This window comes from Heterodontus francisci, chromosome 16 (genome assembly GCF_036365525.1).
Source record: "Heterodontus francisci isolate sHetFra1 chromosome 16, sHetFra1.hap1, whole genome shotgun sequence".
NCBI classification, from domain to species: domain Eukaryota; kingdom Metazoa; phylum Chordata; class Chondrichthyes; order Heterodontiformes; family Heterodontidae; genus Heterodontus; species Heterodontus francisci.
This window is the reverse complement of record NC_090386.1, coordinates 36,420,952-36,565,130: the sequence shown is the minus strand read 5'-3', so window position 1 is coordinate 36,565,130 and position 144,179 is coordinate 36,420,952. Positions and strand designations below refer to the sequence as shown.

At 43.7% G+C, this 144,179-nt stretch overlaps 2 protein-coding genes across 2 annotated transcripts; one reads left to right on the top strand and one right to left on the bottom strand.

Annotated features, from left to right (window-relative positions):
• Positions 1-37,124: 37,124 nt before the first annotated feature.
• snx21 (sorting nexin family member 21) lies at positions 37,125-104,760 on the top strand. Its single transcript, XM_068048112.1, has 4 exons — positions 37,125-37,696; positions 38,732-38,996; positions 90,394-90,545; positions 96,817-104,760. The coding sequence occupies exons 2-4, from the start codon at positions 38,747-38,749 to the stop codon at positions 97,486-97,488; spliced, it is 1,074 nt and encodes a 357-aa protein (XP_067904213.1). The 5' UTR covers positions 37,125-37,696; positions 38,732-38,746; the 3' UTR covers positions 97,489-104,760.
• Positions 104,761-113,839: 9,079 nt separating this feature from the next.
• acot8 (acyl-CoA thioesterase 8) lies at positions 113,840-135,185 on the bottom strand. The gene is made up of 6 exons (XM_068048111.1): positions 134,842-135,185; positions 129,986-130,122; positions 126,712-126,937; positions 123,927-124,084; positions 117,101-117,292; positions 113,840-116,347 (listed from the first exon to the last, which is right to left on the bottom strand). Exons 1-6 carry the CDS (start codon positions 135,132-135,134, stop codon positions 116,229-116,231), a joined length of 1,125 nt encoding a protein of 374 aa, XP_067904212.1. The 5' UTR covers positions 135,135-135,185; the 3' UTR covers positions 113,840-116,228.
• Between the last annotated feature and the right edge of the window lie 8,994 nt (positions 135,186-144,179).

The following is a 144,179-nucleotide window of genomic DNA, read 5'->3' as shown; positions in this document are numbered from 1 at the left end:
TTTGTCACCGGCGGGAAAGCTCTCTGACGTGACGGGACTGCAATTTAAATTGGTGAACAGTTCGTTTTACTACATTTGCATGGAAGCAATCACAATTTTATGGGGGGTTTTATATTCAGTCAGTGGCATGCGGGGATCACGTGCCCGCTGATCCCTGGCCAATTAAAGGTGGCAGCACCGAGGTGAGGCAGCAATGGGGAGCATTGGATAACGGAAGAGTGGGGAGCAGAGGTCATTGTGGGCCTGCAGTGCTGGGCACGGGTGGGCTATACCTCAGGTGCAAGGGGCTGATGGGCAATCTTTTAAGTGCTGGGCTATCAGCAAGGGTGGGCACTGAGGAGCATTATATTCCAAGGGGATTAGCAAAGGAAAAGGTGTCAAGGCAACTTTGTCTCTGCAAGAACAGCGTTCTGGAGGGCTACTGATCAGCCAGCATAGGTATCATGCACTCCTCTTTGTGGACCCCTGAACTGTGCAGCAGCGGCTCAGTGAGAGGGATGGCCAGGATATAGCTGTGCCTGCCTGTGAAGCTCCAGTAGGAGAGCGGCAGCAGCCAGCCACACCAAGAAGGGCCCACCTGCACCAGAAAGTGTACCGGGCTTGACTCAGCTACCTCCAAGTGTCCAAGTAGCAGTGTCAGTGAAGACTGCGGTTCTCCAGGGAGGCCATCATTGACTTATGTACCATGCTGCAGGATGAATGGTCTTTGGTGGACACCCAATATCCATGGCTCTGAAAATCACCGTGGCAATCAATTTCTACACCTCTGGTTCTTTCCAAGGATCCATTGGGTCATGTGAGGTCTCCCAAGCAGCAGCCCACTGCTGCATCAAGGAGGTGATCAATGCTCTGTTCAAGAGCGCTGGCGGCTATGTGTGCTACTGGAGCGACCATGAAAGTCAGGCAGAGAGGGCCATCGGATGCGAGGTCATCGCTGGATTCCCCAGATGCAAGGTGTCATTGACTGCATGCATGTGGCCATCAAGGCTGCCACAGAACAGCTAGCAGCCTTCATCAACAGGAAGGGCTTCCATTCAATCAACATTCAACTGGTCAGTGACCACCAAAAGTATTTCCTGCAGGTGTGTGCCCACTTCCTGGGAAGCAGCCACAACGCCTACATACTTCGCTAGTCCCAGGTACTACAGCTTTTTAGGCCCCCCACTTGCCTTCAGGGATGGATTCTCAGGGACAGGGGCTACCCATTGAGGACATGGCTAATGACCTCTTGTACGTCAGCAGAGGTGAGGTACAATATTTGCCACGGCTCCACCTGAGCGACCATTGAGCAGCCCAATGGGCTGCAGATGATGAGACTCTGGTGCCTGGATTGATCCAGTGGAGTCCTACAGTATGCCCCAGTGAGGGTCTTGTGTATCACGGTGGCCTGCTGTGCTCTGCACAATCTAGCACTGCGGAGGGGGAGGGGGGGGGGTGTGGTGGGGTGCAGAGGCCTTGCATGAAGAGGAGATGGTTGATCGCCAGTCCTCATCTGACAAGAAGGAGGTGGAGGAGGCTAATGAGCAGGCACCACTTGATATTGATTTCCTTGCACCGGAGACCAGGTCTATTGAGAGATGTGTAAGGGAGGAAAAAGACAATCTCATACACGTATGTGATGCTCTTACCAACTTGTGACCCTGAATCTAAGCCCGAGCACATACTCACCGGGGTGAAAGTATCTGCACTGGTAGAAGGTGCAGGAGAATGACGTGACAGTGCTTCCTCTGACTGCACCTCCTCAGAGGTCAACGGCAGGCCCCCTATTGCAGTGGCTTTGCTTGCCTCTGGCGTTCGACAACCTGCATGAGAGATCACAAACGTTTATGGGGTTACGTTATGCAGATCTGGTCATGCCAACCATGCATGATGTGGATCTCCAGAAGTGAGGTGGAGGTCACGTGAACACAATACTCACTCTCTTCAGTGAACACTCCAGTCTCACTGCAATTGAACGGCCGTTCTGGGCCCCCGCCAGCTCCAGAGCCGCCTCCTCAGAGGACGAAGATCAGGGATCCCCCCGCTAGTCCTCCAGGTCTCCCTGGTGCTATGAACCTGGTTTCTTTGCAAGTGGTAAAAGGGACATACTAAGATTTTTCAGGAAGAGCAACAGGACAGTAATGCTGGTGGCAGCCCATTGTCCCCTGATGGGGTTTCCTGCATGGCTCCTCCCATGTCTGCTCTCAGGGGATATAATAGCGCTGAGCTGTGAAAGGCAGCAGCCTGTTGCCAAGAAGCAGCCATTCATTTGCCAGGAAGTGGTGATGCTTAACCTCCTTGTCACCACTTTTGTGGTCTCTCCCTCCCCATGTAGCGCTCCCACCTACGTTAACACATGCAAGCCCCAAAGAGATGGGTATGGAGAACCCAACTTGGTGAATCGAAGGCAATCATTGACACTCTTGCGACACTGGACCCAGTTACTGGGTGGAAGTAGGGTGGGGTGAAGGGGGGGGGGAGGCGCGGGGTGGGTGATTCAATGGCTGCTGACCTCCTCAGTGATCTCCATCCAGGCTTGCTTGGTCAGGCAGGAAGATCTCTTCTTGCCAACCCTTGGAAAGATGACCTCCTGCCTTTCCTTTGTAACCTGGAGGAAAATCTCCAGGGAGGCATCACTAAACCCCAGGGCCATCCGGTATCTTGCCTCGGGCCTGGTCCCAGGTCGCTCAAACTCTGTCCCGACAGTCAGCGGTCTTGGTATGGGGTTCCAGGAGTTGCAGTCCTAACAAGCAGCTACAGTCGTAGTCCAGCAGCACTCCAGATTCACTGCGCCACTGAAAGGCAGCAATCAAAGCAGTGCTGACAGCGCTTAGAAAATGGTGCCAGCAGCTGCATAGGAGTCATCTGATGCTGCACTCAGCGCCTTGTAGCCCACCCCCATCGTGCAATAGGACGGGGGCCCACACTTTTATTGTGTTAAATGGCCAGCCGCTGCATGATTGCTGTCGACCGGCCGCAAATGTGAGATGCGGTGACGGCACCCGCTTCCAGTGCCACTGCCAGGACCCACGACAGACTGACAAAATTCAGCCCCATCTATCAGGCAGGAAGGTTTTCCTAATTATTTTTCTTTTCCAATTATATATTAGTATGGTGCAATCTGCATGAAATGATTCACAACATGAATTTAACTAGGTTTGACGTACAAGATAAATGTAAGGATGTTTAAGAAACATTTTACATGCAACCAGCTCTCCTTAACAGCTATAAAATTCAATGTAGGTTATAGTAACATTTCAAAAAGGGCAGTATTTCTATACTCCTGTCCTTTACCTGCTCTTCCCTTTTTTTAAATCTCATTTCTGTTTGTGGGGGCATGATGTGTGCAAATTGGCTGCTGCATTTCCTGCATTACAACAGTGACTGCACCGCCATCTCCATCCCATGGTATGTCCTGCCCCACCGACAGGACAGACCCAGCAGAGGTGGCGGCACAGTGGTATACAATCGAGAGGGAGTTACCCTGGGAGTACTCAATGTCGACTCCAGATCCCATGAAGTCTCATTGCATCAAGTCAAACATGGGTAAGGAAACCTCCTGCTGATTACCACCAACGCCCCCCTCTATCGCCCTCCCTCAGCCGATGAATCAGTACTTTTCCATGTTGAACACCACTTGGAGGAAGCACTGAGGATGACAAGGGTGCAGAATTTACTCTGGGTGGAGGACTTAAATGTCCATCACCAGAAGTGGCTCGGTAGCACCACTACTGACTGAGTTGTCTGAGTCCTAAAGGACATAGCTGGGTCTGCAGCAGGTGTGAGGGAACCAACAATAAGGAAAAATATACGTGACTCTTCCTCAACAATCTACCTGCTGCAGATGCATATGTCCATGACAGTATTGGCAGGAGTGACCACCGCATAGTCCTTGTGGAGACTAAGTCCCATCTTCACATTGAAGATACCCTCCATCGTGTTGTGTGGCACAACCACTGTGCTAAATGGGATAGATTTCGGACAGATCTAGCAATGCAAAACTGGGCATCCAGGAGGTGCTGTGGACCACCATCAGCAGCAGAATTGTACTCAATTACAATCTGCAACCTCGTATTCCAGCATATCCCCTACTCTACCATCACCACGAAGCTGGGGGACCACCCTGGTTCAATGAAGAATGCAGGAGGCATGCCAGGAGCAGCACCAGGCATACCTCAAAATGAGGTGTCAACCTGGTGGAGCTACAACACAGCATGTGATAGACAGAGCTAAGCAATCCCATAACCAACGGATCAGATCTAAGCTCTGCAGTCCTGCCACATCTAGTCATGAATGGTGGTGGACAATTAAACAAGTAACTGGAGGAAGTGGCTCCACAAATATCCCCATCCTCAATGATGGGGGAGCCCAGCACATCAGTGCGAAAGATAAGGCTGAAGCATTTGCAACAATCTTCAGCCTCAAGTGCTCAGTTGATGATCCATCTCAGCCTCCTCCTGAAGTCCCCAGCATTACAAAAGCCAGTATTCAGCCAATTCAATTCACTCTGCCTGATATCAAGAAACGACTGAAGGCACTGGATACTTTAAAGGCTATGGGCCCTGACAACATTCTGGCAATAGTACTGAAGACTTGTGCTCCAGAACTTGGCATGCCCCTAGCCAAGCTGTTCCAGTACAGTGGTAACACTGGCATCTACCTGGCAATGTGGAAAATTGCCCAGGTATGTCCTGTGCACAAAAAGCAGGTCAAGTCCAAGAAGCCAATTACTGCCCCATCAGTCTACTCTTGATCATCAGTAAAGTGATGGAAGGTGCCATCAACAGTGCTATCAAGCAGCACTTGCGTAGCAATAACCTGCTCAGTGACGCTCAGTTTGGGTTCCGCCAGGGCCACTCAGCTCCTGACCTCATTACAGCCTTGGTTCAAACATGGACAAAAGAGCTGAACTCAAGAGGTGAGGTGAGAGTGACTGCCCTTGACATCAAGGCAGCATTTGACCGAGTATGGCATCAAGGAGCCCTAGCAAAACTGGAGTGAATGGGAATCAGGGGAAAAACCCTCCGCTGGTTGGAGTCATACCTAGTGCAAAGGAAGATGGTTGTGGTTGTTGGAGATCAATCATCTGAGCTCCAGGACATCACTGCAGGAGTTCCTCAGGGTAGTGTCCTAGGCCCAACCAGCTTCAGCTGCTTCATTAATGACCTTCTTTCAATCATACGGTCAGAAGTGGGAATGTTCACTGATGATTGCACAATGTTCAGCATCATTCATGACTTCTCAGATACTGAAGCAGTCCGTGTAGAAATGCAGCAAGACCTGGACAGTAATATAATGAAAGCAAAATACTGCAGATGATGGAAATCTGAAATAAAAACAAGAAATGCTGGAAATACTCAGCAGGTCTGGCAGCATCTGTGGAGGGAGAAGCAGAGTTAACATATCAGGTCAGTGACCCTTCATCAGAATTGGACGATATCCAGGCTTGGGCTGATAAGTGGCAAGTAACATTTGCGCCACACAAGTGCCAGGCAATGACCATCTCCAACAAAAGAGAATCTAACCATCTCCCCTTGACATTCAATGGCATTACGATCGCTGAATCCCCCACTATCAACATCCTGGGTGTTACCAATGACCAGAAACTGACCTGGAGTTGCCATATTAATATCGTGGCTACAAGAGCAGGTCAGAGGCTAGGAATCCTGCAACGAGTAACTCACCTCCTGACTCCCCAAAGCCTGTCCACCATCTACAAGGCACAAGTCAGGAGTGTGATGGAATACTCTCCATTTGCCTGGATGGGTGCAGCTCCAACAACACTCAAGAAGCTCAACATCATCCAGGACAAAGTATCCTGCTTGATTGGCACCCATCCACGAACATTCACTCCCTCCAGCACCAACACACAGTTGCAGTAGTGTGTACCATCTGCAAGATGTACTGCAGCAATGCACCAAGGCTCCTTAAACAGCACCTTCCAAACCCACGACCTCTACCACCTAGAAGGACAAGGGCAGCAGATGCATGGGAACACCACCACCTGCAAGTGCCCCTCCAAGCTACACACCATCCTGACTTGGAACTATATTGCCGTTCCTTTACTGTCACTGGGTCAAAATCCTGGAACTCCCTTCCTAACAACACTGTGGGTGTACCTACCCCATATGAACTGCAGCGGTTCAAGAAGGCAACTCACCACCACCTTCTCAAGGGCAATTAGGGATGGGCCATAAAAGCTGGCCTAGCCAGTGATGCCCACATCCCAGGAACGAGTAAAATAAAACTTCAAAAATACTTCATTGGCTGTAAAGCGCTTTGTGACATCCTGATACAGTGACAGGCTGTATATAAATGAAACTCTTTCTTTCCCTTTTTGTTTTGGTTGACAGAGCGGCTGCCCCCTCTACATCAGGGACGGCCGCTCAGCCCCCTCCCCTTAAATTAGCCCACGTGCAAAATATCGCGGGGGCTCAGTGGCGGCGCATCCGTGCCTGAAGGCCGCCGACTTCAAAGTGCGCCACCGCTATGTGCAGAGTGCTAATAAAATGAATCCCAACTCATCTCCCCACCGCCCTGCAACCAATGCCACTTCTATGAAATCAACACCTCCCAACAGTGCCAAACAATTAGATTTTTGTAGTTAAGGTTCCCAAACATGAGTCCTCCTCCTTCTAGAAAATATTTCCAATTCATTTCACTTATTGTTTTTGGAAAACAGTAGCTAAAGTTGCACTAAAATAAACATCAAAAGCTGAAAAAGTTCACACCATTTTTTGCCATACTGCTGGAGGTAAAACCTTCTCTTTGTCACGTGAAAATGAGATGTTGATAAAAGCCAGGTCAGCCTTCGGGAAAACATCCATCATTGCACACAGCCACTCTCGCTCTATAAATTCCTTCAGCACTGTGACTGAGCAGTACCTCTGCTTTCGGCATATAGACAATCACACGTGACATCACCCAGTAGATTTCAGCCCGCCTCCCACATCGATCCATTTTAAAAATATATTTTGAAAGAGGCCAAAGAAACTTGCGGCAGGCATAGAACATGTTTCTATGCAAGATACAGAAACGCTTAATCTGCAATTTAGTCACTCATAATCGGAGACTTGAGGATAGGCAGATAGTGTTGGAAAGTTGATGGGTGGGGGCTGCTACAGCCAGGTGGTGTAACTCCCTACTCCAGGAGTAACTTCTTCCTCAGCTCCTTTCTGATCTAGTGTGGATTTGGAAGCTGGTCTGCTGAGTGAAATGAATGTACTTTTCTAAACATGGGTAGTAATAAACCCCAATGGATGGCAAAGGATAGTGTCCAGACTAGGCTAGTGACCTTGAAACCCGTTAGAATGCTACGAGTTTATTTTATTTTAAATCAAGATCATCTCCTATGTACAGGGGACTGATGGAAGACTATATGGGGTATAGGAACCTGTGACAGATATCACACATGCCAACTGGAAAAATATTAATTTCATCGTATGAAACTCTGCTTGAGAACTTTTTACTGGACACTACAAATAACTTTTTAAAAAAAGCAAAGCTGAACAGCTAAAAATGGCCATGCACATTTGCCTTTAAAGAAGATAAAGGCTGACTGAGAGACAGATGTAAATTTCCCAGTCTAGCTGGAACAATGGGAGGCTCCCTAATTCAATTAGAGAGATTGGTTTTGTCAATATTGGTGATCATAAGACATCGACACACTTTGAGTTTGAAGGAGCCAACCCACCATCATCCTCCACAACCCACCGAGTATGTCTGATGGACTCTGAAGTTCAAAGATCCTTCCAGAAGTTGCTGTTTCAAACAAAGAGATGGTCACATGACATACCTGCTGGTGTAACACTGAGGTTTTTGAATTGTGCCTCAGAAAGGAAATAGACTGTAACTGAACTCCAAGAGAAAGCTTCTGTCTCTCTCTCCAGCAAAGTCCCAGGGAAACCACAGTGGCAGCTTCTAAGCCTCAAGACCACAGAACTTTACAGGTGACAACCAATAAGACAGATGAAACCTCTCTTTGGCCTTCTAGAACCAGAGAAGCAAGCCCGAAATTGTGCATGTGGCCCCAGCGAGGACTCCAATTAACTTCAATTAAGGACATTATAACCCAGTATTTGTATTCCATTTATTACCAAATTTACTTCAATCTCCTGACTTTTTTCCCCCTCTGTATCTATTTGTGTGTGTGTGTGTGTCTCTCTCTCATATATGCCTGTAGGCTTCTTCTAGTAATTTTAACTAGTTTAGAGTGTTAAGGAGAATAAACTTGCATCCTTCTGGTTTAAACCCAAGAAAACTTATCTGATTGGTTCATTTGTAATTATATTTGAGGAACAGTGAGCAAGAGTAGTTCATTTGCAATTATATTTGAGGAACAGTGAGCAAGGGTAGTTCATTTGCAATTATATTTGAGGAACAGTGAGCAAGGGCTCACTGAAGTGGTAAGCTAAAATCACTGTGTTTAAAAGATAAACTCTGTTACAGCCAAACCAAACAAGGGGCGAGAAGGGAGCCCGAGTCCCCTTCCTCACCTGGTTGTAACAGAAATTTGGGGGCTCTAGTCCAACATTGGACCCACAGACAAATGAGAAATTGGAAGTGGGAAATCAAATTGATTCCAATTGAAGAAGAAAAGACTTCAATGGGCGGCACAGTGGTTAGCACCGCAGCCTCACAGCTCCAGCGACCCGGGTTCCGTTCTGGGTACTGCCTGTGCGGAGTTTGCAAGTTCAATCTGTGACCGCGTGGGTTTCCACTGGGTGCTCCGGTTTCCTCCCACAGCCAAAGACTTGCAGGTTGATAGGTAAATTGGCCATTGTAAATTGCCCCTAGTGTAGGTAGGTGGTAGGAGAATGGTGGGGGAATGTAGTAGGGAATATGGGATTAATGTAGGATTAGTATAAATGGGTGGTTGTTGGTCAGCACAGACTCGGTGGGCTGAAGGGCCTGTTTCAATGCTGTATCTCTCTAAATAAATACAGGTTTTCTTGTGATTGGTGTTGCTAGAATACTAACATGTCCAAAGCCAGTACCTCCCCAAGCCAGGGTGAAGTAACTTGGGATAAGTTAAAGGCACTATCTATGGAGGAGTTGAGGAATATGGCTGAGTAGGTTGGGCTCACTTTCCATGCCAAAGCTAGGAAATCTGAACTCCTAAGTCTAGGGGCCAACCATTTTTCCCTTGAACCTGAGAAGTCAGAGGCAGGGCTAGAATCAGACTCAGACAGGGTAATGTTAGCAAAGATACAATTGGAACAGAGGAAACTTGAATTAGAAGTCAGGGAAAGAGAGAGAGAGAGAGAGAGAGAACTTTCCAGAAGGAGCAGGCAGAAAGGGAACTTCAGCAGTGTGACTTAGCTAGGAGGTGATAGAGTAACCCCAGTGAAAGCATGGCCAATATGAAGGCTACAATTAACTCAGGGCTGTGTGCTGAGCTTTTGAAATTTTCCCAATTGAACCCAAAGTTCAATGAGGGAGACATGGAAGAATTTTTGTGACTTTTGAAAAGCATGCAAGGCAGTTAAAATGGCCAGCTGAGAGCTGGACCATCCTGCTACAAAGCAAGTTAACAGGAAAAGTCCACGAGGTTTATTCCCTGTTGCCAGACGAAAGTTCATCAAATTATGAACTGACTAAAAATGCTATCCTTGGGTCACAGAAACATAGAAGATAGGAGCAGGAGTAGGCCATTCGGTGATTTGAGCCTGCTCCACCATTCATTATGATCATGGCTGATCATCCAACTCAGTAGCCTGTTCCGGTTTTCGCCCCACACCCTTTGATCCCTTTAGACCCAAGAGCTATATCTAACTCCTTTTTGAAAACATACAATGTTTTGGCCTCAACTGCTTTCTGTGGTAGTGAATTCCACAGGTTCATCACTCTCTGGGTGAAGAGATTTCTCCTCATCTCAATCCTGAAAGGTTTACCCCGTATCCTTAGACTATGACCCCTGGTTCTGGACTCTCCCACCATCGGGAACATCCTTCCTGCATCTACCCTGTCAAGTCCTGTTAAAATTTTATAGGTTTCCATGAGATCTCCCCTCATGCTTCTGAACTCCAGCGAATATAATCCTAACCGACTCAATCTCTCCTCATACGTCAGACCGGCCATCCCAGGAATCAGTCTGGTAAACCTTCACTGCACTCCCTCTATAGCAAGAACATCCTTCCTCAGATATGGAGACCAAAACTGCAGACAATAATCCAGGTGTGGCCTCACCAAGACCCTGTATAATTGCAGCAAGACATCCCTGCTTCTGTACTCGAATCCTCTTGCTATGAAGGCCAACATACCATTTGCCTTTTTTACCACCTGTTGCACCTGCATGCTTACATTCAGCGACTGGTGTATGAGAATACCCAGGTCTCGCTGCATATTTCCCCCTCTCAGTTTATAGCCGTTCAGATAATAATCTGCCTTCCTGTTTTTGCTACCAAAGTGGATAACCTCACATTTATCCACATTATACTGCATCTGCCCTGCATTAGCCCACTCACTCAACTTGTCCAAATCACCCTGAAGCCTCTCTGCATCCTCTTCACAACTCGCCCTCCCACTCAGTTTTGTGTCATCTGCAAATTTGCAGATATTACATTTAGTTCCCTCATCTAAATCATGAATGCATATTGTGAATAGCTGGGGTCCTAGCACCGATCCCTGCAGTACCCCACTAGTCACTGCCTGCCATTTCGAAAAAGACTCATTTATCCCTCTTTGTTTCCTGTCCGCCAACTTTCTATCCATCGCAATACACTACCCCCAATCCCAGGCGCTTTAATTTTACACGCTAATTTCTTATGTGGGACTTTGTCGAAAGCCTTCTGAAAGTCCAAATAAACCTCATCCACTGGCTCCCCCTCATCAACTCGACTTGTTACATCCTCGAAGAATTCTAGTAGATTTGTAAAGCATGATTGCCCTTTCGTAAATCCATGCTGACTCTGTTTGATTCTACCACTGTTCTCGAAGTGCTCTGCTATAAAATCTTTGATAGTGGATTGTAGAATTTTCCCCACTACTGACGTCAGGCTGACTGGTCTATAATTCCCTGCTTTCTCTCTACCTCCCTTTTTAAATAGTGGGGTTACATTAGCTACCCTCCAATCTGTAGGAACTGTTCCAGAGTCTATAGAATCTTAGAAGATGACCACCAATGCATCCACTATTTCTAGGGCCACTTTCTTAAGTACTCTGGGATGCAGACCATCAGACCCTGGGGATTTATCGGCCTTCAATCCCACCAATTTCCCCAACACCATTTCTCTACTAATCATATGAGCTATTACCGGAAGCCTACCACTAGAATTTACGAACCCTCCAGAAGCAAGCTGATCAAACTTACTTGGAGTTTGAGAGAAGTAAACAGATGGCTTTTGACCAGTGGTTAAGGGGGTCTTAAAGTACAACCCATGTATGAGAACCTCAGAGGGGTGATTCTTTGAGGAATTTAAAAACTCTCACCCACTCTCCATAAAGACCCACGTGGACAAACAAAAGGTGCACAGAGTGAAGCAAGCCGCAGTTCTGGCTGATGAGTTGGCTCTCATTTACAAGTCAGTTCCCCAGGAAAAACATTTCCTAGTCACCCCCACAACACCGAAAAGGAAAAGAGGTGGGAGGGTGATAGAAGCCCAAACAGTCCTGGGAGAGAAAGAGAAGCGGGACACACAGGGGACCCTCAAGCCAAAAAGAATAATGCTGAAAGTAGGAGCAAGACCCGGAGACCTGTATGCTTCCAGTGTAATAAGGCAGCACACCTCAGAGCTGACTGCTGGAAACTACGGGGATAGCCTTTTCGGTAAATCAGGTCACACCTGCTCAGTGCAGGAGAATGGAGCCTGATGGAAAGCACAGCTGAACAGGCTGTGGCTTTAACTGCAACATCAGTGAGACCCAAAAAAGAAGAAATATTGTAGTGGGTGCAGGAAAATTTAATAAGATCCTTGAAGGTTATCAGGATTTTCTATCTGTAGGGAGAATAACTCCATACCCCTCGAGTGGGGCAAGCAAGCCCATAGTCATACTCTGGGATACAGGTGCCCAGATCCCTTTTGCTGGGAAAAAGCATGACCTTTCCCCCCAGAGAGTACAGTAAATGCCAGAATGGTGGTGAATGGTGCAACCTAGTTTTGGGACCAGTAACCATAGGGATTGTCCCTAGTTTGCCAGTGGACGGGGTTCACCCGATCTGGTGGGGGCGAGGGTGGTAGCTTCCCCAGTAGTGGCAGAGAGACTGAAGACAGTGGCAGGAGACGGTCCCCTGAAAGTGTAGTGGATCAAGCCATGGCCAAACCAGCTCTCCAGAGGAGACTGAATTGGCAATGCAGACAGATGACTGAGGTCTGTCTGTCTGAAACTTTCTTTGGAAAATTAGGAGACCCAGGGAATGGATTAAATGAATCTTCCCTAGTTGAGGTTCAGAGAGCCAACCCAGTATTCAGAAAGTTAGCACAGGTTTCCCAGACTGAAATTGAAGTAGAGGCAGTCCCTGATTGCTATTATGTGAAAAATAAGGTGCTGATGAGGAAGTGGAGCTCTCCTCACAGACCTGAGGACAAAGAGTGGACAGTGGTTCATCTGTAAGTGGTGCCGCAGAGGCACCAGAGAGAAATATTAAGAATGGCCTAGGAGTTGACAGTGGCTCTACATGTCGGTATACGAAAAACCAAAGCCTGCATAAGACAGCAGTTTGACTGGCTAAAACTCCACAAATATGTGGTGCAGTACTGTAGAACTTGCCACATGTACTAGATTGAGGGGAAGCCCCAACCTGCAGTAAAATCTTCATCCCTAATTCCTGCGACATTTGGGGTATCCTCCAGCAGAGGGGTGGTGAATTGTGAGAGACCCCTGCCAAGAACAAAAGGGGGCAGACAGGCACAGGTCTGGCAAAGAGGTAGAGAGAGAAAGGGGATGAAAAGAACAAAGAGGACAGGTTAAAAGAGGTCCAGGTGGATTCCCAAATGAAAACCCCTACTGTCCAGTCAGCCAACTCTAAAATGTTGGAAAAAATACAGACACGAGGCTGTTAACAACATTTGCAGAAACTGAACAAAAAGTCCCCAAGAGGGAAGAGAAACAGTGAAGGTCATGCCTCACCTATGTAAAGTGCTGCAGGGGAATGCAATGGAATCTGGACAAATACCTGTAAGCAGGAATATCCCAGAGGACATACGAATTAGGAGCAGAAGTAGATCAATCAGCCCTCTGAGCCTGCTCCGCCATTCAATGAGTTCAAGGCTGAACTGATTACTCCACATTTCCACCTATCCCCGATAACCTTCCACCCCCTTGCTTATAAAAAATATATCTACCTCTGCCTTAAAAATATTCAAAGACTCTGTTTCCACCACCTTTTGAGGAAGAGAATTCCAAAGACTCACGACCCTCAGAAAAAATTTCTCCTCATCTCTGTCTTAAATGGGAAACCCCTTATTTTTGAACAGTGACCCCCTAGTTCTAGATTCTCCCACAGGGGGAAACATCCTTTCCACATCCACCCTGTCAAGACCCCTCAGGATCTTATATGTTTCAATCAAGTCACCTCTTACTCTGCTAAATTCCAGTGGATGCAAGCCTAGCCTGTCCAGTCTTTCCTCATAAGACAGCCCACCCATTCCAGTTATTAGTCTAGTAAACCTTCTTTGTACTGCCTCCAATGCATTTACATCCTTAAATAAAGGAGACCAGTACTGTACACAGTACTCCAGATGCGGTCTCATCAATGCCCTGTATAGGGGAGAGTAGCAAAGAATCCTACCCCACAGTCAGGGGAAAAGGGAAATTATAATTCCCTGAAGTGAACAGCATTTGGATGACTCACCAGAGCACTGAAAGTGAGGTCACAGAGTGGATCCACCCATAGCAGACTCCCATAAGAGTTAATTAAATCCCACAATCTCCCTGCAGACCCCAACAAGAACAAAGATCCAGAGGAAATCTCAAACACCTCACAGGGGTTTAAAACCAATTTATCACTCACTACTACCATGGGGAGAGAAACTAACCAGGTACTGGAACCCAAAGAGTTAGAACCACATGTTACAGAAACAACAGTGAAGGGGTTAAAGTTTGGGCAGAAAGAAGAACTCACCCTAGATAGTTATGGAAATGTGCAAACATCAAGCCTCCCCAAAAAAGATGTATATAGATGCTCATTCGCAGCTTATTACAAGCTGATACTAAAAGAAACTTCAAACCCACTGGGCAACACCTAACCATCTCAGACCCACCTGAAGGGAAAAGGGCAGTTTAAAACAGCACTACTGCAGAGAAAAGAGAAGTTGAAACAAATCTTAAGATTTCTGAATGGATGAGAATGAACGAGAGAAATGCATATGTGTTTCGTGTAGTTGCTGTTCTTTTCAACTTGTAATGAAATGCTCCCCAGTATCACACTTCATTTAGCATGGTGCAGAGGTATGATGGAAATCACGCGTGCCAAGTGGAAAAATATTAATTTCATCACGTGAAACTCTGCTAGAGAACTTTTTACTGGACACTGCAAATAACTTTAAAAAAAAACTGAACAGCTAAAAATAGCCACACACATTTGCATTTTGAGAAGACAAAGGCTGTCTGAGAGACAGATGGAAATTACACAGTCTAGCTGGAACAATGAGGGTGCTCCCTGATTCAATTAGTGAGATTTGGTTTGTCAATAGTGGTGATCAAAAGACGTCAACACCCTTTGACTTTGAAAGAGCCAACCCGCGTGTGGCTGATGGACTCTGAAGTTCAAAGATTCTTCCAGAAGTTGCTGTTTCAAACAAAGAGATGGTCACATGACATACCTGCTGGTATAACACTGAGGTTTTTGAATTGTGCCTCAGAAAAGAAACTGCAATTTAACTCCAAGTGAAAGCTTCTCTCTCTCTCCAGCAAAGTCCCAAGGAAACCACGGTGGCAGCTTCTAAGCCTCAAGACTACAGAACTTTACAGGTCACCACCAAAAAGACAGATAAAACCTCTCTTCGGCCTTCTGGAACCAGAGAAGCAAGCAGGCACGTGGCCCCAGCGAGGATTCCAAGACTTTAACTTCAATTAAGGACATTATAACCCAGTGAGCATGGATGTGTCCTGTATTTTATTAATTTTAACCAGTTTAGAGTGTTAAGATTAATAAACTTACATCCTTCTTGTTTAAACGCATGAAAACTTGTCTGATTGGTTCAATTGAATTTATATTCCACAAACAGTGAGCAAGCGCTGACTGAGCTGGCAAGTTAAATCACTATGTTTAAAAGATAAATTCTGTTACTACCAAACCAGAGAAGGGGCGAGAGGAGAGCCTGGGACCCCTTCCTCACCTGGTTGTAACGGAACCCTAGGAACCTTCTAAACCCAAAGGCAGACAGAAGTTAGATTTCCCCAATTGCATAGGACAGGAAAATACGTGTGGTAGTCCTAGAGCTGGCCTACCCCATGCAGTTATGGAATCTTCTCCACTTAGGCAGGATTAGCGATAGAGAGTTTCACCATTGGGATCACGTCTGGCAAACTTTCGGGGCCAATTTCTCTTCGAGTAAGTCCAATATAATAATAAGGGTAATATACTAGAAAAACACTTTTTAAATTTGCACCTGCCAAAGTATTACTTACATTACTACAATGACCACACTTTCAAAAATACTTCGTTGATTCTAACGCGCTTTAGGAGGGGGCAGAGGTCAGGAAAGGCAGCATATAAATGCGAATCTTTCTTTCAGCTGAAAATAATTAGTAGTGATGTTTTTTGGTGAACTGCAGAGTAGATGGTTAAATTGCTAAAATCATTATTTTTTTAAATGCCATTTCTACCAAATGACTTTTGGCTGCCACACCCCTATCTGTCTATTCCCATGGAAATCTGGATATTGTAATTTACATGTTCCCAGATGTCAATGTCAAGTGCTTCTTCAATGAGACATTGCATATGGTAAAAAGACAGAATGAAAGTTATACTACACAGTTGTTCCTCTTCGCTGTCCCCATAACTGACGCCAGAGGAAAAGGAGATTAAAATCTACTCCGAAACAGGCAAGAACAACGTTAAACAAGGTAAATGATATCAATAGAATCAACTGGCTTCAATTTGCATTACTATCTCATTAAAGAAATACTTGTCGCCTGTGGAATGTTGGCAGATTAACTCGAACGTCTAAAATTCCTCTGAGTACTAATTTAGTGGAGGTAGTCTGCCCATTTATTTTAAACCAGGTTATGTCTCCACTGAAACAGCGAAGAAAGAAATGTCAGGCCATTGTATTAAGAATTTGTACATTAATTCCTCCAGCCCATGATTTATAAACAGACCGGAAGGTGGAACATACTAATGGAAAAACATTTTACAAATATTCCGGTCAATTACCGGCGTTAGTCAGGCTGTGCTTTAATAACATAACTCGTAACAGCTGTTAAACTGCCAATTGACACTCAAGTATTAGATGTTAAATGCTTATAAATAAAACAACCATGGCTATATGTAATTAACGGGTAATTTTAAACATGTGACACAATATGGCGTTGCTCCTATCAATATCAGTACCTGCAAGCCACATACATATGCGAATCATTCTACGCCCAGTTTTTAGAAATGAACCTGCAGCAAATTTCTGAATGTATCTGGAATTTGAAAACGGTATTCTATCCTGATCCCTGGGATTATGCTTCAGGGAAACATGTCTGGGCAATTTACCAGAAAGAGAATTGGGCTCCACCGTGTGACCAATCATAATCACGAATGCAGCACGGGTCATGAACGTATGGAGTTATGTAAGAAGTCACTGAAAGTTAAAGGCAATCTGAAGCCTGATTGGATACAGTGAATTAGACAAACTCATAATATAAACGCAAAATACTACAGATGTTGGAAATATGAAATAAAAACAAAATGCTGGAAACACAATAGGTCAAGCAGCATCGGAGAAGTGCAAAACCGAGTTAAATGTTTAAGGTCGATGATAACTAATGAACAGCAGAGCTATTATTCTGCTCACCCTTTGAACTCTACTCCACTCCCTTTGGTTTTCTTGCATCAATCTCAATTAGGCAAAATTAACAAAATGTGTGAATCAAGTAACCCCTGAGTAATTTTCACCATTTTTGTTGTTTGCTGCTTAAGAAGCAAAAGTAAATGTCAGTACCAGGTCAATGTGTTTGTGTGTCTTGCACATGTTTACTCCCAGAAGCAATCTTAGGGATGTAGGCAAAAGCTGGCACTGACTCTATTAACAACTCAGAAACTACTGCTGCTTAAAGCATTATTAGTGTATGCACAAGGTCTAGCATTCTGACTAAGTTCAGCCCCATGTTGTCTCACCTGATGGATTCTACTTGGTAGCAAATAATTGCACTTTACTGTGTTTTTAAATTTAATCATACAGAAGTATTTCTGAATATTCCAATTGATCCAGTCTAATTTCAGAATTTCCTAGGGACTGTCACACAATAGGATTAAAAATAATTTGAAAGACTATTTGCTGGTGACCGATAGAATTATTACAATTGTGCCTGGCAATATTTTATTGGATACGGTGATTGTCATTGGTTCTCCTTGGCTGTTCTCCCATTCTTCCCAAGCTCCAAATATGCTAGTGGCACATACTTCTCTTTTCCCAAATTTGTGTTGGCTCGTTGTATCAACTATTGCTCTGATTTTCTGAAGACTTCAAAACTTCTGGAATTCATTGGCTAGCTATTATGCCAGCTATTTGGTCTTGATTTCCTTTTGCCTACTGTGTTAAGTCTTTCAATCTTGGTTGGTGTGCCTTAATATGAACCTTGGCCCCTCGCCCTAGATTCTGAAATTAAATATATAATAGCATAGACGTCCAAATTCCCTTTGCTCTGCAGCTCAAGTGTGCCCACTTTTGCAGTGGGACACAGATGAAAAATGCACCATTACACCAATCTCCTCCCTAATTGTATTACAGGCCTACTTTCTTTCAGAGTTTAGATGGATTGCAATTCATTGTGCCTCAAAGAGGCATTGCTATTTAATTGATATTAAATTGTAAAAGAAGAGAAGTTATATTAAACTTGTGTAAACGCTTGGTTAGATCACTCTTGGAATACTGTGCACAAATGTTCCTTCTAAGCTGCTCGGCCTGCAGCTGAGCAGCAGTCCAGAACTTACCATGGAGGGCAGAAAGGGAAATTAGACAGAACATTTTGGTGCACAGTTCTGGTCTCCATTTTATAAAAAGGATATAGAGGCATTGGGGAAGATATCAAAGAAGATGCTTAATGAATGATACCAGAACTGAGAGGATATACTTTTTAGGAAATACTGAACAGGCTAAAGCTCTTTTCTCTAGAAAAGAGAAGGGTGATTAGGAAAGGAATTGATAGGGTAAATGTTGTTATGAATGCTGGACTTTGTAGTATGATTATATTTTAAAAACTGTGATTTTTAATGCAGTCCAAAATGGAGTCAGAGGAGACATGTGACTTCACACCAAGTCTGCCCAGACACAAACCAAGGGTCTTGGTTATCATGCAAACAAGGAAGGCGGATCAAAGACCCTTTTGAAAGCAGAGTACAAGGTAGTAACACTCACAGACAATGGGTTTCACTCTGCCAGACACTCAGATCATAAACAGGGAGCCAGGGCTCTTAAAATGCAAATTTGAGTTGCAATTGCTAACAACTGGAAACAAAGGAAGGCCCAGGTGGTTTTGATATAGCAAGACTTATGGACTCTGAGAAATTGTACAAGGCAAATGACTATTAACTTTTGTTCTGAATAAATTCAACAGGCTTTCCTAAGTCTGACAGGCTGTAAGGAAGACATGAAGATACCAACAGGAGCTGCACCGCCTCAAAAGAGAAATAGAGAAAACAACTTCTCTCAGAAATCAAAACAGAAAGTGCTGGAAATACTCAACACGTCAGGCAGCATCTGTGGAGAGAGAAGCAGAGTTAATGTTTCCCGTCTATGACCTTTCATCAGAACTGGCAAAAGTTAGAAAAAACCTTTGCCAGTTCTGATGAAAGGTGACAGACTTGAAACATTAACTCTGCTTTGCTCTCCACAGATGCTGCCTGACCTCCTGAGTATTTCCAGCACTTTCTGCTTTTATTTCAGATTCCAGCATCTGCAGTATTTTGCTTTTATTTTAACTGCTCTCAGAACACTGTTACAGCGAAAGGCTGCTAAGATTTAAACCCAGTTTGAAGGCTTAATGTTTGCAGAGAAGAAAAGACAAACAGGGTCACCGGAGACTACCTTTTTAACAGATAACCAGTTGAGTGTGCTCGGAAGAGTGAGTGAAAAGGACATTGGTTTTTGAAAAGGACTGGAAGATCCAACCCATTGCAACTGGGAGGAATTTGGGACCTTTAACTGCAACGGTACTGCTTCATGTAACGTATGAGTGTGGTATGGGGTTTTTGAGTGTGTTAATAAGTTAACAGGAAGTTCCTTTCTCTGCAATTCAGTGTATTAGCTACCTCCAAGTATTGTTTATTTAATGTTGGTTTTTAGTTTATTGTTATAATATGGGTGGAGCTCAGGAATAGGAAGGGTGCAGTCACGATGTTGGGGGTTTACTACAGGCCACCCAACAGCCAGCGGGAGGTAGAGGAGCAGATATGTAGACAGATTTTGGAAAGATGTAAAGGTAACAGGGTTGTAGTGGTGGGTGATTTTAACTTGCCCTATATTGACTGGGACTCACTTAGTGCTAGGGGCTTGGATGGGGCAGAATTTGTAAGGAGCATCCAGGAGGGCTTCTTGAAACAATACGTAGATAGTCCAACTAGGGATGGGGCCGTACTGGACCTGGTATTGGGGAATGAGCCCGGCCAGGTGGTCGAAGTTTCAGTAGGGGAGCATTTCCAGAACAGTGACCATAATTCCATAAGTTTTAAGGTACTTGTGGATAAGGATAAGAGTAGTCCTCGGGTGAAGGTGCTAAATTAGGGGAAGGCTAATTATAACAATATTAGACAGGAACTGAAGAATTTAGATTGGGGGCGGCTGTTTGAGGGTAAATCAACATCTGACATGTGGGAGTCTTTCAAATGTCAGTTGATTAGCATCCAGGACCAGCATGTTCCGGTGAGGAAGAAGGATAAGTTTGGCAAATTTCGTGAACCTTGGATAATGCAGGATATTGTGAGCCTCGTCAAAAAGAAAAAGGAAGCATTCGTAAGGCTGGAAGGCTAGGAACAGACGAATCCCTTGAGGAATATAAAGACAGTAGGAAGGAACTTAAGCAAGGAGTCAGGAGGGCTAAAAGGGGTTATGAGAAGTCATTGGTAAACAGGATTAAGGAAAATCCCAATGGCTTTTTATACATATATAAAGAGCAAGAGGGTAACCAGGGAAAGGGTTGGCCCACTCAAGGACAGAGAAGGGAATCTATGTGTGGAGCCAGAGGAAATGGGCGAGGTACTAAATGAGTACTTTGCATCAGTATTCACCAAGGAGAAGGACTTGGTGGATGATGAGCCTAGGGAAGGGAGTGTAGATAGTCTCAGTCATCTCATTATCAAAAAGGAGGAGGTGTTGGGTGTCTTGCAAAGTATTAAGGTAGATAAGTCCCCAGGGCCTGATGGGATCTACCCCAGAATACTGAGGGAGGCAATGGAAGAAATTGCTGGGGCCTTGACAGAAATCTTTGCATCTTCATTGGCTACAGGTGAGGTCCCAGAGGACTGGAGAATAGCCAATGTTGTTCCTTTGTTTAAGAAGGGTAGCAAGGATAATCCAGGAAATTATAGGCCGGTGAGCCTTACATCAGTGGCAGGGAAATTATTGGAGAGGATTCTTCAGGACAGGATTTACTCCCATTTGGAAACAAATGGACTTATTAGCGAGAGGCAGCATGGTTTTGTGAAGGGGAGGTCGTGCCTCACTAACTTGATTGAGTTTTTTGAGGAAGTGACGAAGATGATTGATGAAGGAAGGGCAGTGGATGTTGTCTATATGGACTTCAGTAAAGCCTTTGACAAGGTCCCTCATGGCAGACTGGTACAAAAGGTGAAATCACACGGGATCAGAGGAGAGCTGGCAAGATGGATACAGAACTGGCTCGGTCATAGAAGACAGAGGGTAGCAGTGGAAGGGTGCTTTTCTGAATGGAGGGATGTGACTAGTGGTGTTCCGCAGGGATCAGTGCTGGGACCTTTGCTGTCTGTAGTATATATAAATAATTTGGAGGAAAATGTAGCTGGTCTGATAAGTAAGTTTGCGGACGACACAAAGGTTGGTGGAGTTGCGGATAATGATGAGGATTGTCAGAGGATACAGCAGGATATAGATCGGTTGGAGACTTGGGCGGAGAAATGGCAGATGGAGTTTAGATTAGAGATACAGCACTGAAACAGGCCCTTCGGCCCACCGAGTCTGTGCCGAACATCAACCACCCATTTATACTAATCCTACACTAATCCCATATTCCTACCAAACATCCCCACCTGTCCCTATATTTCCCTACCACCTACCTATACTAGTGACAATTTATAATGGCCAATTTACCTATCAACCTGCAAGTCTTTTGGCTTGTGGGAGGAAACCGGAGCACCCGGAGAAAACCCACGCAGACACAGGGAGAACTTGCAAACTCCACACAGGCAGTACCCGGAATCGAACCCGGGTCCCTGGAGCTGTGAGGCTGCGGTGCTAACCACTGCGCCACTGTGCCGACAAATGTGAGGTAATGCATTTTGGAAGGTCTAATGCAGGTGAGAAGTATACAGTAAATGGCAGAACCCTTAGGAGTATTGACAGGCAGAGAGATCTGGGCGTATAGGTCCACAGGTCACTGAAAGTGGCAACGCAGGTGGATAAGGTAGTCAAGAAGGCATACGGCATGCTTGCCTTCATCGGTTGGGGCATAGAGTATAAAAATAGGCAAGTCATGCTGCAGCTGTACAGAACTTTAGTTAGGCCACACTTAGAATATTATGTGCAATTCTGGTCGCCACACTACCAGAAGGACGTGGAGGCTTTGGAGAGGGTACAGAGGAGGTTTACCAGGATGTTGCCTGGTCTGGAGGGCATTAGCTATGAGGAGAGGTTGGATAAACTCGGATTGTTTTCACTGGAACGACGGAGGTGGAGGGGCGACATGATAGAGGTTTACAAAGTTATAAGCGGCATGGACAGAGTGGATAGTCAGAAGCTTTTTCCCAGGGTGGAAGAGTCAGTTACTGGGGGACATAGGTTTAAGGTGAGAGGGGCAAAGTTTAGAGGGGATGTGCGAGGCAAGTTCTTAACACAGAGGGTGGTGAGTGCATGGAACCTGTTGCCGGGGGATGTGGAGAAAGCAGGTACCATAGAGACGTTTAAGAGGCATCTTGACAAATACATGAATAGGATGGGAATAGAGGGATACGGACCCCGGAAGTGCAGAAGGTTTTAGTTTAGGCAGGCATCAAGATCTGCGCTGGCTTGGAGGGCCGAATGGCCTGTTCCTGTGCTGTACTGTTCTTTGTTCTGGTAAAAGTCTTAAAATGTGAAATTTTGTCGAGTAATTCTTTAATCGGTCTGGGGAGTTCATATCTCTTGTTTTAAAGTAAACGGTCTCAACTTAGTTCATAACAGATGTAAAGAAAATGTTTCCACTTGTGGGGGAGTCCCAAATTAGAAGTCATAAATATAAAATAGTCACAAAATAAGGGAAAGTAGGAAAAACTTCTTTGCTCAAACAGTGGTGAAATGTGGAACATACTGCCACAAGGAGTAGTTGAGGCAAATAACATAACTGCATTTAAGGAGAAGCTAGATAAACCCAAGGTGGGGAAATAAATAGAAAGGTATGTTGATAGGGTTAGATAAAGAGGGGTGGGAGGAGGCTCTTGTTGGACATAAACACCAGCAAAGACCAGTTGGGATGAATGGTCTGTTTCTGTTCTGTGCACTCAATGTAACTCAATTAATGCCAAATGATGACATATGACCAGCTTTCCTTCAATTCCACTTGTCACAGGTAAGGTGTAAGCTGCTTCCATTTAATCTGGGTGTTGGATTAGGGAATGCTGCAGTTGGAGTAATGAATTCATTGAAGTTGATTTTTCAATGTTGTAAACAAATATAGATTTTGGGCCACTGTGGTTTTGTAATTAGTGCACCTTGTTGTTGCACAAGGGGTTGTTATGGACAAATGGTAGAGTTGTGGGTGGCTCCCACTGTTCACCACCCAACTGACTGCAATCGTGTTTTGTTTAAAATAGTGAGTTAACCCCTGAGGGTTTTACTTGCCAAATAAACAGACAGTGACAGGTTTTCTTGTAGGTTTAAAACAGAAGATTAACTATTTATTGAACAATATTAATTCCCTGAAATGTTTGCAAGACCACCCATGAATGTATTCACTCTCACATGCACTCTCAAGAGAAGATAGAAAGAAGGTAAAGGGTAAGAGTTCAATGTGTAGGAGATGTTCATGGTTTATGGTAAACCTGTTGAATCTTCTAAGTAAAACGTCACTTTGAAAGATGCAGGCCTGGGTTGTTTGCAGTATTAACATGTTGAGGTGTTGTAGATTTCTGGTGGCTAAATTACAGATTGGAGGTGTTGGTTACTTTCAGTTCTTTGCTGCACTAGGTTGAAATGTAAAATAAGCAGCTGGGCTTCTTCTTGTGTGGGCCAAGTCTTTCCACAGCTCTTGGCTGGACTCCTTCTGTAATGCTGCTGTGATCTCTCCCTTTCTCTCCTGAGGGTTGCCTTTTAAGGTAAAAATCCACCAAATTAGAGTCTTTGGTAGTTGACACATGGCTCTCTCCCCTGGTGTGACCACACAATGGACCAGGATGTGGAATTGATTGTCATCTATTGATGTCTGGATGGGTCTAATCCTGTAATGATGTGCTACTTCACACCTTCTTTGTTTCAGAAGAACCCATTCAATTCAGGAATGTCTCTTCATGGTTTCAGGATGGGTGAAATTGACACCTCTTAATTTGGAATGTATCCTTTTGTCCTTTCAAGACAGTTTGAATGTGTAGGTCAAGTCAGCTGACCTTTGGTGGCCATATTGCAGCGCATTAACCACTTTTTAAAGGAAAAGTCAATTTCAATGATATTGCTTGGAATAAAGTTTGTATCTTAAAAGTAGCAATATTATATGTCTTTACAGGGTGTGACAGGGTTCACTGTGTGCCCACATTTTTAGAGGTGAGGGGTGGGCTGAGGGAGAGTATGGAGCCCACACCACCTTCAACGTGGTGGGAGTTTCATCTGGGATACCTTTATTCCTGGTCTATTTGGAGGAAGAGGAGGAGAATGAGCGAGAAGTGAATTTGGAAGCCAGGGAGATGTGTCATTATAGAAAGAGGAGGACGTCATTACCCAAAAAGGTGAATTCATGGGCCCTGCAAGACTTTTCTCTATCTAACTGAGGAGAAGTGGCTTTGAGGATTTCACTTCACCTAACTGGGCTGATTGATCTTGACCACAAGCCTTTCTTTCCTGATCGCAGGAAATGGATTGTCCATTCGTCTGACTTCTTCCCCATTCAGTAATTTACTGGTAAGCTTGCCAATAAAAGTGGTTGCCCCCTCCAAAGAGTGGCTTTTGTGAAGTTTCCCCATCCTGACCTCCAATAAATGTCACCCCCGATCATAATATGTCAGGATGTTCAGAGGTACCCAGAGACAAGATATCATATTAACTATTTCCTCTAGCCATTATGGATTGGCATCTTCAATGCGTGGCTCATTAAAACATATACATATTATTGTAAAGAGACTTCTAAACATGCATGAACTCACTTTAACTTAAAGTACACCACTTAAATGCAACTCATTTTCAATCCTTTCTGTGGAAAACTAGTAGAAAAGAAATTCTGAAACTTGACTGTTCTCTTTTATTTAATCTCCCCCCCCCCCCCCCCCACTTCAAGCTCACTCACTCACATACTCTCTGGTACCTAAGCAGATTCTGCATAACAGTAGCCTATCACGCATGGGTGGTGAAATTCAAAATCACTGACTCAGCAGCCCATATTACATTCTGTCAGTTTTCTTTTCTGTGAGGGTTGCTTTGGTATTAAAACCATCTTGGTGTTACATCAGTTATTTCCCTGCAGCACTGGGGTAGATCTTAACTTTGCAATAGTGCCAAGTTGGTGATACAGAATCGGCAGCCTGCTTTACATCTCTCAAGATTTTCATTTCCAATGAAGTCAATGGTAGAGATGTCAAACAGGCTGCTGATTCACTATCACTCATTTTACACTATCACAAAATCAAGATCAACCTCAGTGAGTTCAATTAACACCTGTTATTATCTCCATGCCATAGGCAACAATGAAGGGGGATGTGCATTTGTGTTAATCGAGGCTTTTTATTATATTGTGGCTGATTTTGTACAAGGCAAGGCAAATATTTAAATTGCCCCTGCAGGGTTATTACATTAATATATATATATATATATATATATATATATATATATATATATATATACAGTTCCACTATTACCATTAATCTACAGGCATGAGTATCTTAATTTATTTATTAGATAATACGATATTCCAAATGTTATCTTCGAAGTGTGGAGCAAAAGTATAGTGTAAAGGGAGGAGAAATGTGCTTGTAAGATGTTTCTATTAAATGAAAGATGGTCATATTACACAGTACTGTGCAAATTAATATGGGCAAAAATGATTAGCAAGTCTATCTGAGCAGCTGACACATTTCTAGATTGCTCTTTTGAAAGAGAGGGCAACGTAGATCGAGTTCCAATCCTTCTCTCACCATTTTAATAGAACTGTACAACACAATGGAATTTTAATATGAATTAATTAGGTCAGATGGAGGAAGGTATCAGAGCCTGGCTTAACTGGGATCAGCTGAATAGAAGATGTTTATAGGGGAAAAGAAGGATTTATCAATGACGTAAAAGTTTGTAAAACCTCCCCTTCCTGTCAGATTAGTGATTTGGAAGCATTACAGTGTCACCTAATCACCAGAAAATCTTCAGATGTAGTAAAGTTTTAAGTATTAGCAGTTATCAGGTGTTCATATAGAAAGACAGAAAGAACAAACTTGCATTTATGGAGTGCCTTTCACATCCCCTGGACATCCCAAAACTACTCACTGTTGTTATCTTGGAAAATGCAGCAGCTAATTTTCACACAACAAAGTCCCACAAACAGCAATGGAATAAATGAACAGGTAACCTGTTTTGATGGGTGTTGGTTGAGGGAGAAATGTTGGAGAAATCCTTCGTTCTTTTTTGTTCTTCTTCAAATGAAGAAATACCATTGGATTCTTTTACATTGACCTAAAAGGCAGTCAGGTTCCTGGCTTAACAGCTTACCTGAAAGTTGGTACCTATGACAATGCAGCATTCCTTCAGTACTGAACTGAAGTGTCAGTGTGGATTAAGTGCTAGCATGGAATTTCAATTCACAGCTTTGTGACTCAGAGTAAGAGTGCTATTACTGAGTTCAACTGATACCTAATCCTCATAATATAACTAAGTGACAAAGGGCTAACGGAAGGTGAACAGTGCTGGGAAAGTTACACATAATTGTACTCTTTTTCCAAAATCTTAGCATCCAGTGAAATCTGCTTAATATGAATTATATAGGCTAATAAAAAAGTATGGTGATTTAAACTTAATGCCCTGTACTCTGAAGAAAGCTGGTTTAACAGCACAGAGCCTGCAGGAGCTGCATAGAGAGGTAAGGCAACATCTGGTGGAGATGCCAGAGACCATACACAGCCTTGAGCGGATGATGGAGAAGTCCATCTATGCTATGACTGCTGCCATGTCCCAGGCATGAGAGTGCATGGCTTCATCCAGCGAGAGGCTGGCGACCCTCATGGAAAGCCAGATCCCACAGATGCACCATGACCTGCAAACCCTCGCCTTGGCCATGACTTCAAATCAGCAGTGGCAGAGTGAGAGAAGGACAAGGAGCCTGGACAGTGTTCCTGCTCCTAGTCCTTCTCTGGAGAGCAGGGATGTGCAATGAGCCTTGAGAGAGAGGAGGAGAGTTTGCGCTCCATATCTGGGGTCTCCCCTCAGGGCTATTCGATTGTGCACACGGGCTCCTCAGGCCCTCTGCCAGTGAGTCCAGCTCCAGCAGCCACTACACCTGAGGACAGTCCTGCACTGGTGCAGGAAGCCTTCAGGCAGCTGGGGCCCTCCAGGCCTCAGACACCCAGAGGTCGAACACAGAAGTCATCACAGGCCAAGGGGCAGCCTGATCAGCAGCCTACCTCTAGTCCAGTTGCTAGCGCAGAGGTAACACCACGAAGGAGCACATGCAATCATATTAAAAAGACACCTTAACACATATGGCTATTCACTTGTGAGACAGATATGTCATGTTTACTTTAATTAAGTGTATTTTCCTGCCATTTATCAGTTATTGTCTGAAAACCACATTCCATCATGGAGTGATTATGTGTCTTTTAATTCCATCATATGCTTTACAGTATTGTCAAAGTGACCACTGACATTATTAACATGCCAATATGCATGATGTTTAATTGCAAGAATGATGTCACATGGGCAATGGCTCAGTTTGTTGCCGCCATTCATACTGGAGAGACGGAGGCAGAGGACTTCAGACTACATGCATGATGGTGAGTTTTCTTAGCAAACATATTTATTGAAATCCATGGATTGTGAAAATTGTTATCTTTTATTATTATTATTCACTGCCTTGCCTCCCTTGTGTGCTGCTCACCATGTTTAGCCTCCATCACTGCTCTCAAATTTTCCATGCATGCTTGTCCTTGTGTGCCCTCTGTGTCCTCATCTTCGGAGGATGTCTCATGCTCCTGTATTTCTTCCTCTTGCAAGGCCTCCCGCCTGTGTAGTGCGATGTTGTGTAGAGCACAGCAGACTACAATGATGCGTGCAACCTATCTGGTGCATCCTGTAATGTTGTAGGACTCCATCAGATCTATCAAGGCAGCGGGACCGCATCTTCAGCATACCAGTGACCCGCTCGATGGTCGCTCAGGTGGAGCTATGGCAGACGTTGTTACGTTCTTCAGCATCATTGGTGGGGTTCCTTACTGGTGTCAGAAGCTATGTCATCAAGGGGTAGCCTTATCCCCAAGAATCCACCCCGAAGCTGAGCTGGGGGAGTGAAAAGCAGTGGCACCTGGGACTGGTGAAGTAAGTATGAGACATGGCAACTGCCCAGGAAGCAGGCGCACATTGTAGGAAGCACTTTCTGTGGTCGCATACCAGTAGGACAATTAATTGAATGTGGGAATCCCACAATGGCCCAAATCCAATGGCACTCTCAGCCTGACACGGAGTCTGTCCTGTAGCACACATAGTTGCCAGCCTTCCTGAACAGACCATTGGTCATCTCCTTGATTCAGCGGTGCACTGCGGATTGAGAGACCCCACACATGTCGCCAGTGGATCCCTGGAATGATCCAGAGACATAAAAGTTTAGAGCCACAGTAATTTTGAGGGCCATAGGCATATGGTGACCACCAAAATCCATTGGTTGCAAATCATCATTCAGCAGTGCACACAGGTGTGTAACGGCCTCTCTGGACATCTGCACTCATCTCTGGCAGTTGCACCCAGACATCTGCAGGCATGTCATCCAAGTCCTATAGACTCGCGGGCATATCTGGGCTCTTCTTTTCCTTGGCGGCTGCTGCTGCTCACGTCTAGGACCTTCCACTTGAGCCACAACTGCCTCTTGGGCCCACCTCCAGTGGAGATGTCTCATCGCAGCAAGGGGATCCAGGAAAATAGGGTGAATCATATCCATCTCTATCCTCCTTTGTAACTTCAGTTTCCTTCTTGAGGTTAAGTACACCCATCTGGGCAAAAATTTGTGTTATTTTTAGTTCTGCAGGATTCCGGCATGAGCTCAATGGTATGGTTTGTTGCTGTCCCAGCAGCCGCCAAGGAAAAGAGGAGCCCAGAAATGCCAGCGAGTCTATAGGACTTGGATGACATACATGCAGATGTCTGGGTGCAACTGCCAGAGATGACTGCAGTTGTCCAGAGAGGCCGTTACACACCTCTGTGCACTTCTGAATGATGATTTGCAACCAATGGGTTTGTGAGCCATCATGACCATACCAATACCATTGGAGTTGCCTGCACTGGACCCCTGAAAAAAAAATTTACACAGTTGCCGAGTTCTGTACCCCCCAACAGTATCCACTTGCAGAGTCCCCACCCCCCCTTCCCCACAATGGTATCCACTTGCAAAGTTTCACCCTTCCCCCCACAACAATATCCACTTGCAGAGTTCCAGCCTCCCCTCATATCTGCAGATTGAGCTTAGTGGCAATGTCCAATGCTAAAAAAAAATTAACACGCTAACAACGGATAACTTACCTAACCTTTGCAGGCACCGAGGACTCTCGCCTCAGTGGCACCAGCATTTCAAAGACGGGAAAGTGAAGGCATGTGAGTGCCACACGTCATGCAGAAGATTGCGAATGCCTGGCAGGATCATGGCGAATTGGATACTAATGCATGCAAAACAGTATTTAACATATTTAAACTATGATCCCGTTACATTGCATCGGAAGTGCCACCACGGAACATCACCGCCTCCGAGAAAATTGGCATGACAGCATTGTGTTCCGTGGTGGACAACTCAGCACCGATTCTTCAGCACCCCGCCAGAAAACCCACCTTCCAACGGTGTATAAAATCCAGTCCTTAGAGAGTGGGAGCACTACTAGCTTACTAATGACAAAACAAGTGCACTAGATTTCGAATGCACTGTACCACACAGTGGTCGTATTTGAGATTTGCTGATGATCTCCCACACTTTGGCCTGGATTTTGCAGTCAGTGGCAAAGTAAGGGCGCTCACCACTGACCTTGAAGAAAGCTGCCCACAACCATCTAGCAGTCTCTGTGGGGTGGTTTTCTCCTCTGGCAGTTTAAATCTGGCCCCAAGTGAAGGGTATATCTTGGCATGCAGCAGCGGTGATGTCAGCAAGCAGATAGGCAACCAATCAAATTGAAGTATTCACACACATCAAATCAGGAAGTAAAAAACACTTAAAATCCTTCACCTTTAACTTAAATTTTCAGATAGTGAAATATATGTATGACAGTATTACGAGAGAAGCTAAAATAAAGATAAGCAGACTTGTAAATTTTTGTTAATGTTTAAAATAATGTGGAATTTGACATTCCACAAATATAAAATTGGCTTTTCAGGGCCTTTGAGAGTGTTTTGCAGTAATTATGAAGTTAGTACACCTTTAAAAGCCCAGTTATACCTCATTCAACAAGGTGTAACTTTTTCAAGGGTTTTTATAGCAAGACTAACAGTATAGAAGTGGAAGTTTTCATCAATTCATGATAGCAATGGAGATTGCAGTCTGTGGGAAACTGAGCACCTTATGGAGGTGCAAGTCCAAACTCTCAAAGTTTCTGCCAGTTTCAATGGAGTAATGACAGTGACTGGACTATTTCACTGTAGGTACCACAGCAAAATCCAGGCCAATGGTTTAACGGACTTCAGCCCATCTATTATATGGAGGCATCAGGTAATTCTTTGCTGACAAGGGCAAGTATGAGAGTGAAACACTGTGAGCCACTCTCATACACTTCCTAGTGGTAGTTTATGAAATGGCTTGGCAAAGACAATAAGAGCAGAGATCAGAAAGAGAGATTTTTAAAAACTCGGCCAGTTTTATCCACACATAACATTTTTCTTTAAATAATGGGATACATTGTGCAGGCAATTTGGATCGATCTCCAGATAAATGGTTCACAATTTGTCCCAATAGAACACAGACCAGCTCATTTTTGCTGAGTGAAACAACATCCTTGACTATAAGGGTGGCTCATACATGGCACCTATATATTCCTATTTCTGCTCAGCTATGTTGTATATATATATAGAACTATATAGAAAATGTCTGCCTGGGGAACTTTTGTCAGCTATGGCTCAGTGGTAGCAGTCTTGTCTCTGAGTCAGAAGGTATGAGTTCAAGTTACCACTTCAGAGACTTGAGCATAAAACCTAGGCTGACACTTCAGTGGAGTACTAAGGGAGTGCTGCATTGTCGGAGGTACTGTCTTTTGGATGAGACGTCAAACTGAGACCCCATCTGCCTCTCAGGTGGATGTAAAAGATTCCATGACACCATTTTGAAGAAAAGAGATTATGTGATCATTGTCACATTGCTGTTTGTGGGATCTTTCTGTGTGCAAATTGGCTACCACCTTTCCTACATTACAACACTGACTATACTTTAAAAGTACCTCATTGGCTGTAAAATGCTTTGGGATCGCCTGATGTCATGTATGGTGTTATGTAATCTAAGTCTTTCTTTCTGCCCAAAGTGTTTTAGTCACATGCAGTAATTTTAGTAGAAAATGCCTGACATAGTATGATACAATTCAGGTTAATGTACTTCACACGTGTGTATTACTTAACGAACATATAGCACCATTCAATAACCAAGGAAGTAAAGCACGCACAATGACCAATAAATCTTTTTTTTTATCTTACCATGTAATAAATGCACACAAAGGTTAAAGTTCACATATGCTGTGTGAGCATAAGCATTGTGATCACATGCCTAATGACGGTGTCTGGTACTCAATTTTTATTTACTGATCAGGAATGCAATTAGCCACATCTGGATTCCCAATTCACCGTACATGACTAGTGACTAATTTATTGGACATCATTGGGTTAATGCCGCAAAATAATTGCCCTGCCACAAATGAAAATCACCACTGGATGGCAGCAAAAACATTCTTCATTTCCAACTATTTTATACTCATTTTTATTTTGTATTGTTATGGACAGGCGGGAAATGGTGTGGCTGGCTTCCACTTTTCACCTCTCAACTGACCGCAGATAGTCGGCTGAATTTTATAAGCTCACCGCCGATCTTGATTCCAAGCGCTGCGGCTCATTTAAATAGCCGAGGCGGGCTGCCCACTCCCCCCAACACCAATCACGCGGAGGGGGTGGGCTGTCCGTTCCCGGAAATGGCATCAGCTGCCTGTGTGCAGGTGCTGACGCCATTTTTAAAGGGCTGTTAGCCCTTCCGGCTAATTTAAATATTTAAAGATAGAATGAATTAAATTAAGTAAAGACATTTCTTTTGCCCCTCTCCCACCCCCCCCCAAAAACAATTACATTCATATTTGCCCTTCCCCCGCCAAAACATTTACCTTTACGAACTGACATTCCCACCCCCCCCCCCACCCAAACTGCATAAATTTTAAACTACAACCCTTCCCACCATCCCCTACACCCATGATGTTAATTTGACCCCGTCCTCCACCAGCCCCGCCCACCCACCACCGCCCCACCTCCGGCACTGATAAACCTACATACTCCCCCTCCCCTGGACAGGGATCTGAAGACGTGAGAATGCAGCCGCCAGCCAAAGATTGCAGCGGGACATCAGGAGGCGATGTATATTTATTTTAATTAATTATTTTAATTGATTTAAATATTCAAACTGTGGTCCTGTCGCCCACTGGCGGGGTGGCCGCCACGGTGCCTTGCTGCCGTTGGGAGAATCAGGCCGGGCCCTGCGGGCATCGAGGTCCGTTGCGGGCCTCATCTGGGGCCATCTTCAGGCCAACCCCACCACCCCTCCACGGATCCAGATGTCAAGGGCTCCTTAAAATCCAGCCCAGTGTTTTAAAAATAGTTTTTTAGCCCCAGAGTGTTTAATGGTCAAATAAACAGACAAACAACAGATTTTCTCATAGGTGTAAAAAGAAAGATAACTATTTATTAACACAATACCTGAAAATGTTCACAACCTCACCCACTCACACATTCACACGCACAAAAAAGATAGGGAGTAGAGGGTAGCATGCAATTAGGAGTTTGGTTGTTGTAAAGAGAGTTCATTTTGAAACTTTCTGGGTTTTTCAGGAGGAATTTTTAACAATGTCGCAGGTCTGAATGTTCTATGTCCTGGAATTGATGAAGTGTTGCAGACTCCTTTTGGTTAAAACTCACTCAAGAGTTGGTGGTGGAAGTCCTGGTTCAATTTCTCAGATGGAGAGTTTTCAAGGTCACATTCTAATCTCTTTGCCTCAGTAGTTTAAAGATGGTGCTGGCAGGGCTTAGCTGGATTGATCGCACAGCTTTTCTGGCTGGAAATGCTTTTTTGCCTTGCTCTCTCTCTCTCTCTCTGAGTAGTTACTGCTTTTAAAGTAAAAACTTAGCAGGTTTTGGTTTTAGTCAGGTGACTCAAGACACTCTCCCCTGGGGTGTTCAAACAATGCCCCAGGATGTGGGGACCATTCTGACATAATGGCATCTGAATGTGATCCGTTTTGATAAATACGTGTTATTTCACACCAATTATTTTGGCCTTGGCTTCGAAGTCAGTCTGTCTATAAAAGTCTTTGCTAGTCCAATATTTGGTGATAGGTGTTGTTAGCATGGAATGGGCTGTTTTATGTATCAATGTGCCTCCTCAAGGCAATTCTAGACTTTAATAATGGCCCTGTCTTCAACAGGCAAACATGTTGATTGGCAGTACAGGAGAGGATCACCTGACCTCTCCTTTCATGTTGCCAGGTAGCAAAGTGTCCATTTTCTTGTAGCTTAGTTCAACAGTTTATTTTTATTTCATAATTTATCCAGTTCCTTTCATATTTCATCACTGTTCGCTCCATGAGTGTGTCATTGAGTGTGACAGTATTAGTGGAAAGTTTTTTGATCAGATGTAATGTGTAATGTGACAATATTTGTGACTAATTACATAATTATGTTACCTCCATCCACATTACACAACCAAGAAAAACTGTGTTAGGACAGTTATCCTTTTATGGATCAACAGCAGTTTTGGTTTCACTTTAACACAAAATATGCAGCATAACTTCAATGTGAAGTTACTAAGCTGATAGTACTTTGCATTTTAGTGAGTGGTGTGGGATCACCTTAAGGAGATAATTGCATATTGATATGCACTGGCTATAAACTGATATCAAGGAAATTTAAAGGCCTGAAGTTTCCACTTTGGGTGCAATTGGTGGTCAGAGCATAAACTGCACTCATAATTGTGCTCGTTTTGAGAAGTATATTTTTTTCTCTCAAGTTTCCACTTATCGCCGAATGTAAAATCTGCCATGTTGATTACCAGTACAGGAGGGGATCAGTTGACCTCTCCCTCCATGTTGCCCAGTAGCAAAGTGTCAACTTTTAGAACAATCAGGCAGCATTTTAGAACAATTTAAAAAGTAAATTGCAAAAATGAGTGGTAACCTAATGCAGTTTAATTAAAATAGTTGGAAATGGATTTAACACAAAAAACATTTTTAATCAGAGTGATTAGTCCACCACTGTGAATAACCAATTTTAAACAAAATGACTTTAAAAACTATACAGAACTATTTACAAGTTACATTGATGTATAGTAGTCAGTTTCTTAGTAAATTAAAAGAAAAAGGTTTTAAAATATGCCTATTCATGTCCTTGTGCCTAAAAAGACAGTTTAATTTTAAAGCCCTTTCTTGAAGGTCTGCAGATGGGTGTAATTGGCAGACACTTACAATGGTGATTATTTCAATCTGAGGGCTTGGCCAGTTTTGCGGGCAGGAACACCTTCTAGAATTAAGTATTTTAAACCAATGCAAAACATCGTGGAAACTTAATTTGTGCTGGAAGTAATGTAGCTTAAAGTTCTATAACCTTTTGCATCGGCCTTGTCAATTTCTGGTGAATTGCACTGAAAAAAAGAGTGGAAACTCCAGACCAAAGTGTTTAAGCATCAAGAATAGGTGCTTGGGTGTAGTAATACAGGGCTGTAGCTTTCAAGGGAATGGTACACTAACAGGAGTCAGTGCTTCAGGACAGCAGAGGAGAAGAGGAAAGAAATAAATTGTTGTTGCCAACCCCACAGAGGAAATGCAACATTCCTTCAGCCAGACCATCAGGGCAAGAAAATGGGAGGAAATTCTATCTGTAACATCAAAATAGCTAACACTACCTATACTCCAAACAGGGTGCTATAAGTCATAAATATGGCTTTGTCTCTGAGTCATAAAGCTTTGGTTCAAACCTCACTCCAGAAATTTGGCATAATCAGTACTGAGGGAATGCTGCACTGTCAGAGGTGCTATCTCTCAGATGAGATAATAAACTGAAGTGATACCTGTCCTCTCAGGTGGTTGTAAAAGATCCCATGGCACTATTTGATGGAGAGCAGGGGTAAATTGATGCTCTGGTCAAAAGTTACCACTTGACCAATGCCTAAAACAGATCCTCTTTTTAAAAAAAATGTTTGCAGGTCTTTGCAACCTGCAAGTTTGGCTGCAACATTTCCTACATTATAACAATGTCTACTCATCAAAAGTACTTATTTGGCTGTAACACACTTTGGGACATCCTGAGGTCATGAAAGGTGATAAATAAATGTTATTGTTTACCTATAGAGATTATTTACACACTTATATAGGTGAACTGTTGGGGGGGTGTTCAGAGGGTTTAAACATCCCCTGAAATTTCTATGACTTTTTTTTAAACGAACATACCAACAATGACAACCGGAAAAAGAACCTCTGGTCCATCCAGCCTGTTCGGTACAATTGTGATGCCTTGTGCATTACTACATATATAATCCCTACTTCACCCAAAACCATGTGATTTCCTCGGAGAAGCGAAAAAAAAGATAAAATACTGAGGCCAAATTTTGGTGCAAATTGGGGAAAATATTTTGAAAATCCCCCTCTGACCACCAAAGGCGACCAAACTAGCCCAGGAGACCTCAGGCCCTGACTGATGTTATTCAGTACCTACCTTTTGTAAGAGATGATCTCCACCCCATCCAGAACAGAGTCCAGTTTCGCTTGAAGGAATTCAGTGAATCAACGTCCACTACACGAAACAGCAACCTGTTCCAGAGATGCCCTATTCTGTTTAATTTAGTTTAGTTTAGAGATACAGCACTGAAACAGGCCCTTCGGCCCACCAAGTCTGTGCTGACCATCAACCACCCATTTATACTAATCCTACACTAATCCCATATTCCTACCACATCCCCACCTGTCCCTATATTCCCCTACCACCTACCTATACTAATGGCAATTTATAATGGCCAATTTACCTACCAACCTGCAAGTCTTTTGGCTTGTGGGAGGAAACCGGAGCACCCGGAGGAAACCCACGCAGACACAGGGAGAACTTGCAAACTCCACACAGGCAGTACCCAGAATTGAACCTGGATCGCTGGAGCTGTGAGGCTGCAGTGCTAACCACTGCGCCACTGTGCTGCCCCTGGCAGCATTCTCTGGGGGAAAGAACTACCTCCTGACATCTAGCTTAGATCTGGCCTTACACAACTAAACATTGTGACCCCTGGCCTTCCCTAGCCTATTGGAACAAATTATCAACTGGAATACACTTTGTTCCTTTCATCATCTTGTAAACCTTAAATCATGTCACACTTAAGTCTACGTTTCTTTAAGGTGTAGAGTCCCAACTCTTTTAGCCTATCGTGATAATGAAGATGCTTTACACTAGAAATTAGTCCGGTGGCCTACTCTACACCCTTTCCTAAATCTCAATATTACCCAAAATGTGAGGAGACCAAAATTGGACACAGTATTCTAATTCTATTCTAAGTCTACTTTTTCTTTTAAAAGAACATGCCTTACATCACTTAGAAGAACATAGGAACAAAGGATGTTCTCGCAGAGCTGCTCAGTTCTGCATTTTGACCAGCGAGGAATGATTAATTTGGTTTACACTTTTAAGTACTCACCAGGATACTGCAGCGCACAATGATAAAGTTACCGATAGATAAGCAACACATATCCAGCGGTTGGAGGCTGTGCTTCAAAGTTTTTTGTCCGTCAAAACTTGTTTCTCTTTTTGTTCGCTTTATTCGAATTGTTATATTAATGGAAGCAATAGATTGTATTTAAACATTACTGTAAATTTTTTATTTGAAAAACAGAACTTTTTTTTTTAGAAGTTTTATTTGGTCTGGAAAACTCATATCCAAACCCTTTGCTCCCTCCCTCCCCCGTCAAAGAAATTTCTTGCATACGTGTCAATGGTAAAGGATGAAGCTAAGAGACACACAACACGTTCATTAAACAGCATCATTGTACAAATGCATTTCACCATTAGTGACCAAGTTGTCACTAGAGTTTACCAGCCCGCACAAATAGTGGGGCTTCTCCTGGTTGATCTGTCTATGACAGCAAACTCCAGACACGCAGAAAAGTGCGGAGCAAAGGGACGGTTTTATTTAAACTATTCCTTATTTATTCATATTGAAGCAAAGGTATATATCCTTCAGGGCCCAAGCTTATTGTTGTTAATGAACTTGTTCCTTTCAAAGCTTGTGTTTTACCTTGATTTCCTTTCCTGTTTGATTCCCTTTATGTAAAGTTCCCCATGTCAAATGCTCTTTGCCGAGCTTTCTCTCATTGCGCCTGGTTTTCCTATCCTTCTCTATCGCAATCTCTGTTTTCACCCACCCTTCTCTTTCTCCCCGATTTCCCCTTTTCTGCCCACTTGCGTTCAGTCTCATTCCTGCCCTGCCACCCTGGGGCCGGTTGGTGTCAGTGCTCGGCAGCGGAGGAGAAGGAAGCCTGGGCGAAACAGCGCATTGAGGAACAGCCTCATCCCGGGAACTTGCTGGAGACTCACAGAGCCGCCGCGCCCTGTAAGCAGTCCGTGGAGCGGCGCGCTAGCTGACGCTGGACTGGAGAACTCCCTGTCGTGTCTACTCGCCGCTGTAAAACCAGTCAAAAGTGATTTCAAACGATTGCAACTTCTCTTCGTTTAAAAAAAATGTTTTCTGGCGAGTGAAAAGGACTATTCCTCACTCTCTCTGAGAGTCCAAGTTGCTACGAGACCCGAGGGAGGTGAGTGTGGCGGAGCGAACTTGGCTGTTTTGTAAGTTTGTGGAATATAAACTGGCTGGAAACCGGAGAGGCGCCATCGACAACCAGCAGCGATTTTTTTGGGGGGATTCGCGCTGCCAGTTCTCGAAGTTTGATTCAGTTCAAAAAACTCAGGCTCCTTAAATAGCTCATTGCTCGAGGGCCTCATTCTTTGCAGGCTCTTGGGCAACATGTCATATACAGATAGCTAATAGGTAAATAGAACCAGCCACTGGCTTAACATCAATTATATATTCAACAGCAAGAGAGTTAAAGATACAGTAGTGTCTTCATTGGAATGTGTTTTGGGCTTGGAGAGAGGAGCTATATCACACAAAGATGCACTTGGGATTTGTACCATTGCTGTATGCCTGAGTTACAAACATCAACAGGTTTTCTGAAAGCTTTTTACACAAAGAGAGTCTTCCTCTCAGCCAAATGTCTTTTTAAATAAGATATTGCAACTCCATAATTGAAGATGTGGCTCTCATGATTCAGTGGGTAAATGCATTCCATATAATAAAAGCAAAATACTGCAGATGCTGGAAATGCATTCCATAGTCTGGTGGTAAATCATTCATAGTAGCTGCTTCCTCCCTGCCCTGGCCTGATCTTAGCCAGGGCATTGACTAGGGCTCTGATATTAGGCGAAGGAATGGATCTCAGCCAGTGTTCTCAGTCTTGATTAGCAAACTGTCTCCATTGCTGGGAACTGTGTGATTTGTTGTGATTTCCCTCCCCCTCAGTAGTACAGCATGTTGCTGTGATTCCCCCATGGTGTTACAATATGTTGCTGTGATTCCCCCAGGATATTACAGTATTGTAACACACTAATTAAATGGAAAATATTATGTTCATACAGATGTTAATAGTCCTTCTCACAGCTCAGTGCCTTTTCCTTTGTACTGTGTATTGATGTTTGAATTAGTCATGCACCTCTCCTTTAATATCTTATTGTGATGCTGTGTAAACACTTGACTGGACAAGGTGCCTTACTTTTTTTTATGTGCTTTGCAGGGTGTAGTACATGGCATGGCCTCAAAAATTCTACACCGATTTCGAAGGAAGGTTGGAAAACCCAGCACAACTGAGGAAATAGTGGAAGATTTTCCTGAAAGATCAGAACTCGACGATGACACAGAGGGGTTATCTGCACGCTTGAGTGGGACGCTGAGTTTTGGAGATGCAGATGTGGCAGATGAGGACTGCACCCAAACAGCTGCTGCGAACAGTGACTCTGACTTTTTACACAGTTTTGAGAGTGATGGGCTTGAATATACAGGTAAATAATCCTTTTAAAAATGAAGGTTGCAAATTCTTAAATTTCCAATTTTGTATGCCACTGTTATCCTCCCAACATATACTGTTTATATTGTGATTTCATTAGTTGGGTTCAAACTTACCACTGTGAACCAAACCAGTAAAGTACTGGATGACATTACTGAACAAGCCATTTAATGAAGTTAGAGGGTTTATATGGAGAATAGTCTGCAGCACCTGTGGAAGAGTCTGTCACTCTAGCCTTTATAGCCACTCCAGGCGCTGCTCCACAAACCACTGACCACCTCCAGGTGGTTACCCATTGTCTCCCGAGACAAGGAGGCCAAAGAAGAAGAAGTCAAATGAATACATTTTCATATGATGCCATTCATCTAAATGACAGGTTGAAACATTGACCCAGATTTTGCAGTAAGAATAATGGTGAGGCCCTCAGCACTTACCGTTATCATGGAATAAATCAGACAGCAACTTCCAACATCTGCACATGCTCAGTACAATACGGAAATCAGGAAATTGCTGTTCAAGTTGCTCCCCTCCACGAGCTTCGCAATACTGGTACCTCATCGCGAGAGTCAGCATGAAAGGCATGAAGTTGTGGTACTTACCCCCTAAATACTGTAGAAAATGTTAAGGTTTGTCCATTCAAGTGTAAGTGAATTTTTAATGACTTGATAAGTATTGCTGAAAATAGAGACTTGTTGTCGAAGCTTTTCGTCTTGCATTCATCAGGACAATCACAAGAATAACCAATGCAAGGGAAAACATTAACTTATACTGCATGAGAAGAGAGTGCTGATTGGCAAATGAACTCTGTTTGTAGAGGCGTTGCCATGGAGAATGCACCAGTTTACGGTGACTGACAGTTAACTGGCAAGCTTTGTTTAAAATTTTAAACCAGGCAGCTTGGCTCTGATTGGTCAAGGCATTGTCCTGAGGAATGAACCAGCGAATGGCTGTCACTTATTTTGTTCAGCTGAAACAGGCGCAATGTTTGTACATATTCTTTCTGTCTGCAAAGAACAGGGCCCTGTGTATTAATATATGTAGCTTCCAGTACGCGCAAATGCGCCACACTGCAAGCCCTATTGACAATCTTAAATTGGTTGTCAGTGTAATTCTTAGCACACTGTGGATCATTTAGTAAATGTTGTCCAATCGCAGAAACACATCTAATGCACTGGTTGGGTACGGCCTGTGCCTTGCCCGTTGCGAACAGCGGAAGTGACATGTTGTTTGATACGTACCGCCAGTTTTTGGGATGTACGGCCTATATATCTAGCATCACACTGGCATTGAAATTCATATATCATATTACTCATTACTCATTTGTGTGATAGGCAGGACGTCTTTTTGGCTTGATGGCAGCACCCTGTTAGTGGCGAACACCACACGTGTTGCTGCTGCATAGTAGCGTGAAACAGCTAGTTTTACCTGTTGCTCAAATTTTTGGGATACATTACCCTTCTAGGGTAATTTGACGTAGACTGGGCACTTTTCAGGGCCGAAAAAGACAGCCTTAGGCCCATTCATAAGTTTGCGCGATAGCAAGAAATGATCTGATCTGGGTAGCCGTTGTCATGCAGGATGTCTTTGATTTGTGCTATTTCAGCATCAAGCTTGCATGGTGAGCAAATGGAGGAAGACCATTTCTACTGCCAGTGTGATTCTAGGTATATAGGCCATACTTCCCAAAGACTGGTGGATCGTATCAAACATGTCTCTTCTGCTGTTCGCAACGGGCAAAGTACAGGCTGTACTCAACCAGCCTGTGCTTGCAAAACTCAAAACACACTATCCAATAATAGATGTGATTTAATGATTGGACAACATATGCTAAATAATCCACAGTGTGTGCTACGAATTACGCTGACAACCAATTTAAGATTGTCAGTAGGGCTCACAGTGTGGCACATTTGCGCGTACTGGAAGCTACATATATTAATACACAGGGCCCTGTTCTTTGCAGACAGAAAGAATATGTACAAACATTGCGCCTGTTTCAGCTGAACAAAATAAGTGACAGCCATTCGCTGGTTCATTCCTCAGGGCAATGCCTTGACTAATCAGAGTCAAGCTGCCTGATTTAAAATTTTAAACAAAGCTTTGCAGTTAACTGTCAGTCACCGTAAACTGGTGCATTCGCCATGTCAACAGCTGTACAAATCAGAGTTCACTTGCCAACCAATCAGCACTCATGCAGTATAAGTTGTTGCTTTCCCTTACAGTGGTTATTCTTGCGATTGTCCTGATGAGTGCAAGATGAAAAGCTTCGACAATATGTCTCTATTTTCAGCAATACTCAAGTTCTGTACTACTATACAACTATTTATAGGCCCGATAAGTCTTAATTACTGTCAAATAATCTCTCTAGTACTGAAAATTAACTTTTACAAGTGTGGAGTGTTATTCCTTTGAATTTTAATGATGGCTGGAAAATTTAAAAAACTTTCTAAACTTTTTCTTCCTCTTTTATCTCTCTTTTAATCCTTTTTTCTATTTCTTTAGTTCACTTGCAGTACATGATTTTACATTGAATTAGATATTCTAATTTATAACTCCTAGTTTAGACTCTGCATGTCTCAGTAAGGATCATTTAATCTGATAGGTTGAAGAGAACCACTGTTGCTTTCCCTGCTCTCACATTTCCCAAATCCTCTGTAGAGGGCATGCGCTAAATTGGTTCTCTAATTATCATAATTTGCTGTGCAAAAGCCCACTAAAAGTTCACCGCTGACTGCGAGATCCGAGCCGATATACCTTTGAGCAAAAGCAATGTTTGGGCGATATATAACCCCTCCGGTCACTGATATGAAAATTGTAGCAGATTATCTTATTGTTACTGTTTGATCTGTGCAATGATTATATTCAGTCCCATTTTCCTGTGGCATTAGTATCTGTTGTTAGAGAAACTTCCAAGCCTGTTTGTGAAGAAGACACTGAGACTAGGATGCTTTGATGGAGACTGTTTATTGCTTGCCACAGAGCTCACTACTCCACTCCTAACAATCTCCAGCCAGTGCTGGCTGGCTCTTTAGTTAATTGTACTCAGATGTATATATATTCAACACCCAACACCTGTTCACCCAATTACTACCTTCAACTACTAGTTAGATTAGATTAGATTAGAGATACAGCACTGAAACAGGCCCTTCGGCCCACCGAGTCTGTGCCGAACATCAACCACCCATTTATACTAATCCTACACTAATCCCATATTCCTACCAAACATCCCCACCTGTCCCTATATTTCCCTACCACCTACCTATACTAGTGACAATTTATAATGGCCAATTTACCTATCAACCTGCAAGTCTTTTGGCTTGTGGGAGGAAACCGGAGCACCCGGAGAAAACCCACGCAGACACAGGGAGAACTTGCAAACTCCACACAGGCAGTACCCGGAATCGAACCCGGGTCCCTGGAGCTGTGAGGCTGCGGTGCTAACCACTGCGCCACTGTGCCGCCCGTAAGTTATGTAACATCCATCAAAAGAACTTATTAGACACTAACATCTGCCATTATGGAACACATCATAGTTTCCGACTGTGAGTTCTGACATTATTTGTCACTGAACACTTGAATATTTAGTGCACTGTTGGTAATAATGTGATGACATTCATGCTCGAGGGTTAACAGTTGTGATATCCTTATAATGATTTACAAAAAAGAATTTTATGAATGTAGAAAACTTATTACACATTAGCAAGTTACACAGACTTGAGCATGAATTATTAGCACCAATATCTTCTGTTTAAAGAAAAGTGAAGGAAGACCATTTCTACTGCTGAAATTCTTTGTAGTTTGTTGTACAATGACAACTTAGTAAACTCATATATACCACTCTGTCTCACTCTAAGAAGGGCCAGCTGAGTTGATTCTTTAAAAGGAAAAGATAAAAATTATGCCGAGGAAATTCTTACTTCTGGAGACACCTTCCCCATGTTTTAAATCAAAATATATATGAGCAATAGACAAGGTTTTACTATTTAGATTTCTGTCAACTTAGGAGTGCCATAGAAGATCATATAATTAAATTTAATGATTCATTATTTCTAAAATATATAGTTGTCATAGCCCAAACTCTCTCTTTGGGGACAGGAAGAAGAACTCTTGGCACACTTATGAATTGCATCCTCAAATAATTTTCACTACCTTCTGTGTGAAAAAATGTTTCCTGATTTCACTCCCATATGTCCCCTTGTTCTAGATTCACCTACAAGAGCAAATAACTTCTCTATCAAATTGTTTTATCATTTTAGTCACCTCAATTCGATCACTACTTAACCTTATGGCTTGTTTGATGCATCAGGTCATGAAACTGTGACTCAAAACCACTTGGGTTTCCCATTATAAGAACATGTTCGTTCTCACATACCCTTCCTATGAATTGGTACAAATAATTGCCCTCTTTATGGATTGGAAACAGGTTAACCTGCTCAAACAAGGAATAAACCAGATGCTTCCAGTTTTGTAAGAAAAAAAAGGCATCTATTTATCAGGAATAAACTTGAGTATTGTCTATACAATAATATCATTGCAAACAGCAGCCAGCATGAATTCAGAAGGGGAGGATGCTGCCTGACCAGTTATGTAATTTCTTTGAGGAAGTGATAACCTAAGTAGTCTGTGGAAAACACTATGATATGCAACATCCAAAGCTTCAAAAGGCATTTGACAAGTTCCATATGAAAAGCAATTAATTAAATTCAAAGTTATCGGAATTCAGGGTAAATCCTTGAAATGGATAAGAAATTGGCTCAAGGGTGAAACTAATTCGAGGTTTTACAATAAGAGTAATTAGTCAGGAGTAATCAGTCAAGTGCCCCAGAGCTTAGTGTTGAGATCAGTACGGTTTCTAATTTACACAGATGATTGCATTGAGTTTCCGAATCAGTGTGGTCCAATTTACAGATGATGCCAACTCATAAATCATGGAATGAGTTGAATAGAATATGCAAGTGAGCAGAGCAGTGGCAGATGCAGTTCAGTACAAACAAATGCAAAGTACTGTACATAGGAAAAAAAGGTAACATATCTATATTGTGTGAATGATGTTGAAATCATCGAATTATACAGCAGGAAGGAGGCCATTTAGTCCATCATGCCTGTGCCAGAAACAACTGTGGATGAAGTGGAAAGAGAATTAGGGATCTTGATGCAAAACATGTCCAACTACTGCAAGGCAGAAATGAACACAGCTAACAGAATGTTCAACTACATAGTTAAAGTGGCAGAATTCAAGTCAGAGACATTGAAGTCTGTGAAACTGTGCAGTGCTCTGATCATTCCTTGAGTATTGACTGCTGTGTTTGATTTCGGACACCCAGACTCAAGAGACACATTCAGGTGCTAGAATCAGTGTAGAGAAAAATCACAAGAGCAACCCCTATTGTCAGAAGTTTAAGTTATGTAGAATGACTGGAGAAACATGGAATGGTAAATAATATAATAACCCAGATTTTGCAGTGGTAATGATGGTAAAACTGTTAGCATTCACTATCATTACTCCACTGAAACTGACAGCAACTTTGGGAGTACTCATATGCGCAGAATAATGCAGAAATCCAGAAGTTGCGGTCAGCGAATCTCCACTTCTCCATCGGGTCATTGTTGAGGTCCCCCCAGACTGCAATCCCTGAGCAATCAGTGAATTGATAAAAACTTCCACATTGTTAGTCTCACTGTAGAAACCCTTGTTGAATGATGTGTAACTGGGTTTTTAATGGTGTACTAACTTCATAATTACAGCGAGACACCCTCACTGGCCCCAAAAAACTAATTTTATATTTATGGAATGTTAATTTCTCCGTTATGATTTTAAAAAGAACACTCCACATTTTAAATTGATTTTTTAAAAGTTTGTTCCAATTTTAAACTATTATTTTGCTATCTGAAAATTTTCAACGAAAGGCTTTTAACTTCCTAGTTTACTGTCTGTGAGAATGCTTCAATGTGATTGTCTGCTTACCCTGCTTGCCGACATCATTGCTGCTGGATGCCTGGAGTTCCCCTTGACTTGGCGCCAGATTTAAATTGATGTCAAGAAGGGGGAAGTCCACACTATAGAGATCACTAGATCTTTATGGTCAGCTTTCTTCGAGGTTGGCAGCCAATGCTTTGCCACTGACCACAAAATCTAGCCCATGATGTTAGCTTTAATTCCTGGAAAAAAACTTGTTTAGCCTTTTTTGGAGTCCATCCGGCATTTCCCCCATGGCACACCAGTGCATACTGAATTGATGGGGCACTATTTGAGGGAAATTTTGAAGGTGCAAAATAATCTTTTCCTAAAATAATTGTCAGAAACATCACTTTCTCTAACTGCTTTTTCCATCACATAGCTGAATTGGGCTGCTATACATTGATTTTCTTTTTGTTATGATCCTGTAGTTTTTTTGGGGGGGAAGAATGTGGTGTGCTTTTAAGGCTGGAAAGGGAGCAGTACTGCTTTAAGGCAGCAGGCTCCAGAGGCTGAGTCAAAGAATGCATTCTCATTGCCCAGGATACAGCCATTCAGAGACTGTGACTCAAAGAATGCATTCTCATTGCCCGGGATACAACCATTCAGGACCAGAGATCAAGAGATACAATGTTACAATTTAATTTTGAACTGGCTTATAGTGGAAACAGACTTCTAATTCAGAGAAAGCAGCTGTGTGTTAGCACCTGAAAGGAGGGCTCTCAGACCATTTAAACTGAAGGAAGAGAATTTAGCCTGTTTATTTATATTTCTCTCTCAAAATTCTAAAAAGTCAGGCCAAAACAGAGATCTCTGATAATTTAAACTGAAGGAAGGGAAGTTAGACTATGACAATCTTTTATCCCTCAGAAATTCTAAAGCCAAACTGATTCATTAAAAAGTGTTTGCAAGTTGTTAATTGTGAAATTCATTGCTGGAGAACGAAAGCAACAGTTTCGACTTCTGAATTAGACTATGGACTGTTCTACTGTTGAAGAACCTTTATCCCCCACTATCGGACGGCTGTAAGGACTTCAAGCAACCTTGGACTGTTCCACATCCGGCAGGAGCGTAAATCTGCAAGGATTCTAATTTTTTCTGTTTTAAATGTTGTTCTGTTATATCTTAATAGTGTTTAAGAATTTAGTTTTTCTAATTAAACAGTCAGTTTGTTGATCTAAAGATACCTGGTTTGGTTAGCCTCATTTGAGGGTTAATAGATGGTACAATTTGGGTGGGTCTTTCTTTAATTTGGAAAGTTTAAAATATGTTAGGCGATCTGTAGAGGGACAGGATTGAATTAACAGTGCATTTCTCCTATCACAATCAGAATCATATATTTTGATTGCGGGCTTTGACTGGAGCAGTCGGTCATAACATATTAATTGGGGGCACGACCGGGATTTGAATCACATATTAATTGGGGGCTCGCTCGCAGTTGCATCTTATTTAATTCGGTGGCTCGTGTGTGGGATCAGAATCAGACTAATTTGGAGGGCTCGAATTTGGAATCATATTAATTACTCATTTCTGGGTAACATATTTAAATTAGGGTCTTGTGTTTGACATCATATTTAATTTCTCTCGAGTCTGGGATTAGATCAGTTGGAAATTTGATTGTTGGGATCTAAATCTGACACCAATTACAAAGGAATGAAAAGAATCCGGTCTCTTGTATAATAAGGTACAGTCTATACCATTGTTATGGCATTAGTGGTTGTAGCAGAACTTTTGGGAAAGCAGAATGTTTCTCTGAGTGACTTGATAACTTTAATTTGGAACAAATTAAAAGAATTGGCAGCGAAATTGGGGTTGGAATTGAAATCAGGTGCCAAAAAAGCAGAGCTAATTGACAGAATAGCCAAACATCTTGAATTAGTAGAAGATGATGATGATGATGAAGCTGAAGGGGAATACGAGGAACAAGAGTGATGCAGTGGTACCGACTGGCTAGGATTCAGTTAGAAATGAAAAAACGTGAGGCAGAAAAAGAATTAAGAAAATTTGAATTGGAGGAAAGAGAGAACATTTCGGAGAGAAAGAGAAGAGAGGGAATTTAAGTTAAAAGCGATGGAACTAAGACAAAAGGGTAGTCTTGAATCCAGGGAAAATTCGGGTCAGGAAGAATCTGAATGTAGATCAGGACCCAGCGAGTAGTTGTTTAAATTTATACAGGCTCTTCCGAAGTTCGAGGAAAATGACATAGAGGCATTTTTCATATCTTTTGAAAAAATAGTCAAACAGATGAAATGGCTGAAAGTAAGCTGGATATTGCTTATTCAGGGCAGGCTGGTATGCAGAGCACATGAAGTTTATGCCGTGCTTCCTGAAGTGGCTTCAGCAGGTTATGAGATGGCAAAAAAGGCTATTCTTACTGCGTATGAGTTAGTCCCTGAAGCTTACCGTCAGAAGTTTAGGAACTTACGGAGATTGGCTGGGCAGATATATTTAGAATTTGAGAGGGTGAAGCAAATTAATTTTGACCATTGTATGCGGGCATTAAAGAACAAAACCACATATGAGAACCTTCAAGAATTGATTCTCTTAGTGTTTAAAAACTCCATTCTTTCAGTAGTGAGAACTCATATAGATAACCTGATGGTTTTGAAAGCTAGGCAAGCAGCAAAGATTGCTGATGATTTTAAGCTTGTGAATAAGCCAATCTATTTTGTCCGTCATCCCTATAAACCCGAGAAGGATAGAAAATGGGAGGGTGAAAGGAAGGCAACTAGCCGGGGACAAGAAGGAACAGCTGGGAATGCCCCAGGATCCCCTCCTCAGGTCAGAAAGAAAGGTGCTGAGGGTAGAAATGAAGTTTGCAAGCCAAAGTATTATCATTGCAAGTATTATCATTTGTTCAGAGTGCTGGAAATTGTGAGGTAAACTCATAGGACTTGTTGGGTTATGCAAAGTTAGTGTAGAGGAAAAGACTCTGACTGAGAGTATAGCAGACCAGGCTGTAGCTTTACCGACAGATGTGAATGTGAAACCAGATATTAAAACTAAAAGGAGTGCAGAGGTTAAGAATATAATACCTGAGAACCTATCATTATACTCAGGGACACAGGAGCAACCCAAATTCTTTTGCTGGAGAAAGATATGAGGTTTCCACCAGAGAGCGCCTTGAACGCGAAAGTTTTAGTTAATGGAATAGGCAGGGAGTGTATAACCGTATCTTTGTATAAAGTGCGCCTAGGGAATGACTTAATATCTGAGATAGTAACTGTAGGTGTTATCCACAGCTTACCAGTGAAGGGAATTGACCTACTCCTAGGAAATGATTTGGCTGGATCAAAAGTATCAGTTTCTCCTATAGTTACAGAGGAACCTAGTGAAATTAAGGAAACAGCAATTACAGGAGCAAGTTCTGGGAATATTTCCTGCGTGTATTGTTACCCAAGCAATGGCTAAACAGGATCCATTGTCGGAGGAAAAGGGGGCACCACAAATAGATAGCCAAGTATCTGAAACTTTATTTGGGGATTTAGATAATCCAAATGAGATGTTTAACAGATCGTCTATCATTGCAGCACAGCAAGATGATCCAGAGATATACCGAATAGCACAGACGGCTCTTTCAGAAGCTGAAGTGAAAGGAGTTCCAGAAGGCTATTATATGGTAAACGGGTTTTGAGGAGGAAATGGAGACTGCCTCATAGACCTGCCGACGAAGACTGGACAGTTGTTGAACACATAGTGGTACCACCTAAATATTGATCAGGATTAGTAAGGTTAGCACATGGCATTCCTTTTGCAGGACATCGGTTCTTACAAAGGATGTGAGACAATTTTGTAGAACATGTCACACCTGTCAAATGGTGGGAAAACCACAACCTACCATAAAACCAAGGGATGAGGTATTAGTGTCGTTACCATCACAGGGAGAACCATTAAAAGCACGGTTCAATGGCCCATATAGAGTGATCAAAAGAGTGGGCAAGGTAGATTAATATAAGAGCAAAATACTGCGGATGCTGGAAATCTGAAACAAAAACAAGAAATGCTGGAATCACTCAGCAGCAAGGTAGATTACTTGATTGACACCCCTGGTCACTGGAAGAAGAACCGGTTGTGTCACGTTAATTTGCTCAAACCATATTACCACAGGGAAGAGGACAAGCCAGTACAGGTATGTCCGGTAATTGGGACTGTTGAGAAGGAAAAGGAGAGTGAGGATCAGGCAGAAGCAGGCCTAAGAAATTCTCAGATTGAACCTCCATCTGTCAGATTAGCGAATACAGAATGGCTAGGAAAATTAAACATTAGACTTAGAGGCAAAACAGAGTGAAGTCCTAACCAGGGTTTTCACAATGTTTCAAAAAGTTTGTAGGGATAAGCCAAGATGTACAACCTTAGCCACACATGATGTGGGTATAGGGGGAACCATTCCTTTAAAACAACATCCTTGTTGCTTAGGTCCAGACAGACAGGCCCAAATGGAAGCAGAGGTACAATGCATGCTGAAGGGCAGCTTAGTTGAACCTAGTCAGGACAGCTGGAATTTGCAGGTGGTCTTGATGTCTAAACCTGGTGGGGTGGCTCAAACTTGCATAGACTATAGAAAAGTCACTCCGGTAATGAAGGCAGACTCCTAGCCAAATTCTCATTTAGAAGACTGTGTGAACAGAGTGGGCAGCACCATGTGTCTTAAAGAGAGAGATGTGTTGGAAGGATACTGTCAAGTTCCTTTGACACCTCAAGATAAGAAAAAATTAGCTTCTGTTACACCGGACAAAGTTTTCCAGTGTCAAGTGATGCCACATAGGTTAAGGGGTACTAGAGAAACTTCTCAGAGAATAGTGAACCCAATAGTGGTCAGTGCTCCTATTGTGCAGTTCACCTGGCTGAGATGATGGACAATAGGGACACAAAACAATTGGAAGACTATGCTTGTAAATTTGAAATGGGTTAATTGGGACAACCTTTTTGAACATTTAAAGCCAAAATGTTCTGGTGGAACTTGTAGTCTTAACATTTTAGAAAGGTGTTTGCCTGTAAATGTGAAAAAAATGTGTTAGCATTTTTTTCAATTTGTATTTTTTTACCCATTGTAATGAGACGCATTTCAGGAATGGCGTTTCATTCCGCCAGGGGCAGAGGTGTTATGATCCTGTAGTTTTTCCCGGGGAGAATGCGCTGTGCCTTTAAGGCTGGAAAGGGAACAGCACTGCTTTAAGGCAACAGGCTCCAGAAGCTGAATCAAAGAATGCATTTGCATTGCCCGGGTTATGGCCATTTGGAGACTGTGAGTCAAAGAGTGCATTCTCGTTGCCCGGGATACAACTATTCAGGACCAGAGATCGAGGGATACATTGTTACAATTTAATTTTGAACTGGCTTATAGTGGAAACAGACTCTTCTAACTTAGAGAAAACAGACAGACAGCTGTGTGTTAGCACCTGAAAGGAGGGCTCTCAGACCATTTAAACTAAAAGAAGAGAATTTAGCCCATTTATTTATTTTGCGCTCTCAAAATTCTAAAAAGTCAGGCCAAAACAGAGATCTCTGATCATTTAAACTGAAGGAAGGGAAGTTAGACTGTGACAATCTTTTATCCCTCAAAAATTCTAAAGCCAAATTGATTCATTAAAAAGTGTTTGCAAGTTGTTAATTGTGAAATTCATCACTGGAGAAGGAAAGCAACAATTTCCACTTATGAATTAGACTACAGACTGCTGTACTGTAGAAGAATCTTTTTTTCCCTATCGGACGGCTGTGAGGACTTCAAGCAACCTTGGACTGTTCCACATCCGGCAGGAGCATAAATCTGCTCTAATTTTTTCTATTTTAAACGTTGTTTATATCTTAGTAGTGTTTAAGAATTTAGTTTTTCTAATTAAACAGTCAGTTTGTTGATTTAAAGACACCTGGTTTGGTTAGCCTCATTCGAGGGTTAATAGATGGTACAATTTGGCTGGGTCTTTCTTTAATTTGGAAAGTTTAACATGATATGTTAGGTGATCTGTGGAGGGACGGGATTGAATTATCAGTGCATTTCTCCCACCACAATCAGAATCATATATTTTGATTGCGAGCTTTGACAGGAGCGGTCGGTCATAACAATTTACATACCTTGGCAGCTATTTACGCAGTTACTTTTTCCAAATTCTATCACTTTTACAGTGATTTGTATTTTAAGTTATAAAATGTGAACTATATTATATTTCTAGAATAGAGTTTACATGGTATAATACAGATGCTTAATTGTAGAAACATAGAATCACAGAATCTTATAACACAGAAGGAGGCCATTTAGCCCATCCTGCCTGTTCTGGCTTTTTGTAAGAGCTATCTATTTAGTCTTGTTCCCTTGCTTTTTCCAAAAACTCTTACAATTTTTTCTTTTCAAGTATATATTCAATTCTCTTTTGAAAGATATTATTGAATCTGCTTTCACCACCCTTTCAAGCAATGCATTCTAGATCATAACTCTCTGCATAAAAATATTTCTCCTCATCTCCCCTCTGGTTCTTTTGCCAATTATCTTACATCTGTGTCCTCTGATTACCAACCCATCTCCCAGTGGAAAAACATTTGTCCTTATTTACTCTATCCAAACCCCTCATAATTGTCAACACCTTTATTAGAACTCTCATTCTTCTCTATGATGAGAACAATCACAGCTTCTGTAGTCTCCCCATTTCCTACATTACAATTCATTTCACAAACATTCAGTTGGCTATAAACTGCTTTGGCATGTCCTGAGGACATGAAAGGTGCTATATAAATGCAAGTCTTTTCTTTCACATAACTTAAACATCTCAACCCTCATTTCATTATGGTAAATATCCTCTGCACCTTTTCTAAGACCAAGATCTTGCAGGTATGGTAGCATAGTGGCTATTTTATTGGACAAATGATCTGGAGACATGAGTTCAAATCCTGTGACAGCAAATAGGGAATTTAAATGTAATTAAATAAAATATGGAATAAAAATGCTAGCATCAGTAATGGCAACCATGAAACTACCAGATTGTTGTAAAAACCCATCTGGTTCACGAATGCCCTTTTGGGGAGGGAAATCTGCTGTCCTTATCTACTCTGGCCTACGTGTGATTCCACACCCATAGAAATGTGGTTGACTCTTAACTGCCCTCTGTTATGGTGCAGCAGATTGCTCAGTTATATTCAAAAAAGTCATTCACCACCACTTTCTCTAGGGCATTTTGGAATGGGCAAGGCATGCTGATCTCATTAGTGACATCCACATGCTTTGAAGCATTAGAAAAACGTCCTCCTGAAAATGTAGTGCCCAGAATTGGACACAGATGATGCCTAACCAATGATTTATATTTATCATAGCTTCCTTGCTTTTATAGTAGTTAGTTAGTGGACCTAAGATATGACATTTAGCAAATGAATTAAATATTCAATTGGTTATTAATGTGGAATGGGTCCCTGTTTGAGCCTCGACCCCATTTCCTCAGGGTATGTTTTATTGTAATGTCGGTTGTTGTTTCACTCCCAAATGCATCTATTTCTTCCTCCTTTGGCCTTAAGAAAATGTGCAAATCAATGCATGTGTGCTTCTCGGGCATGACTCCACTTCTGGGAAGGGACTGTCATCCTTTGCTTGAGATGAGAAGTTCCTGGAAACATTTACCTAACCTTATATTTACACAAAACTTATTTCTATTTTAATTTTACTAGGTATTTTACAGATATTCTATTTTAACTCCTGTAGCTCTTTCTTTTGAAATTTGTTTGAAGAGGTGAATCAAAATTCGCAATTTGCCCAACACAAAAATTGGCTAGTTATAACTCTCCCTTACATTCAGCTGCACAAAGGAATAGAGCATATGTCCTAGGCCCAACCATCTTCAGCTGCTTCATTAATGACCTTCCCTCCATCATAAGGTCTGAAGATGATCGCACAATGTTCAGCACCATTCGTGACTCCTCAGATACTAAAGCAGCCCGTGTCCAGATGAAGCAAGTCCTGGACAACATTCAGGCTTGGGCTGATAAGTGGTAAGTAATATTTGTGCCACACAAGTGCCAGGCAATGACCATCTCAAACAAGAGAGAATCTAACCATCTGCCCTTGATGTTCAGTGGCATTACCATTACTGGATTCCCCACTATCAACATCCTGGGGGTTACCATTGACCAGAAACTGAACTGGACCAGCCACAGAAATACTGTGGCTACAAGAACAGGGTCAGAGGCTGGGAATTCTGTAGCGAGTAATTCATCTCCTGTCTCTTCAATGCCTGTTGGGCATCTACAAGGCACAAGTAAGGAATGTGATTGAATACTCTCCACTTCCCTGGATGAGGGCAGCTCCAACAACACTCAAGCTTGACACCATCCAGGACAAAGCAGCCCGCTTGATTGGCACCGCAGCCACAACTTTTAACATTCACTCCCTTCACCACTGACGCACAGTGGCAGCAGTGTGTACCATTTACAAGATACACTGCAGCAAGTCACCCAGGCTTCTTAGACAGCACCTTCCAAATACCTGACCTCTACCACCTAGAAGGACAAGGGCAGCAAATGCATGGGACCACCACCATCTGCAAGTTCCCCTCCAAGCCACACAGCACTCTGACTTGGAACTATATCGCCATTCCTTCACTGTTGCTTGGTCAAAATCCTGGAACTCCCTTCCTCACAGCACTGTTGGTATACCTACATCCCAAGGACGGTTCATGAAGTCAGCTCACCACCACCTCTCAAGGGCAATTAGGGATGGGCAATAAATACTGGCCCATCCCATAAACAAATAAAACAAAATCATTTAACCTAAAATTTACCCAATTAACTCTATCTAATACTTTACCAGATTGAGTTATAGGTACATCGCAAAAGAAATAGGACAATACAAAAACAGCTATGAGATGCTGGAACTCTGAAACAAAAACAGAAAATGCTGGAAATACTGAGCAGATCAAGCAGCATCTGTGGAGAGAAAAACAGAGTTAATGAGCTGAATTTTATAGAGCCCTCGACCTTGGGAATGGTTGGGGGGTGGGGTGGTGCATGAAGATTGTTCCAGATGAGGCCCGCCACCGACCTCAACACTGGCAGGGCCCATCCCGATCTCGGCAGTGGCACGGCTTCGTGTCGGCCGCCCCGCCGCTTGGCGACGGGACCCGCATTACAATATGCAGATGGGCACTTACCATTCATTAACATGCAGGCCACTGCGATTCAGACAGCAGGCTGAGATCTTCATTCCGGTGACCGGCAATGCCGTACCTTCGAATCCCCATTTGGGGAAATGAAGCGCGACACCTGTGGGGGAGTGGGGGGGAAGTGGGGAGGAGGTGATTTTCTCAGTGCAGGGAGTTGGTGGGGGAGAGGGGTCAAACGCTTTGGATTGGTTGGGGGGGATGATGGGAAGGGGTTGAGGGTTAGAGTTCATGAACTTTGGGGGGGAAGGTCACCTAGTCCAGGTAAGTATTTTAGGGGCGGTGAGTGGGCAAGGCATTAAATGTAAGGCTTGCGGGGTTTTAAAAATTATTTTCAATATTTTTGTAATGGACGTTGCTTTAAAAATTCAATCTGTCATTTAGGGCTCTAAGCACTTTAAAAATGGTACCGAGCCTGTGCAGTGGTGCCAGATGCTGTTGTCGGGGACGGCTTGCCCGTCCCCCTCCATGTCATTGTGGGGGGGGGGGGGGGGGCGCAGTTAATGAGCCGTCGCATATAAGATAGCGGCGGTTCCACAGAGTAAACTCCGCGCTTGGCGGCGTCCACGAAAAATGCAGCCCAATGTTTCAGGTTGGTGACCTTTCATGAAGGGTCATCGAGCAGAAAAGAAGTAGGCTATTCAGCCCCTTGAGCGTGTTCTGTTATTCAATTTGATTGTGACTGATCACCTCAACTCCATTTATCTGTTTTTGAGCGTATGATTTCCAGTCGCATGTTCCCAGCCTCTTCCACAGGATATTGAGAAATTGTGGTGTACTCCAAGAAAATTCTAAGTTGGGCTTTTACAATGAGCTCCTGGTAGTTGAGACTCAACACTGGGAGCAGTGTACAGTCAGAATAAGATATACCTATGTTATAGCATAGTACTACCATATAGTATGTTTGATGTAATTTCTTTATTCATTCATGGGATGTCGGTGTCACTGGCCGGGCCAGCATTTATTGCCCATTCCTAATTGCCCTCGAGTGGTGGTGAGCTGCCTTCTTGAACCGTTGCAGGCCATGTGGGGTAGGTACACCCACAGTGCTGTTAGGAAGGGAGTTCCAGGATTTTGACCCAGCGACAGTGAAGGACCAGCGATATAGTTCCAAGTCAGGATGGTGTGTGACTTGGAGAGGAACTTGCAGGTGGTGGTGGTCCCATGCATTTGCTGCCCTTGTCCTTCTAGTTTGTAGAGGTCGTGGGTTTGGAAGGTGCTGTCTAAGGAGTCTTGGTGCATTACTGCAGTGCATCTTGTAGATGGTGCACACTGAGCTTCTTGAGTGTTGTTGGAACTGCACCCATCCAGGCAAGTGGAGAGTATTCCATCACGTTCCTCACTTGTGACTTGTAGATGCCGAACAGGCTTTGGGGAGTCAGGAGGTGAGTTACACGGCGTGGATTCCGAGCCTCTGATCTGCTCTTGTAGCCACGGTATTTATGTGGCTACTCCAGTTCAGTTTCTGGTCAATGGTAGCCCCTAGGATGTTGATAGTGGGGATTCAGCGATGGTAATGCCATTGAATGTCAAGGGGAGATGGTTAAATTCTCTTTTGTTGGAGATGGTCATTGCCCGCCACTTGTGTGGCGCAAATGGTACTTGCCGCTTATCAGCCCAAGCCTGGAAAATGTCCAGGGCTTGCTGCATTTCTACACAGACTGCTTCTGCGTAAGCAGCATGCGATAGACAGAGCTAAGCAATCCCATGACCAACGGATCAGATCTAAGCTGTGCAGTCCTGCCACATCCAGCCGTGAATGTTGGTGGACAATTAAACTAACTGGAGGAGGAGGTTCCACAAATATCCCCATCCTCAATGATGGGGGATCCCAGCACATCAGTGCAAAAGATAAGGCTGAAGCATTTGCAACATTCTTCAGCCACAAGTGCCAAGTTGATCCATCTCAGCCTCCTCCTGAAGTGTCCAGCATCACAGATGCCAGACTTCAGCCAATTCGATTCACTCCACGTGATATCAAGAAACGACTGAAGGCATTGGATACTGCAAAGGCTATGGGCCCTGATAATATTCCAGCAGTAGTACTGAAGACCTGTGCTCCAGAACTTGCCGCGCCCCTAGCCAAGCTGTTCCAGTACAGCTACAACGCTGGCATCTACCCGGTAATGTGGAAAATTGCCCTGGTATGTCCTGTACACAAAAAGCAGGACAAGTTCAACCCGGCCAATTACCGCCCAATCAGTCGACTCTCAATCATCAGTGCTATCAAGCGGCACTTGCTTAGCAATAACCTGCTCAGTGACGCTCAGTTTGGGTTCTGTCAGGACCACTCGGCTCCTGACCTCATCACAGCCTTGGTTCAAACATGTAAATAGACACTGCATTATGATGAATCCACAAGGTCTAATTTACATTCCACTCACACTTACTATAACTCATTTACAATGCTCACCTGTGGGCTATAAACCCATGTACTAATGGTATTTTAGGATGCATCCTGTATTGGAAAGAAAGGTATTATTGTGAATTTCTGTTCAAAGAAAACTTTGGGCTCAAGGTAATGGTGTGCAATAAAAATAGTTTACCATTTGTCTAGCATGGTTCTTGGGAAGCATTTGTTTTGACTTAATAGTCACTGTACCTTAACTTCAAAGCCAGTAATTAACACATTGTGACTTTTGCTGTAGCCCCCAAACCTCTGCTTTCTATCTTAATTTTGACTTAAATAATGACTTATTTACAATTTTTAAACGAAAATTTCTTGATTTTTATTTTTACTGGCTCTCTCTCTCAGCCTCTTGTGTTTGATGCACAATTGTTTCTTCCTGATGTACAGTGCATAATTAAAAAGTAATTACCTTGTTTTTAAACTCCTTTCTGTAATACTCAAGTGTGTTTTGCATGACTGGGCTCTTTTTATTTATGATAGATTTACAAGGGCGATGAGGGTGTACACAGGGCAACACTGAATTGGAATAGAGGGCCCTTTGTAGGCAAACTGGATAAGGCATTGATTTGCAGTTCTGATGTACACCAATATGGCTTGTATTTGACCTGGCATGTTTTGGTTAATGGTTAACAATGTCCTCAGGGTGCTTGTTTCTTTACTCTATTGATTATATCTTTTATTAAAGACACAGTATCTGGACTACCAGTGCACAAAGTTTTGCCAATGAAATAGTACTTGCGACTGAAATAGTGACTGTGCAACCTGAATATCCAGACTAAAATTTAGCATTGTAGCTCTCAGCAGTACTGCATTGTTTGTATCTTTTAGATCACTCATGGAGCTAGTAATACTGTAACTAACAAGGCATTTTGTCATCATGGGCCAAACTTTGTAGAAATAATAGTGAGGTTAATAGCGCTCAGTTATTGTGTAAATCGGACGGCAGCTTCCAGCGACCGCATACATGCAGTTAAACGCAGAAATCAGGAAGTTGCTGTCTGAGGTGCCCCACTGTTCCAGAAGCTGCATGAGAAATAGTATCTTTCGCTGAGTGACTCGCCACTGAAATACATTCCCTTTAGAATTGTATCCTTTGTTTTATATTGCCTCGCCTCATTCTTCACACTTCTTTGCATTAAATTTAATCTGCTATGCGTCTGCCCATCCTGCCAGCCTGTCTATGTCCTCTTGCGGACTATCACTATCTTCCTCAGAGTAATGCTCTTGAATACTTCCAAGTTTTGTGTCATCTGCAAATTTTGAAATTGTGCTCTGTACACCCAAGTAAAGATCATTAATATAGATCAAGAAAAGCAGTGGTCCTAATACCAACCCAGGAGAACCCCCATTATGAATTTTCCTCCAGCTGAAAAACAACCGTTCGCCTCTAATTTCTGTTTCCTGTCACACAGCCAACTTTGTATCCATGTTGCCACTGTTCCTTTTATTCCAAGGGCTTTGATTTTGTAACAAGCCTGTTATGTGGCACTTTATCAAATGCCTTTTGGAAACCCATGTACACCATGCCAACCACATTACCCTCATCAACCCTCTCTGGTTGCCTCATCAAATATCTCAATCAAGTTAATTAAACATGATTTTCCTGTAACAAATCTCTGCTGGCTTTCCTTAATTAGTCCACATTTGTCCAAGTGACTGTTAATTGTGTCCCTGTTTCTTACAGCTGTCCCACCACTGAGGTTAAACTGACTAGCCTGTGGTTGCTGGGCGTGTCTTTGCCCCCTTTTTTTGAATAAGGGTGTAACATTTGCAGTTCTCTGGTAATCTCGCTGCAGCCAGGTATCTAACAAGGATTGGAAGATAATGGCCAGTGCCTCCACAATATCCACCCTTCCCTCAGTATTCTTGGATGCATCTGTTCTGGTCCTAGTGACTTATCAACTTTTAAGTATAGCCAGCCTTTTTAATTCCTCCTCTTTATCAATTTTTATCCCATCCTATGTCTCAACTACCCCCATTTTCACTGACTTTTGCAGCATCCCTTCCTTGTTACAGGCAGATGCAAAATACTCAGGTAATACCTAAGCCATGCTCTTTGTCTAATTGCGTAAATCCCTTGTTTTTGGTCCCCAATCAGCCCCATTCCTCCTTTTACTACCCTTTTACTATTTATATGCCGATAGAAGACTTTTGAATTCCCTTTTATGTTAGCTGCCAGTCTCCTCTCATACTCTCTCTTTGTTTCTCTTATATCTTTTTTCACCACCCTCTGAAGTTTCTGTATTCAGCCTGGTTCTCACTTGCATTATGAACTTGACATTTGTCATACACACACTTCTTCTGCTTCATCTTACTCTTTAATTCTTTCATCATCCAGAGACCTCTGGATTTGCTTGTCCCACCTTCCTCCCTCATGTACCTGACTATACCCAAACCATCTCCTCTTTAAGGGCACCCCACTGTTCTGTTACAATTTTGTAGATTCCAGTTTTACTCTGGATTGCTGCTTGTCCTTTTCCATAGCTAACCTAAAACTTCTGATTCTATGATCATTGTCACCTAAAAGTTCACCTGCTGCCACTTGATCCACATTCCCCACGATCAGATCCAGCAATGCGTCCTTTCTTCTTGGGCCAGAAACATATTGATCTAGAAAATGCTCCTGAGCACACTCCAGAAATTGTGTCCCCTCTCTGCCCTTTTGCACTATTGCTCGCCCAGTCTTTAGCGTAATTACAGTCCCCCATTATAACTGTTCTATAGTTATTGTACCTCTTTGTAATTCCCTTGCAAATATTTCCTCTATATCTTTCCCGCTACTTGGCCAATAGAATACACCATGTAGTGTAATGGCACCTCTATTGTTTCCGTACTGTAACCAAATAGATTGTGTCCTTGACCTCTTTAGGAGATCCTCTCTCTCCAGCACGGTAATATTCTCCTTAATCAATACTGCCACCCTCCTCCTCTCTTTCCTTCCCTGCCTGTCCTGAAGACCTTGTATCCAGGAATATTTCATACCAGGTCTGCCCTTTTTTGAGCCAGGTCTCCATTATCACCACAACATCATATTCCCACGTGGCTATCTGCTCCTGCAGCTCACCAACCTTATTTACCATGCTCCATGCATTCACATCTTGAGATGTCAACCTCATTGAGACTTTATTGCATTCCCTCTTACTCTGACCCCACCTAATACCACACTGTTTCTTACTCTAGTGCCGGCTATCTCACCCAATTCTTTGTGCACTCTGTTTTTCCTCTCTAGTGGTACATCCTGGTTCCCATTCCCCACTAACTTATTTTAAACCCTCCCTAATAGCATTAGCCAATTGCCTCACAAGGACATGGTCCCGGCTGTGTTGAGGTGCAACCCACCCAGCTTGTATAGGTCTCATCTCCCCCAAAACCTGTCCCAATGTCCCAGGAATCTAAAGCCCTTCCTCCTAGAGTCATGTACAGCACAGAGGAGGCCATTTGGACCATCAAGTCCATGCCATCTCTCCATAGAGCAATCCAGTCAGTCCCATTCCTCTGCTCCATCTTTGTAGCCCTGCAAGTGTATTTCCTTCAAGTGCCCATCCAATTTCCTTTTGAAATTATTGATTGTTTCTGCTTCCACCATCCTTGTGGACAGAGAGTTCCAGGTCATTACCACTTGCTGCGTAAAAAAGTTCTTCCTCCCATTCCCTCGGCATTATTTGCCCAAAACCTTCAATCTGTGTCCACTAGTCCTTTAACCATTAGTTAATGGGAACGGTTTTTCCTTGTCTAACTTATCTAAGCATGTCATAATCATGTACACCTTGATTAAATCTCCCCTCAATCTCCTTTGCTCTAAGGAGAACAACCCCAGCTTTTCCAACCTAACCTTGTAACTATAATCCCCATCCCCGGAACCATTCTGGTAAATCTCCTCTGCACACTCTCCAGGATCCTCACATCCTTCCTAAAGTGTGGTGACCAGAACTGGACGCAGTACTCTAGTTGGGGGCCTAACCAGAGCTTTATAAAGGTTCAGCATAACTTTCCTCTTTTTGGACTCAATGTCTCTATTTATGAAGCTCAAGATCCCATGTGCTTTCCTGTACCATCTCCCCAGCCCTGCATTCATCTACTGTATCCTCCTGTTTTTACACTCGTGTGTGGCACCAGAAGTAATCCAGAGATAACTACCTTTGAGGTCCTGCTTTGCTAGTTTCTTTCCTAGCTTCCTAAAATCTGCCTGCAGGATCTTATCCTTCTTTCTACCAATGTCATTGGTGCCGATAAGTGCATGACCATGATCGATGTCTGTTCACCCTCCACCCTCAGAATGCTCTGCAGCTGCTCAGTGATATCCTTGACTCTGGGACCAGGGAAGCAACACACCATCCTGGATTGATGTCTGCAGTCACAGAAACCCCTGTTTGTTCTCCTAACTATAGAATTCCCTATGACTTTTGCTTTTGCAATCTTCCTTGAGCCCCATCTGTACAACTGAGCCAGCCGAGGTGCCATGGACTTGGCTCTGCCTCCACTCATATCTGTATTCAAAACTGAATATTGGTTGGAGGGCGAAATGCACTTCTGGGACTCCTGCACTACCTGTCTGGCAGTCACCCATTCCCTCTCTGCCTGCATAACCTTAAGCTGACCTCATCCAGAAATGTGTTATCCATGTAGCCCACAGCCTCACGGATGCACCGCAGTGATGCCAGCTGCTACTCCAGCTCCGAAACACGGAGCTCAAGTTCCTCCAGCTGTCGACATTTCCTACACATGTTGTCCAGAACACAAGAAGTGTCCTGTAGTTCCCACATGTTACAGGATGTGCAAGGAATGGACTGAGATGCCCTGCCATGCCTGTAAGCATTTCAGATGCGAATAAGAGATTCTGCACTTACCTCTGACCGTTTCTCACTTTGCATAGTATTTGCAAAGCACTCCTATCACACTCTCCACCTTGTGTCTGCTGTCTCCGGTCTGAGTGAAATAACTGACTAAGGAACATTTTGATAAAAGAACAGTGACTGAGAGAGTGGCACGAAGGCTTAATGATATTCCAAGTGCCTGACCATGGAGGTGGAAACTTTGTGAAAATCATTATACAAACTAATAAAGAAATGTTGATCAAAGCATTCAAGGGAATAAAGTATATTTGATAACACCTTAATACTTCAGGTACCAGTAGCACCTGTTTTAGAGTAGGGTAAGCTGGCAAAACTATGTTATACTGCTGGCTGTGACCTGCTCTGTGTACTTAGACAAAAAACAGAGAATGCTGAAAATACTCAGCTGTTCAGGCAGCATCTATCGAGGGACGTTTCAAATCAGTGACCCTTCATCAGTGTACTTGTTGGGGGAACTTCCGAGATGATCGCCAAATGCAGGTAAAACATCAATGAAAAGCTGCCTGGCCGCTTGGCTCTAACAGTAAGACCTTAAAGATGTTTCCATGAGCCGCCTGAGAACGTTTTGAGCTTGGTTTATGTTATAGAGAGATACAGCACTGAACAGGCCGTTCGGCCCACCGAGTCTGTGCCGACCACCCATTTATACTAATCCTATATTAATCCCATATTCCCTACGACATCCCCACAATTCTCCTACCACCTGCCTACACTAGGGGCAATTTACAATGGCCAATTTACCTATCAACCTGCAAGTCTTTGGCTGTGGGAAGAAACTGGAGCACCCGGCAGAAACCCACGCGGTCATAGGGAGAACTTGCAAACTCCGCACAGGCAGTACCCAGAATTGAACCCAGGTCGCTGGAGCTGTGAGGCTGCGGTGCTAACCACTGCGCCACTGTGCCGCCCGCTGTGTTCTTTTTACTAGTTGCAGTGGTTTCGTATCCAATGTCTAAACTCGATTTGACTTCAGTTATTCAGCACATGTCATATTGCTCTGCCACCAAAACTGCTTTACAGTAACAATGTGCCGTATAACTACCCTTCTTCTAGAGCAGCGACAGGAGTTATTGGGAGAATAAGAAAGACTTACATTTATATAGCAGCTTCCCTGACCTCTGGGTGTCCCAAATGCTTTACAGCCAGTTGAGTACTTTTTTTGAGTACTTGAGGGTTGTCCAACATACGGGTTGTGCCAAGGATGGGAAAGTCCCCTGGAAATCCGCCATTGGCTTCTTCTGGCCGCCAAACTGACAACAGCTGCAGCTCCTTTACTGACATGGTGGAGATGCCTCACTACACATGTCCTCCTTTACCAAGTTGGTTGACACTCTTCTTTATGTTCTGGCTCTTTTACTAAGATGGCGGCACCCGGGCTGAGCTGCATGCCTGCTGGTGCTTCCCGCCCAAATTACATTCCTAGTGCGGCCTTCCTGGCCTTGAGTTCGGGTCCCAGGCCCAGCACTGGCGCTGGCTGCATATGGACTCCCGGCCTCGGGCTCTTCATCTGCTGCTGTAGCTGAGGAGGAGGCGGCAGGGCCCAGCACTGGGGACAGAGTGCAGGGGAAACCAGGCCCTGGGAGCGGTGGGGGTGACACAGAGAGGGAGAGAGAAAGAGACAGACACACACACACAGGCAGAGAAAGAGACATGCACACAGGGAGGGAGCGAGACAGGAAAGAGAGCAATCAAGATAATTCCTGACAGATGGACATCTATCCAGAATACTCTGCATTGCTACATCAAGTGTGCAGGCAGACATTGTCTACTTCTGCAAGCAAAAACAATGCCAGGTATCTGACTAAATCAGTGTTCAACATCGTGATGAGAAAGTATGTTAATAAATAATTGTCTCATTTAAAGTTTGTTCACAAAAATGCATAATTTTTTTTATGGTTTTGATTAATAGTAAAATAAATTTCTAATGCCCTTATCTTTCTGAAATTTGCTCACCAGCCCCCTATGTAGGACAAAAAGATCATGCAGCCCCTCATGCAAAAAGGTTGGACAGCCCTGTTTTACATCCACCTGAAAGGGCAGACAGGGCCTTAGTTTAACATCTCATCCAGAATCCGCACGTCTGTCAGTGCAGCACTTCATCAGTACTGCACTGGAGCATCAGCCAAAATTTTGTGCTCAAGTCTCTGGAGTGGGAAACATTAAACTCTGGGAATCTGTCCTACCATTTACCATCCTATCTACCTGATGTATTTTAGTTGTGTTAGTACAGAGGCAAGTCTGTTTTTTGTGCTAATGGAACTTGAAAATTCTCAGTTCCCACCAGCATATGGTTTAAAAGTTTCTGACCACACAGCTACCTTTCCTTGCCCCCTATGCTTGCTGATATTGGTAAGCGCTCCCTTTTCAAAGACATTTCTTACCTTGCCTTCAAAAGTCCCTCCCAGTAACTTTGTATTTTCGCAATAACCAGCTCATTTCTGGCTTCCCTGGCCTTGCTAAGTTTCTTAAACGTATTGTTTTCGTCCAAGTTTGCACTCGCCGTTCTCACCATTACCTCTTTGAACCCCTCTAAACCAGTCAGAGACACCAAGACCTCCCTGGAGAAAGTTGCCAGCAACATTCTCTAGGATTATGGCCATTACATTTTATCATCCCTTGACCCCTCTGTGGTGCTGGAGGTGAGTCAACTGTTCCAACCTCCTTCAGTGCTTCTCCTTTGTAATGCACCTTTGTGGTTTCACCCTTTCGTGGTACTAAACCTACCAGTCCCAGCATAGCTAGCACATCACTAGTGATTGCTTCTCTTTCCACCCATGTATGGTCAACTTGGGAGTACTGCAAGTTTTCATTCCTGGCTCCCTCCTTTTCATTTATTTATTTCCCTCAGTGGTTTCATATTTATGCATGGAGAGACTATCTAATGATCCAACAAACCTCACCTCCACCCCTCTGATATCATCCTTAACTCAATAACCACCACTGTGCTGTCAGATTGTTTGTCTGGCATCAAGTCATGGATGAGATCGAACTTTCTCCAACGTAACACAGTCATCCTGTTCAATTACATAGTATTTACAACACTGAAAACAGACCAATCTTCCCAACTGGTAGCTGTATTAGCGAGCTGAAAGGTGGATAAATCCCCAGGCCCAGATGAGATGTATCCCAGGCTGTTATGTGAGGCAAGGGAGGAGATAGCAGGAGCTCTGACACAAATTTTCAGATCCTCTCTGGCCACAGGAGAGGTACCAGAGGATTGGAGGACAGCAAATGTGGTGCCATTATTCAAGATGGGTAGCAGGGATAAACCGGGTAATTACAGGCCGGTGAGTCTAACATCAGTGGTCCGGAAATTATTGGAAAAAATTCTGAGAGACAGGATTAATCTGGGATAGTCAGCATGGCTTGGTCAGGGGGAAATCGTGTCCAACAAATTTGATTGAATTTTTCGAGGAGGTGACTAGCTATGTAGATGAGGGTAAAGCAGTTGATGTAGTCTACATGGACTTCGGTAAGGCTTTTGATAAGGTCCCACATGGGAGATTGGTTAAGAAAGTAAAAGTCCACGGGATATAGGGTAATATGGCAAATTGGATCCAAAATTGGCTTAGTGGAAGGAGGCAGAGGGTGATGGTTGAGGATTGTTTTTGCAAGTGGAAGCCTGCGACCAGTGGTGTACCAGAGGGATTGGTGCTGGGACCCTTACTGTTTGTAGTGTACATAAATGATTTAGACCTGAATATAGGAGGTATGATCAGTAAGTTCGCAGACGACACGAAAATTGGTGGTGTCGTAAATAGTGAGGAGGAAAGCCATAGATTACATGACGATATAGATGGGCTGGTAAGATGAGCGGAGCTGTGGCAAATGGAGTTTAATCCTGAGAAGTGTGAGGTGATGCACTTTGGGAGGACTAACAAGGCAAGGAAATATACAATGGATGGTAGGACCCTAGGGAGTACAGAGGGTCAGAGGGATCTTGGGGTACTTGTCCATAGATCACTGACGGCAGCAGCACAGGTAGATAAGGTGGCTAGGCAGGCATATACGGGATACTTGCCTTTATTGGCCGAGGCATAGAGTATAAGAGCCGGGAGGTTATGATGGAGCTGTATAAAACGCTAGTTAGGCCACAGCTGGAGTACTGTGTACAGTTCTGGTCGTCACGCTATAGGGATGTGATTGCAGTGGAGAGGGTGCAGAGGAGATTCACCAGGATGTTGCCTGGGCCGGAGCATTTCAGTTATGAAGACAGACTGGATAGGCTGGGGTTGTTTTCCTTGGAGCAGAGAAGGCTGAGGGGGGACCTGATTGAGGTATACAAAATTATGAGGCGCATTGATAGAATAGATAGGAAGAAACTTTTTCCCTTAGCGGAGGGGTCAATAACTAGGGAGCATAGATTTAAGGTAATGGGCAGGAGGTTTAGAGGGGAGTTGAGGAAGAATTTTTTCACCCAGAGGGTGGTTGGAATCTGGAACACACTGTCTGAAGGCATGGTAGAGACAGGAACACTCTCGACATTCAAGAAGGATTTAGATGAGCACTTGAAACGCATAGCATACAAGCCTACGGGCCAAGTGCGGGGAAATGGGATTAGTTAGGACGGGTGCTTGATGGTCGGCACAGGCGTGTTGGGCCGACGGGCCTGTTTCTGTGCTGTAATACTCTATTGATTCTATGCCAGTGTTTGTTTCTCATGAGCCTCCTCCCACCCTACTTCACCTAACCCTGCCTGCATATCCTTCTCTTCCTTTCTCCTTCATATACTTATCCAGCTTCCTGTTAAAGGCATCTATTCTAGTTACTACCTAAAACTCTGCACTTAGCCTCTCCCATGTCTGTTCAGATTTTTTTTTTTTATTTCCAAAATATACTTTATTCATAAAAATCTGTAAAAATTACATTGCCAAACAGTTTCCAAACAGCACCAAAAAATACAAACATTGCAAGGGAGATCAGTTTCCTTCAATACTGTCATGAGTTTCTTCCCAACCCTTCCGTTTCACAATTGTCATGTCAATTACAGTTTTACATTTACAGCAATTGAGAATATTAACGATACAGTTTGAGGGGTTTCCCATGGATCCAGCCCCTCAGTCCAGCTTGGTGGGGGAACCTTACACTGTGGTCTTTCCCCATTGAGCCTTTGCTGCGGCTGCTCCAAGCTTTAGTGCGTCCCTCAGCACGTAGTCCTGAACCTTGGAATGTGCCAGTCTGCAACATTCGGTGGTGGACAACTCTTTGCGCTGGAAGACCAGCAAGTTTCGGGCAGACCAAAGGGCGTCTTTCACCGAATTGATAGTCCTCCAGCAGCAGTTGATGTTTGTCTCGGTGTGCGTCCCTGGGAACAGCCCGTAGAGCACAGACTCCTGTGTTACAGAGCTGCTTGGGATGAACCTTGACAAAAACCACTGCATCTCTTTCCACACCTGCTTTGCAAAGGCACATTCCAGGAGGAGGTGTGCGACCGTCTCTTCCCCACCACAGCCAACGCGGGGGCACTGTGCGGAGGGGGCGAGACTTCGGGTGTGCATGAAGGATCTGACGGGGAGGGCCCTTCTCCCATGTCTGTTCAGATGCACTAACTCAGTGTCCTGCTCAATCTTAATCTGAACATCAACGTCCCATTTCCTACCTATCACCAGGACTGCTTACTTCCACCTCTTACTGTAACTAACCCCCACTGCAGCTGAAAACTCCAGGAGAATTGCAGCACATTGTCCTGTCACAATTCGGTTCATTTTCCTTTTCATCCTTGGGTTTTGTCATATAGTTGAAAGTTATTTCTGAAAATTAAATTTGTGGACATGCAGCAGCCACTTGCCTACATTTGGTCTCAGAATGAATACGTTATGAAGATAGTCCTAACCCTCTGCCACACCAACTCAGGAATTCTCCTCAGTACTGCCGTAAGCTGCCACATATGAGGCTACACTGAGGAGACCTGGGAATAATTAATGTTTCCAAAGAAAACCTAAAATTACAGAGATAATGAACAAGCATCTCCTTTCCTAACATCACTTCCCACGGTGCAGTAGGGACTGCTCGTGCTGCGCCATGTTAATGATGGACTATAGCTTTGTATTCCTCTTCTTCCCCAGTCCCTCTCTTCTCTCCTCCCTCCTCCATGGCTGACTTTCTGATCTTGGTCACTGTGCTGTGAGAAAGTTTTTTTAGAACATTACAGCGCAGTACAGGCCCTTCGGCCCTCGATGTTGCGCCGACCTGTGAAACCATCTGACCTACACTATTCCATTTTCATCCATGTGTCTATCCAATGTCCACTTAAATGCCCTTAAAGTTGGCGAATCTACTACTGCTGCAGGCAGGGCGTTCCACGCCCTTACTACTCTCTGAGTAAAGAAACTACCTCTCACATCTGTCCGATATCTATCACCCCTCAACTTAAAGCTATGTCCCCTCGTGTTTGCCATCACCATCCGAGGAAAAAGACGCTCACTATCCACCCTATCTAACCCTCTGATTATCTTATATGTCTCTATTAAGTCACCTCTCCTCCTCCTTCTCTCCAACGAAAACAACCTCAAGTCCCTCAGCCTTTCCTCGTAAGACCTTCCCTCCATACCAGGCAACATCCTAGTAAATCTCCTCTGCACCCTTTCCATAGCTTCCACATCCTTCCTATAATGCGGTGACCAGAACTGCACGCAATACTCCAGGTGCGGTCTCACCAGAGTTTTGTACAGCTGCAGCATGACCTCGTGGCTCCGAAACTCGACCCCCCTACTAATAAAAGCTAACACACCATATGCCTTCTTAACAGCCCTATTATCCTGGTTAGCAACCTTCAGGGATTTATGCACCTGGACACCAAGATCTCTCTGTTCATCTACACTACCAAGAATCCTCCCATTAGCCCAGTACTCTTCATTCCTGTTACTCCTTCCAAAGTGAATCACCTCACACTTTTCCGCATTAAACTCCATTTGCCATCTCTCAGCCCAGCTCTGCAGCCTATCTATGTCTCTCTGTACCCGACAACATCCTTCGGCACTATCCACAACTCCACCGACCTTAGTGTCATCTGCAAATTTACTAACCCACCCTTCTACACCCTCTTCCAGGTCATTTATAAAAATGACAAACAGCAGTGGCCCCAAAACAGATCCTTGCGGTACACCACTAGTAACTAAACTCCAGGATGAACATTTGCCATCAACCACCACCCTCTGTCTTCTTTCAGCTAGCCAATTTCTGATCCAAAGCTCTAAATCACCTTCAACCCCATACTTGCGTATTTTCTGCAATAGCCTACCGTGGGGAACCTTATCAAACGCCTTACTGAAATCCATATACACCACATCCACTGCTTTACCCTCATCCACCTGTTTGGTCACCTTCTCGAAAAACTCAATAAGGTTTGTGAGGCACGACCTACCCGTCACAAAACCGTGCTGACTATCTCTAATGTACTTATTCTTTTCAAGATGATTATAAATCCTGTCTCTTATAACCTTTTCCAACATTTTACCCACAACCGAAGTAAGGCTCACAGGTCTATAATTACCAGGGCTGTCTCTACTCCCCTTCTTGAACAAGGGGACAACATTTGCAATCCTCCAGTCTTCCGGCACTATTCCTGTCAACAATGACGACATAAAGATCAAGGACAAAGGCTCTGCAATCTCCTCCCTAGCTTCCCAGAGAATCCTAGGATAAATCCCATCTGGCCCAGGGGACTTATCTATTTTCACACTTTCCAAAATTGCTAACACCTCCTCCTTGTGAACCTCAATCCCATCTAGCCTCGTAGCCTGAATCTCAGTATTCTCAACAACATTTTCTTTCTCTACTGTAAATACTGACGCAAAATATTCATTTAACACTTCCCCTATCTCCTCTGATTCCACACACAACTTCCCACTACTATCCTTGATTGGCCCTAATCTAACTCTAGTCATTCTTTTATTCCTAATATACCTATAGAAAGCCTTAGGGTTTTCCCTGATCCGATCCACCAATGACTTCTCGTGTCCTCTCCTTGCTCTTCTTAGCTCTCCCTTTAGATCCTTCCTGGCTAGCTTGTAGCTCTCAAGCGCCCTAACTGAGCCTTCACGTCTCATCCTAACATAAGCCTTCTTCTTCCTCTTGACAAGCGCTTCAACTTCTTTAGTAAACCACGGCTCCCTCGCTCGACAACTTCCTCCCTGCCTCACAGGTACATACTTATCAAGGACACGCAGTAGCTGCTCCTTGAATAAGCTCCACATTTCGATTGTTCCCATCCCCTGCAGTTTCCTTCCCCATCCTACGCATCCTAAATCTTGCCTAATCGCATCATAATTTCCTTTCCCCCAGTTATAATTCTTGCCCTGCGGTATATACCTGTCCCTGCCCATCGCTAAGGTAAACCTAACCGAATTGTGATCACTATCACCAAAGTGCTCACCTACATCTAAATCTAACACCTGGCCGGGTTCATTTCCCAGTACCAAATCCAATGTGGCATCGCCCCTGGTTGGCCTGTCTACATACTGTGTCAGAAAACCCTCCTGCACACACTGGACAAAAACTGACCCATCTAAAGTACTCGAACTGTAGTATTTCCAGTCGATATTTGGAAAGTTAAAGTCCCCCATAACAACTACCCTGTTACTCTCGCTCCTGTCGAGAATCATCTTCGCTATCCTTTCCTCTACATCTCTGGAACTATTCGTAGGTCTATAAAAGACTCCCAACAGGGTAACCTCACCTCTCCTGTTTCTAACCTCAGCCCATACTACCTCAGTAGCCGAGTCCTCAAACGTCCTTTCTGTCGCTGTAATACTCTCCTTGATTAACAATGCCACACCCCCCCCTCTTTTACCATCTTCTCTGTTCTTACTGAAACATCTAAATCCCGGAATCTGCAACATCCATTCCTGCCCCTGCTCTACCCATGTCTCCGAAATGGCCACTACATCGAGATCCCAGGTACCAACCCATGCTGCAAGCTCACCCACCTTATTCCGGATGCTCCTGGCGTTGAAATAGACACACTTTAAACCAGGTTCTTGCTTGCCAGTGCCCTCTTGCGTCCTTGTAACCATATCCCTGACCTCAGTACTCTCAACATCCTGTACACTGGCACTACAATTTAGGTTCCCATTCCCCTGCTGAATTAGTTTAAACCCCCCCGAAGAGCACTAGCAAACCTCCCCCCCAGGATATTGGTACCCCTCTGGTTCAGGTGAAGACCATCCTGTTTGTAGAGGTCCCACCTACCCCAGAAAGAGCCCCAATTATCCAGGAAACCAAAACCCTCCCTCCTGCACCATCCCTGCAGCCACGTGTTCAACTCCTCTCTCTCCCTATTCCTCGCTTCGCTATCACGTGGCACGGGCAACAACCCAGAGATAACAACTCTGTTTGTTCTCGCTCTAAGCTTCCACCCTAGCTCCCTAAATTTCTGTCTTAAATCCCCATCTCTCTTCCTACCTATGTCGTTGGTGCCTATGTGGACCACGACTTGGGGCTGCTCCCCCTCCCCATTAAGGATCCCAAAAACACGATCCGAGACATCACGAACCCTGGCACCTGGGAGGCAACATACCAACCGTGAGTCTCTCTCGTTCCCACAGAACCTCCTATCTGTTCCCCTAACTATGGAGTCCCCAATGACTAATGTTCTGCTCCTCTTCCCCCTTCCCTTCTGAGCAACAGGGACAGACTCTGTGCCAGATATCTGTACCCCATTGCTTACCCCTGGTAAGTCGTCCCCCGCAACAGTATCCAAAACGGTATACCTGTTGTTGAGGAAAACGGCCACAGGGGATCCCTGCACTGCCTGCTGGTTCCCTCTCCTTCCCCTGACGGTAACCCATCTACCTACTTCTTTTACCTGAGGTGTGACTACCTCCCCATAACTCCTCTCAATAACCTCCTCCGCCTCCCGAATGATCCGAAGTTCATCCAGCTCCAGCTCCAGTTCCCTAACGCGGTTCTCGAGGAGCTGGAGTTGGGTGCACTTCCCACAGATGCAGTCAGCAGGGACACTCTTGGCGACCCTTACCTCCCACATTCTGCAGGAGGAACATGCAACTGCCTTAACCTCCATTCCCACTATTCCAAATTCCCAACAAATCTACTGAAAAACCAAAAAAAACAAAAAGTCAAAACTTGTTAGGTTAGCAATCCAACGGACAGAACTTCCTAAATAAAAAGCTTACCTTATCAACACACCAGAGTCCTTTTTTTATGGTTAGAGGAGGAGGGTGGGTGGGAGACACTACACGTGGAGTGTCTCGGGTACAGCCACCACACAAATATATACCTTTTTCCTTACCCAGCAGTCCCCTGGTCCTCCGAAAACAAAAGGGAATTCACTTTTAAACTTACGCTGAAATTGACTTCACAGCTGTAAGCCCGTTCACGCACCTCCGTTGCTATCCACGCTGCAGTCACCGAAACTAAAAGAAAGAGATTCTAAACCACACAAATATATACCTTTTTCCTTACCCAGCAGTCCCCTGGTCCTCCGAAAACAAAAGGGAATTCACTTTTAAACTTACGCTGAAATTGACTTCACAGCTGTAAGCCCGTTCACGCACCTCCGTTGCTATCCACGCTGCAGTCACCGAAACTAAAAGGTGCTGAAGCAATGCAGCTTCACACAGAGACAGGAGGTCAGACGGAGAGTCATCTTCGGGTTCCTCCTTGCACCGAATTTTGAGTTAAGCTGCTTTTCTACTCTTAGTTTAAAATCCAGGAACCCAGTTCAGGAGCTGGCTGGTTTATCTGCTGGTTCTTGTGGCTCGGAGGCAGACTACAGAACCAAATTTAACATGACAAACCAACTCACCATTGCAAAGTTTGCAAAATCTGAATAAAGGGAAGACCAACTGAGAATGTTGATACTACGAGCAGGGTTCTCCTTTCTACACATAGCTGCAGGGGCCTAAAAGCTTCATGCCTCTTAGCCAAAGACTAAAAGGATTTTGCATGACTTCCTGTTTTTTTGCAGTTTTAAAGTGCGAATGTGTTCGGCGCATCAGTTTTGTATCCTCTTATCACCGAATGCAAACATTGCCAGAGATAGGTTAATGACTTTAGTTCTTGGATACAGTGGGAGGACACCAATAGATTGAGTGTAATGTACATACAGATAACTGATACTAGGCAGAATGTAATCCAGGGTATTTACTGCCACTGTTCACATCTATATGACACTTATTCAATATGGTGCTTCCAGTTGTAACTGGCTGTATGTTGTTGTACAATGTTTACCCTGAGGCTGGTAACGTCATTGTCAGACATCTATGAAAGAAATAATGTGTAGATGATAAACAGCCATCGAGTCACCTGATGAATATCATTATAGAGCAATATCCTAGAGGCTCATGTGAGATTCTAAATAATGAAGGTTAAGCTCTCGGGATTCGCATCATCTGAACTACAAGAAAGAACTTACATTTGTATAGAGCCTCTCCTGACCTCAGGATATAACAGACAGTGAAGTATTTTTGAAGTGTAGCTACTGTTGTAATGTAGGGAAAGTCAGCAACCAACTTGTGCACAATGAGGTCACCCAACCACCAGTGAGGGGTCAATATTGGCCAGGATAATGAGGCCCCTGGGAAAGGTATCCTTCTTTTCTGCCAATCATGTTATGGGATCTCCACGAGTGGAGAGCGGATGATACTATTTAGACAAAGGAAATCAGAGACTGACACTCCAAGTAGCTCCCTCGCTCCACTTAACAGGATCAGAAAACAGCAGTGATGAAGGTCACCCACCCACTGTCTGGCTAGGGATCATACATGGGGCTGGATTTTACCAAGCTCTCGATGCGACGGAGCCTGATCCGACGGCGGCAAGGCTCCATGGTGCCCCCCGCCCCCCCCCCCCCACTGCTGCTGGGCAACGGGACCTCAATTGAAATATTCAAATGAATAAAATTAATAAATTTACACAGACCTACCTGCAATCTTGAGGGCCCGCCACAACTTTTGGAGTGGCGGCCGGCATTCCCGCGTCTTCAATTCCCCGTCTGGGGAAAGGCATGGTGACACTGGGGGGAGGAAGTACGATTTTCAGTGCGGTGAGGAAATGGGGTTAAATGCACATAATGGGTGTAGGGGATGGTGGGAAGGGTTGAACTTCTAACTTTGTGCAGTTTTTGAGGTGGAGGGGGGCGGGGGAAGGTCAGATGTAAAAGGTAGGTGTTTTGTGGGGGGGGGGGTGGAAGGGCAAATAGTTAATGGAATTGATATTGGGGGGGTGGGAAAGGTGGGAATTATTCATTTAATTTTGGGGGTATGTGTTTGAAAATTTAAATTAGGCGGCAGGGCTGGCTGCGCTTTAAAAATGGCGCCTGTGCACAGGCAGCTGTCGCCATTGCTGGGGACGAACAGCCCACCCCCTCCACAAGGGTGGGGGGCAGGCTGCCCGGCTATTTAAATGAACGGCCGCGCCAAAGATTGCGGAGGCTCTTTGGTGCGAAGCCCGCGTCTGCAGGCCGCCATATTTTGAGCTCGCCGCCAATCTTACAATGCAGTCTATGGTGTGGTGAGGCACGGAAGAGAGAAAGAAAATGCCCATAAAAACGTTGTTGTTATGAGTGCTGATGCCATCATTGAGTATGTTGCTTCCAGATTTGTGAACAGATGATGAGTATTGTACCATATGCAGAATATTGCTTGCTTTTATCTTTGCACAGTAAAAGATAGCATGAGTTCATCTACTACAGGGGTACTGGTGATGAATGTTGTGTACAAGTGGAGTTAACAACTTTGGTAAATATTGCCCTGTATCTGCTCTACTGTATCTGAAAATAGATGCATGATATCATTGACCATCTTGTTGGAAAGTTTAGATTTATAAAGAAGCTCCATTTATATAACACCTTATTACATCTGTAGCACATCCCAAAGCTCTTCAAAGTCGATTAATTGTTTTTGAAGTGTAGTCACTTTTGTTAATGTAGACAGATGCCAGATCTAGTTTGTCCACAGCAAGTTTCCCCTGACAGCAAATGAGATGAATAATCAGTCAGTCTATTTTCGGTGGTGTTGATCAAGGAAGGAATGTTCGCCAGGACATTGGGAGAATTTCTGTTCTTCATGGCACCAGAACCACAGGAACAGCCGTTTGGGACCCTAGTGTAACATCTCATCCAAAAGGTGGCATCTCCAACAATGCATCACTCCACAGAACTGCACTGAAATATGTGCTCATTTCCTGGAAGGAGGATGTGAGGACTTGAATGCACAACCTACCTAGGGATGAGTACTTTCAACTGAGCCAGCTCACAATAATAAATATATGCTGTTACAATAAGTACATTCTGTAGAGCTCCTTGGTGGCTCATGAGTTTATATCGAGGGAAGCTGAGTGATGCAGACCAGCTAATTCTCTGGGTTGAACTCTAGCCTGTGCTGTGTTACCTAATCTCAGCCAGGGCATGCAGTGGAGCACTTCATCGGCCTTAAATTGGGGAGTTTCTACTCCAGATTATGTATTAACAACCCTTGTTGTGGTATGTGAATGTGGACATCAATGAGGGCAGCACTGGACTAAGTTGTGATGGTCCCCTCCTGCACCACATCCCACAGTTCAACCACCTGTTGATATTTATTGTCAAAGCTTATGCATGAATGTTGGCAACTTGGGCAGGACATTTGAGTGCAATCTATGTCCCTGGAGCAGTACCCCAGCAAGAAAATAGTGAGGTCAGGAAGAGAGGGAAAAATAATCAGGAGTTTTCTTTAAAAATCTGCATTATTGTATAACTGAAGTTTTATAACCAACAATTTTGTTTGGTTATGCTTGAATCCTTTGTTCTGATTATGCTGAGAGTCATTTTATTTTATTTGTAGAGACCACCAATGGTTGCAGGTCAACTAGAATTTTCGGTATTGTGCTGTTTGCAAACTGGGTTGCAGCAGAAAGGGGAAGCAAGACTATATAAGCAGTGGATAAAAGATGAAGTGGTACAGGGTCTTGTGTTCTGCAGCCCATCATTGCTTTATAAGGTGGTGCTGATATATCCAGTTCCACCCAGTATGTGGCAAAGGGATGCACAGTTTCCTCAAAGGAAGTCTTTTGCAGTAAAGGAGGAAGTGAACTGATCTTCATGAGACTGAATAATGTGGCCTCTTCTTGGTTGTGTGTTGACAAGATTGCGATTCGGACATATGGGGAGAATTTGTAGCACAGTACATTCACATAAATGAAATATGCTCTGTAACAGAGCTCTTTATATGGATGTTTGTATTTACAGAACCAGTTTGTCGAGGAGAGGATGAAGGACTATGTCTCAATGTGAAATACTAATTTTTCTCTTTACCAACTAAGTTATCTGTGATGCTGCTCACAGAGAGCAAAACTATTTTTCTGTTTAATTCATTCGTGGGATGTGAGCGTCGCTGGCTAGGCCAGCATTTTTCCCATCCCTAATTGCCCTTGAGAAGGTGGTAGTGAGCTGCCTTCTTGAACCGCTGCAGTCCTTGGGGCGTAGGTACACCCACAGTGCTGTTAGGAAGGGAGTTCCAGGATTTTGACCCAGTGACAGTGAAGGATAGGCAACATAGTTCCAAGTCAGAATTGTGTGTGGGAACGTGCAGGTGGTGGTGTTCCCATGTATCTGCTGCCCTTGTCCTAGATGGTAGAGGTTGTGGGATTGGAATATGCTGTCTAAGGAGCCTTGGTGAGTTGCTGCAGTGCATCTTGTACGTGGTACACACTGCTGTCACTATGCGTCAGTGGTACAGAGAGTGAACATTGAAGGTGGTGGATGGGGTGCTGATCAAGCTGGCTGCTTTGTCCTGGATGGTGTCAAACTTCTTGAGTGTTGTTGGAGCTGCACCCATCTGGCAAGTGGAGAGTATTCCATCACACTCCTGACTTGTGCCTTGTAGATGGCGGACAAGCATTGGGGGGACAGGAGGTGAGTTACTCGCCACAGAATTCCCAGCCTCTGACCTACTCATGTGGCTACAGCATTTCTGTAGCTGGTCCAGTTCAGTTTCTTGTCAATAGTGACCCCCAGGATGTTGATAGTGGGGGCTTCAGTGATGGCAATACTATTGAACGTCATGGGAGATGGTTAGATTCTCTCTTGTTTGAGGTGGTCATTGCCAGGCACTTGTGTGGCATGAACGTTACTTGCCACTTATCAGCCCAAGCCTGGATGTTTTCCTGGTCTTGCTGCATCTGGACATCACAGAACTGTTACAGTGCAGAAGAAGGCCATTTAGCCCATCATGTCCGCACCGGCTCTCTGAAAAAGCAACTCCCTCAGTTCCATTCCACTGCCTTCTCCTTTTCATAGAATAGTCTTAATTCCCTTTTGAATGCTTCAATTGCAGCTGCCTCCACCACACTCGCAGGCAGTGCATTCCAGACCTTAACCACTCTGCGTGAAAAAGCTTTTCCTCCTGTCACTTTTGCTCCTCTTACCAAATACTTTAAATCTGTGCCCTCTCGTCCTTGATCCTTTCATGAGTTGGAACAGTTTCTCTTTGTCTACTCTGTCCAGACCCCTCATGATTTTGAATACCTCTATCAAATCTCCTATCAGCCTTCTCTTCTCCAAGGAAAACCATCCTAATGTCTCCAGTCTATCTTCAAGACTGAAGATCTTCATCCCTGGAACCATTCTCATGAAACTTTTCTATACTCTCTCCAATGCCCTCCCGTCTCTCCTAAAGTGCGGCACCCAAAACTGGACGCAGAGCTCCAGCTGAGGCTGAACTATTGTCTTGTACAAGTTCAACATAACTTACTTGCTCTTGTACTCTATGCCCCTATTAATAAAGCTCAGGACACTGTATGTTTTATTAACCGCTCTCTCAACCTGTCCTGCCACCTTCAATGACTTATGCACAAATTCCACCCAGGTCCCTCTGCTCCGGCACCCCCTTTAGAATTGTACTCTTTATTTTATATTGTCTCTCCATGTTCTTCCTACCAAAATGAATCACTTCACATTTCTCTGCATTAAATTTCATCTGCCACTTGCCTGCCCATTTCACCAACTTGTCTATGTCCTTTTGTAGTTCTACACTGTCCTGCTCACAGTTCACACTGCTTCCAAGTTTTGTATCAACGGCAAACTTTGAAATTGTGCACTGTACATCAAGGTCTAGGTCATTAATATATATCAGGAAAAGCAAGGGTCCCAACACTGACCCCTGGGAAACTCCACTACAAATCTTTCTCCAGCCCGAAAAACATCCATAAACCACTACTCTTTGTTTCCTACCACTACTCTTTGTTTCCTGTCATTCAGCCAGTTCCATATCCATGTTGCTACCGTCCCTTTTATTCCATGAGCTATAAGTTTGCTCACATGTCTGTTGTGTGGCACTGTATCAAACACCTTTTGAAAGTCCATGTACACCACATCAGCAGCATTGCTCTCATCAACCCTCTCTGTTACCTCCTCAAAAACTCGAGCAAGTTGGTTAAACATGATTTTCCCTTAAGAAATCCATGCTGGCTTTCCTTACTTAATCCACATTTGTCCAAGTGACTATTAATTTTGTCCCAAATTATTTTTTCTAGAAGTGTCCCTGCCACTGAAGTTAAACTGACTGGCCTGTAGTTGCTGGGCTTATCTTTACACCCTTTTTTGAACAAGGGTGTAACGTTTGCAGTTTTGCAGTCCTCTGGCACCACCCCCAACTCCAAGGAAGACTGGAAAGTTATGGCCAGTGCCTCTGCGATTTCCACCCTCACTTCCATCAGTATCCTTGGAAGCATCTCATCTGGTCCTGGTGCTTTAGAGTCATAGAATTATACAGCACAGAAACTGGCCCGTCGGCCCATCATGTCCGTGCTGGCCATCAAGCACCTATCTATTCTAATCCCATTTTCCAGCACTTGGCCCACAGCCTTGTATGCTATGGCATTTCAAGTGCTCATCTAAATACTTCTTAAATGTTGTGAGGGTTCCTGCCTCTACCACCCCTTCAGGCAGTGTGTTCCAGATTCCAACCACCCTCTAGGTGAAAACTGTTTTCCTCAAATCCCCTCTAAACCTCCTGCCCTTAAACCTTAAATCTATGCCCCCTTGTTATTGACCCCTCCGCTAAGGGAAACAGTTTCTTCCTATCAATGCCCCTCATAATTTTGTATACCTCAATCAGGTCCCCCATCAGCCTTCTCTGCTCTAAGGAAAACAACCCCAGCCTATCCAGTCTCTCTTCATAGCTGAAATGCTCCAGCCCAGGCAACATCCTGGCGAATCTCCTCGGCACCTGCTCCAATGCAGTCAGATCCTTCCTATAGTGTGGTGACCAGAACTGTAAACCGTACTCCAGCTGTGGCCTAACTAGCATTTTATACAGCTCCATGCTAACCTCCCTGCTCTTATAATCTTTGCCTTGGCTAATAAAGGCAAGTATCCCATATGCCTTCCTAACCACCTTATCTATCTGTGCTGCTGCCTTCAATGATCTATGGACAAGTACACCAAGGTCCCTCTGACCCTCTGTACTTCCTAGGGTCCTACCGTCCATCATAAAGGCCTGCTTAGGTCGGGAAAAAGAACCCGATTCACAGCCGCCCCGAGCCCAACCCCACTTGACCCGACCCGAGTCTGACCCGACCATTCCTTCACTTACCTTACAACTGGGAAGTTCCACGAAGCTGCAGCGCGTGCGTGATGATGTCATAGTGACGTCACTCACTCACTGCGCATACTCAGTTTCATCCCGGACTCCCAGCTCAGGTAAGTTTTTATTTATTTTTAATACTTAGCGTGTATGTCCGGCCTGACCCGACCCGACCCGAGCCGAGCCCGAAAGCCGGAACCGGAGTAGGGGCCCGACGCAACCCGAACCTGACACATGTTGGGTCCCGTCGGGTTCGGGTCGGGTCGTAGGCCTTTAATCCATTGTATATTCCCTTGCCTTGTCAGTTTTCCCAAAATGCATCACCTCGCACTTCTCAGGATTAAATTCCATTTGCCACTATTCCGCCCATCTTACCAGCCCTGTCCTGTAATCTAAGGCTTTCCTCCTAACTATTTACGACGCCACCAATTTTCCTGTCATCTGCGAACTTACTGATCATACCTCCTATATTCACATCTAAATCATTAAAGTACACTACAAACAGCAAGGGCCCCATCTCTGATCCCTGCGGTACACCACTGGTCACAGGCTTCCACTTGCAAAAACAACCCTCGACCATCACCCTCTGCCTCCAGCCACTAAGCCAATTTTGGATCCAATTTGCCAAATTGCCCCGGATGCCATGGGCTCTTACCTTCTTAACCAATCTCCCATGTGAGACCTTATCAAAAGCCTTACTGAAGTCCATGTAGACTACATCAACTGCTTTACCCTCATCTACACATTTAGTCACCTCCTCGAAAAATTCAGTCAAATTTGTTAGACATGATCTTCCCCTGACAAAGCCATGCTGACTATCCCTGATTAATCCCTGCCTCTCCAAGTGGAGATTAATCCTGTCGCTCAGAATTTTTTCCAATAGTTTCCCTACCTCTGATGTTAGACTCACTGGCCTGTAATTAGCTGGTTTATACCTGCTACCCTTCTTGAATAATGGTACCACATTCGCTGTCCTCCAATCCTCTGATACCTCTCCTGTGGCCAGAGAGGATTTGAAAATTTGTGTCACAGCCCCTGCTATCTCTTCCCTTGCCTCACAAACAACCTGGGATATATCTAATCTGGGCCTGGGGATTTATCCACTTTTAAGCCTTCAAAAACAGCTAATACTTCCTTTCAATGCTAATTTGTTCAAGTATATCACAGTCCCCCTCCTGATCGCTACACGTACATCGTCCTTCTCCGTAGTGAGCATAGATGAAAATTAATTATTTAAAACCTCACCTATGTCCTCCAGCTCCACACACATTGCCACTTTGGTCCCTAATGGGCCCTCCTCTTTCCCTGGTTATCCTCTTGCCCTTAATATACTTATAAAACACCTTGGGATTTTCTTTTATCTTGCCTACCAGTGTTTTTTTATGTCCTCTCTTTTCTCTCTTAGGTATGTTTTTTAAGTACCCCCCTACACTTTCTATACTCTCAGGCCTCCGCTGTTTTCAGCGCTCTGAATCTGCCATTAGCCTCCTTTTTTTTCCTTATCCAATCCTCTATATCCCTTGACATCCAGGGTTCCCTGGACGTGTTGGCCCTGACCTCTCACTATTTCCTTTTTGAATGACTCCCACTTTATCCACTTGAAGTACAGACAGCCTATCTAATACATCCTCTTTATCAATTTTAATTCCTTCTAGTGTCTGTATTACCTCCTCTTTCACCATAGCCTGGATTGCATCTTCTTCCTTAGTAAAGACAGATGCAAAGTATTCATTTAATACCTCAACTATGCCCTCTGCCTCCATGTGTAAATCCCCTTTCTGGTCCCTAATTGACCCCACTCCTTTTACCGCCCTTTTACTATTTCTATCTCTATAGAAAACTTTGGGATTTCCTTTAATGTTAACTGCCAGTCTCTCTTCGTGCTCTCCCTTTGCTTCTCTTATTTCCCTTTTCACTTCCTCTCTGGACCTTCTATATTCAGCCTGGTTCTCAATAGTATTTTCATACTTTTTTTTCTATATCTTAATCTCTACCTGTGTTGTCATCCAGGGAGCTCTGGATTTGTTTGCCCTACCTTTCCCCTTTGAGGGAAGATACCTTGACTGTCCCCAAACTATCTCTTCTTTGAAGGTAGCCCATTGTTCAGCTACCAGTTTTCCTGCCAACCTTTGAGTCCAATTTATTCGCCCAAGCTCCATTCTTACCCCATTGAAGTTGGCTTCCCCCAGTTAATTAATCTTACTCTGGATTGTTCTTTGTCCTTTTCGATAGTCAGCCTAAACCTTATGATACAATGATAACTGTCCTACTGACGCTTAATCCATTTGGCCCACTTCATTCCCAAGAACCAGGTCTAGCAATGCCTCTCTTCTGGTTGGACTAGAAACATACTGCTGTAGAAAATTTTCCTGAACACACTCTAGGAACTCTGGCCCCTCACTGCCCTTTACACGACTACTATCCCAGTCTATGTTTGGATAATTAAAGTCCCCCATTATAACTACCCTAGAATTTTTGCAGCTCTGTAATTTCCTTGCAAATTTGTTCCTCCATGTCCTTCCCACTAGCTGGTGGCCTTGAGACAACACCAAGCAATGTAACTGCACCTTTTTTGTTTTTTAGCTCTACCCAAATTGATTCTGTCCTCGACGCCTCCAGGACATCCTTTTCCTCCAGCACTGCAATGCTCTCCTTAATCAATACCGCCACCCCTCTCCCTTTTTTTCCCTTTCCTATCTTTCCTGAACAGCTTGTATCCAGGGATATTTAACATACGGTCCTGCCCTTCTTTGAGCCAGGTCTCCGTTATAGCCACAACATCATATTTCCATATGGCAATCTGTGCCTGTACCTCACCAGTCTTGTTAACCACACTCCGTGCATTCACATACATGTACCTTAACCTTGATTTAGACTTTATTACTTTCTCCCTTACTCTGACCCCAGCTAATAACTTACTATTCCCTACTCTAGTGCTATCAATCTCCTACAGTATTCTGTGCACCTTGGTATTCCTCTCTGATATTTGCTCCTGGTTCCCACACCCCTGATAAGTTACCAGTTTTACTTCCCTCCGATCTGAGCTCTCTCTCAGGTTCCGATTCCCTTCCCCATCTAGTTTAAACCTTCCCCAGCTGCCCTAGCAAATTGCGCTGCGAGGATATTAGTCACAGTCCTGCTAAGGTGCAACCCATCCATCTTATACAAGTGCCACCTGCCCCAGAACTGTTCCCAATGCCTCAGAAATCTGATGCCCTCCCTCCTACACCAGTTCTCCAGCCATGTGTTCAATCGCTCAATTTTCCTATTCTTATGCCCACTTTCACGTGGGACTAGGTGCCAACGTGGACCACGACTTCTGGCTGTTCACCCTCCCCCAGAAGAATGTCCTGTAGCCATTAAGTGACATCCTTGACCCTGGCACCAGGAAGGTAAAACACCATCCTGGACTCCCATAAACGGCCACAGAAACGCCTGCCTGTTTCCCTAACTAACGAATCCCCGATTACTACTGCTGTTCTGCTCTTCCTCCCCCTCCTCCTGTGCAGCTGAGCCACTTGTGGTGCCACAAACTTGGCTCTGACTGCACTTCTCTGAGGCGGGGTAGTGGTAATGTTACTGGACTAGTAATCCAGAGCCCAGGCTAATGCTATTGGGACATGGGTTTGAATCCCACCACGGCAGATGGTGAAATTTGAATTCAATTAATAAATCTGGAATTAAAAAGCTAGTCTAATGGTGACCATGAAACCATTGTCAATTGTTGTAGAAACCCCATCTCGTTCACTAATGTCCTTTAGAGAAGGAAATCTGCTGTCCATACCTGGTCTGGCCTACATGTGACTCCAGATCCACAGCAATGCGGTTGACTCTTAAAATGCCCTTTGAAATGGCTAGCAAGCGACTCAGTTCAAGGCCAATTAGCGATGGGCAATAAATGCTGGCCTAGCCAACAACGTCCACATCCAACAAATGAATAAAAAAAAATCATCACCATCACCGGTATCCAAAATGGAAAACCGATTAGCAAGAAAAATCATCTTGGGGGGGCTCCTGCCCAATCTTCCTGGTTCTCTTGGACTGTCTGATGGTCACCCATTCCCTATCTGCCTGCATGCTCCGAACCTGTGGTGTGACCACCTACCTAAACATGCTATCCACGTAGTTCTCTGCCTCGTGGATGCACCACAGTGACTCCAGCCGCTCGAGTTTTGAAATCCGGAGCTCAAGCTTCTGCAGCTAGTGACACTTGCTGCAGATGTGTTTGTCTAGGACACATGGCGCGTCCATGACTTCCTACATGCCACAGGCTGTACTTTCCACTCGGCCGTGCTGCCATGCCATAGCTTAACTTTACAGACTATTTATTATAATTAGAATGGCTTACCAGTTATGCACGAACCAGATCCTTCCACTGCGCCGAAGCAAGAACTACTTACTGGAGCGCGAGAAAAGTAGCAAAAAGTAGCCCCTCCTCCCCCCTTCACTGAAGCCACTCACCAAACCCATATCTCCACACTCAGCTTGCAGTCTGCTCTCTGTTTAAATATGCACCCAGACCTCTGCATTTATACTTTTTGAAGCTGCAGCTGCAGAAACCAGATTGAACTGGTCAGCTACTTAACCAGTCAGCTACTCTGCAGTAAAACCTGTTAATCCCTGCCAAAGACTGGCAAAAATTTAGTTTGCTTTCTTAACCCTACTCTACTTTCATAACCCTACTTTATCTGGAGGGTAAATTCCAATTATATGGTAACTGCAGACCAGATTTTTACAAAGATAATGACACTTAAAATCCCCACTCACCGAACTCATATCTCCACACTCTGCTTGCAATCTGCACTCTGTTTGCAGGCTGCACCCAGACCTCTGTATTAATACTTTTTGAAGCTGCAACTGCAGCAGCCAAATTGGATTGGTCAGTTACTTAACTAATCAGCTACTCTGCAGTAGAGCCTGTTAATCCTGGCCAAATACTGCTTTGGTATCTGAGGAGTCACAAATGGTGCTGAACATTGTGCACTCATCAGTGAACGTCCCCACCCCTGACCTTATGATGGAGGCAAGGTCATTGATGAAGCAGCTAAAGATGGTTGGGCCTAGGACACTACTCTCAGGAACTCCAGCAGTGATGCCCTGGAGCGGAGATTATTGACCTCCAACAACCAAAACCATCTTTCTTTGTGCTAGGTATAACTCTAACCAGCGGAGAGTTTTCCCACTGATTCCCATTGACTCCACTTTATCTAGGGCTCCTTGATGCCATACTCGGTCAAATGCTACCTTAATGTCAAGGGCAGCCAATCCCACCTCACCGCTGGAGTTCAGCTCTTTTGTTCATGTTTAGACCAAGGCTGTCATAAGGTCAGGAACTGAGTGTCCTTGGCAGAACCCGAAATGAGCAGGTTATTACTGAGCAAGTGCCGCTTGATAGCACCGTCAGCGACCCCTTCCACCACTTTGCTGATGATCGGGAGGAGACTGATAGGGCGGTAATTGTCTGTGTCAGATTTGTCCTGCTCTTTGTTCATAGGAAGCACCTGGGCAATTTTCCACATTGCTGGGCAGATGCCTGTATTGTAGCTGTATTGGAACAGCTTGGCCAGGGGCGCGGCAAGTTGTGGAGCACAAGTCTTCAGTACTATTGCCGGAATGTTGTCAGGGCCCGTAGCCTTTGCAGTATCCAATGCCTTCAGCCATTTCTTGATATCAGGGAGAATGAATCGAATTGGCTGAAGACTGGTATCTTTGATGCTGGGGACCACAGGAAAAGGTTGAGATGGATCATCATCTCAGCACTTCTGGCTGAAGATGGATGCAAATGCTTCAGCCTTATCTTTTGTACTGATGTGCTGGGCTCTCCCATCATTGAGGATTGGGATATTTGTGGAGTCTCCTCCTCCTTTTAGTTGTTTAATTGACCCCCGCCATTCCCCACTGGATGTGGCGGGACTGTAGAGCTTAGATTTGATCCGTTGGTTGTGGGATCGCTTAGCTCTGGCTATTGCATGCTGCTTCTGCTGTTTGGCATGCAAGTAGTCCTGGGTTGTAGCTTCACCAGGCTGATACCTCATTTTGAGGTATGCCTGGTGCTGCTCCTGGCATGCCGTCCTGCACTCTTCATTGAACTAGGATTGGTCCCCTGGCTTGAAGGTAATAGTAGAGTGGGGGTTTATGCTGGGCCATGAGGTTACAGATTGTGGTTGATTACAAATCTGTTGCTGCTGATGGCCCACAGTGCCCCATAGATGCCCAGTTTTGAGTTGCTAGATCTGTTTGAAATCTATCCCACTTAGCACGGTGGTAGTACCACACAATACGATGGTGGGTACCCTCAATGTGATGACGGTACTTTGTCTCCACAAGGATTGTGCGGTGGTCACTCCTACAAATACTGTCATGGACAGATGCATCGACGACAGGTAGATTGGTGAGGACGAGGTCAAGTAGGTTCTTTCCTCTTATTGGTTCCCTCACCACCTGCTGCAGACCCAGTCTAGCAGCTATATCCTTTAGGATTCGGCCAGCTTGGTCAGTAGTGGTGCTACCGAGCCACTCTTGGTGTTGGACATTGAAGTCTCGCACCCAGAGTTCAATTTTTGCCCTTGCTACCTCAGTGCTTCTTCCAATTGGTGTTGAACAGCCGAGGTGGGGGGGACGGTAGGTGGTAATCAGCAGGTTTTCTTGCTCACGTTTGACCAGATGACATGAGACTTCATGGGGTCTGGAGTCAATGTTAAGGACTCCCAGAGCAACTCCCTCCCAAATGTATACCACTGTGCCACCACCTGTGGTGGGTCTGTCCTGCCGGAAGGACAGGACATACCCAGGTATGGTGATGGTGGCGCATGGGACATTGTCTGCAAAGTATGATTCCATGAGTATGATGATGTCAGGCTGTTGCTTGCATAGTCTGTGGGACAGCTCTCCCAATTTTGGCACAAGCCCCCGATGTTTGTAAGATGGACTTTGCAGGGTCGACGGGGCTGGGTTTGCCGTTGTCATTTCCGGTGCCTAGGTCGACGCCTGGTGGTCCGTCTGGTTTCATTCCTTTTCTTACACTTTGTAGCGGTTTGATACAACTGAGTGGCTTGCTAGGCCATTTCAGAGGGAAACACAATTTACAGGGGGGTTCTCATCTATTTGTGATTGCTGTGTACAAATTGGTTTCTGCATTTATCTATGTAACAGTGACTCCTTGACGGAGCTTTTGGTCATCTGGCCTAATATCTCCTTGAAAAGCACCTTGAGACATTTTATCACATTAACAGCACTATATAAATGCAAGTTGTTATTGACTAGACTTAAAAAGTAAGCAATTGATTTTAAAGTGCCTTTAGACATGACAAAGCACGATATAAATAAGTGACTACTTAAATAAAATCATACACGCAATCTGCATCTGAATCAAATTCAGTAAGCTCATATGAAGTTTGTCTTTTGCATGAAAGGAATTTAAAAAAAAAAAGCAGAGACCTGGATTTTAGCTTGGAAATGAGTTGTATGTGGGGTGGTGATGGGTTGGTGGCAAGTGGCTGTTGTGAGGTCGGGAAACGTGGAAGAGCAGATTTCCTGAGAGTCCTGCAGAATTTAACTGCAGGGCTTCTTGAAGTGGAGTTCACGCCGACGGGCGGAAACATTGACAGACTGGAGGCCTTTGAGGCAGCGCAGGACAGAAGCTTATGAAAGTGGATAGGTGGGGGAATGAGAGGGATCATGGAGGGGTGGGGTAGAGTCAGATGGTGGTTTGGGATAGTCTTGATCACTGAGGGGTCCGGATCATGGCGGGGGGGGGGTGCGGTGGTGGGGGGGTGGTTTGGCTGCTGGTCTGGGGGGAGGGGGGTCTCAATTGTGTGGTGGTTGGAGTGGGGGGGCATGGTTTGTGCATTTGGGGTTTGCTGGGTTGCTTGTTCAGCCTGGAGGAAACACTCCTGCTCCTTCTGGCTCACAAATAGTGCTGTAAGGCAATTACCTCATGGATTCAGCTCCTCTTATCTCCGTTAAGCTGCTGGGTTTCCCGGGGCCTGGGAAACTTGGCTGCATGAGATTAAAAATAGACTGACTGTTAAAATGAAAGCACATAGCCTCATTATAATATTTGAATTGCCAACCCGCTTCCTGCGAGTGGAATGGTCACCCATCCCTCGACCTGTCTCCTTATAAACCAGAAGTGGGTTAGTTTGGTTCCTGTTCCAGATTTTTTGCATTTTAATCTCTGACACAACCCTAATTCACCAGTGTCTGGGAGTTAAGAGTCTGTGAGAGATTGATCTGCAGAGTTGTGTGTTTGTGTCTGTGTCTCTGGTGTAGATTTGACTTAGTTTTTAAGCTGCTCGACTGTGTGAACACCTCTCTTAAAGGGAACTACAAGAAAGATGACTAAAATATTAACAGGAACCAAGACAACTGTAGAAAAATTCTCCTGATGGTTCCCTAGGTGAACTTAGAGGCAGTGTTACCTGTGGCTGAGAGCAGGAGTGCAGGGTGATTGGTTGATAGGCAAGTCCTGAGTATAGGTGTGTGTGGCTGAGTAATGTTGGATTTGAGAGGGGGCGGGGTGGGGGGAGGCACTGATCTGTGATGCTTTTTGGTGCAATCTGACAATAAGTGAGTAACTGGGGAAGGAGGAAGAAGGAATCAGGGAGGTGGCAAGGAGTTGGGGTCATGGAGAGGTAGTGTTGTGGCTGAAAAAGGCATAGGAAAGAATTAATGCTTCTGGAGAAGAATTTGGGCCTGTGGGCAAGGATTGGAAAGTGAGATAAATGGAAAATCAGGATGCTAAGCCTTGCAGAGAAGACAATTTTCAAGCATTTAGGAGACTGTAGAAATAAGGCTATGAGTAAGAATAAGCAATTTATTTATAACCTTTCCAAAGAAACAGGAAGCAGGATTTTATTCTGACCTCTAATGGCCTGGAGCATGAAATTTAACTTAATTGACCTCAGGAATTTATAAGCAACTATAATTTTCTAGATTCCCACAAGGGATATTCGGCCACTAACCTTGAAAGGGACAGCATTTCTTGTTTTTGTTTCAGATTTCCAGCATCCGCAGTATTTTGTTTTTACTTGAAAGGGACAGACCATTTTAGCAGCAAACATCGCATCTGTTCCCCAGATTGCAGACTACTCATCAGCAATGCCATGGGAGGTCCACCAGTAGTTTATTAAAAGGGAAAACATTTGTTCTACAGATCAGCAGAAATTTATTGATTGACTGGAAACCTGCCAGTGGCTGGTCATGTTAGTCTCAGAGCCTGAGGAAAATGCTGTCAGTTGGCATTTGTACTTTGTGAGTGCAGATCAACATCCTTCCCAGTCCTGCACATAGACCAAAGTACAATGTATTATAGGACTCAAAAGGCATGATACGTTTGATGCGAAGGTTATTGCCAGTAAATTCTGTGCTTATCTCCTCACTCTAGCTGTAACCATTTTGTGTCTCGATTTTTAATAATCTAAACTGAGAGCATTTTATTCTGTTGTGTGAAAGAATATTCCCTTTTCATTTTTAAACAATGTAGTTGCTTTTGTAGTGTAAATATTTCTTTTTATTCTCAATCAATTCTTGTTTTTTTTCACATTTGATTCCCATCTCCATACAGGACGAAAATTTTAAAACAAATAAAGTCCCAGCATGATGGTTTCAGATTGTTAACAAAACAGGAATTGACTCAGAGCTCTGAATAATATTAAAACCATGATTAGTCAAAGATGTAACTGAGGTATCGTGGTTCCCACAAAAGCTCTAACTCCAGCTGTATTATATATCCCAATAAATGCACTTTTCCCCTCTCCTCTTAGCCTCAAGACTTTAAATCGATCAAACTTATACACATATCTGTTAAAGTATGTTATATTTAGAATCTGGTATATTTAGCTAAGTGACTGGAAACTATTGGTCAATCATTGCTAGTCCACATTTTGCCATTGTACATACTGGGGTGAAAATTAAGTATTCGTTAAAAGATTTGCATTTTGATCTATTTTCACAACCTTAGGGCATCCCAGAAGTGCTTCACAGCCAATGAAGTACTTTTGAAGCAAAAGCATAATACTGCAGATGCTGGAAACCTGAACAGAGTTAATGTTTCAGGATATTAACCTTTCATCTGATCTGGAAAATGCTACAGATTTTACAACTTTTAAGCAAGTACAAAGCCAGGGAAAAGGAGGTAATGGATGGGGGTGGGGCGGTGAAGGCGTGAAGAAGGATGAAGGTCGATGATAGAGTGGAGGGCAGGAGTGATTTAAATGGCAAAAGGGATGCTGGTGCTTCATACTTAGTTCATTACCAGCTAACAGTCTTACCATGGTTCCCTCTCTCCCAAGAAGGCTCACTGAACAACACTTGAGTGATATTAGGTGCCAAATGCTTAGTGTATTTGTATGACTTTCCTTTGTCCATTGTTTTAAAGATAGTGTTTTAAATGAGGTAACAAATCCAATAAAGTGGTGAACACATAAATGTTACACAAACATGTTAACTGTTCACCTGCCAACATTACCAATAGTAATTCTTATACTTAACTGCACTGTGTGTTGCTGTGCAAAAAGTCCAAGAGAGCACCAGATTGAATCGCTGTTCTGTTTTGAGTTACCTGACCTCAGTCATGATGGTTGGAGGGGATTGACAATTGACTTCAGCAATCCTGGGCTAGGGCTAGGGATAGGTACATTGCCTGGGGTTCAGCCCCTGATCACTAGCAAACAGCCTCTGCTGGCAGTACTTGGGCACAGACATCCAGTGAGGATATTCAGACACTCTGTTAGGTTCACATCTGAAAAGTGGTCATTTGGTGAAGGTCATCCTTTTAAGAAGCGGGGGAGGGTGCTGGAAATTCAAAAGATCTGGCGTTTCCTGTTTTGCGAAGGAACATGGGTAGGTCCTGCCTCCCTTACGCAGGATAAACCAAGGCGCTCTCATCTTGTGAGAGAGGCCAAAGTGGGACAGGGGCCTGGTAATAGGAAATGGTTGGGACACATTTAACAGCTGGGAATATTCTGAATGCTTAAAAGAATTACAAATCATTGTTTTCATACTTCATTATTAAACATTTTATAGCATAAAACAGGAACATTCTCATTATGATGTGGGAGCACTGAGTGTCAATCTTTGAATATTCCATCATTTAATTAAACAAAACTTTAGTTGGCTTAAAATAAGCAATAAAGCTCTCTTAAATGTTTGTGTTCAGGTTATATTTGTTCTCGAGTACAGAATTCTTGAACTTTGGCTCCTCACTTCCTGAATCATCATCTGATCGCTCTCCAGGGTTTGTACCTCAGAGGTTCAAGAAGGCAGAACTGGCAACCTGCATTCAGGTTAATATAGTTCTTTAATTAACTACTAGGAGGCACTCAAGTGTGCAGTTTCCCCCCCATCCATGTGTTTCTGAGGAAATAAATTCTTCTATTGAGGCCATAATACAGATAGGTACAGACCACAGCCATGTTGCATACCTATGCCCAGAGCTATAACCAGCTATAACTACATCTTCATTGTAATGACTTTGTGGAAACTGCGATAACACCATTTACCTTATGTGTTTTACAGAGAGCCTCCTGGGTGAGCTGAAACACTGCAACATGCTCACTAAACAGCTCCAGGAAAGTTGGAAGAAATCCAGAGGAAACCTCATCATAGAAAAGCTGATTTTTGAGGTCACGAGTGCCAATGTGGTCCAGGACTCGTCCTCCAAATATGTGGTGAGTGTTTATAGTTGTGGAGGTTTGTCTTTGTTGAACAAACCTGCCTTATTGTTTTTAGCAGGTCAGGCAGCATCTGTGGAGAGAAACAGAGTTAATGTTTCAGGTCAATGACTGCATATCAAATGAAAGGTCACACACCTGAAATATTAATGCTTGATCTGCTGAGTATTTTCAGCATTTTCTGTTTTTGTTTCAGATTTCCAGCATCCACAGTATTTTGCATTTGTGTCTTATTGTTTTCTTGGTGTGAGGCATTTGTGTGTCGAAACATCACACCCATTTGTTTTATTCTTGTAGTTGAGGTGCATACTATTGATGCCTTTAAGAGAAAACCAGAAAACATGAGGGAGAAAGGAATAGAAGGATTTGTTAATGGGGTGAGATGAAGTAAGTTGCAGTAGTCTTGTGTAAAGTGTTAACACTGGCATAGACTTGTGCTGAATGGCCTGCTCCTGCTGTGTAAAAAAAAACTTTGTAGTTTTATTTCCAAAAAAACAGAATCCTACACTTACTTGTGATCTGTCGTTCTCTAAGAAGTTTCCTGTGCCAAAGTTTATGTCATGTTCTTTAGAAACCTGGGCAACAGCATTAATTGTTGGTTGGGTCACAAATGACACATTACGTAATGCGGCATCAATTCACCCTCCCCTTTCAAAATACGAACGTGCTTCCTGCAATTTCTGACAGTGTTAGATTTGTTCATTAAGGCAGAAAAGAAAAATCACAGGAAGTGGCTGTACAACGTTACTTTAATTGATGTACTGTCACTCTACAGTACTGAGTCAGGAGTGCCTTAGTTTAGGAAGGCTGTCAGTAGTACCAGTCATTAGACTTAGATTCTAGATTTAGTAAATCCAACTTTAGCAGGATGTGACAGAGGTTGTTTGCAGTAAACTGGACAAATTTATTAATGGATAAAAATGACAGACACTCTTTGAACACTTCTCACGGATCATCTAACGTGATACAGAAACAGTTTATACCCCGAAGGGGCAAGAGCTGCACTTGTCAAAAAACCCATGGATGACTAAAGAGGAAAGAGACAACACAAACTAAAAGAAAAAGAATACAAAACTGCACAAAACAGCACAAGCCCTAGTGAAAGGAGGTGTACAAAGAACACAAAGGGTGACAAAACAAACAGTAGGAGCTACAAAAAGAGAGCATGGAAAGAAACTTTTTTTTTGCAATTCTATTAGAAAAAGCGGATGATCAAGAGCAATAAGCTGTCATTAAAAACCGACGCTGGTGATATTGTAAATTAAAGGAAGGAAAGGGCAGACAGATTTGTTCATTTAAAAGCAAAATACTGAGGATGCTGGAAATCTGAAATAAAAACAAAGTGCTGGAAATATTCCTCAGTTCTGGTAGCATCTGTGGAGAGAAAAACAGTTAACATTTCAAGTCTGTAACCTTTCATCAGAACTAGCAAAGGTTAGAAATGTAATAGATTTTAAGCAAGTGTAATGGGGGGCGGGGGGGAAGAGAACAAAAGTGAAGGTGTGTGATAGGGCAGAGGGCAGGAGAGATTAAATGACAAAGATGTCATGGGACAAAGGCAAAGGGAGTGCTAATGGTATGGTGAAAGACAAAGCATTAGTCTAGAGAGAATGTTAATGACAGAATGATGAACGGCTCTGTCCAAAAGCACAAACGTGAAAAACCAAGTTTAAGGCACTATGTGGTTAAAAAAATAATAAAATAATAATAAAAATGTTTGTTGATTACATTACATCAGTATTTATAATAGCGGAAGAAATAGTATGCCAGATATCCCAATAAAACTATCGAGGAAAGGGACTCAACATAATTCACTAAGCAAAATAACAGTAATGAAGAAAATAATAGCATCAAAGAGTGACAAATCCCCAGGACCGATAGTTTCCATTCCAAGGTTTTAAAGGAAGTAGGTGAAAACGTTACAGATGCCCTAACTATAATCTTTCAAAGTTATCTTAGTTCAGGAACTGTACCTTTAGATTGGAAAATTGCACATGCAACTCTGCTATTTAAGAGAAGTGAAAGAGGGAAACCAAGGAATTATAGCCCAGTTAGCCGAACATCTGTTGTCCGGATATTACTCGAGTCTATAATTAAGGATGGAGTGACTCAATACTTTGAAAATTTTCAGCTGCTCAGAGATTTGTAAAGGGGATGTTATGCCTGATGAAGCTGATTGAATTTTTTAAAGAGGTGTTTTTGAAGAGGTGACAAAAGTAGTGGGCAGGGAAATGTCTATGAATGTTATTTATATGGATTTCCAGAGGTCCCTCATAAGAGACTGTTAGCTAAAGTTGAAGCCATTAGAATTTAGGCAAATTATTGACCTGGTTAGGAAATTGGCTGAGCGGCAAGAGACAGAGAGTAGGGATAATGGGCAGGTACTCTAATTGGCAGGATGTAACTCGTGTTTTTTTGTTCTTTCATGGGATGTGCACGTCTCTAGCAAGACCAGCATTTGTTGACCATCCCTAATTGCCCCTGACAACCGTGTGGCTTGCTAGGCCATTTCAGAGGGCAGTTAAGAGTTTTGAGTCAGGAGTCTGGAGTCACATGTAGGCCAGACCAGGTAAGGATGCCAGATTATCTTCCCTCAAGGACATTAGTGAACCAGATGGGATTTTATGACAATCGATTAGTTTTCATGGCACCATTATTGAGACTAGCTTTCAATTCCAGATTTTTGTTAAAAAATTGAATTTATTAATTAATTGAATTTTAAATTCCACCAGCTGCCATGATGGCATTTGAACCTGAGTCCCTAGGGCATTAACCTGGGCCTCTACATTACTAGTTCAGTGACATTACCAGTACATCAGCATCTCCCACAGGCATCTGTGATGGGACCTCAACTATTCACTGTATTTTTAATGACTTAGATGATGTAATAGGGAGCCATATATCCAAGTTTGACGATGATAGGCGACATTGTAAGCAGTAAAGATCAAAGCATAAAATTACAGAAATATTAATAGATTAAGTGAATGAGCAAAATTTGTGGCAATGGATTTCAGTGTAGGTAAGTGTGAGGTCATCCAGTTGTGACCAAAAAAGGATAGATCAGAGTACTTTCTTAATGGTGGAAAGCTGGAATCAAAGACTTAGGAATCGATGTACATAGGTCATTAAAATGTCATGGACAGGTACAAAAAACATTCAAAAAGACTAATGGAATGCTGGCTTTCATATCTAGAAGACTAGAATACAAAAGGATAGAATTCCTGCTACAGTTTTATCCTTTTCAGTACTTTTAGAGAGAAAGACTAAAAATAAGGTTTTGGTGCACAGTAACAAATGGATAAAAGGAGTGGGTGGTGCAATGGCATTGTCCAACGCTCTACTGGAAATGGTAGAACATGCAGTTTGGCCTTTTGCTTCCTCCATTGTCAATTCCTGATCATAGCTGTGGTCTTGGAGGAAATGCTGAGTGGAAATCAAACTGTACTTTATTTAAAGAGAAACAATGGGAAGGAGATTCATTCTTGCACGTTCACTAGGGAGCAGGTCAGCTTCATGTATTCTTGATTGCAATCTGTCTTTGAGACCTTGAGATCTGAACAAAGGGAAAATACAAGGTCACATGTCACCAATATCTGGTACAGCATGATCCATTGTTAAGTAGGTGTTGGTGTAGTGGTAATGCCAGTAGACTAGTAACCCGAAGCCCCAGGCTAATACACTGGGGACATGGGTTCGAATCCCACCATGGCAGATGGTAGAATTTGAATTCAGTTAATAAATCTGGAATTAAAAAGCTAGTCTAGTGGTGATCATGAAACCATTACCTATTGTTGTAAAAACCCATCTGATCTACTAATGACCTTTAGGGAAGGAAATCTGCCATCCTTACCTGGTCTGGCCTACATGTGACTCCAGACCACAGCAATGTGGTTGACTCTTAAATGCCCTCTGAAATGACCGAGAAAGCCACTCAGTTGTATCAAACCGCTACAAGGACTGCAGCAGTTCAAGAAAGCAGCTCACCACCACCTCAAGGGCAATTATGGATGGGCAATAAATGCTGGCCTAGCTTAGTTCAATTGAAGCATTCAAAAGGGAATTAGACAGTTAAATGAAAAGGAAGAATGTGCAGGGTTACGGGGAGAAAGCGGGTAAATGGAACTGAGGGAATTGCTCTTTCAGAGAGCCAGTGCAGACACAATGGGCTGAATGGCCTCCTTCTGCACTGTAATGATTCTGTGATTCAGCGACACCCACATCACCCGAACAAATAAGAAAAATGTAGGCTGTTATTTGACAGGAGAACAAGCTGTGCTGGTGACGGCAGAGTCTGGTTATTTTTCTTGGATAGCTGCAGCAGCTACATAAATAGAATGCACCCCTGTACAAAGTGTACATCTCTCATACAGTTGGAATACCACTCCAAAAAGACATTCCTACCATTGATACTTTCTATACAGTGCATACTTTACCAGCACCATTTAGACACTGAACATTCAGAACTCTGTCATGCTTCAGGATTTCTCTCAATTGCGCCACAAAAGGATCTTAATATGATTGTAACTAACATGTTACTGTTAAATTAAAATTTAGCTCACAATGGGGTTCAATTCACAGAGAGAAACAGGCTGGGACAAAGAGTGGAGGTAGGTATGTTAATGAGCTGTCCCATGACTCTTCTCTGCACTGTCTTCAGCACTTAAATGCATCCCCTCTTTCTCAGTGACCAGAACTAGACACAGTACTCGGGTGTGGTTCAACCAATGCATTGTACATTTTGATTAAGACTTCCTATGACTTCTTTCTACATTTTTGACTACGTAATTCAACATTCTGTTGGCTTTGTTGATTGCTGCTCTGTGTTGGTTAAGTGTTGAGTCTACTAAGACATCGAGGTCTCTTTCAATCTCATCCTCAACCATGTCAACCCATTCCCCATTTCTCATCCACTTTTCCTTCTTATGTTCTGCCCATGTTTTGACCAACTATCTGCCATTTTATTTTCCCTCTTAGTTTGGTATCATCTGCAAATTGGAGCAATCTTCATTGATTTTTTGAATTGAAGTCATTGATGTAAATTGAAAGCAGTAGCAGTTCCAACACTAATCTTTGGGGCATCCCATTTGGTATTGTCCTCACTGACACCCCCAATCCGACATTAGTCTTCGAACCAGTACCCATTGTTTTTCATTTTTCAAGTTTAGCTGAACTAGTAACCTTTCTGTAGAAAGTTGATGAAATGTCTTTTGGAAGTCTAAGTCCACAATGTTATAGAATTTACGACAGTTGACTTGGTTTGTCAATTACTCAATGAAATCAGAGGTTGGCCAGGCAGAATCCTTCCTTTCAGAAGCTATGCTTACTACTGTTCACTAGGTTGTTATTTATTCCTGATGATCAATTCCATTATTTTACCTGGGATGGAAGTAAAACTTAATGGATCTGTGGTTGCCTATATCTGTTTTGTCCCTCTTTTTGAATATAGGTATCACAGCATAGCCTGTTTCCAGTCTACTGGTACTTCTCCAGTATCTAAAAGCTCCTATGTAACAATCGTACTTTATTCCATTTTGTCTGAAAGTGGAAAATTTGGAGTAGTTTGCCCTGATGGCTGGAGAACAGCATAAACTGTTCTTCTCTGGGGCGAAACAGTAAGAGAACTCTTAAACCAATGGCAGTCCACACACTGAATCACATTTAAAATGTATCAGGCTACGCCCTATGTGCTGTAAGTGCCAAGTGACACTTGATGGTATCAAATACTTGAGGGAACTAATTGGAGTCCAGCCGCGTTAATAAAAAGAAAGAACGGCTTGTGTTTATAAAGCACATTTCACAACTTCATGACGTTCCAAGGTTCTTTACAGCAAAAAGTGTTATGTTTAGCATGAAATGTGGCAGCCAATTTGAACACAGCAAGGCCCTACAAATAGTAGTACAATATTGACTGGATAATCTGTTTGAGCTGTTGATTGAGGGATAAATGTTGGCCAGGACCATCAGGGAGAACTCCGCTTCAAAATAGTACCTTGGGATCTGGATCCACCTGAAAGAGTCGAAGCGGTCTTGTTTTAATGCCTCATCTGAAAAACTGCACTGCAGTGTCAGTATAGATTTTGTGCTCCAGGGACTTGAACCCACAGCCTTTTGACTCAAAGGCAAAAGTGCCATAAGTAGCAATGAGGAATGATTATAGTGCCTGTGCACTGAGGACAAGGGTCATCGCTAACATATCTTATGCAGCGTTAAACGTTGCAGTGAGTGTCTTTTAGGAATACAGTTAACAGGTTTCCTTCCTTTCCCACAGGCCTATACCATACATGTAATAAAGTCGGGTTGCTTCGATGATGACAAGGCACTAATTATTCGGCGCTACACAGATTTTGCAAAATTGAACGAGAAACTTCTCAAACATTTCAGAGACGACATGGCCAATGTGGTGTTTCCAAAGAAAATAATACGGAAGAATTTCACACATGAAACCATAGCCAAACGCAGCCGGGCTTTTGAACAGTATCTCCAGCACATCCACTCAATTGCGGACATTCGCAGGTCCAAAGTATTCCTGGAGTTCTTTTATCTCCGTGATTTAAAAGTGGGTCAGGGATTATTGCGGGGCGGTATGTGTGAGGATGCTATGGAGACACTGGTCAATGCTCTTCACTTGCAGCAAAAACTGTGCTCCTGGGATACTGAGCACTTACTTTTCACTCTAGCTTCTATTGCTCTGTGTTACCAAGAAATGGATCACTTGGAAGAGGCCCAGGCCTACTGTGAGCGGGCCTTACAGACAATAGACAACCAGGAAAATCATCCACTACTAGTGCCTTTACTTCATTCCAATATCAGACTCTCCTGGAAAATAGCTAAAGACAAACGTCAATCGGAAGCCAAACTCCAGCAAGTCCAAGAAGCAGGCATAGATGTTTTAAATCAACCTAGTCTTAAAGAACATCTTATTAAAGATTTTTTAGAGTGAATTAAACACAGCTTGATGCTGCATGAGGGCTGGAGGGAGCTTCTCTGGGCAAATTTCAGTAGTTTCATTAAAATGTTTGTTTTATATCTAAGAACCTTAAAATAGACCAACGTTTAGTCAAACAAGCTTCACTTTCCTGTTTATTGCGTGCAGCACCTCTGAAGAGTATCACTGAAAATATTTTCAGAAGAGATAGTATCAGATGTTTAGTTTCGTATCAGAAGAGCAAAGATTCAGGGGTGCCATGAGATGTGTGTAATACAAAACACGGCGCAGTGCATGCAAGGAAGATTTACTGGTCTAGCCTTATGGTTTTGTGATTCTAATCCTTAATCTCTTCTGATTCAAAGGACATATTTTGCACTGCACCCCAGGCTGATGTATATGTAGGCATGATGTCTATGTTCTTTAGCAACCAAACTGTCAGGTTTTAGTTGCTGTACTGGGTGAATTCCTGATATAATAGCTTCAGAACTATTGCAAGATTGGTCATAGCAGCTGTTCAGTAACGTGCATTCATCTCTTTTACAGTGATTTTGGAGGTCACAGTCCATCTGTTCATATGCCTAAACTTTGTCTCCAATTCTCAGAGTAGTTGCTGTTCTTCCCCTCTCAACGCAAAACTACTCCAGCGTAACTTTAGTACATAGTCTATTTTAGCTGGTTAGGCAGTTGGGAGAGAAGAATGCAATGTGCTCAGATACTGCCATATTTGCAGCAAGATTGTTTCCAGAGGAAGGAAGTAAAGACAACTACTGGTAGTGAGCTAAACTGACCAGGATGGCACCAGATAGAAGTAACTGATCTCAGCTGGGGCCATAATTGGCTTCAGTGTCAGCGGTAGTCAGGATTGGACTCTGGTAATACCCATGTTGCTGAATAGCCTGTCAACACTCAATGTCTAGGCTCACATGAAACATTGCTCCTTGAGAGAACTAATCAAGAGCTGCTAGCCTGTGGAACTATACCCCAGCATGAGATGTTGGTCTTCAGGGGAAATTGAGAGGGGAAGAGCAGTAACTGATTTTGGAGCTTGTTTCAGTTGACCCTGACAAATATTGGTTACAGCATGCTAAGTGAAGTAAAGAGACAGCCTTGTGCATGTTTAAATGTGTGCAGCTGTACAGGCAGAAAGAAAAGGGACAAAATCTTCACCATGGAAGGGCCAACAGTGACCATAGAAAGGAGCAGCTCCACTCGGATATCGTGTATTAGACTGCTGAACCTGAACTTTCTCTCAACAGAGTGTCAGAGACAGGATATTTTCTTTCAGGGCAGGCAACACGTGGTGTTTTCATATTGGAGGCCATGGTACAGTATATCAAAGTGTTTAAAGGGAGAGGCCAGTCAGTTGAATGATGGAAAAGTATTTGTATATATTTACATGTTGAGTTACTATCTATATATTAGCTGCTTCCTTTTATTTCTAATTCATCATAAAACTGTTGTGGTCCCCACATTTGTTGCAATTTTTAATGAACAGGTAGGGCTAAAGAAGGTAAGCGATAAAAAAAATATTTATTCCTGATGCCATCTGTTAGGTGGTTTTAGCAACACAGGCTGGATTTAGCAACACAGACTGGTATAGCTGGACTTCCTCAACACTTCCTGATTGCCAGGAACCAAGAGGGTGGTAGACAAACTACTCTCAGCCCTTTGCCAGTATTGCTTGTAGGCCTTCCCAGTAGGAAGTGTATGAAAGAGAACTCCAGGCCTATACTCTGCAACTCGTTTTTCTGCCCCCTGAATGTTCTCTCCTGTCTGAATGATATTGATTTGTACTGGGATATGACTGTTTATGCTGGCCACTTTTTCATTCAAATGGTTATACTCCAGTGACTGTCAGAAGGCTGTTTCACAGTGGCTGGCATCAGAACCAGTTTGGATTCCATCCTCCACATATGATGCTTTTCAGCAGGAGATACTGGGAAGCTGGCTTTTTAAAAAAACTTCTCCCCAACCTTTCAGATTGTGGCCAATTTGTAGTATCCCACTGATGTACTCTGAAATCAGCTAAGTCAATGCAGACCAGCAGTTGGTCTATATGTTTCAGTACTGTATCAGGCCATCCATTTGCATGGAGCAATTTGAGAAGCTAATTTTATTTCCTTTCCTAGTGCAGAAGTACTTGGCCCCTGATTTGTATCTTTCCATGAGGATGTCTGCAATCTGGAGGTCGCTGTGAGGAAGCTTGGATATAGACTTCAATTGTGTTGAAGATTGGTAATCCATTGACTAGATTGTGCAGTTCTGAAATTGACTTCCTTTTGAAACTGAACCACAGATTAATAAATTGCTGCCAAACTCCCAGTCAAATAGTATCAACCAACTCTATAAATACTACTTACTTCCAGGATATTCAAAATATATGGCCAGTTTAGAAGTTTAAAAACCATTCTGTTGTTGTGTCAGATCTTCATTAGAAAAGTTCTTGAAATCATAAGACGCTGAGCTAAATTTGTCAAACTAATGTTTGGTATTAAAACAGTAACAAAAAGGCAACAGGACATTATATTTCAAACAAAATGTTATTGATTCAAATCCTGTGTTTTTGTGAAAAATTTTCCCTTTTCCCACCCAAAAGACTTAACTGCACTTGTTTTATTATGGAGGCTGGAATAGTGTATGATGAAGACAATGTCATAAAGCTCTAGTTCTTTATCTTTAAAGTGTTTTATTTTGTACTCATCAAGGTCCAGGACATAAGCATCCAAAGTCAGTAACAAGCAGGTTAGACAACATAGCTTATATGTAGAGTTAAGCCCATTATTTGGTATGTATGTGGGCTCCAGCCCTTGCTCGGTTTTGACCAACTCACTGCATCCACAGTGCTCTGCTGATTTTGTCCTTCTGCTCAGCCAGGACCCACCACCCACTTAAATTCTGAGACACTGTCCATCATTGTGGCCAACTCGACACTCAAGTGTTCCACGGATCTTAGGGTGAACTATGGTATTAAATTCCTCAGTATTGCAAGCTCATACCAGTGAATTATTTCAGTTGTTTGAGGTATGATTGCCCTATCATCCTGCTTATCATATTTACAGGGAATGTTTTTCTTGCTTCCTCCAGTTTTCATCCTTTCCCCTACCTTCGCTGAAAACAGTGATTGATGTTGAGATGGCTTAGGTGCTGCAGGCCCTCTGAGTACCCTTATTTGTGAAGTTCTACAGAGAGTTAATTACAGTTGAGCAGGTCATGGTCCTGGCTGTTACCCCTGGACAGGCACTTACAGCAGCAGTGACACTAGGAGCAGGAACCTGGGCTGCTTTCCCTTGTCCCAGTTTATAGGGTTCGCACCCTTGCCATTGGTGAGATTAGCCTCCCACATTACAGACCAGTGAATGAAGTCCAGATTTATTTTGGTCTGAAATCCATTGATGGGAGAAGGGAGGGAAATCCTTTTTGACTTTCTCAATTTTCAGTTTTGCTCCTGGAAAAATTGGTGAGGTGCCTGAAAAATAAGTATGAGGGGTTGGGCTGATGACTTTTTAGAAGCAAAATGTTGGCCACCAGAAAATGTGATTGACTATAAATAACAGTAACCACTATCTCCACCTCACAATCGTACATCAGTGAGAGTGGTTTAGGAGTATAAGCAGTGAAGTATTGAGATCACGCATTCACAATTGATTGTGACATCATTATACATGCTCAATTACTTCTGCAAATTGAGTTCTAATGGTTATAGTCTGAATGAGCTGTTTGTACGTTTAGTTAAATCCTTTTACTTCTATCTTAGAAAAGGGACAGTGGAGAGCAAGACAACAGGACAGAATCAAATTCTGAGGTCAAACTGCACAGCAACAATCAGTGGTTGGGATCTTAAGCTACTAAATGATTGGATGGGCCTTTTGATAACATAGTGCTATGCTGGTCTATGCCTTTTTATACTGATGGTAATAGGCTTCTCTACTGCATTGTCCATTGAGATCAGTCACTATTTTATGAATTGCTGTGCTCACCAGACTGACATAATTAACAGTTCAGTCCATGGTGTAAAGAATAAACCCTTCACTTTAAAATTCACTGCCTAAACACCACTGTCCTGACCTCTGTCTGAAACAGCTGTGTTACTGTTTGACCAGATTACTATATTCAGTTTGTTACTAGCCTTGCTTTAGTAAAAAGTCTTTTATAGTGAAATGTTTTAAAAGATCTGACCCAGTTCTATTCTTATCAGGATCTGATGTCATAAAAATCCTGAAAATGTGACCTGAAAAATTATTTGAGGCAATTATATTGTACTAAAAAGCCAAATTGGACTTGAGTAAGAGGATGACCCCTGTATTAAACCCCAAACTCTTTGAATGAAATATGGTCACATTTAAGGCCTTTCCAAGGACACATCATTTTATGTTCTTAACTGTAAAGTTAGGATTGTCATCCTAACTTAAGCTTTTACGTGCAATTCAAAAAACCACTTGGCTCCTTTTCATTTAAAGAAACAGACATATATCACTGTGATACATCCTGGGATAAGGAAGAAGGAAGTTGTTTCTGGAATTTAGGCAATTGAAATTTTTTGTTATGGATTTGCCAATTTTTTTAAAGTTATGCTTTGTGAAGTTTCTGATACTGACGACAAAGCCCGAGATAAGCATGGAGTTTGCAGTAAGAGCCAGTTAAATGTAACACAAAAAAAGGCAGTGCAATAAGTCTTTAAAAGTTAGTGGTTTTCTACTGCACCACATTATCAGACTGGCTTGCAGAAGTGGTCTGATTGCAGCCCAGAGCCAATGTGAAGTTGAGTTGGCAGAGGCCTAGCTGTTACTATACTGAACTGAAAGATCTACAGTAAGCCAGAGTTTATTACTTTCTAGTGAAACACAGTACATTTTCTAATTAAGTCCTTTCATTTGTCATTCTAATCTTGTGGCTCTACACAAGTTTAAGTAAAACACAAGAAAATCCTCCCTTAATGACAGTCTCAGAATGTACTGTCTGCAATGGTAAAAACTTAACAATAAAGTTTTATAGTAGCATTTTGAAGTTTATACCATCGTGAAATCCTTGATTGTCTCACCACCTTGTAACACAGTACCTGCCATCTATTCCAATCAAAAGTTTCTAATGAGCTATAAATTTAAAAAGTGATTTTGGATTTTCACTTTCTAGTCACCATTATTCCAATAGCCTGGTTGATCAGTTAGTGAAAATCATTCAAGGGGGTCAGTTGGATGAGTTTCAAATGTATCAAGACTGGGAATTAACCACTTTATGAAGGGGTCCATTGATCTGCCAATTGGGTTTACTTCAGAATTGCACCCAATTTGTTTTCCTAGTCCTTTTAAAATGTCCCCTTTCTTGTATTTGAACTATATTAGGTTCAGGAAATATACTAGGGGCAGGTACCTCACTTTTAAGCCAAAGTCCTTAAAGTGACACATGCTGAAATGTCAATTGTTAAATCATCTATGGCCAGTAGTCATTTACTTCAAAATATGTTGAAACAAAGTTATACTACATCTACTGTTTCTGACATTATTTGTGGAGTGTGATACTCAGGCAACAGGCAAGAGTTATACTGTTAACTGGGCATTTCAGGTCACATCAAGGTCAGTGACAATGCACCTCTTGTACATGTTTAGATGAAAATGCAATATGCCACACGTCAAGTGGCTAAATTTTCATACCAGAAGTGCACAATGTTCTAAATGATTATAAACATGCTTTTCAAACTTCCACAAGGATAAATGAACCACTTGGGCACTGTTTAAATGTGGCTTCACACGGGGTTGCAAATATGCTATGGTTGATGTGAATTCAAAGTGTTATGAATTAGCCTCCCAGCTTTCATAAATCAGCCAGGAACTGGCTGCCACTTTTGCTATATACACTTTTGCTATGATGTGCACTCACACCACTTTTCACTGATGCAAAACTAGCAGTATAACTGCACTCGGAATTATACAGACCAGTCAAATGTCCACCATGCTAATTTAAAATAGGCCATCAAATTTTCATACCTTGTTGCATTTTCTGTGACGTGTTACTGCTGTTATTTTAATGGCCATTAATATTTTTAAAAAGTGCTGGTCACAGGAGCGTAGAACTGTGTTCTACTTTTCTTTCCATTGTTTATATCATTTGATTCATTTTTATTTTATAACTTTGTCTTCCCACCTTTACTATTCATTTAAAGAATTGTTGGCGCGCACTTTTTCTCTCCCCTAAAGACTTTATTCTTTTTTTCTCCCATATTCACCTTTGTGTTCCAACCAGGTTTTCTGTGCTGCCAGTTTTGTGTCCTCTGGATGCATTTTCCTGTTTAAGACTCTACTCAGTATATAATGCCCACATTTAGTGTCAGCAAAGAATCTGACTAAATAACAGCAGCTACGATCTTTGCATTTCTGAAAACTCACTGCTGTTTCAAACAAAAATGCTATTATCAACAAAATAAAAAAATGCCGTTACGCTATTTGAAGAACAGCAGGGGAGTTCTCCTGGCTAACATTTATCCCTCAATCAACACCAAAAATAGATGATTGCCATTTATTTCATTGCTGTTTGTGGGATCTTGCTGTGTGCAAACTTGCTGCTGCATTTCCCTACAATTTGAAAGTGCTTGGGATATCCTGAGTAAGAGATGCAATTTCTTTCTTTCTATACTTAGACATATTTTGAGTTTCCCGGGTGATTGACTTTTAAACACCTGCATATTCTATTCTTGCCTGCCTTTAGGTTTTCCCAAGCAATTTGAAGCAAAATCACACCGTCTTATCACACCAATTTCTGTATGTTAAGAAAAGATAATATTGGAACTATTTTTGAAGGACACTTTGATGAAAGTTTATTTATTGAGTGTCTCACAGTATGTTTGAATGATTTATACAAAGGATCTCAATGAAATATTTTGCTATATTACATTGATACTGAATAACTTTTTATCAGTCATTAACGTGATAACAATTCTGTTCATGAAAGAAAAGGAATTGCATGTCTTGGAGCTTATCAAAACAATTTGGAAAAGTTAAGTGGAAGCAGAACTGAACTAAGGTACAAATTGGAAATGCCTCATAGCAGTGCATGTTGATCTATATAGTGCTAAATTATTTGTTTGGTCTTTTCTGTGACTAAATACCCTGTATCCAGTATTTTCTGTGTGTCTATTTAGCAGTTATTAGTCTACTTGCAGTTTTACTTTTCTACAACCCATTAGTGTCTCTGATGTATCTTCATTTTGTATAAATAGTTTTATATACTATTAAATATTCTGTATGGTGCTTTGATGTATAAAGGTGGCAAAAATAAAGTGGAAGAAGGAAAGTTCTGGGTAGTTATTTGATACATGAATGAACATTTATTTTAAATTTGGTTGATTGGCTCTATAGTGCAGAAAATTCAAAATGAAAAGAAAATTTTGCTCCAGCTGTTAATGCTGAATTTGGTTGCCACAACATTGCAGTTATTAAAAACTTGCCCCATTAGTCACAATTTTAAAAAACCTCTATTCAATCACCCTGTAATCTTTTCTCTAATGAGATTGTTTTTTTTTTACAAGCCTTTTTTGCATTTATACTTCCGCATACCAAAGATAGCTAAAGGAGAGAAAAATGTAAATGTTGACATTTTGGGTTGGGGCAATAGAGGCATAGCAAATAACACTGCAGTGCATAAATTCTACTTTCCAACACCAAAGGAAAACAAAACAGATTTGTTAACAGCAACTTGTTAATCAGCCAAAGGTTGTGTCAGAGTTGGAATATAACCAAAGAAGATAGGTGTTCACCACTAATCTACCCTGAACAAAGTTTCATAGAACTAAGAGAGTGATTGAAGCAGATTAGATTAGAACATTACAGCGCAGTACAGGCCCTTCGGCCCTCGATGTTGCGCCGACCTGTGAAACCATCTGACCTACACTATTCCATTTTCATCCATATGTCTATCCAATGACCACTTAAATGCCCTTAAAGTTGGCGAGTCTACTACTGTTGCAGGCAGGGCGCTCCACGCCCCTACTACTCTCTGAGTAAAGAAACTACCTCTAACATCTGTCCTATATCTATCACCCCTCAACTTAAAGCTATGTCCCCTCGTGTTTGCCATCACCATTCGAGGAAAAAGACTCTCACTATCCACCCTATCTAACCCTCTGATTATCTTATATGTCTCTATTAAGTCACCTCTCCTCCTCCTTCTCTCCAACGAAAACAACCTCAAGTCCCTCAGCCTTTCCTCGTAAGACCTTCCCTCCATACCAGGCAACATCCTAGTAAATCTCCTCTGCACCCTTTCCAAAGCTTCCACATCCTTCCTATAATGCGGTGACCAGAACTGCACGCAATACTCCAGGTGCGGCCTCACCAGAGTTTTGTACAGCTGCAGCATGACCTCGTGGCTCCGAAACTCGATCCCCCTACTAATAAAAGCTAACACACCATATGCCTTCTTAACAGCCCTATTAACCTGGGTAGCAACTTTCAGGGATTTATGTACCTGGACACCAAGATCTCTCTGCTCATCTACACTACCAAGAATCTTCCCATTAGCCCAGTACTCTGCCATTCCTGTTACTCCTTCCAAAGTGAATCACCTCACACTTTTCCGCATTAAACTCCATTTGCCATCTCTCAGCCCAGCTCTGCAGCCTATCTATGTCTCTCTGTACCCTACAACATCCTTCGGCACTATCCACAACTCCACCGACCTTCGTGTCATCCGCAAATTTACTAACCCACCCTTCTACACCCTCATCCAGGTCATTTATAAAAATGACAAACAGCAGTGGCCCCAAAACAGATCCTTGCGGTACTCCACTAGTAACTAAACTCCAGGATGAACATTTGCCATCAACCACCACCCTCTGTCTTCTTTCAGCTAGCCAATTTCTGATCCAAAGCTCTAAATCACCTTCAACCCCATACTTCCGTATTTTCTGCAATAGCCTACCGTGGGGAACCTTATCAAACGCCTTACTGAAATCCATATACACCACATCCACTGCTTTACCCTCATCCACCTGTTTGGTCACCTTCTCAAAAAACTCAATAAGGTTTGTGAGGCACGACCTACCCTTCACAAAACCGTGCTGACTATCGCTAATGAACTTATTCTTTTCAAGATGATTATAAATCCTATCTCTTATAACCTTTTCCAACATTTTACCCACAACCGAAGTAAGGCTCACAGGTCTATAATTACCAGGGCTGTCTCTACTCCCCTTCTTGAACAAGGGGACAACATTTGCTATCCTCCAGTCTTCCAGCACTATTCCTGTCGACAATGACGACATAAAGATCAAGGACAAAGGCTCTGCAATCTCCTCCCTGGCTTCCCAGAGAATCCTAGGATAAATCCCATCTGGCCCAGGGGACTTATCTATTTTCACACTTTCCAAAATTGCTAACACCTCCTCCTTGTGAACCTCAATCCCATCTAGCCTAGTAGGCTGAATCTCAGTATTCTCCTCGACAACATTTTCTTTCTCTACTGTAAATACTGACGAAAAATATTCATTTAACGCTTCCCCTATCTCCTCTGATTCCACACACAACTTCCCACTACTATCCTTGATTGGCCCTAATCTAACTCTAGTCATTCTTTTATTCCTGATATACCTATAGAAAGCCTTAGGGTTTTCCCTGATCCTATCTGCCAATGACTTCTCGTGTCCTCTCCTTGCTCTTCTTAGCTCTCCCTTTAGATCCTTCCTGGCTAGCTTGTAACTCTCGAGCGCCCTAACTGAGCCTTCACGTCTCATCCTAACATAAGCCGCCGCCTTCCTCTTGACAAGCGCTTCAACTTCTTTAGTAAACCACGGCTCCCTCGCTCGACAACTTCCTCCCTGCCTGACAGGTACATACTTATCAAGGACACGCAGTAGCTGCTCCTTGAATAAGCTCCACATTTCGATTGTGCCCATCCCCTGCAGTTTCCTTCCCCATCCTACGCATCCTAAATCTTGCCTAATCGCATCATAATTTCCTTTCCCCCAGCTATAATTTTTGCCCTGCAGTATATACCTGTCCCTGCCCAGCGCTAAGGTAAACCTAACCGAATTGTGATCACTATCACCAAAGTGCTCACCTACATCTAAATCTAACACCTGGCCGGGTTCATTACCCAGTATCAAATCCAATGTGGCATCGCCCCTGGTTGGCCTGTCTACATACTGTGTCAGAAAACCCTCCTGCACACACTGGACAAAAACTGACCCATCTAAGAGCAATGTTCCCTTGCTGGATCTCACCCATTAGTTAGTAACTTTCAAAAGGGAATTGACCATATAATTGGAAAGGATAAATCTGTAGTGCTATGAGGAAAGAGCAGGGGAGTGTAACTAATTACATAGATCTTTTAAAGAACTGGCAAAGGCATCATGGGACAAATGGCCTCTTTCTCCGCTGTATGATTATCCTCAGTTCCATTATCGTACAATATTCGGACTGCTATCCCACCCGGCTCCAGTAACAGACTGTACACTGTGTTACAAACAGGTGAGGAGGGGGTCTCAGGCTCCCCTTTCGCCTCTTTTCTGGTTTGACTGCAACAGGGTTTATCTTTTTTCGCACAGTGATGTAACTTACAATCTCAGTGAGCACTTGCTCCTGTTCCTCTAATATAATTGCAAATGAACCAATCAGACAGGTTTTTCTTGAGTTTAAACAAGAAAGATGTAAGTTTATTAACCTTATCACTCTAAACCGGTTAAAATTACTAAAATATGCTATGCATCCGTGCCTCACATTCACACGAGAGCCACACACACACACAAATAGAGTACAGAGGGAAAAACAGAGTTGGGTGGTTGGAGTAGCGTCCTTCATAAATGGAATTTAAATACGGAATCTCAGTCTCAGTGTCTTTAGTTGTAATTGTAGTCCTGAAGTCGTTGCTGGGCCACATGCATGGTTCGGGCTTGCTTCTCAGGTTCCATAAAGCAGAAGAGGGGCTTTATCTGTATTCCTTAGTTGCTGAGTGTAAGGAGCTGTAGACTTGAGGCTTAGTAGCTGCAGCCGAGGCTTCTCTGGACTTTACTGGAGAGAGGAAAGAGCAATGTTCCCTTGCTGGATCTCAGTTACCATCTGCCTTCTGAATCACCACTCACAAATCTCCAGAATGGCCAAAACAGTCATGTGATATGACCACCTCTTTGTGTTAAAATCAGAATCTTCCAGAATGATCTTTGAAATTCAAGATTCTCCCCTCAAGCTGTTCTGACATACGTGGTGGTGGCAGCGGCGGCGGTTCTTTCAATGTTAATGGGTGTCGATGGCTTTTGACAACCACATTGATAAGACTATCCCACTAAGTGAATCAAAGAGAACCCCATTGTTCTGGCTATGCTGAGTTAATCACGTTTGTCTCCAGCCTGATCCTTTGGTTTTTTCATTTACAAATTGTGTGTGGCCATCTTGGCCTTTAGCCAATCTGTTTGAAAAGTTATTTGTAACAATTGCCAGTAGGTCTCATGCAAAGCTCCACATTATGGAATTAATATTTCCATTTGGCATGTGGGTTTTTTGTCACAACTAGATATGATCTGACACCTCAATTATGGGCTGAATTTAGTGAGCCAGCTGCAGGTCCCTCTGGTGGGCCCGGAAATGGGTGCCGTTCCCATTTGTCATGTGGACAGCTGCCCCACCGCGATCATGTGGTGGGTGGTCATTTTGCATAATAGAGGAGCAGGGCCCCTCCAATCACATGGTGGGGTGGAGGGAGGGGGCAGGAGGCGAGATGCCGATTACAACATCAGATGACTCCAGGGCAGTTGCTGGTGCCATATTTAAAGACCTGCCAGCCTTGCTGCCTTAGAGCTTCCAGTTTTACTGAAGCTGGTGTTGGACTGACTCCCGGACTCTCCTCTGTGGAGGACACCACAGAATAGCTGAGCCAAGACACTGGGTGGCCCCATGCTTTAGTGATGCCTCCCTGCAGATTCTCCTCCAGTTGCAAGGGAAAAGGCAGGCGGTTCGGTTCCCTTCCCACCCACCCCACTCCACCCCCACCCCCTGATGGCAAGAAATCATCATCCCGCCTGGCCAAGCAAGCCTGGAACAAGGCAGCTGAGGAGGTTAGCAGCCATGGGGTCACACCCTGGAAGTGGGTACAGTGCCACAAGAGGGTTGACAACCTCTGCATTCTGCCAAGGTGAGTGCTCCATAACACTCTATTACTGATTGCAAGTGGCTGTGCAGGAGGAAGTGGGGCAGGGGGAGGGTGGCACTACCACAGCGATGGCAGAGACGGTAAGGCATCACCCCATCCTGACAGATGCATGGCTGCATCTTGGTCATAGGCCGCCTCCTTTCACAGCTCACCCCCATTAACTCCCCTGAGAGCAGGCAGCATGAGCTATATAGGATCCCCCAAAAGGGGACGAGGGGCTGACACCAGCAGAACTGTCATGTTGACTTTTCTATGATGTATGATTCTATCCTTCCTCTTGCAGGACAAGTGGACCCTCAATAGGTGGGAGACATCCTATACAGGCAGAGGTATTCCGAATATTTGGCCTCTCACCAAAGCTGAGGAAGAGGCTTTGGAGTTGGCAGCGACACAGGGTGGCTGCGTCGTATCAAATAGAGACTGGAGTCTCCACGGAAGAGTGTGAGGATTGGCTTCCAACAACATACCCACATCACGTATGGTTGGCATGCCGAGATCTGCACAGCGTAACCCACACATTTGTGTTCTCTCAGTCAGGCCGGCAGCCGCCGGAAAATCCAGCTGAAGGGGGACAGCCATCCACCACTCAGAGGCTGCACCGTCCTGCCACCTTCAAAGGTTTGAACACGCGAACCCACAAACTTCTGCCTCAGAGGTGAGGGTTCTGACACCTAATTTTGATTCAGCATTAATATCCAACTCCAAATGTATGATTTCAACCAAGTGTAAGCCAATGTAAAGGCTCAGCTTGCAGGCTAGAACTCAAACGTGAAGTAGTCAAAGTAAATGTTTTATGACAACTTAGCTGGTAATGACCGGGAACTCACTGCCTGCAAGGGTGGTGGGAGCAAAGACGATCAATGATTTCAAGAGGAAGTTGGATGGCCACCTGAGAGAAATAGACTTGCACGGCGGCGGGGATCAAGCTGGGAGTAGGATTGACTGCAAAGCGCTGTGGAGAGCTGGCACGGACTCGATGGGCGGAATGGCCCCTTTCTTTGCCATTAATAACTATGACTCGCCTGCACCTTCCACCAGCACAGATACTTACACCTTGTTGGGTTTCCACTCGGCTACAGAATTAAGGTCACAAGCTGGAGAGCACGCACAGGCACCTGAGCAGCTGGCTGAAGCTGAGACAGCTGATACCACTGACAATTAGAGGACTCTGGGTGGCCAGGCCTATGGTGTCGACAGCACAGGCTATGCTGGAGTTGCAGAGAGAGAAAAGGCAACATCTGGTAGAGATGCCAGCAGCCATGAGTGGACGATGGAAGAATCCAACCACGCCATGAGTGCTGTTATGCCTCGGGCATCTGTGTGCATGGCTTCTTCCATCAAGAGGTTGGCAACCCTCATTGGAGAGCCAGATCCTACAGATACACGCAGATCTGTACAGCATTGTCTTGGCCATGAGTGTGACACAGCAGTGGCAAGGCAAGAGAAGGACCAGGTGCCTGGAGTTGTCTCCAGCTCCTTGTCCTTCTCTGGTGAGCAGGGTCAAGTGAACCTCGAAAGGGAGAATGGGAGCTCTCCTCAGGCTGCTCCCAATGTGGACAATGGCTCTTCAGCCCCTCTAAGTGAGCCCAGCTCCAGCATCTGAGGAGAGTCCTGCACCAGTACAGGAAACCCTCAGGCAGCCGGTGCCTGCAAGGCCTCGGGCAGCTAGAGGACAGCTGGTAAAGTCATCACAGGCCAAGGGGCAGCCTGATCAGCACCTGCCTCCAGCCCAGCTGCTGTTGCTGGGTTCACACCTCGTAGAAGCACTCACAAACATATAAAGAAAAGCACCTCACCACACTTCAGGGTGCACAGTTGTCTAACCTGACGTGATAAAGTATAAAGTTCTTTTGGTTAAGCCATTAACGATCATTGTATAAAAGTGATTATTCTATTATGCCTTAATTGTGAGCTGTTGGCTTAACCCTTCCCCAGTAGTGGAATGCCAATGTAAGCACAGCCCTCATTTGCAAATGATCTCCCATGGGCACTAGTGCATTTTTCAGCTGGGCACAAGCCAGGGAACACAAATGGAAAGGAGGCAACAGCCTACATGCATTAAGTGGAGTTTTTATTGGTTTCACTGAGTGAACATCAGAGAGGCTGGAAGACAATAAGTATGAGATTGTCTCTTCTTTCCTTAGCCTGTCACTCACTCTGCCTTGGCTTCTGGTGCAAGGTTTTAACATCGAGTGCTGCTTGCTCATCTCCCTCCACTGCATCCTGCTCAGTGGAGGAGTGACACTCGGGCATCTCCTAGTCATGCAAGGCTTCTCCCCTTTGCAGTGCCAGATTATGCAGAGCACAGCAGGCCACCATGATACGCGAGACCCTCGGTGGGGCATACTGCAGGGCTTCACCAGATCGAATGAGGCACTGGAATCTCATCTTCAGCAGCCCAATGACCTGCTAGATAGTCGCTCAGGTGAAGCCATGGCAAGTGTTGTATCTCTCCTTTGCTGCCTTGTGAGGGTTCCTCACAGGCGTGAGCAGCCGTGTCTTCAATGGGTAGCCCTTGCCCCCAAGAATCCCTCCCTGTGGCACCTGAGAATGTTGAAGTATGTAGGCATCGTGGCTGCTTCCTGGAATTTATTTATTTAGAGATACAGCACTGAAACAGGCCCTTCGGCCCACCCAGTCTGTGCCGACCAACCACCCATTTATTCTAATCCTACATTAATCCCATATTCTCTACCACATCCCCACCATTCTCCTACCACCTACCTACACTAGGGGCAATTTTTAATGGCCAATTTACCTATCAACCTGCAAGTGTTTGGAGGTGGGAGGAAACCGGAGCACCCGGCGGAAACCCACGCAGACACAGGGAGAACTTGCAAACTCCGCACAGGCAGTACCCAGAACTGAACCCGGGTCGCTGGAGCTGTGAGGCTGCAGTGCTAACCACTGCGCCACCCAATGTGGGCACACACCTGCAGGGAATGCTTTTGGTGGTTGCACACTAGTTGAACGTTGATTGAATGGGAGCCCTTCCTGTTGAAGATGGCTGGCTAGTCTGTTGGAGTCTTGATGGCCACATGTGTGCAATCTATCACACTGTGCACCTGGGGAAATCCAATGAAGGCCCTGAACCCGCTGGCCCACTTGGCCTTACTTGTGAGGGTCAGTCAAGTAGCGCATAGTCGGTGGCCTTCTTGAACAGGGCACTGGTCACCACACAGGCTGCTGCCTGTGGGACCCCACACACATACCCAGTGGATCCTTGGAAAAATCCAGACGCATAAATGTTTTGCGGCATTGTGAACATCAGGGCCACTGGTATAGAGTGATCCTCCACAAATCCCATAGAATCTCAACTAGCAGGGTGCATAAGTCAGTGGTGGCCTCCCTAGAGAGGCGTAGTCTTTGCTGACAATGCTGCTCGCACATTTGGAGGTAGATGATTCAAATGCTCTGGGGCAGGTGGGCCCTTCTTGGCACGGTTGGCTGCTGTTTCTCTCGTCACGGAGCTTCACAGGCAGCCGCGCTTGCCTCCCAGCCCTGATTCTGTCGGAGGTGTGCAGCACGCGACAGGATCCAAAAAGACAGGGTATATGAGATCTGTGCCAGGTGATCAGTGGGCTTACAGCGTGCTGTCAATGCAAAGACGACCCTGCCTTGGCAACTTCTCCCAGCAGACTCCCCGCTGGCCCTCAGTGCCCACCCTTGCTGATAGCCGATCCTCTCACCCAGCAGTATGGGCAACCAAACATCTCACTCAACAGTTTGGTCACCCGATACAGCCACCCAAACCCAAGACACCGAGCTCCACCCACCCCTTGCAGAGCACAGAGTCTGAAAATGGCCTCCGCACCTCCCTCTCCCCCCGATGCAGTGCTGGTCATAGCTGCCTCCCCAACACTGCACTGAAGTCTTGGTAGCACCAGCTTTTAGGATGTCAACCTGAAGGCACAAGTACCGCCCGCCGTTCACTTAATCCCACGCCCCTGTTGCGTTACGCCAAATGAGATGTTAATGTATTTAAAATTCGTGTTCTACAATGTAAAATACATTCTTGTCACGTCAGGACGTCAATTCCGACTTGGTGCTTTCCCGCCACTGACAAAATCCGGAACCAAGGTCATGACGCTGGATTTCTGGGCAGCCACTTCCACTGTGATACTCAGTCCCCCCCCACATCACCATTACCACTTTAAACTGCCACACTAAATTCTGCCCTATGCTTTTGTAAATTGTCAATGGAATAAAACCACAATCAACACCCCAGGCATGACTTTAATAAATATTTTACTTTTGCAAATCAGCTGCATTTTTACTTGTATTGGGATTCTTTACACTGGAATGTACAAATGTACTACATACTTCCCCATCAATTTAGTCACTATGAATTTTAATTCATACACTAGATTTAACATTTTTTCTAAATTCTTTCTTGAAAAAACCCCTGAACCACAGCATTAATGTGAAATAATTTTCTATAAAATCTAACAAAATGGAGTACCCCAGCAGCCTAGCTAGTGAAGGCCTTTGGTGCATTACCATTACTAAGTCATGCAGAACATGAGGTTCAAGATTCACTTCTTGGCCAGTGTTAAGTTGGCTGATCGCAGTCAAGGCCAGTTTGGCTGTTAATGTTGATGGTCCTGGTAACAGGAGGAGGCATGAACAGCAAGCTGAGACAGGATTCCTACTCCTGCTTGTGACTCCAGCAGGGAAATGTGCATGTGGAGATAGTAAGAATAGGATAGGGTTTGGACATGACATTCTCTGCCATCAAAGAGCTTGCAGACACTCAAAGAATGATCATTTACAGAGATACTGGACGGTAGCTAATGCCCATACAATTGTAATCCAGCACCTCAGAGGATGGAGAAGTGTGAGAAATTTGACAAGGCAGTGTCATGTGAAGTCACAGCCATATCAATCAGTTGACTGCTCAGGGCAATGCACAGAGTGAATCATGACCAAGTATAGCCTGTAGGTGATGTGGGGAGGCACAGATATAATTTGTATCTTATTTATCAGAAAATTTGCATGTCTTTGATCCCTGAGCAATTGCTGGAAGTGGAGAACCTCTTTTAGGCTATGTGGGGTGTGGGGGAAGCTTCCCTGATTTATACAACACTGGCAGTTGCCGATCTCAAGTCTCCCACAAGAGCAAAGCATCGGAGAACTGGCAGTAACCAGGCACTCAATCTGCAGCTACTCTAGCTGCAATGGAATGTTGGAAAGGCTGATCAGCCCCTTGTAACAACAATTTTATATAGTGCCTTTAATGTAAAAAGTTCCAAGATGCTTCACAGGAGCATTATAAAACAAAATTTGACACTGTCATATCAGGAGATATTAGGGCAGATGACCAAAAGCATCAAAGAGATAGGTGTTAAGAGTGTCTTCAAGAAGGAAAGTGAGGCAGAGAGCTTAGGGCCCTGGGAACTGAGGCCATGGTTACCAATGGTGGAGCAATTAAAATCGGGGACGTTCAAGAAGCCAGAATTGGGTGAGCACAGATTATGAGGGTTGTGGAGCTGGAGGTGATTACAGAGGTAGGGAGGGGCAAGGTCAGAGAAGGATTTGAAAGTAAGGATGAGAATTTTAAAATCAAGACATTACTTGACCAGGAACCAATGTAGGTCAGTGAGCACGGGGGGATAGGTGGATGGGATTTGTGCAAGTTAAGGCACAGGCAGCAGAGCTTTGGATGACCTTAAGTTTACAGGAGGGTAGAATGTGGGAGACCAGCCAGCAGTGTGTTAGAATAGTCAAGTCTAGAGGTAACAAAGGCATTGAGAGTTTCAGTAGCAGATGCACTGAGACAGGGGTAAAATCAGGCAACATTAGATGTGGAAGTAGGCAGTCTCAGTGATAGCTCGAATATGCGGTCAGAAGCACATCTCGGGGTCAAATAAGACACCAAGGTTGCAAACAGACTGGTTTACTCTCAGACTAAGAGGAATTGGTAGCTAGATAACAGGGCCTGATTGGATAGGTCAGAAGGCACAAATCTTCGGGAGACTACAGCAAGATTCCAAGTGGACCCTGCATTGGTCAGCTGGGAGGCCAGTTTGCCTTTCAGTTTACTGACTATCCACATAACACAGGTTGAAGCCAAATAAATTCTAGCCACACCCTCCATGGCCACGATCCTTCAGATACAGGGGACAGAGATTCTTCCCAAACAAGCTCAATAGGAACAATACAATGGATGACAAGCCTGGCACATTGAACTGTAGCTTAATTCACGTGCCTTCAGCTGTACTCCCAGCACTTGTGTTGGAATGCACCAGAGCCCCACACATTTTTTGTATCCTCAATCTTAACTTTATATCACAATTAAATAGCAAAACTTAACATGAGAATTTTGGAATCAGTGGAGTTTATCTGCTGTAAAGGCTGAAGAGCTGGGGGGGTCAAAATGGAGGCATTACACTGCCATCCTACATGAAAGGATGTAATTACAATGTAACCATTTTACATAGACACTTTTCATTGTAAATGTGGGCATAGGAATTAATAATGGAAAGGTTTTACAGGAAGTGCAAACATAAGACTTTTAATATACTACAGATGTTATATTACCTCCTGGCAAATTACACAGTGCATTAGATTAACATGCTATGAACACATGAGGTAAGTTAATTGGCAATTAACCTATTTTGTCACAACTTGCTTTCGTTGGGCGTTGGCTTCACATAAAATACTCCTTCTTGAGCACAAGAAACTGCTAAGACTCCATTTTGCTTCCAGAGACGACCCTGTACCAGACCTCTGCAGCCACCTGCAAATGGTACAGTGAGAAGATCAAAGCCAGGCACACATCACCTACTGTTGCTGTTATTAGAACCTCTGAGCATGAAGAGACTAATGCTTCTCTCCCTCCCCCATCCTATTCTCTCCAAGATCCTAGGAGCTCCATGAGAGCTCAGGTAGATAACAAATCATCAAATTTTTGCATTATTGTGTTGACTGACTGTTCTTTTTGTTGCTACATATTATACTGTTCACTGTTTCCCTTTAGGTAGTTGACACTGAATCAGAAGTTAGGACAGAGCTCCCTAGGAGTGTCTCCATATTTGAAAGTGTCCCTTGATTCCCACACAACAAACAAAAGCTGGAAAATCACAGCCACATGCGCACCCGAGTGCGCGTGCACACACACACACACACACACACACACACACACAACCCAGCTAACAAGATGGGCATACATCTGCACCTATGTAATGTCAATACTATTAATGAATTAATTGCTAGCTTTCTATCTTTATCTGGTAAGGGAACTCTTCTGGCCTCTGTCTAGCACTTTTCTGAATGGCATGGCTGAAATCAAGAACTCGCCCTGTAGTGAACTGAGAGTTCAAAGCCAGTCTCACCACGCTAAAACGGAGAGTATCCTTGCACAGATGTGCAGTGCACTCATTGATAAATTTTCTCTCCAAAAGTTATTTTGACATCAACTTTAAATAGTTAATAAATCATGCATGTCCAGCTCTGTGCAATTAGAAATATAAAAGAAAATGTGTAAACTCACCAGACCAGGGACTCTCACATTCGTATAACATCCACTCATCTGACCGGAATGGGGCATGGAACCACATAGAGTGGTCCAGGGATGCCATGAACTTTACCCTGTACTGCAAGTGAGGCAGTAATGCAGTTCTCAGGAAAGAGTAGTCGGAGATGTAGGCAGCAACACAGCAATGCAATTTCATGTTCCCTTCACCTAAAAAAAAGTTGCATCAGAAAGTTTGCATCTTAATGTTAAAATTATGACAAACTATAAATAGCTTGCATTTATATAGCACCTTCCACATCTTCCGGTCAATTTAAAATACCTGACAGCCAATTATTTACTTTTGAAATGCAGACACATGTTTTGTAGGTAAATGTAGTAGTCAATTTACACATAACATGGTCTCTCAAACAGCAACGAGGGGAATGGCCAGTTACTTTGTTTTGCTGGTTTGGGTTGAGGGAGGAATGTTGGCTAGAACACCAAGAGAACTCTCCTGTTGTCCTTTAAATAGATTTTTGGGATCTTTTACATTCACCTGAGCAGTAAGACAAGGTCTCAATTTAACATCTCATCTAAAAGCAGACACCTTCAAAAATGCAGCACTCCCTTCAGTATTCCACTGGTCAGCCTTGATTAAATGCTCAAATCTCTGAATTGGGACTTGAGGGAATACTATATGTCAGAGGTGTCATCTTTGATGAGACATTAAACCAAGGCCCCATCTGCTCTCAGGTGGTGTAAAAGATTCCATGGCACTATTCGAAAATAACCAGAGTGCTTCCAATACTCTGGTTAACATTTATCCCTCAACCAACATCACAAGCAGATTATCTAATGTCTATCTTTGTGGGATCTTGCTGTGCATGTATGGGCTGCTACATTTCTCCATATTGGAATAATAACTACATTTCAAAAATTGCTTTATCACCTGTAAAGTGCCTCAGGATGTCCTGAAGTTGTGAAAGGTGCAGGAAAGATCAAATGCGCATGACACATTTCCAAGCTGGTGTAGGAGGCTCTGTACTTGTTTGTCCAGTCTATTAAGATGATTTGGTTTAAGCTGTTTGCAGAAGCAATCTGTGAGTAACTTTTGGTGGTGAAAAGTTAACTCATATAACTAAATACTCCCCATTAAATGCAGTTTTCTTTCTAGCCCTGCACCTTTCATTTGAAATATTTATCCAAATATTGTACTAAACTTTCTGTTTACTGTGTTATGACCAAGGCGGGAGTAATGCACTGTTAATTCAGTCCCACTACTCCATAGGTCACAGCATTTTAGTAAAGTTTCCCACCTACTGGAAAATAGCCAAATTAAACACGATTGCAGGGCAGGTGATGTGTTGCAGCTGGAGCACGTGGGAGCTGGTGGACACCAATGCTAAGAGGATAATTCCCCCTTGTGGGGGAGTCTTGAACTAGAGGACACAGTTTAAAAATAAGGGGTCTCTCATTTAAGACTGAGACGAGGAGAAATCTTTTCTATGAGGATCGTTACATCTGTGGAATTCTGTTCAGAGAGTAGTGGAGGCTGGGTCATTGAATATATTCAAGGCTGAGTTAGAGGGCGACACAGTGGTTAGCACCGCAGCCTCGCAGCTCCAGCGACCTGGGGTCGGTTCTGGGTACTGCCAGTGCGGAGTTTGCAAGTTCTCCCTGTGACCGTGTGGGTTTCCGCCGGGTGCTCCGGTTTCCTCCCACAGCCAAAGACTTGCAGGTTGATAAGTAAATTGGCCATTATAAATTGCCCCTAGTGTAGGTAGGCGAATGGTGGGGATGTGGTCGGGAGTATGGGATTAATACAGGATTAGTGTGAATGGGTAGTTGTTGGTCGGCACAGATTCGGTGGGCCGAAAGGCCTGCTTCAGTGCTGTATCTCTCTATGACTATTGTCGCCTAGAATAAAGCACACCAAACCAGGTCTCCTTAAACAACAAAATTAACTATTAATTAATAAACCAAGTCTTAAAGAATGAGATAACTCGATATGGGAAAGGATTATTTTCAGACTTCTTATTCTTCCTAACCCTCATGTACACACACACACATACATTAAAAAAAAAAGGTTAACCAGTTTTAAAAGGATGTTTTGGATTACAACTGTTTCTTAGGAATAAGAAAATAATTAGGTTGTCACGTTCTGGTAGGATATCGCTGGGTCAGTGAAGTGTCCCACAGTCGAATAGTCACTTGAAGTCTCTCCACGTGAGATTGATGAACAGTCTGTGATGGGTAGGCGTTCACGGAACTTCGTCTGTAGCAGGCGTCACACAGATCTTTCAGCAAAGGGTGTAGCAACAGGTCTACTTGGGTTTTGAAATAGCAGTCTAGCAATAGAAGCTTTCTTGAGCCTTCAGGATCTCCCAAAACATAAGAGGCAACAGGAATCACTTGCAGCAGGGATTCTTCAGAGACTGGAGGCAATAGGAATCTGCTACCTTTAAAATGCAGGGCTTCCTCTCAGCAAAGCAGCTTTTCTTTACAGAGAGCACCAACTCCACTCTTCCTGGGTCTTTTCCTCTCTCCAGGCAGACCACAATTTCTTTTCACAAGAGAGGCAAGCCTTTTTCAGGGAGAGGTCTTTTTCCTCTGGTCTACAATAAACAGGTCCCAGCCAGTTTGTTCTGCCTCCTGCCTGTCCAGCTTACTGGTCTCCACAGTACAAAATTGAAACTGAAACTCTAACAATCAAGTCATGTGACCTGTCAGTTCTTTTGCTGTTTGGAACAGGTATCTTGCAGTCTGTCTCACTCAGTTCAAACACTTAAGTTTTAGCATTCAATGTTCACAGAAAATCCTTTTTCTCAGTCTTTTAAAAACACACAGAATTCTAAGCTTCCAGATAAAAAAACACTCTTGTGACAACCATTGTTTCAAACCGATAACCACAACAAATTTCATAATGGTCACTATAATTGTGAAAAATCAGAAAAAAAGAGATACAGTTTGAAACTATTCATAGAATGAAGACGATAGGAGGCTATCTGACCCATTGTGTCTGTGCCAGCTCTTTGATAAAGCTATCCAATTAATGCCACTCCCTTGCTCTTTTCCCATAGCCCAGTTAATAATTTGCCTTCAAGTATTTACTTAATTCCCTTTTGAAAGTTATTATTGAATCTGCTTACACCCAACTTTCAGGCAGTGCATTCCAGATCACAACAACTTGCTGTGTAAAAACAAAATTTCCTTGTCATCAGTAGTTCTTTTACCAATCACCTTAAATCTGTGTCCTCTGGTTACCATCCCTTCTGCCACTGCAAATCTCCTTATTTATTCTATCAAAACCACTCAGGATTTTGAACACCTCTATAAAATCTGCTCAAAAGAGAACAAACCCAGCTTCTCCAGTCTCTCCACATAAATTAAATCCCTAATCCTTGGTACCATTTCACTAAATCTTTTCTGTATCCTCTCCAAGGCCTTGACGTCCTTTCTAAAGTGTGCTGCACAGAATTGAACATAATGCTGCAGCTGAGGTTATAAAGTAGGGGTTCTCAATCCCCATCTCACACATTATAAAAATTCCACAAACCCTCCAACACAAATATTTTTCTGTATAATTAAGCATATATTTATTATTTTTGCTTTACTTAATATGATACTAAATGGGACCAACATTTACTGTATTTGAAAATTTAGAACTAACATTCACAACCAGCCCAAAATAAATCTGCTTGGTAAACAACAGCACACTGGAAAACAGACGCCCTCGCGTGCAGAATTGAGTGCATATTACTGATTGTTTTTCTGGCAACGACTGCAACGCCTGAAACATTGCTTTGCCCGTGACAGGATATGAAGGGTTTGTGGGAGCTCCAGTGTAGACAATTTTTAATATATTCCAGACATCTGCGTTACAACAGCACCTGCCAGGTGCTCAATTGCTCTCGGTACACCTCTGCATCACATCACAAAGTGATACACGATTCTAATTGGACAGCGTTACTGTATATCAAAGGGAAGGTCGGCCCTTTAGACCCTCCCTCTTTTCTATTTTAGCCTTGGGGTTTCTTTTCTGCAGCAGGCCTGTTTATATTTAAAACTCCATTAGTGCCATTTCACTTTCAAAATACATTTAATTTCACTCAAAGCCCATTCTGAGTGTTTTATTTTAACCATCTCAGTCACCAGCCATGCAGCAGACATGCTGTTGGTGATGCCCTGGCGGTGTTGCTTTCCTTCCCAATACCTGACAAAAGCTGGGGAGTGCATAGGCAGCCAATAGCGAATGAGAGTGATGCAGAGCAAGCCGGGTCTCCCCCCCCCCCTTCCATGTAGTTCTGTTTCAGCGGCATATTGCAGGGAGAAGCCTTGGCTAAAGTGGAGTCACTGTCACAGGGGAGGAGGCAGTCTGGATCCAGTGCATGGAACCTTTGCAAATAGCACAGGACAGTGATGGTGACAGCTTCTTCTCTCCCTCCTCCATCCCTCTTGCAATCCCTTGAAACCTTTGTGTGGACCCCTAGGGGGCTGTGGACTCTGTGTTGAGAACCCATTAGAAAGGTTAAGCGCAACTTCTTTGCTTTTGTACTCTATTTGTCTATTAATAAAGCCATGAATCCTATATGCTTCTTTAAAAAACATTCTTCTTTACTTGTCCTGCCACGTTCAAACATTTGTGTCCATATACCTCCAGGTCTCTCTGTTCCTGCACCCGCTTTAAAATTGTACCGTTTAGTTCATATTGCCTCTGATACTACCTACCAAAATGTATCACTTCAAACTACTCTGCATAAAGTTTCATCTGCCATGTGCCTGCCCATTTTACCAATCTATGTCCTCCTGAAGTCTTACTATCCTACTCACATTTCACTGCTTTTCTGAGTTTTGTGTCATCTGCAAGTTTTAACATTAGGCCCTGTAGTCCCAAGTCCAGCTTATTAAAATACATCAAAATGAGCAGTGATCTGGTACTGACCCTTGGGAAACATCACTGTATACTTCCCTCCAGTCTGAAAAATAACTGTTGCCATTACTCTCTGCATCTTGTCTTTTAACCAATTTTGTATCGGTGCTGCCACAGTCCCTTTAATCCCATGTGCATTAATTTTGCTTAAAAAAATCTATTATGTGATACTATTAAAACAAAGCTGGATGAATAGGTCCGTGAACTTACGTCAAGTTGTTTCGTCTGGTATAGTAAAACTGCAGTACCGAGTTTCCACAAGGATCATTCTTCAACAAACCAAGAACTGTAGCTCCCCCTCATGGCAAAATCAGTTTTGCAATGATCACATAGTTCTGCACAACGCAGTATAAATTCAGTTTTTCTAATTGTCACAAGTAGATTTCCTTCCACCCTTCATACATGCACACATGGGCGAGGCCAGGTAAATGGTGGGTGCTGAGGTCTAGGAGCGAGGCAGGGTGGAGACCCACTGATCAGCAGGCCTCAGGAACAAGCAGTATAGACAGCCAAAGGTAGCTGTTGGAAGCAATTTGGGTCTGTTATATCTTTGCTGAACTGGCTATGGACATCAAACTGTCACAAATGCTGCACCTCAGTTTAAAAAAAATTCCTTAAGAGAAACAGTGAAAATGCTGACTTGGTAGACAGCTCAGTCATGACTATACATTGAACCAATCAGAAAGCCAAGACTTTGGTCAAGCAAAAAAAAAAAATTCTATGTAGAACTGAAGAGATGATTCTCAAACTTCTTTGCGCCATATCGCATCTAGAAGTTTTACAGTCGCTTGAATCCCAACAGTCTGATGCTCGCAACTGTACTTAGGGGAAGGCAGTTAAGTTGTCAAACTCCAACTAGGGAAGAAGTCAAGGGCAACCTGGCATTAAGTCTAGCCTGTTATGAAGACCGTTTCTGCACAGCAATAACAGGATGGAGCCTTGAAATTCTTGGGGCCAGCACTAATGCAGTGGAGCAAAATCCCCATCTGTACATATCTCCATGCCCAAAGAGGGAGATATTGTCACCTGCATGAGCAGAGCCAATGAATCAGTGGTATCTAACTGAAACCGCTGGTAGGAACACCCAGCAGCACCATGCTGATCTAAGTGTGGAGGTGGCTATGGATCCTCAAAAGATTCTTATTTGCTCCAAAGTAAGCTGGTCTTGAGGAAGGTAATCGATCCCCTCTGGTATCAATTACATTTCCTTAGTAAAAGATTGAGGACTTTGTAAGGTCCTCGAGGGTTCCTGAGGCTTTAAAGAATGAAACAGTTCAAATTTCCCTTTCTTAGCTATGAAAATACTTGCTTGAACTGGGAAAAGGCAATGGAAAGACAAGGTGTTGCCCTAAATCCTCAAGTGGAAATCTTTAATGCCCTCCTTAAAGGCCTGAGTATTTAACTCAAGACTGAACTTACTCATTTTAGGCTTAAAGACTTCAATGCACTTCACAAAGTGCTTGGAGTACCATTTCTCTTTTGTTTGGTTCATTATTTTGTACAAAGCCTTACCGTCTTTGGATTTTTTTTTATATTGTGGTGGAAGTGGATCAGTAACGGGAAGCTGACTTATTTACAAGCAGCATATACATTTGAGGGAATGATGATCAAATCACAGTTTCTGACTGTATCTTGTTTTTCCACAGATAACTTTTATAGGAGTATCGCATATGTCAACCAATTCATACTGTGCCTGATTTTGTTCATTTTTTTAAATTAACCCTCCCTGTACCTCACACAGGTAGACCTCATGATACAGTGAGGCACATCACACAATCTTATTGGCTGGTCTCCATTCAAACTTGATGTCGTCCAGATTATACTTTTCTTTAGGAATGGGCTCAATAAGCAAATTCCCAAAGAAATGGGATATCTTTGCTCTCTCAACTCAAGTAAACAGAAATAATTCAGAAAGCAAGTTCTGAATCCTACCTATATAACCACGTGCTCGGACCCAGAAACGCTGTACAGGCTCCATGGGTACACGCCTGTAGTAATCCGGTGGATTTATGGGTTTGATTTCAATTGGAACCTCCTCAGCTAATATTTTCGTCAGACCCATTTTATAATTCTCGGTTAAATCTGGATCTCTAAAAATAAAGAAAGCAAAACAAAAACATAAAATCATGGAATAATGCAATCACAAGACATTTCTGAAACAGGAAGGAACTTGAAGGGGAAGACAATCAGTTTGCACTGTTCTCAAAAAATAAAGGGCTGGATTTTACCAGCTCTCTGGAGATGGGCTGGGAGGCGAGAGGCCTCGTAAAATGGCGATGGAAGACGTCAGGAGGGGAGTCCCGACATCTTCCCGCCACCACGGGATATTACCAGGAGCAGGAACTTCAGCAGTGCGTCGGCCCACCAACCAGAGCAGGCGGCCAATTATCGGTCAGTTCCTACCCCCACTGGAATTTATCAGCATTGGGATGGGCCACCGCTGCGTGTAAGGCCACTGCATGGAAAGACTGCCAGGTAAACCCTGTCAGCCTTCCATTGGGTACCTGGCTGGTGTGTTGGAGGGAGTGGGGCTCTTTTATGGTTGCTCCATGGCCGACAGAGGGGCCCCCCAGCAGCAATGGCTGCCCCATTCAAGGGTGCCTCAGCATGGAGGTACACAGTTCTTCCTGCAGCCTCAGCAGCAGCCTCCAGTATAAGTAGTGCTGCCAAGGCGCTGGCCCTCTAGGAGTCAGGCCGCCATCCTTAGCTGGACAGCAGTGGCCTCTTAATTGGCTTCTGCCAGTAAAATGCCACTCAGGATCCTGCTGCCTGCCCACGCGGGGTACGGTCCCACTTTCAGTCCTGGCTGTGGGACTACTTACCTTCTTGAAAAATTCTGGCCAAAGAGTCTGAAAAGTGTAACAACGACTAGTAGCAATACTACACAATGACTGGCTTATCGTGCAAATGCTTAATGGTTATTAGCCACTAGTTCAGTGGTAGCACTTTAAGTCAGAAGGTTGCTGGTTCAAGCCCGACTCCAGAGTCTTAAGCACCTAGCCCAGGCTGATAGTTCAGTGTAGTACTAAGGGAATGCTACACTGTTGGAGGTGCCATCTTTCAGATCAGATGTTAAACCAAGGCCCACTCTGTCCTCTCAATGGATGAACAAGATCCCATGGCACTCTTTGAAGAGGAGGGCGTTCTCCTGATGTCTGGGCCAACATGCATTCTTCAAACAGCACCACCCAAAACAGATAATCTGGACATTTATCTCAGTGTTTTTTTTAGAAGCTCTTTATGTAATTGTACCAAATTTCCTTATCTGCTATTTAAATAGAGGCATTAACTTATTTAAATTGGTACAGTATGTGCACATTTATGCAGTAACATTTCTGAAAACAATTTCTAACCTCCACTAAATTATCTTATACAAGATGGAAATGCAGCATCTTTGCTTTTTCCTTCTATTTCATTCACTTTCTCTCCCCTTTAATTGCTGACTATTTCAATGTCATAAATCATGAAATTTCTAAAGTTCCTTTTTTTTTTGAGAGACCTAGAGTACAAGGAAAAGGATACAAGGACAAGGAGCTGTATTTATTCAGCACCTTACTATATCTCTCAAACGTCCCAAAACACTTCATATATAGTGAATTACTTCAAATGCAGGTGATTCACATAAGCAAATATGGTAGCTAGTTTATGTAGAGTAAGATGTCATTAGTAATTATGAGAGGAGCGTTTTTTCAGGGTAGTATTAGCCAAGCGAGGAATGTTGAAGAGGACATCAGGAAGCCTTCCTGCTCATCGTTATGCCATTGAATCAACTGAACCACTGAGGAATACTTGGCTTCAGTTTTTCATTTCATTTGAAGGTCAGCATCTACAACAATGCAGTACTGCACCAGATTATGAGCTAAAGAACTGAGAAAAAAGATGTAAATTTCAATTCACAAGGAAAAGAACCCACTAATGGAAATTGTCTCAGGGACAATTGAGTAAGACAGTGTGTTGTAAAAGCCAGAATTGTAACAAAGGGGGTATTGTTCCATGGTGCCAATACCCCTAAAATATCTCACCAAATGAGCAATCTCCTTTTGAGTACACAGGTAAAAACTATTGGAAACCTATTGGAGTATGCAGGGCCTTGTAGCCAAGGGTGGTTTTGGCCTCACCGGATGTTCATGCAAACATTCTTTCCAGCAGGATTAATTAAAGAGGAAGTCAAAAAAAAAAAAGAACCTTGGTTGCTTTTCCACCCCTCCCCCCCCCCCCGCCACTTTGGCCACAGCATTGAGGCCAATTTAGAGTACATCCAACTGCTGTCCCAGATATCAGTTAATTGAACACTAGTCTGCATTCCTTAGTACTACACCAGCAACCAGCAATGTACACTCACTGAGGATCAGAGCAGCTAACTCATAGCGATTTGTAATTTTTTTTAAACAAATTACAATGCCTTCCTAATAATTGTGCCAACTAAGGGAAGATATTTGCAGTAAACTGGCATTGTGTGTGAAACTACGACTACTTTCTGTACAAAAATGAAATACTTTTAGAACTGTTTTCTGTGCAGATAGTAGTTAGGGAAAAAGCTAATAAAATGTTACCTACTTAAGAATACAGCAATTTCTCTTTAGACCACTGTCATTTGGAGATGTACAAAACCTATTATACAAGGGACACGATATTTTGAAAGTTTATGTGGATTGCGCCATTCGTACATGAAGCTGTAAAGAATATGTCTTATTTCAGTGCTAGTGAACTGCTATACCTCAAGTATTTTTCAATTAGTTCCCCTTGGGTCAATACATTTTCAGGGGCAGGAACCACAGGCATGGTAAATTGGTGCTGAATTGGGCTCTCCATTTTCTTCTGGAAAGAGGCCTGGCAAATTAGAATCGGGTGCCCATGCTGGACGGCTTTCACCGAACGGACAGAAAAGCTCTTACCGTCCCGAGTACGATCCACTCTGTACAGTACTGGCACATTGGGATCACCTGCAGTAACAGCAAAACACAATGTCAAGGGCTAGGGCCAAAAGGTAATGATGAACTATAGCAAGACATAAGTGGTTTTAAAAAAGACAATCCTCTGACCATAACTCTGTGCTTTCCATATTTAGGAGTGATTGGTAGAGAATAGATCATTAGATCACATGCATAAAATTTGGTTGTTTTATTAGTTAGTTAAAAGATTGTAAATACTAAACGGAGGGAATGTTTTGGGAGAACATTCAATCACCAAGGTACAGTCTCCACCTGAAACACTATATTTTCCCTTTCAGACAGATGGATTTGCTGCGTACTTCCAAAATCTTCTGTTTTTACTTTAACCGCAAGATGTTTAATAACAAAGTCTTCAGATAAAATGTGGGATATTGTTCAGCGATACAAGTTAACTTTCCACGACAAAAAGTTACTTACAGATTGCTTCTGCAAACTGCTTTAACTGTTCCTAATATAGTGGACAAACAATGATAGTGCCTCCTACACCAGTTTGGAAATGTGTAAAGTACATTTGATATTTTCATGGTGTATTCAGGAAAGATGTATAATTAATCCTGGAAGATTCAAAATAGCCAATCTAAATGCTTAAGACTATCTGACTGGATACTCGGAATATAACTATCCCTTGCTGTAGAGTGCACATTTTAGACAACTAATGTTAATTCCAATTGCTAGATGGCATAGGTGCTACATGCAAAGCAGGAAGGTGAAAATTCCTTTTTATTTTCCCTGTCCAGTGTTATTCCTTGTAGTGGCAAGCAGCTTACATGTAAATCTCCTCTTTAAAAAAGGACCAATGTGAAGTACATAGATGATCAAGATATGTAGAACATTTTATTTTTCACATCACAAAATATAAAGCTTCTATTTTTTAGCAAGTTCTTGAATGGATTTTAAACTTTGGGATGCTGTTGGTTGGAGGTGCTTCCAAGAATACGCAAAACCTGCAATGGCAGACACATAGCTCGAACAATTCTCTGAAGAAAACTCACTGCAGGCAGACAGCAGCTGTCCATCTTTACAGCTCCGATTTATTTCCAGGATCTGCAAATACTTTCCTTTATATTGCGATTTTAATGTAAAAATACCCTCAGGAGTGCCACTGAAAGCTTATGGATGGAGCCAGGAACAGGGATGTTGGTTGAATAGACGAGCTTCAAGAGGGAGAAAGAGGTCGTTGCCACTTGTGTGGGCATGAGCACGTGTGTACACACTGGCGAACTAGACAGCTTCAGACTGACAGAATAAGCTGAAGTAAAGGCCTGCTACCCGACCTGAACCCGACGGGAACAGACGACATGTGTCGGGTTCAGGTCCGGGTCGGGTCGCACTTCCGGGTCTGGCATTCGCGCTCGGGTCGGGCTTGCTCAATCACAGATAAGTGGCTCCACTGTTAATTTAATTTTTGGACTGCAAAGGTGGTTTTGCTGAAGGACTCATCACAGAATATACAGCATCAATTCATGGTGGAAAGAACAAAAGCCCTGCACTGCAGATTATTTCACCTTCAAGTACCTTTGCCTGGCACTTCCTGGGGACGGGGTAGGGTGGAAAGAATTTTGCATCGATCTGTGGTTTTAGCAGATCTTCTGAAGTTACAGCAGTCAATCAAGAGAGCCCCAGAGGAAGATTGGGCCCGGCTGCTTGTTGCTCCCCATCCCTCACCCTGACTGATATGAGTGCTCCACGAATGCATTCATGACCCTCTGATTGAATGGAAAGATTAGTTAAAATTAGTTACTAGTTGATCTGCTGGGAAAGTTCATATCGCTGCTGTTTTATTTGCTGAGCATTATAAGTATTAAAATTTATGCAGTTTCATTTCAATTTATATTAAAGAAAAGGAATATCCTACCCTCCCCCAAAAAAATGTCTGTCCTCCCTTCTCCTTTCCCTGTGCCCTCTTCCCACCACCAAAAAGGATGTCAGCTTTGGTCCTCCTGTGAAAATAGATCAGAACTAGTTTTCAAGTGTTAAATGGAATTCTCATTTATGGAGCAATCCAGTCAGTTCAGCTATCTGGTATGTAGTATGAAACAGTTTTCTTATAATGAAGAAATGTTACCCAACTGCAGTAATTACAGATTTTACTTTCCAAAACAGAGTTATATTGAAATATCTTTTCAGCTACATGACAACATACAAACAGGCCATTTGGCCCTTGGTCCAATTAATCCATTAGTCCATTTATCCTGCACACAAGGAGGAATCCTAACCCCATGTGCCTGTACTTTTTCCATATCTTCTTTCCCCTTCCTTAGCCACCTAACCTATTACAGTATCATCTGCAAATCTGGACACCATTCCCTCTAATCCTATATCAAAACAGTGAAATAGGAGTGATTACTAAGGATGAAGCATCAGCAATTATAACTAAAGCACTTCTGTAATGGCAGGGGCAATTTGAAGTTTTGAAATATCAACATCACACAAGAAGCAAACTGAAGTACAAGCTTTTCCTTCTGCTGGTGCCAATATGCTAAATACGTCATTGCTTAACATTTAGATTAGATTAGAGATACAGCACTGAAACAGGCCCTTCGGCCCACCGAGTCTGTGCCGACCATCAACCACCCATTTATACTAATCCTACACTAATCCCATATTCCTACCAAACATCCCCACCTGTCCCTATATTTCCCTACCACCTACCTATACTAGTGACAATTTATAATGGCCAATTTACCTACCAACCTGCAAGTCTTTTGGCTTGTGGGAGGAAACCGGAGCACCCAGAGAAAACCCACGCAGACACAGGGAGAACTTGCAAACTCCACACAGGCAGTACCCAGAATCGAACCTGGGTCCCTGGAGCTGTGAGGCTGCAGTGCTAACCACTGTGCCGCCCCAACATTATAGAAGGCAACAACTGCTTAATGATGCAGACAGGAGAAATCCTCATTTCTGTTCAAAGTCCAAAAGAGAATTTTCATGTGAACAGAGCCAATAATGGCTCTCAATTTCTGGTGCACCATAGTTCAGTTTTCATAGCAACTTGAGTGGAAACAAAACCAACCAGTGGAGAAGTTCACATCTTACCTGCTCGTACAAAGTAACAATGCAATGAATGAGCAAAAACATTTTCAGTCACAGACATTGCAGCAGCTACTAGTGCCTGGCCAACAATCTGTCCACCGAATAACATGCGACTCCTTGGGATCCAGTGATGTGTTCCTCTTTAAAAAAAAAAGGACACAGCATACAGTGAGATGCAATCACAATTTAAAATAAATCTTTAAACGCCCTTATCAATTTCTTCTTGTTGAAAGGATCACAGATACCATATCTTTGTATTGTTCACCACAAACAAACATATTTTCATGACAGAATGCGTAGAAAATTGTGTCGGGTTGTCTTCATTATAGGATCAAGGATTTTTCCACAAACTACCTTCACCTGATTTAGAAATTCAATTGTAGCTCAAATTACATTAAGCTACCAGCCTCAAACAGGATTTAATTCTCAGGCCAGTACAGAACCACGTTAAAAAAAATATTCTACAATCAATGTCAACTATACTTTTCTTTATTAGATTCTTTACTCTTTATTCACCACTGATTATAATTTTGCTAATCTTCCTCAGTTTTAAAAAAGTTATCGTTATTTTTATTCCATTTATAATATGAAAACATATCTGCTGTACTCAACTTGTGCTTTTTCCTCCTTCTCTCCTGAATTCACAATCTTGCTTTGACCGATAGTGTGCTGGTGCTAGCACTCACCCATAACCTAAACCAAGCGAATGTATAACCCTGCATGGTGAGTTTCAGTTGGTGTTCAACCATGGTGGCCATTATAAATACATGCTCCAAAAGGGACCATGGGATGACAAAAATGACAACCCTGATTTCTTGCCCCCACCCCGCCACTTCAAGGCTGGTGGCTCCAACTGCCCAATGAATTTCACTAAACTTAATTTTTTGAGATCAGTTTCTTTGTAGTAATTGGCCTGAGATTTTCAATGCCTCTACTTACGTATAACAATTATGGTTTGACATTAAGTTGAAGAGGTACTTATCCCAGTGCATTGGTTCACACTTGATTAATTAAAACAGCGTCGGGAGAGTTGATGATAGGCAACATCGAGTCCAAGAAAAAGCTATTTTAGACAAGTCAAAAATGCCAAAAACAAGGTCCAAAGTAAATATAACACTGCATCATTACACCGATGAAAATATCTGTATTTGAGATTCAAGTATTTTAGATACATAATTTAAAGTGCATATATTAAAATGTGTCCATCAAGGCAAGAGATGTTGGTGTTACTGAATGGATCTCTTCCTGAGGCACAAGCACCCAGTGTCAGCATCAAGGTCATGCATCACACAGCAATGCAGCGTAAATCTTTGCCCAACACCTCAATCCCAACCTCTGAAGAACACCCCTTCCTACAATGATACTTTTCCCATTCCTTTCACTCTGCAGTTAAATGATACACGTGTCCCTCTGCTCTTTCATTTCACTGACTCTACTTATGTCCAGCATGATTTTCACTACTTTAAAACCAACAATAGTTGATACCAAATTTCACCAATTTATTTGGTCCTTTTATCAATATCTCACTGCAGCTTCGAGTCTACTGGAGAATTAACTAGACCTATTTTAGCATCATTCGAAAGATGGCACCTCCAATCACACAGCCCTCACCCAAATAGGCTAAATGGCCTCTTTCTGTACCTTAAATTTAACAACTCTCACTGTACCCAGTGCAAGAGGTTCGACTGGGCTGGACAATGCCATATCTTTCTTTGGCCTCCTTGTCTCGAGATACAATGGGTAAGTGCCTAGAGGTGGTCAGTGGTTTGTGGACCAGCACCTGGAGTGGCTATAAAGGCCAATTCTAGAGTGACAGACTCTTCCACAGGCGCTGCAGATAAAATTGGTTGTCAGGGCTGTTACACAATTGGCTCTCTCCTTGCACTTCTGTCTCTTTTCCTGCCAATTGCTAAGTCTCTTCGACTCGCCTCTCTTTAGCCCCGCCTTTATAGCAGTCTGCCAGCTCTTGCGATCGCTGGCAACTGACTCCCACGACTTGTGGTCAATGTCGCGGGACTTCGTGTCGTGGTTGCAGACGTCTTTAAAGTGGAGACATGGACGGCTGGTGGGTCTGATGTCAGTGATAAGCTCCCTGTACAATGCGTCCTTGGGGATCCTGCCATCTTCCATGCGGCTCACATGGCCAAGCCATCTCAAGCGCCGCTGGCTCAGTGGGGTGTATATGCTGGGGATGTTGGCTGCCTCGAGGACTTCTGCATTGGAGATATGCTCCTGCCACCAAGGATTCTCTGGAGACAGCAAAGATGGAATGCGTTGAGATGACGCTCTTGGCTGACATGCGTTGTCCAGGCCTCGCTGCCGTAGAGCAAGGTACTGAGGACACAGGCTTGAAACACTTGGACTTGTGTGTTCCGTGTCAGTGCGCCAATTACCCACACTCTCTTGGCCAGTCTGGACATAGCAGCAGACGCCTTTCCCAGGCACTTGTTGATTTCTGCATCTAGAGACAGGTTACTGGTGATAGTCGAGCCTAGGTAGGTGAACTCTTGAACCACTTCCAGAGCGTGGTCGCCAATATTGATGGATGGAGCATTTCTGACGTCTTGTCCCACGATGTTTGTTTTCTTGAGGCCGATGGTTAGGCCAAATTCATTGCAGGCAGCTGCAAACCTGTTGATGAGTCTCTGCAGACACTCTTCTGTGTGGGATGTGAATGCAGCATCGTCAGCAAAGAGGAGTTCCCTGATGAGGACTTTCCGTACTTTGGACTCCACTCTTAGACAGGCAAGGTTGAACAACCTGCCCCCTGATCTTGTGTGGAGGAAAATTCCTTCTTCTGAAGACTTGAACTCATGTGAGAGCAGCACTGAGAAGATGATCCCAAACAATGTAGGTGAGAGAACACTGCCCTGTTTCACGCCACTCAGGATAGAAAAGGGGTCTGATGAGGCACCGCTATGCTGAATTGTGTCTTTCATATTGTCATGGAATGAAGTGATGATACTTAGTAGCTTTGGTGGACATCCAATCTTTGCTAGTAGTCTGAAGAGACCACGTCTGCTGACGAGGTCAAAGGCTTTTGTGAGATCTATGAAGGCAATGTAGAGGGGCATCCATTGTTTGTGGCATTTCTCCTGCAGCTGGCGAAGGGAGAACAGCATGTCAATGGTGGATCTCTCTGCTCGAAAGCCACACTGTACCTCAGGGTAGACACACTCAGCCAGCTTCTGGAGTCTGTTTAAAACGACTCGTGCGAAGGCTTCCCCACTATACTGAGCAGGCAGATTCCATGGTAGTTGTTGCAGTCACCGCGGTCACCCTTGTTCTTATAGAGGGTGATGATATTGACATCGCGCATGTCCTGTGGTACTGCTCCCTCGTCCCAGAACAGGCAAAGCAGTTCATGGAGTGCTGAGAGTATAGCAGCCTTGGCACTCGATTATTTCAGGGGTAATGCTGTGCTTTCCAGGGGCTTTTCCACTGGCTAGAAAATCGATGGCATTACTGAGTTCCTATTTTGTTGGATGCTCGTCCAGCTCATCTATGACTGGCAGAGACTGGGCTGCATTGAGGGCGGTATCAGTGACATCATTTTCCCTGGAGTACAGTTCTAGGTTGTGCTCCAACCATGGGTCCATTTGCTTGCGTTGGTCAGTGATCATTTCCCCTGATTTAGACTTGAGGGGAGCGATCTTCTTGATGGTTGGCCCAAAAGCTCTCTTAATGCCATCATACATTCCTCTGATGTTTCCGGTGTTGGAGCTAGCTGAAAACGGCTGCACAGGTGTTGGCAGTAGTCATTTGCACAGCGCCTGGCTGTTCTTTGCGCGGTGCTTCTGGCGGCTTTAAGTGCTGAGGATGTCAACTTGCTGGGGGCTTTCTTGTAGTTCAGCAGTGTAGTGCGCTTAGCGGCTATGACAGGTTCCATCTCTTCAGAGTCTGCATTCTGCTTCTCACGTTTGCGAAAGGTGGTCATTGCTGAGTCATAGATGGCATCTCTGATGTGGGCCCACTTGGTCTCTGCATCCCCTGCAGGAGTGTTTTGATAGGCTTTTTAAAGTGAATTAAGAAACTTTTGTGACAGCTGTGGGTAAGAAATTCTGTTAGTGTTGATGCACAGGCGGCCCTTCTGCTTCAAGTGATGTAGCTTCTTTGGTTTGAGTCTAACTTTGCTGCACACTAGGGAGTGGTCGGTGTCGCAGTCTGCACTGTGGAAGCTGCGTGTGATTTGAACACTGTTTATGGAGGCTCGCCTTGTGACGATGTGATCTTGGGTATCTCTGTGAAACCTGGTGACAGGGTTTAGTTTGAAAGAATGAGTTGTTAATGCAGAGATTGTGATAGGTACACGACTCTAGCAGTCTCTGTCCATTCTCATTCATCCTTCCAATGCCATAGCGCCCGAGGCAAGAGGGCCATGAGTCATGGTCAGCCCCAATCCTGGCGTTAAAGTCCCCGAGCAGGACAAATGTTCAGTATTAGGAATGCTAATGATATTATGGAGTTCCTCGTAGAACTGGTCTTTAACTTCAGGTGGGGAGCAGAGTGTTGGAGCATAGATGCTGAGTAGCTGTACTGGACCAGAGGCAGTGAGCAGTCGGATGGACAGTGTGTGTTCCGAGCCATTTGTAGGTGGCTCTATTATGCTGAGCAAAGAGTTTCTGATGGCAAAGCCCACTCCATGCTGTCTTGGTTCTTCTGGATCCCTACCCTGCCAGAAGAAGGTGTAGTCTTGCTCTCTTAGGTGATCCGCTCGCAGGGAGGCATATCTCCTGAAGTGCTGCAAGGCCCACATTGAGTATGTATATATATATACACACACAATGCCATATATCAGACACTAATCGAAGGCACTGGTTGGGAATTGACTGGCAAATCACAGTCATGGCCTAACCTACCTGTACAGGTCTACCTCCAGTCGCTCCAAGTTCAAGACACTGGTAACTAACACGCTCCGCAAATTTGCACTGGGAGAAGACGAGGTCCGGCCGCCGGTGGGGATGATGGCCCCAGAGGCCAGACTGTCCGAGCGGTCATCCCGGGCCCCGGAAGCCGGACTGTCCGAGCGGTCATCCCGGGCCCCGGAAGCCGGACTGTCCGAGCGGTTCCCCCTGGCCCTGGTCTCGGAAGCGGGACTGTCTAGCGGGTCTATCCGGCCTTCCTGCTCTTCCCGTGGGCCGACAGCCGCCATTTCACCGGCACGACCAGCTGCTCCACGGCAACAGCGAGTTTCTGAGTGACATTCAGATCAACAAATCAGAAGTGAAACCACGATGCCCTCACAATGACCTCTTATTCCACCCAATCAGTTATACGAAGGCGGATCCAGCTGGTGAGGAGCTCCGCCCACGTGGAGCTGGAGAGTATGCCGCAGGGCGGGGCCATGGTAGGCTAACAAATAGTAACTCAGGAGTTCCGGGACTGACCACTACACCATCCTGATTGGACAATTGCTATGTAGATCGGCGGTTGATTGGTTGTTGATGTGTCCTTCACTGTGATAGAAGATCCTGTTGGGTGCTGCTGAGATGTTTGCAGATCCTTTGCAATTTGAGCTGATTTTTCAACTGAGTGGAAGTTTGCAAATTAACGCAAGGTTGCCAATTTAATTCTGGGCTAAAACATAATCTTAAAAATTTGCACTGTGCAAGAAAACAATGCAGCTTGTTATTACTGGAATGGTGCGTGTTCACAGCCATGGGAGTTCAGACACTGGAGGGGTTTAAAATTGATAAGGAGGATACTACTTATTTTGGATAAGACATCAGGACCGGATGAGATGCATCCAAGGATACTGAGGGAAGTGAGGGTGGAAATTGCAGAGGCACTGGCCATAATTTTCCAGTCTTAGACTCAGGGTGGTGCCAGAGAACTGGAGAATTGCAAACGTTACACCCTTGTTCAAAAAAGGGTGTAAAGATAAGCCCAGCAACTGCAACCCAGTCAGTTTAACTCCGGTGGTGGGGAACCTTCTAGAAAGAATAATTCGGGACAAAATTAGTAGTTGCATGGACAAATGCGGGTTAATTAAGGCAAGCCAGCATGGATTTCTTAAGGGAAAATTGTGTTTAACAAACTTGCTCAAGTTTTTTGAGGAGGTAACAGAGAGGGTTGATGTGGTGTACATGGACGTTCAGAAGGCGTTTGATATAGTGCCACACAACAGAAGTGTGAGCAAAGTTATAGCTTGTGGAATAAAAGGGATGGTAGCAACATGGATACAAAATTGGCTGAGTGACAGGAAACAAAGAGTAGTGGTTAATGGATGTTTTTTGGGCTGGAGGAAGGTTTGTAGTGGAGTTCCCCAGGGGTCAGTGTTGGGACCCTTCCTTTTCCTGATATATATTAATGACCTAGTCCTTGGTATACAGGGCACAATTTCAAAGTTTGCGGATGATACAAAACTTGGAAGTATTGTGAACTGTGAGGAGGATAGTGTAGAACTGCAAAAGGATATAGACAAGTTGGTGGAATGGGCAGATTGGTGGCAGATGAAGTTCAATGCAGAGAAACGTGAAGTGATTCATTTTGGTAGGAAGAACGTGGAAAGGCAATATAAGATAAAGGGTACAATTCGAAAGGGGGTGCAGGAGCAGAGGGACCTAGGTGTATATGTGATAAGTCATTGAGGTGGCAGGACAGGTTGAGAAAGTGGTACATAAGGCATACAGTATCCTGGCCTTTATTAATAGGAGCATAGAGTACAAGAGCAAGGAAGTTATGTTGAACTTATATAAGACACTAGTTTGGCCTCAGCAGGAGTATTGCGTCCAGTTCTGGGTGCCGCACTTTAGGAAAGACGTGAGGCATTAGAGAGAATACAGAAAGGATTCACGACAATGGTTCCAGGGATGAGGAACTTCAGTTATGAAGATAGATTGGAGGATTGTCTTCCTTGGAGGAGATGGCTGAGAGGTGATTTGATCGAGTCTTCAAAATCATGAGGGGTCTGGACAGAGAGAAACTGTTCCCACTCATGAACAAGGGGCACAGTTTTAAAATAATTGGTAAGAAAAGCAAAAGTGACATGAGGAAAATCTTTTTCATGCAGCACATGGTTAAAGTCTGGAATGCACTGCCTGAGTGTGGTGGAGGCAGGTTCAATTGAAGCATTCAAAAGGGAATTAGACTGCTATATGAAAAGGAAGGGTTACGGGGAGAAGGCAAGAGAATGGCATTTAGTGAATTGCTCTTTTGGAGAGCTGAGCAGATATGATGGGTCGAATGACCTCCTTCTGTGCTGTAACAATTCTGTGAATTCTGTGATGGTTTTGAACTGAAAAGGGTGGCACTGGGGTGATTGACACCTAAAGGGCTGCCTAACCCATGAATAAAATAGTTTTATACAGACTTAAAGAAGAAAAGTAAAACAAAATCTGGAACTTATTGTCATGATCGGTTATACTGTTTACATCTGGCTTTGCCCAACAGTCATGGATAGCCTGTAGCAGAAACCCTCTGCAAGGCCACCCAGATGTGGACATGATCACAGAAGAGAGCCAGACAGCCAGAACAATACTCTCCTTGGAAGAAGTATCTTTCTATGTGATCATAATCAACCTATTAGTTATGTCTCAGTTGGTGCCACTCTCATCCCTGAGTTAAAAGGTTGTGGTTCATGTCCCACTCCAGGACCAAAGTACACAAATCAAGGCTGACACTCCAATGCAGTTCAAAAGGAGTGTTGCACTGTCAGAAATGCTGTTTTTTGGATGAGATGTTAAACTGAGGCCCCATCTGACCTCTCAGGTGGATGTAAAAGATCCCATGGCATTGTTTCGAAGAAGAGCAGTGGAGTTATTCCTGGGGTCCTGGTCAATCCCTCAATCAACATCACAAAAACAGATTATCTCTTTGTGGGAGCTTGCTATGTGCAAATAGGCTGTCGTGTTTCCTACATTACAACAAAGACGACACTGAAGTGGCTGTAAAGCGCTTTGAGATGTCCTGAACTTGTGAAAGGCTCTATATAAAAACAAGTCTTCCTATGATATTAAATATAATACAACCACATTGGTGCACAACTAGTCATCTCCCTCCCCCACATATTTGGGTGTTACTCAACTGAGTTCTCTCATTGGGCCAACCTCAGGATAGCTCATTTAACAGAGTCAATATAGAACAGGAAAGCCAAGCAGCCTACTGTATCTGAAATGGCTGTCCATCTCCAAAACAGGATGTGTTGCACAAACCTTTGTAACCTCTAAGCACTTGCGGCCAGCAGCAAAAAGAACAACAATGTAAAGCACCTTCCCAGCATTGTAAGTTAGTACCTTTGATAAAAGAACCTACCTTTTGGATTCATTGATCTTGTCTGCGTCATTGCTGTGTCCACATTACAACAGAAAAACGTAACATGGTGGCAACTGGTGGTTGTTGAAGATACTTCAACTTTCTCCAGAGACTGGAAAGCTGAACGCATCCACTCGCTACAGAAGGTTTGCAAGCTCATCAGGTTCGTCTGCGATCCTTGCGGCAGTGTTGATGTCTGTGTAAGTGACTCTGCGAGGTTGTTGGTGTCGAACACAGCAGATCCGCATCATCGTGGCATAGCATATTGCGCTGGAATTCTTTAAGGAAACATGAATCTGAATTAAGCTACGATTACGGTTTGTGCCGTAAAATCCAACTCTCAAAGGTGTGCACTGGCGGGAACACCATTTCCATTGAGAGACCACTGGTTCAGGAGTTCAGGGGGGCAATTGATCTGTCGTGACACGGTCAGGCAGGTCATCCTTGCATGGCAACCCCCAGGCATTTGAGAAGGCCAGAAGACCTTCAAAGCCATTTTCTTTCTTCTCCTGAAGGCCTCAGGTGAACCATAAGAAAAAAAAGAGAAAAAAATAATAATTTGCAGCTCCGTTACTGATCCCTCCATCAATCAGAAGAGCTACTTGTTCTCCCCATCGCCAGTACAGGGCCATTTCACGCTGAAATCGCTCTTCGTGGGTGGAGCTTAAGGATAGTGCGGGGTCCAGGAAGAAGCCGAACTTTTTCGCGTTAAAAGCACTCTTTGTAGGCGGAGGCTAAATTCAGTGCGCGGCCTGGGAGAGAGCTTTCTTTAAAAGCAAAATACTGCAGATGCTGGAACTCTGAAATAAAAACAGAAAGTGCTGGAAATACTCAGCAGGTCAGGAAGCATCTGTGTAAAGAAGCAGAATTAACATTTCAGGTCTGTGACCTTTCATCAGAACGGTTGAGGAAAGGTCACAGACCTGAAACCGTTAACTTTGCTCTTCTCTCCACAGATGCTGCCTGACCTGCTGAGTATTTCCAGCACTTTAGAATTAGAATTAGAACATTACAATTAGAATTAGAACATTACAGCGCAGTACAGGCCCTTCGGCCCTCGATGTTGCGCCGACCTGTGAAACCATCTGACCTACACTATTCCATTTTCATCCATATGTCTATCCAATGACCACTTAAATGCCCTTAAAGTTGGCGAATCTACTACTGTTGCAGGCAGGGCGTTCCATGCCCCTACTACTCTCTGAGTAAAGAAACTACCTCTGACATCTGTCCTATATCTATCAACCCCTCAAGCTATGTCCCCTCGTGTTTGCCATCACCATCCAAGGAAAAAGACTCTCACTATCCACCCTATCTAACCCTCTGATTATCTTATATGTCTCTATTAAGTCACCTCTCCTCCTCCTTCTCTCCAACGAAAACAACCTCAAGTCCCTCAGCCTTTCCTCGTAAGACCTTCCCTCCATACCAGGCAACATCCTAGTAAATCTCCTCTGCACCCCCTCCAAAGCTTCCACATCCTTCCTATAATGCGGTGACCAGAACTGCACGCAATACTCAAGGTGCGGTCTCACCAGAGTTCTGTACAGCTGCAGCATGACCTCGTGGCTCCGAAACTTGATCCCCCGACTAATAAAAGCTAACACACCATATGCCTTCTTAATAGCCCTATTAACCTGGGTAGCAACTTTCAGGGATTTATGTACCTGGACACCAAGATCTCTCTGCTCATCTACACTACCAAGAATCTTCCCATTAGCCCAGTACTCTGCATTCCTGTTACTCCTTCCAAAGTGAATCACCTCGCACTTTTCCGCATTAAACTCCATTTGCCATCTCTCAGCCCAGCTCTGCAGTCTATCTATGTCCCTCTGTACCCTACAACATCCTTCGGCACTATCCACGACTCCACCGACCTTAGTGTCATCCGCAAATTTACTAACCCACCCTTCTACACCCTCTTCCAGGTCATTTATAAAAATGACAAACAGCAGTGGCCCCAAAACAGATCCTTGCGGTACACCACTAGTAACTAAACTCCAGGATGAACATTTGCCATCAACCACCACCCTCTGTCTTCTTTCAGCTAGCCAATTTCTGATCCAAAGCTCTAAATCACCTTCAACCCCATACTTCCGTATTTTCTGCAATAGCCTACCGTGGGGAACCTTATCAAACGCCTTACTGAAATCCACATACACCACATCCACTGCTTTACCCTCATCCACCTGTTTGGTCACCTTCTCGAAAAACTCAATAAGGTTTGTGAGGCACGACCTACCCGTCACAAAACCGTGCTGACTTTCTGTTTTTATTTCAGAGAGCTTTTTTACCCTGATTCGGAAATCAACCTTCATTGACAGGCCTCAGGACAGTGCGTCATCACCCTTCGTAGGCGGGACCTCAATAGAATGTGCGAGCCCGGAGCCGACACCACGCTGACACAGCCTTTCTCTCTCTATCTCTCCACTAGGCAATGGCAGCCAGTGGTACTGCAGGCAGTGATTGTAGTAAAAAAATGGCAGCAAGTTTTATAACAGCTGCAGTATTTTTTTTCTCTCATAGCAGCAAGGCAGTTTTACTTGTCTACAAATAAAGCTTGTACCGCCAGTTAAAGGGACAGACAGTGACAACAGAAATAAATCCCTAGTTTAGGATAGAAATGCAATACCGTACCAATGTGTCTTCTGACTTGCTGTAGTCATGTGACCTCTACCATGCGTCACTCTGACTGCAGGCAGCCATTACAGTCAGTTTCATAAAAGACAGAGTACACACCAGACTGGTGTCCTGTGAGCTCGTAACACCCCTCAAGGACTGTCCAAGTTCAAATCTTTATTCCTATAAGGTCTATTCAGCTGCTTTCTTTCAAGACTGAAGGATCCCATTTTCAGCAATCTTCCCTCATATCTCTAGTGCTAGGGGTCAATCTCTTCTACCACATCCATGCTTTGGGTAATGACCAAAACCTGACTGGTACACAAGTGCCATCTGAGTTTAGCACTCTTTCAGGATGGCATCCTCTGACATTTGCTTTGCTGATTTAGTAATATATTGAGAATTTTGTTCACAAAAAATAGCAAAATTTCATTGTGTTTAATCCACAAAATCATGAAGTAGTTATGGATGAGGTCGTCCATTTGACCCATCTAAATTTATCCATCTAGAGATATCCTTACATAGCATCCAATTTCTTAAATGCTTTCAACATTTTTGCCTCTGTTAGTTTAACTGGAACTTTATTCCACACTTGATCATTCTCCATGTGATGAATAATTTCCTGTATATCAATCCAAAAATGACCTTTGTTCAACAATTTTAGATCCTAACTACTGCTTCCATTTTTCAGACAGCAGGTGTTGGCAATGGTTCTGCTGTTATCACTTAAAGCTCCTTGAAATCCATCTTTTGTTTTGTTTCATGTCCTATTAGCATCCCTTTTTGCCGTGCACCATCATCCCTTTTGTCACTTAAATCACTCCTGCCTTTCACCCTATCACAGACCTTCTCTGTTGTTCTTGCCACCTTCCTAAGCATCCCCCCCAACTCAATCCCTTTCCCCGCATCTGTACTTGCTTAAAACCTGAAATGTTGGACAGAATCTTACCACCTTAGTCCCTGCCGGAACTCCAATTTGAAAACCAATTATCAGCCTGCCTTCAGGTTCCCTGACCAATCAGGGATGATGTGCCTAATGCAGCAATGAAGGATCTCTATTTCTAGAGACCCTGTCAGGACTCACAATAGCAGCACTGCTTGGAGAGAAAAATCCACTGTGAGAGAGGAAAGAGCTGCAGTATGAATGAAAGACGTAGAAAAGCTGCTCCTGCCTGCTCCCCCGCCCCACTAGTTCACAGACTCCTCCCTGGAGGCAATGATTCAAGTAATGAGGGAATGGAGAGAAGTCCTCATCCCTGAGGATGGCAGGAGGGGGCTAGCCAGCCTCGTCAAGCAGGCATGGCTGCAAGTTGCTCAGGTGGTGAGCAGTAGGAATGTGGTGCCAAGGACCTGGATCCAGTGCCAAAATTCACCCTCATCCTATTGCCCACTTACTCCTATTCTTCACAGTCACTCTCCTCAAATGTCTACCCTCCATCCTCAGCAATCCATTAACTCCTCACACTTCTAACTCTCTGCCTTTTCTCATTGGAGAAGAGGACCCAGAACTCCAGGGAGAGACAGAGAACCAGCAGTGGAGCTGCAGCCATGGCCGCCCGGAGCTCGATGGAGGAGAAAACCCTGGAAATCAGTACAGCCTGTTGTTGATAGAGAGATGGGGGTGGCCTAGAGACCTGGTGACAGTATTAGATATCATACTGCCAGTTGGCACTTAACTGTCACTCATGACACTAAATGTCATGATCTACACTCTGTTAACTTGGAAACCTATTTCACCCAGGTTCAGCATGTCTTTCATCTCCTACAGGTGTATTGCCGAAGCTGGTGGAGGAGATGAGGGAGGAGGCAGTGGAGTCCTCAGAGGAGTACCAGCATTCTGAGAATGCACTGTCACACAACACCTGCATACCCTCCACCAGCGTAGATACTCACACCTCAGTGGATCCAACATCACAGATAGATAGGGTGGCACATGGTGAGCAGCACATGACATGTGAGCAAGAGCAGGTGCTGGAGACAGAGGCCATAATGGAGAGTCCTCAAAAAACATTTCAAGCTCTGTTCAGCTGGACACTGATGCTGAGCTTTGGGGGTCACGCTCTAAACAGGGGCTTGTACAGCAGCAATGAGAAATTTTTGTACATCTGTCAGAATTTCCAGAGGCAGTGTGCACCCTTGCAAAGAAAATTGAGGAGTTCATCTCTACATGACTGCCATGATGTCTCAGGCATTTGCACCCATGACCACCTCCATTGAATAATTGGCCAACCTCATGGAGAGTCAGATACAGCAGGCCACTGGGTGCATGCTGGTCCACATCAATGGCCTGCACACTATGGCTGCTACTTTGCAAAGGAATGATCAAAGTATCACCTTGGTGGCTGACCGCCACACTGACATGCAGCCATGTTCTCTCCCGCTCTCGGTTAGTAGGGAAGTGCGGGTGGGCTTTGAGAGATAAGATGAAGAACAGGCTGATGGCAGTGGGGCTTTTCTCAAGGTGCCCCTACTTCATGACCTTTGCCTTCAATCCCTCTGACAAAGCTGCACATGCTGCGTCCTGCCCCATGACTGGGTTTCCTTCTGCACAGATGCAGGGTGGCAGTCTTTGGTGGGGTCCCCACAGGCTCCAAAACTCAGAGTATGCCTGCCATGGGCATCTCATGTCTCAGAGCAGGGGAATGAGCAGTCTGCCTGTAGGTCTGCTGAAGTCACAGGGGTAGCACCATGTAGAGGTAATAGAAAACGTACAAGGAAAAGGTCTTAGTCGCACAAAGGGAATCACTTGGGTGATTATTGCATTGTTAATGTCACAGTGAAGCTCTTTATTTGAATAAAGGAAGGAGGGTTTGTAAACTACTTATTATCATGGTGTCTACTTTATTGGATCCCCCATTAACCTTGGCCAGTTAAATGCTGGTAAATGTCTTGAGCTGCCTTGATGAGGAGGTGAGGCTGCAAAAGTGATGGTTGGACGCATGTTTGTAGGGAGGTGATGTGCTGGTGTCAGAGGGTAGTGTTGGGGTGTTTGTGATGGGAAGATTTCAGTGCTGCAAGCACATTTCTCAAGTGAAGTGTGCCTGGATAAGGGCATTGTAGGCTTCTCTGCCAGGCAGGTCTAAGGCTGCAGAGATCCACAGCACTTCAGGGTGTACCTCCTCCTCTGAGGATGCCGGGCATCTCCATCTAACTCTGGCGTCAGCTCCAGCCCTCTCTGCAGCGCCATTTTGGACAAGGCAAAGCACACCACTACAATCCGGAAGATCATTGCTGGGGCATATTGATGGGCATCTCCAGACTGCTCTGCAGAATCTCATTTTGAGCAAGCCAATGGCTTGTTCTACTGTGGCCCTGGTGGTAAGAT

What these genes read in the sequence shown, in the direction of transcription:
- snx21 (XM_068048112.1), top strand. Translation starts at nt 38,747, where the DNA reads ATGGCCTCAAAAATTCTACACCGATTTCGAAGGAAGGTTGGAAAACCC. An exon ending in TGATGGGCTTGAATATACAG is followed by an intron (nt 38,997 to 90,393) that starts GTAAATAATCCT and finishes TGTGTTTTACAG; the next exon opens with AGAGCCTCCTGGGTGAGCTG. An exon ending in ACTCGTCCTCCAAATATGTG is followed by an intron (nt 90,546 to 96,816) that starts GTGAGTGTTTAT and finishes CCTTTCCCACAG; the next exon opens with GCCTATACCATACATGTAAT.
- acot8 (XM_068048111.1), bottom strand. Translation starts at nt 135,134, where the DNA reads ATGGCGGCTGTCGGCCCACGGGAAGAGCAGGAAGGCCGGATAGACCCG. An exon ending in CTAATTGAAAAATACTTGAG is followed by an intron (nt 124,085 to 126,711) that starts GTATAGCAGTTC and finishes CTTTATTTTTAG; the next exon opens with AGATCCAGATTTAACCGAGA. An exon ending in ATGTGAGAGTCCCTGGTCTG is followed by an intron (nt 116,348 to 117,100) that starts GTGAGTTTACAC and finishes TACCATTTGCAG; the next exon opens with GTGGCTGCAGAGGTCTGGTA.